The sequence below is a fragment of the Harmonia axyridis genome, chromosome 1 (assembly GCF_914767665.1).
Source record: "Harmonia axyridis chromosome 1, icHarAxyr1.1, whole genome shotgun sequence".
NCBI classification, from domain to species: Eukaryota; Metazoa; Arthropoda; class Insecta; order Coleoptera; family Coccinellidae; genus Harmonia; species Harmonia axyridis.
Window position 1 is genome coordinate 73794139 of NC_059501.1, and position 121896 is coordinate 73916034.

General features: G+C 34.8%; 3 protein-coding genes and 1 non-coding gene across 6 annotated transcripts; 2 read left to right on the forward strand and 2 right to left on the reverse strand.

The window, feature by feature from the left end:
* Positions 1 to 1402: 1402 nt before the first annotated feature.
* LOC123673965 lies at positions 1403 to 1885 on the reverse strand. The gene has a single exon (XM_045608753.1). The coding sequence runs from the start codon at positions 1883 to 1885 to the stop codon at positions 1403 to 1405; it is 483 nt and encodes a 160-aa protein (XP_045464709.1).
* A 21285-nt stretch (positions 1886 to 23170) lies between these two features.
* Positions 23171 to 23243, reverse strand: Trnak-cuu. Its single transcript has one exon. It is a non-coding gene; the product is annotated as a tRNA-Lys (tRNA).
* Positions 23244 to 26961: 3718 nt separating this feature from the next.
* LOC123671259 (protein GDAP2 homolog) lies at positions 26962 to 120888 on the forward strand. Of its 2 annotated transcripts, none has more exons than XM_045605005.1 (11): positions 26962 to 27115; positions 49426 to 49625; positions 51222 to 51364; positions 54306 to 54438; positions 67755 to 67864; positions 80211 to 80450; positions 89826 to 89994; positions 108880 to 109033; positions 114909 to 115103; positions 117280 to 117423; positions 118847 to 120888. In XM_045605005.1, exons 2-11 carry the CDS (start codon positions 49435 to 49437, stop codon positions 118910 to 118912), a joined length of 1545 nt encoding a protein of 514 aa, XP_045460961.1. In that variant the 5' UTR covers positions 26962 to 27115; positions 49426 to 49434; the 3' UTR covers positions 118913 to 120888. The 2 variants fall into 2 exon arrangements, with proteins under 2 accessions (XP_045460961.1, XP_045460962.1); XM_045605006.1 differs by having other exon boundaries at positions 118909 to 120888.
* On the forward strand, positions 58759 to 64922 carry LOC123671258. 2 transcript variants are annotated; one of them, XM_045605004.1, is made up of 2 exons: positions 58759 to 61912; positions 64552 to 64922. In XM_045605004.1, exons 1-2 carry the CDS (start codon positions 59432 to 59434, stop codon positions 64597 to 64599), a joined length of 2529 nt encoding a protein of 842 aa, XP_045460960.1. In that variant the 5' UTR covers positions 58759 to 59431; the 3' UTR covers positions 64600 to 64922. The 2 variants fall into 2 exon arrangements, with proteins under 2 accessions (XP_045460960.1, XP_045460959.1); XM_045605003.1 differs by having other exon boundaries at positions 64583 to 64922.
* Positions 120889 to 121896: the final 1008 nt, after the last annotated feature.

Below are 121896 nucleotides of genomic sequence, written 5' to 3' on the forward strand. Positions count from 1 at the left end.
AATCATCATGGATAGTTCCTTCATTCTATATTACTATTATATCATTTACCCCATTATAAGGCTGTAGACAATTTCAATAAGCGTTCTTACAATTTGAGAACTATACCAAAAAAAAAAATTAAATTAGCTGTGAGGAAATACCTTGTTGATAGGGCAATCTAATCTTCCTCAGATATTTTTCTTTGGATAATGTTTTGAATCGTTGTCAATTATCATTTGTTATTGCCTGTGTTAAATTTTCATAAGTATATTTACATTAATAGTTAAGTATTCTTTATCTATGTAGAATAATAGATAATTCACTGATGAGTATATGCATAAGTTTTATATTATTTACTTACTATGCAGATTATTATGTGTTATAATATTGACAAATTCATTCTTGGTGAATGTTCAACAAACTTCGGAATCCATCGAATAGTAATTACATTCAATTAGTGCCATAAAGTTTTTTTGTATTAATACAAAATTAATTCTTCAAGCAAATAATATAGGTAAGTAAACCCGGGATAACCATCATGTTGTATTTGGAATATCTGCATATACATCTGTCGTAAACTTATTCAGTCATTATTTCACTCAATCTTCCCCCGGAACTTTCTCTGTGATGATATTGAATTGATAAGACTCAAATGAATTAACTTATGGATCTGTTTGTTCTGGAAATAATAAACATATCCATGGAATTTTCAGCTTTTCCACATCATCGATAAATCAGATGTATTTGGATATTAGTTATGCAGGATAATTTATTCATATTGTACATATTTCTAAAATTGAAATCATGAATATCGAATGACAATAATTGTACGTTCCGTTTAGATGACTGCTCATTTTGATATGAGTTCGATTACACAATTCAGCTTCAATTCCAAATTGAAACAGCAACAATTTAACATTTCCACTCGACATGAATTTTAATATACTGCTGCAAATTTCACGAGATGAAAATGTTGGCACGTTTGAATATTGCTGACAGTGCAGTAAAGAGCAAATAAAGCTAAAGCATTCACTGTAATATTTACACCTTTCAGCGAGCAGAAGTCAACACAAAGGAAGAAAGATAATCCTTACCTCATCCAAAACAAAGCTTGTATATCAACACCGTGGGTGTTAATGATAGTGTTTGAACAATTACGGTTTAGTACAAGCAGGAATAAATCCCTAAAGATGTTGTACACAATTATTAGTCAGTGGAATGCATATTAATTAGAGTTTCTGTACTTTTGATGAAGAGAAGATTCTCATACATTCTGAGTCTACAACTAGAATTATTGCTATGTAATAATTTTTCATTGTTAACAGAACATTTGTTTCATTTAAGTGTAGAATATTAAAACGGAATCAACAGAATAGCAGATCAATCATTTTCTGCCTGAGAGATATATATATAAGTATCGGGTCAAAACGTTCTCCGACGTCTTCCGATTTCTAATCGCCATTCGGCCCGGTCTCTCCATAGTTCTTCGCCTAGGTCGGTGTCTCTCATCTCTTTGTCGACGCCTTCCCTCCAACTTTTTCTAGGTCTTCCTCTTCTTCTACGTCCTTGTGGGGTCCATTTAAAGATTTTCTTCGGAATTCTATTGTCCGGCATCCTCTGTACATGGCCGAACCATATGAGCTGTTTAGTTCGGATGTCATTCACGATGTTACTTTTGACACCCATTATCTCTCTTATTCTTTCATTACGAATTCTTTCTGTTCTTGATCTGCCCGCCGATCTTCTCCAGAAGTCCATCTCGGTAGCCATGAGCATTTTTTCAGTTTTAGCCTTTATTGGCCATACTTCCGAACTGTATGTTACAATGCTCTTAACAATTGTGTTGTAAATCCTTTTTTTATTTTCTTTGGATATATTTTTATCCCATAAAACACCATTGAGCATCGATATCGCCCTCCTGCCGAGGGTATTCCTTTCTCTTATCGATTCATCGAGAACTCCATCTTCCGATATTCTTAATCCCAGGTATTTGTAGACCTTGCACTGTTTTATTGATTGAGAGCTAGACCTTGCTTCAATCCTTTTGACACGCTGAATCTCGAAGTGAGCTTATTTCCTAGTTTAACTTTCGCTCCATAATTCTCGTACAGCGATTTGACAGCTTTGAGTACTTCCACATTGATGTTGCTTTCTTGCAAGATCTCCCAAAGTTTCGCCAACGGTACACTATCGTATACTTTTTTAAGGTCGACAAAGAGCAAATGTACTTCTTGATTGAAGGACAGTTTCTTCTCAATGAACTGAGTGACTGTAAAAAGATGATCAATCGTTGATCTGCCCGCTCTAAAACCGGCCTGTTCTTCTGCCTCCATTTGACTGTATTCTTCCTCTATCCGCTTTTTGAGGATTCTTCCGTAGGTCCTGCTCAAGGTATTCGAGACGGATATACCACGGTAATTGTCACATCTACTCTTGTCGCCTTTTTTATGAATAGTTGTGATGTAAGATGTGTTCCATTCACTGGGCACCGCTGACTCGTTTATACACCTTTGAAAGAGATTTCTCAGCCTCTCATACAGTTTGTCCGATCCATACTTTATCAATTCAGCAGGGATGTTACCAGGTCCGGGAGATCTACCATTTTTCAACTGTTGACATACATCTTCAACTTCTCTTTTATTTATCGTAACTGGTGTTCCTTGAGTTGTTATGTTAACATCTGCATAGCCTGTTGTTGTGAATTCTTGCCTATCTTCATTGAGCATGTCAGCGAAATGTTGTTTCCATTCATTAGGTGTTATAGGTGAAATGATTTCCTTAGTTGTGTCGTTCCTCATTTTCTTCAGTACTCTCCAGCTTTCAGTACTCCTTTTCCCCCCGAGGTAGGCATTTAGTCGCTGGCATGTGTTCTCCCACTTATCATTCTTTTTCTTTGCGATCATATACCTAACCTTTTTCTGTTGAATTTTGTATCTTTCTCTGTCATTAGCGTTTCCAGAACTTAGGTATTTCTGGTATTCTCTTCGTTTCGCCTCTATCTCACCTTCTATTTCATCATCCCACCAGTATGGTTTTCTTCGTTTGCTCTGTTGGTTTTGAGTGCCTAATGCTTCCGATGCCGCTGAGTGTAAGCAAGATTTTAAGTGGTTGTATTCTTCCTCAATGGTGTCAAAATATTCAATGTTCAATTTTGTGTCCAATCGCTGTTTATATAGGAGTTTGATGCTTTCGTGATCGAATCCTTCCAAGTTGTATCGGATAGGCGATAGCACTTCGTATTCTGTATCATTTTGAGAATCTGAAGGGGATTTGCGTAGTTTCTTGTCATAAGAAGCAGTAATTCTGGTCTTTAAAAAGTAATGATCGCTTCCACAAGAGATGCCTCTGTTCACCCTCACGTCCTCGTAGATTAATCGGGAGTTCTGTCGTGCAATCACATAATCTATGATACTTTTCAGGTTTTTCGTATTTTGAGTCCATGTGAACTTATGGATGTCTCGGTGTTGGAAGAATCCATTCAAAATTTTTAGCTGGTTTTGTTCACATACCGATATTAACCTTTTGCCATTATCATTTTCTGTTGATTCACCGAATTCTCCAACGACGTGGTTTCCTTTCTTTCTCCCAACCCTTGAATTAAAGTCTCCTAATATAATAAGTTCTCTGGATGTTCCGATTTTTCCTATCTCCTGATGTAGTTGTTCGAAGAAGGCGTCTTTTTCCTTGACTGTTTCATCGTCATTTAGAGCATAAACACCCAATACTGTGACTCGGTATCCGTTCAATATAAGGTTGATCTTAATGAGCCTCTCGTTAATAGGCTCCCAATTAGATATCAGTTTCCTGTATCTTTTGTGGACCAGAATCGAAACACCACGTTTCGCCCGTTGATCTTTGGATACTCCACTAAAAAAGTGGTCATAGTCACCCCAGCTCTCCGACCCTCTGCCCTTCTTCTTTGTCTCCGTCAATACAGCGACATCGACCCTCAAGTGTTTGAGCTCACTCACAACTTCATTGACCTTCCTAGATAGACCCTGTACGTTCCATGTTCCACAAATCGTTGTCCTTTTTCTAAGCTTATTTCGTTTCCGATGTAAATCCGTCCGTTTCCGAGGCATTCGATTAGAATTTTTTGCTTGTAGATTTTTTTTTTAAAGGTGATGGGTAGCAGGCCCATCGCCCCAACCCCCAGGCTTGGAGGACCAGATATTTTTGTTCATGGTTGTTTTCCACTAGATTGATTGTTATTTCCGTAACTCGAGAGATCAATCTTCCCTATAGTTGTGGTTCTTCCGCCTTTCAGACTACTTGAAATGCAATATCTCAATTGGCCTGTCTGCCGTTGACCGGTTAACCTGTATCCTAGGTAGGAGCCCTCACAGAGTGCTATCACCCGGGCCAGATGAACTCAGGTTTTTTAACGAGGTTGTTACTCCTCCCCCTCCTCCTTTCTCATCTCTTGAGTGATGAGACCCCAGGCTTGGGACTGGTACAGCGGAGAGATTGTTTAATGAAATAGAAGAACCTAGGTTATTTCAGAAAAATAAAGATAAAAAATATATAAAATGACGTCGCTATACAATAATAAATATGAAATATAAACTAGATGACAAAATAACAATGAATATAAATATAAAGCAAAACAACATAAAATTGTTTTATGTTATTTTGCTTTATATTTATATTCATTGTTATTTTATCATTTAACAATGAATATAAATATAAAGCAAAACAACATAAAATTGTTTTATGTTGTTTTGCTTTATATTTATATTCATTGTTATTTTGTCATCTAGTTTATATTTCATATTTATTATTGTATAGCGACGTCATTTTATATTTTTTATCTTTATTGCTACACCAATTGTATGATCCATGCCGTTGTTTATAAATTGGTTTTTGTTTTTAGCCTGATGAAGGAGCTAAATGCTCAGAAACGTTGCCATTGAATAAATTGTATACAACTGTTCCTTGTGACTGATATTCCTCACCATCGAACCTAGGTTATATAATGCTGATGGCTCTCCCTGCTAGATTGTTCAAAATTACAGGCTTTCAAGCTGTGATCTCATCAGTTTTTGATATACCGTTTCGCTTGCAACTGTTGTAGCAATCTTCAGAGCTTTCTCTGCACAAGAACTTCTATCTCCATCCACAAGAAAGCAAGATACTTATGGAAGAATCTCGATCTGCTCGAAATCCAGTGTCGAGTTGGAATATTCGACCGAAAATTGACTGAGGAAGCCCATCTCAGTTTCAGGAAGAACTTTAGTTCACAACCCGATCACACTGCAATATTTTCAACCCTGTTGAACCTACAATATGTATGCAACTCAAAACACCTTGATACTTCCATAACTAGAAATTACTGAAAAATTGTCGAAATAGCATGAAGCTTCCTAGCTACTGAATATTCTTGTTTAATGTATATACAAATGAATTATTGAAGTACAACTTTGCTTCCGCCATTTTTCAAGAAATGACTAAAGCGGTAAATGGTGGACGAAATAAATAGGTCGTAGATGTCATACAATAAGCTGTTGTATTAATTATTCAGAAACAAGGAAATTGAGTGCCATACGAGCTGAAGCCCTGAGATGTTGCACAGCGTATGTTTGCTTGTGAACAGCTGCTTGCAAGGCTCAGACTGAAGGTATTTGTGCATCGCATTGTGACTGGAGATGAAATTACGATAATGCCAAATTGCCAAGCGCAGAAAATTATGGGTATATTCCGGCCATGCGTCCACATCGACGCCAAACTGAATATTCACGGTTCCAAGGTCATGCTCAGTATATGGTGGGACCAGCTCGACGTAGTGTATTATGACTGAAATAATCACAGGCGCTTGTTATCGCACGCAATTAATGCGTTTGAGTTGAGCATTTAAAGACAAACGGCCGCAATAAATGATTTTACAGCATGACAATACCCGACTTCATGTTGCGAAGGGAGTCAAGACATACTTGGAAACGTTGAAATGAGAAGTCCTACCCCACTCGCCATTTCTCCAGAAGTTGCCCCCTCGGACAATCAGTTGTTTCGATCAGTGGCACACGGCCTGGCTGACCAGCACTTTCGGTCTTATGAAGAAGTAAAAATTTGATCGATGGCCAATTTTTTCAAAGCGGAATTCGTACGTTGTCCGAAAGATGGGAGTAAGTAGTGGCCAGCGATAGAGAATACTTCGAATCATAAATGTATAACCAGTTTTGTACAATAAAGCCTCGAATTTCGGAAAAAAACGGTGGAAGCAAAGTTGTACGCCTATGTACCCAGGAAATATTGTGATGTCTCTGTGTGTCCGAGAGGTGGCGTTATAGGTGTTGCGCCATACTTTAATGCAGCCGCGGCAGGTTTAAGGAAGCCGTCGCGTTGCAGCAGAGTCACCTCTTAATTTAGTTCATTTCATAAATCATCTTCAGTTTTTTCTTGTTCGACATTCTATAATATAGGAATAATAACTATATAGTGATTATTTTTTGAGTGAATAAAGAATATCTATCTACCTATCAAAAGAATCAAATTTTGGGTATTCATAGCAAAGGCTATTCACATAAGTTTCGATTCAGAAAAAAAGATGATCTCGATTTGGATAAGACAAAAGTAGCTGATGTATATTCTTTTTGGGTCAGTATAAATAGGACTCATATAAGTAAAAGAAATATTGAGCTTTTCCTATAAACCAGAAGATGCTGATTTTTGCTATACCTCAGTAATTCGATATTTACACTAAATGACAACCCAAAAATTTGGTTAAATAAATGATTTTAGAATTATCAGAATTAATTCTCATTAATCTTCTAATCAGTGTAACGATTGTAATGAAATTTGTAATTGCTTTCGTGTCGTTATTTTGCAACTCACCATTGTGTTCCAATTAGATCTAAATGGTATTTTTAGGAAGAAAAAATTTGGATTGAACTCAACTAACGCATTCAGTTCGCTGAAAATTCCAAGTCTTTGAAAGGTTTCGTGTATTGGCATTGTGTCGAAATGGTAGGCGCACAGAAATAGCAGCCAAAAAAAGTCATATGCATTATTTTTTGCCCATTCACTGAAACGTTACAACGGCGAATAATAGAATGACGTGAAATTCAAAGGCTTTGTTGCATAGACCAATAACATGAATCTGCGCTCTCGATGAACGACTATTCTCATTAATGAATTTCGATCAATTATAGCCCAAACGATTATTCATCATAAAGGTAATATCCACAGAGTACAGCAGGCGGTGAAAATGCTATCGAAAATTATATTCAACATATCCGTTACCTCATATTTCAGTTTTAGCGAATCCCATTGATCTGCGATAACGTCGATTTCATTATGAGAAATTATTCATCGAATTCGTTCAGTTTGTAGGCTTGCATATGCGCAGATTTCACGGTCACGGGCCAAACTATGAAGGTTATACCGGGCATTTTTTTTTTGTCGAATCAAATATGCAACGGAATTGGAGAACATGTTGCGGAAAATATTTCAATGATGGCTGATGCTGTTCAGTTGGAAAATTCATTTCCTATAATGGGTTACTTTTTCAGGTACACACGCTGCCAAAATGCGTGTGATTTTCAAATGAGTAAAAACTGTTGAATACCATGATGGAATAGTTGTTAGAATATTCTATTATAAAAGAGAACATATTTGATCCTAATTTCATGGGGTGATTACATTAGAATTTTAGTCTGTTGATTCAATTTTTTTTCTCTGAGATCATCTCTCTTTTCAAAGTGACAGGCTTTGTAGAATATCAATGACATGGACTAATTTTTATTTTTCAATTTTTTTTTCTATGGAATTCATATATTCTCTTATGTTCGTCTCAATTTCCGAAAATATATGTTAAATTATCTAAAGCTTCTAATGTAAGAAGATAGTACTTTGGTACCTGCTCTGTAGATTGGGTTCGATCATAGATAGAGACTCATGACAATACTGGTCTCAGTATTAATTTATGAATTGCTAACATAAATTATTGTTTCCCTGTTGTCCCAAACGCCTATTCTACCAGAACAAATGTAAGTGAAAATCTATATGTGCCTGGAGTGAGTGAATGCTTTTTACTCAATGTTTGTTACTTTTTGCCGAAGATATATAGCTTGGTGCCGAGCTCATTGAAGAGGTTAGTTATGAAAGGTAGGAATAAAAAGTCGATAAGATCTTTCATTGAAGAAAAAAAAAGAAAGATTCACTTATGTGTTTTCCAAGTAAAACGTATTTTAGTAACTCATTGTTGATCGTTTATGTGCAAACCCAATAATTTCAGTTTGGTCTATTTGTTTTATTTCGGTCTCCCAGACTGCCATTCCAAAAACTGCCTTCCTAGAGAGTAATATATTTTTATCTTCAGTTTGAGGGCGATCACGGCACATCAGATATCTAATTCAAGCCCCATCACTGTTCTCAAGTTTGTTTTTGAATAGTGAATGATAATGAATGAAAATGTGATCTCAGATCTGTTTCGTCAATTCCATAGAGTGCAATATTTTCATTATTTTCACCAATTTTTTTTTGTATCGAGGTAAGGGAATTTTTTTCTGATTTACAAATTCAGTTTGACAAAAAACTTTTTCCAAAGGGGATTAATTTTCACTATAAAAATCTTTGATGACCTTCAGATTCATATAAATAAAACTTAAAAACGAATAAGTAAAATTTCAGACATTCTTCCAGATGATTCCTTGACTAAAAAAAACCCATAAAATGCGACTAACTCTAACTTTTGGTATGATAAAAAGGAAGGTGAATTCGAAAAAGTTTTATAGGAGGAACATACCTTTATTTTAATGAACGAATAACCTCCCGAATTTTTGGAATATCTCTACCAAACTTCTTCACGTCACGTCTTCGGATGCTAACGAAGGTAGATGAATATTTGTATCCCTTTTAATTCAAAAAATTTTAACATTTCCATTGGCATAATTATTCATTTTATTCATTAATTTGAGAAAAATCTGAACACAATTGGTTTCGTGTCCCTCTGTTAGTGTGTTGCCAAGGGTTCTTATAAGAGCTTTCAAAATCTCATCCTATTACAAGACTATCTTTTCCAGATAGAAATACTCAAATTCGATGTTTCGATAACTAAATTTCACATTTCATGAATTATAATTAATTTTTCGTTGAGATTGTTGAGAAATCCATAAATCAATAAAATTTTCAATTACGTTTAATAGATTACAATTATTGAAATTCGAAGTTTCGATAACTAAATTCGACATTTCAAGAATTGTAATTAATTATTCGTAATTGAAAATTTTATTGGTTTATGAATTTCTCAACAAACTCAACGAAAAATTAATTATAATTCATGAAATGTCAAATTTAGTTATCGAACAATCGAATTTCAGTTTTTTCTGTGTTTTCCGGAAGTGACAGAATAATCCACAGAGTTAGACTTTACGGTTTTTCATAAAAAGTTCTTAATTGATAACTCTTGAAGTATACATTTCAGGTACCTATAGGTTTTGTTTCAGTAAACCCCCTTTTTTAGAATTGACCGAAGTAATAAAAAATGTAGGTGCTAATTTGAAAATCTTCAGTTTTGGAGAAGCACATTCTCTGAACTGTTCGGACAATTTAGTGATGTGAAGAATCGGAAATGTGTGCGTCGCTCAAGAAAAACTGAGAATATGGCTGCTGTAGCCCATAGTATTGACGAAAACCCAGATTTGTGGATTCCTCGTCCATCTCGAAGATTGATCATTCCCAATTCTCGGATTTTCATCTAGAAATCATTCTCAGTGATCCCATTTTCACCCCAGAGGCCACGTTAATGAGCAGAATTTTCGTATTTTGGCCTAGGAAATACGAGAATGATTGTTGAAAAGCCTCTCCATCCTCAAAAACTGTCACTGTTTGGTGCAATTTTTGGGATTTGGCGGGTTTATACCTCACTTATTCCAAAAATATGCTATTTCGGTTAATGAATTGCGCTACCAAACTATGATCAATGATTTTTTATGAGATATTGATGTAGATGACTTTCATTTTCAACAAGACGGCGTTACGTGCCACACAAGTAACAAAACAATCGCAATTTTACAAAAAAAGTTTCCTGACCACCTCATTTCTCGAAGGAGTGAGCTGATCACAATTGGCCACCAAGTTTCCTGGCCGTGTTATTTCTCGAAGATGTCATCACAATTGGTACCAAGATCTCGTGAATCAACACCTTTTGACTTCTTTCTTTGATAAGGTATATACATGCCAATGCTCCATAATCGATTCAAGACCTTAGAGATGGGATTCGTTATGTTATCTAGGACATACAACCTAAAATGTTCCTATTGGTCATGGAAAATTTCATGAGAAGAATATGCTGCTGCAACTGTAGCTAGGAATTAACGGCTTGGCTTGATTTTCAAGCTACTTGACTTGAGCTTCACTTGATTCCAATTCAGGCTCATGTCAAGTAGTTGTTTTTCAATCTCAAGTCAAGTCCAGTATTTATGTATCAAGTATTCGAATCATATCAAGCTACTTGATTTTCAGCAAGTTTATTGTGTCGTATCACATAAAAAAAAAGATTAAATGAGAAGGAACCTTGCAAAAAACACTTTTATTTATCAAACTGTATAAAAGAAACGAAAATATAATTTTTTTTTAGATAGAAACATAAATAAAATCACTATAAATTATAACAAAATGAAAAAAATTAAGTTTCTTAATATTGAGAAACCTCCAGGCTTTGTTTGATTTAAATCCTGGATCTGAGTCACATCCTATAGATTTGTCGCCTAACCTATTGGGGGTTTTTGTAATTGTAAGAGCAGCTCTGGAATATTGTCTTTCAACAGGAGCTGGAGATGCTGGCGTTGATAAAAAATCCTTGGACATTTTGGCCAAGTTAGGAAAGATATTTCTGAAACTACCAAAATCGACCAATAGATTTCATGGAAATGTGAGAAAACTACTAATAAAGTCACACTGTCGAATGCTTCAGTCACTCGGCGCTCGAGGAATCCCCTTATTTAGTCTAAGAACGCACGAGATTGCTGAATATATATGCCGTGCGACGAGTACATATCAAGCTCAAGTAAAACCAAGCAGCTTGATATCAATTCAAGCAATAAATATCTAAAATCGAATCTAGCTTGATTTTCAAGTCAAGTAGTTGGTTAAAATGTCAATGGAACTCAATTCTCAATAAATAGAAACTGGATAGTATACAGCCATTAAAAGGAAAACCAATGTGGAAATGAATTACAAAGTAATGTTGAAATAATTATGGATTTAATTATTTTTGATAATTCATTGTTAAAAGTCACTTCAAACCACTTTCAGGTATCAAAGTTCTTAAAAACTTTACTTTTACGTTGAAAATTTGTGGAGTAAAACTGTCTGCGCGAAAATTTGAAGTACACGTCTCAGTTTAGTTTTTAGTGGTGTTTCCGAATATTGAAACAGATTTTCAAAATTCCGATGTTGTTTCGAGGATTCAAATGATTCATAATTTTTTGTTAACCCGGATCTGGATTTTCAAAGCGGTTATTGCATGATACGTTTAGGCTCTCAATTGGGAACATATTTGCCAAATATGAAGAAAATATACCGGGTGGTTCGTTTGATATGACCTCAGAAAGAAACGGGCAAAATTCATAAAACACCCTGTATCTCGGCTACGAAGACAGTAAGACCCAATAAATGGGGTATCTCCAGAACCGCCTTGGTGCCACCCATGCACCTGTGAAGTATTTCCGTTTCCCAATGAAACAACCTGTATAATCAAACCGACTTGACTGTCAATATCAGCTGATTTTAGTTCAGTTTTACAGACCATTAGCACGTGGTGATCATAGATAAACTAGTTAGTGTGTCTATGGTGGTGACTCTATTATGCAGTGACGTCACTATAATACAGTGACAGAATAGAGCGTTTCAGCGGGAATTTTGAAAACTTTTTTTATTTACGTATTTTGGTACTCTTCATATTTTTCCATGAATACTTTTTTTTCATGTTTATATAGGGCTTATCTACAAATAAAAAAAATTTCAAAATATAGGCAACATCCCTATTATTGGAAAACCCTTCAGTTATAAATATAAAGAACGTCGCCAAAATAAAAATATTGTTATTCCCGAGTGAATTAGATTCATTGGCGCCTTACCCAATATATTTCAAGGAATTTGTCCTTCACCAAGAAAAAATGAAGAACCAACTCCCAGACATGATTCTAATTATTGCGTGTTTCGAGTTGACTTCAAGAACACTCCTCAGTTTTCAGCTAAAGTTCAAGGACTGGAAACAGCCTTCTTGTATTCGAAAAAAGGTGCGGTATAGATGACGTTCCGGTTCTTCGGTTCGAAGTTGAATCAACATCTCTTGTTTTTCGAATGTCGGTTATCGATTAATTTGTGTCCCTATCAAATTCGGCCATAATTAAAAATTTGCATTCAGAAACAACGCGACTTTACGCTATGGTTTAATAGTTCCATAAAAAGTTTCATTATAAATATCATGTTGCAAGATTTTAACGCCAGATTACTTATTCCGAATTATAAATACGATGTTTGAAAATTTCTTGATGTCGTTCGATATTAGGGTATTCACAGACTTTTTGCAAACTTGTTTTCAAGACAAGAGCTATCATTTTAGCTAAATGTCTATAATTTCTTCATTTTGAGCCGGAATTAGGTCTTATGATCAACTCTCTGATGAAGATATCAAGATCAGAATCAATTATGTCCGTCCGAAAACGAGAACGATAATAAAAATTATCAGGGTAGATTCTCAGAGTCCGACTATCTCGGTTGAGTTCGTTAATGAACGAAATTCGTTCGTTTGATGTATCCGAAAGAATTGTTCTTTTCTCTATTTCTGTATGGAAAGGAGATCATTACAGTTCTTAAAACAGTGATGTAATGAACTCATTAAAGCATTGTTTTCAGTTTTATTTTTCGTTTTGTGGTTGTCTACACGAAATTCCAATCCTATCGAAATTCAACACACGTCAATTGTCAATGTAATATAATTTGGATTTAGTGAAATGTTTTGCGTTATTATTCGCAATTTCTCTTAATTCTGTTGATGTTAAATCGATTTGGTTAAACATAATTCACGAATTTACTGCGTAATTATAAATTGTTTGAAAATTCGAAACGTACGACTCAAATTCAAATTCCGTAATCTGTCAATTTTCGTAACAGTCACACCAACTGCCAAGGTACAATACAAATGTCATTAAGATTTTCAATCTGAATTTTTATTGAATGTCGACAATATTTCATAAAATTTGACTGAAATAGAGAAAACATCGTCTGATACTCGTTGCAGAAGGCATTCGTGTTGGAATAAGAGCCCATTCTGTAACTTGTTTTAGAATATACTATTATTTATCTTTATAACTGACTATTTAATTTAGTTTCAGTTATATTGGTTTAAAATTAGCAACCCACTCTAAAAAAAGAATATGAAACTGAATGGATAGCTTGAAAAACACCATGAAATTTATAAATCGGACAAGTATTCATCAAGTGGTCATTGGTCTTTTATACACCACACTCACATAGTGGGCTTCATTTGAAGAGCATACTATGTCAATGACCAGTAGTCCATTCGAAATACACCAAATTTTCCTAGGAAGATTGAAACCTAGAACTTTCTCTGAAGGATCAACGATTAAACCTTTGTTGAAGGCATTACAAGAACTCCATTCTGAACGGTGAATACCCTTGTCACTTTCATTAGATTGAAGGAAATTATTAATCCATAAAATTTTGCGTGACGTTAATCTGGCAGTAATCTGGTAGGTATAAGATACAATTGGAAATAAGTTCGGGTAAATGTGAAATTTATCCCAAGATTCCTTGGCCGCAACCTGTCTACGAATATGAGGCGGATATAATAGTGATATCACTGGTAACCAATGTAAAGGTGTAGATCTAATAGTTCCACTGATATTTCTCATAGGAACGTTGAGCTATATATCAATTTCATGATCACTATTGAACCAAACAGAACAACAGTATTCAGCAGCAGAACAAACCAAGAACAAGGCTGCTGTACGAAGGTTTTGGCATCAGCATCCCATGAAGAACCAGCTAATTTTTGAAGAATAACTATTATTCCTCGAGTTCAATACAGTTATGTGGCATCCAAAAACGAAAATTCGCATCAATGAACAATCGATCTGAAGCTCATAACGCCAAGTCCCAAATATTTAATTTTAAAATAACTTATTTCGTAATTTCTCAGAGAATATTAAGTAAAGTGTGTTTTTTTAGAGCTATAGAACTTTACATTGCAATAAAACAACGATGGATTATTCGATTGACATGAATTTTATTTATCCGCAAGATAATCTTGTGGCATTACATTTTAAATATTATTTCTGGCATATGACCGCCACGGCTGGCTCGGGTGTAGTCCAATCTGAACGTCCAATTTTCGATGATTGTCTTCCGGCGAATGTTGTCTTCCAAATGGTCAAGGGTTTGTGGCTTATCCGCATAGACCAATGACTTTACATAGCCCCACAGAAAGTAGTCTAGCGATGTTAAATCACAAGATCTTGGAGGCCAATTCACAGTTCCAAAACGTGAAATTAGGCGGTCACCAAACGTGTCTTTCAATAAATCGATTGTGGCATGAGCTGTGTGACATGTTGCACCGTCTTGTTGGAACCACAGCTCCTGGACATCATAGTTGCTCCATTTAGGAATGAAAAAGTCAGTAATCTTGACTCTATACCGATCACCATTGACTGTAACGTTCTGGCCATCATCGTTTTTGAAGAAGTATGGACCAATGATTCCACCAGCCCATAAAGCGCACCAAACAGTCAGTTTTTCTGGATGTAACGGTGTTTCGACATACACTTGAGGATGAGCTTCACTCCAAATGCGGCAGTTCTGTTTGTTGACGTAGCCATTCAACCAGAAGTGCGCTTCATCGCTAATGGAAGTAGTGCACGATACGTATTCCGCACAGAACCATTATTTTCGAAATAAAATTTCACTATTTGCAAGCGTTGTTCAGGCGTGAGTCTATTCCTGATGAATTGCCAAACCAAACTGAAAATAAATCAATTAACAGCTGTTGAATCGGTCGCTATCTTGAACAGTAATGCCAACTTAAAAAAAACACCCTATATTTATTAAATTTCTTTATCTTGTAACGGTTCAAAGATCCGATATCTCCAAATTTTGGAAAAAACTTCAATGCTCTACTGAATTGTAATGCGTTCCATCCTGTATGTATGCATAAACCAAAATTGGGTTGATCCTCAAATCACCTCTACATTTGTCGATTCCTGACCTACTGATTGATTTCGTAATGTCACTCTCATCGACCGAGCCAGTGACACCAACTCTCTGAAAATAGAACGCAGATCTTCATTTTCTGAACGGCAATGACATTACACCGTAAAGATTAACGGTCTTGGTGACATTTGAGTGAGTTATTGAAAAACTTGAATCAATTAAAAATCTAATTACTATATTGTTACATCCTTAGAGGTGAGTCTGTTAATTTCGGATGAGCTATGCAGTAATTGATGTTCGAAGTTGCGTTAGGCCTCGATCACGTCCATGTTTGTCACCTGAATTGTCATCAATGAATTACAGTCACTTATGTCTTGGGATGTCTAAATTATATGGCTCTGTACGGCGAGAACATATTGCATCATTTCTCATGAGTTCCCAATTTCCATCTATAACAGTTATCAGAGCTGTCAAAGATGTATTAGGTAAGGTTAAGTATATGTAGGTATACTCTTGTCTCGTATTCGAAAAAGGAAATCTATCTAAACTTTTATATTACGCCATCTTAATTAAGAAGAACTGGAAATTTTGATACAATTATCAGAGATAACACCATTTTTAGACAAAACACAAAGAGAAAATCAACGAATGATCAATGGAGTTATGTATTGAATCTCTACCAATTTTAATTTTATAATTAGAGAAAATCAAACTTAAAAACAGAATAACGAACAAGAAAATTATTCGCTTTCAATAACAGTATTGCTTTCAAGTTTTGGTCTAATATTCTATTCGACAAAAATTTTGTATTATATCAAACTTTCTTGAAAATCTTTTGATTCTCGATCCTTGCGAAATATTGCTTCAATTGAACTGCATATATAAAAGTACCTTTCATCTGAATATGAATTATCAATTTGATCAGATTATTAGTTTCAAAATTATACAAAAAAAATATATATAAAATTACAAACTTTTCCCATTAATGAACTAAGACAAGCTTAAGTTATAGTATTCTTGGCCTAACGGCAGGACAAAATCGATGACTTTAACCTAAGATTCTGATATAAGAGAATAAAAGAAGGAACCACCACTTACCATAACTTGCCAGAAGGAACTGTTTTCGCCGAATCGAATACACTTCTTGGTACCTCAGATATCTAAGATACTTTTAGGTGTCTTAGATACTCCCTGATGTCTCAGATACCTTTTGGTATCTGAAATACTTTCCGATATCTAAGATACTTTTGATACAAATACTAGATACTTCATTGGGAAAATGTATCTAAGAATTAAGATATAGTATCTTAAAGAATTCAAAATAACTGAGATGCCGTGAATTATCTTAGATAATTATTTCTGACAGCTTTGACAAATACACTAATTTTGAGTATGTCTCCCTTAACAGGTTTATATGGAACTCATTCAATCATCATGACTAATTGAACCACAGATTACAATAAATAAAATTTAAAGAAGCTAGACAAGCAGGTTTCAGGAGCTTTTGAGCTCTTGTTCATTCAGGTGTCATTTGAGACCATAGAACTTTCATGCATATTATTTATCAAATCATCAAGGTGAGGGGTTCTGATCATACCATCATCTTAAAAGTAGACATGGACATTCAAGGGATTTTTTTATATATACAATCTATACTTATAGTTATATCGTTTTTGTTTTATATTTTCCTTCAAAGTTAAAGTGACATTCAACATGAAATTCGGAACACAGCTTGAAATCATTATTGTACAGTGCATCCCATTTTGGGAGAGACTGCCAGTTTTCTCGCTTGTTATTTATGATAAAGCTTTGCGGTTTTCACGTTCCTGTCCTACTTTTTCGTGAAACTCAAGTTGGTCTAATCAGATTGTGCATAACTGTTTCCGTTCAAAAGGTACAGGGTGATTTTGGAAATTGATACTTTTCGGACCCCTTCTTTATCTCCGAAGTTATTAGAAATAATGCTGAGGTAACAACTACGTCTGAATCAGAATTCTGCGTAGAATCCAGTGGCGTACTCAATATTTTTTTTCGGGGTATGGTTTTGAAGATTCAACACAAACTTATGTTTTTTTAATGGAACACCATGTGTATCATTACTTCGTTGAATTCGTTATTTTTTTTCCCTTCAAAATGATATATGACACTATGTAGGTAGGATGTTCAGAAATGTTAAAAAAACACTAAAACATCAAGTAATGATGATTTTTTGTTAATGGGCAATGGATTTCCCATAGAAAAGAAGAATCAATAATGATAACAATGATTTATAGCGATGACAGCTAGATCAGATTGGTTTTTTCCCTCCAATGCCTACTTGATAAAACAATGCTCCCAAATGCATAGTAGCCATAATAACAACAAGGATGTTTGTGTCATCAATGACCTACTACTTTTTAAAATCGAAAGTAATAATTCTCTTATTGAAACAAAGAAAATTCATGGCCCATTTACAAAAAATCATCATTATTTGACGTTTTAGAGTTTTTTCAACAATTCTGAACATCCTACCTACATAGTATCATATATCATTTTGAAGGGGAAAAAACAACGAATTCAACGAAGTAATGATATATAGGGTGTTCCATTAAAAAAAATATAGGTTTGTGTTGAATCTTCAAAACCATACCCCGAAAAAAAAATATTGAGTACGCCACTGGATTCTACGCAGAATTCTGATAAAGACGTAGTTTTCAGCTCAGCATCATTCCTAATAATTTCGGAGATAAAGGAGGGGTCCGAAAAGTATCAATTTCTAAAATCACCCTGTATCTCTTGAACGGAAACAGTTATGCAAAATCTGATTAGACCAACTTGAGTTTCACGAAAAAGTAGGACAGGAACGTGAAAACCGCAAGGCTCTATCTTAAATAACAAGCGAGAAACCTGGCTGTCTCACCCAAAATGGGATGCACTGTACATCCACATACCAAATTTCAACTAGGTCAGATCTTTTGTCATTTAGGTTTTTTTTTATACATCCTTCATTGTTTATATGAATTATTATTAACAAGTTATTTTTCAACAAGCTTGAAATTGTTGTTATTCATCATATCTGCCAACAGAATCTCAACTCCCTAGTTTTTTTTTCAAAAATCTTTTCTCTGTTTTTCGTGATTCGCTGAACATTAAATTTCGATATTTCTACTTTACATGATGAATTAATACAACTAAAAAAAGAAAAAAAAACTTCCAAATAACTATATTTACGAAAACTTTGATTGGATTCTGCCCTTCCACAAACGTAGCCGAGACATTCGAGAATATAACCCGAAAAGTTTTTAAATCATTCCATTCGAAAATTAACGTATTTATGGCCAGCCAGACAACCCGATTTGCATCCAACATAAAAGGTGCCACATTTGGACGACCCTTCGCAACGTAGGTCAAATCTTTCCTCACCCGCCTGCATGAAGGCATACTGAACAATTTGACAGAATTGCAACTATGAATTTGTATTCAACGTGCACACAGCTTGTCTATATTTGGAGGTAATCCAAGTGGGTTGAGAGAAAGGACTCGATGCCATCGGACTTCGTCGGCTGAAACTATGCGAGATTATTTACAATTAACTCTGTTGCAATGCAAGGACGAACGATTATAAGTATATTGCTTTTGGTTTTTTGGTATTCATCTTACGATCTCGGCAGTCTTTTGACTGTATCTTCTCTCTGGGTGTATTCGGCAAGATCTTCAAGGTTTTCAGGAGAAGAATTCGTGTTTTTTGATTTTCTGTGCAATCAAAACCAATTCGCATTGGGTGATGGCAATGTTATTATATAAGATGTGTAGTAAAAGAAAATCCCATATTTTTGCATGAAAAACAAGGCTTTAATTACCATAGTTAGAATGATCCGATTTAGGTTCAATATGCGCTGTTTTGTTCGATAACTAATTGCAATTTTGAAGGTAGGTAATATCATTAAGCCTCTCTCATAAAAGTCCTTTTGCCAATGGGAATTGGCAAAAAATTGAGTAAGTCGATTTCCACAAGCCTTTGACTATTGTTGAAGGAAATTTTTCAACAGCAAAATTGTTCGCCATGGACAGGAACATACGGTTATCACTTGGTGGCAGAACTGGACTTGAATGTGGATGTATAAAAATCTCCCAAACAAGCTCCCGGAGCTTCTAGCGAGTCACTATCACTGTATGTGGCCTGGTATTGTCCTGATGGAATACAATTCCTCTTTTATTGGCTAAAGCTAGCCACTTCTGGGCGATTGCTACCTTCAGACGGTCTTATTTTTGTCAGTACTTTTTCGAGTTAACAGTTGAGCCATAGGGGGGCAGCTCATATTATTCCCTGCCAATTCCACCAAACATACAGAAAACCTTCCTGGCCGTCAACCAGCGGTAACTTGGTCTCCGTTACCGCCAGCTCACCACGTTTCGATCAAGATCGTTTTTGCTTGACGTTGTCGTAAGTGATCACACTTTTCATCACCAGTCACCAAATGCATCAAAAATGGCTCAATTTTGTTGCAATTTGGCAGCGATTCACAGAAGGAAATTCGGTCAATGACGGACTCGACCATGTCCATGATCTTATAGACATTTTCGACAATCGACCTTCCATTGCGTGGTGAATTTTTGATTTGTCTTTTTGCCAGTGTCCATCTTTGACGCACGATCAAACTAAATTGTGTCTACTAATCACAAAACTGTTACAAAATTTTTGTAGTGTGAAATCTTATTTTTCTAACGCCATTCAGAGGAACACGAACGGATTTATATATGCGAAATACTACAGTGACTTGATTGAAACAGTGTCAAAAATTCGTTCAAATTGAGCATAAAAATGGCGAATCATATGGCTTCACCATAGAACTCAAAAATACAATTGACTGAACTGAACTGATATTTTGTTAAAATTAAAATTATTGGGCCTGATACTATTTGATTGTATATGGAACACATTTATTCACCTCAAGAATATAAAGTGACTCAATAAAATAGGCCTTGCAATTGGAATAAATCCCAAAAATCAGGTAAACGAGAAATGTAAATAAAAAGCCGTCATATTTAGGCTCAGCCAATCAAAAATGAGACCACGCGTGTCGCCACTGTGGGTTATTTGGTCACTGTACGAGATACTACAGTGACTGTATATACCACAGTGACGACACGGCTCGTCAGCGTTTTTATTGGTTGGATCTCTGTCCGCCATTAAATGTCGAACTTTCACCAGAGATCTCTGATTTTCACTATTTACATTCGGGTGGCGGGCTGTTTCACATGCTTTAAAGCATTCTTGTTTAACTTGTTAGTGATTGTGACTTGTTTAGGAGGTTCAAACCCTCCAAAATGTGAAGATGTTATCAAAAGAAACGAGCGGTCGACCAAACTTCGCGCATGCGCAGTCGACCATCTGAATCTTGAAACACCGGTTAAAGTTTGAATCTATCATTTCCCGCCGACATTTAATGGCGGATGGCCGAAGTTGTCGTCACTGTAGTATAAACAGTTACTGTACAAGATACAGAAAACAAACGCCATCTATTGGAAAAATAATGGATTTCTTTTTACTACACCTAATACCTTAAGATCGAAAATGATAATCTTATTTATGCATTAACATGTAAATAGCGGCTCAAAGAATAGCATATGAACCTTTTGCGCCTATAAGTAAGCATTTCAATTTCATCATGACCTTTTTTGTTTGGAGTTGGCATATCGCTTTTCGAAAACGGGTCATTTCAATGAAATATTAAAGGTCAAAATACCAAAGCGTAAGGTTAAATTTGTGGTGTTTTTCAAAATCAACTGACATGAAACGATAGTTAATTTTTGACCTACCCCACAATCTTCGAAATTAAATCGATACCAATTGTGTACAATTTGTTTCGAGAATATTCCTAAAATATAGGTGGTCGAAATGGAATTACATACTTCACTCCGTTTCGGTTTATAAATTTTAAATTCAATTAATATTTCAAAGGGTTTCATCGACTTCGATATTGCTTGTTTCGAGTAGGTTAATTTTGGGATCGAATTCATCTTTCTCTACAGAAGAATTAAGGAAAAGTTTTTTGTTTGGAGTTTATGGAAACAATTCCTTAGTATTTATGAAAAAAACTGGTTATTACCATAGTATAAGGAATCCTTATACTATGTTATTACTTATAGGATAACGTCGACCATTTTGAATATGAACTGCTTCAGTTGTATACAGGATGTCTCAACCATAAACTGAGGTCATCAATATGGAGATTATAATTTATTGGAGGCCTTGGTTCAGGATATAGAGAATATAAAGTAATTTTCAAAAAATGATCTTGAACTAATCAACAGACCAATTTCATGCAGTTCTGACACACTTTCCGATCGCCTTCCTTCAAATTTCTGAAATTATAAGACCGCAGAAGGAAAGTTTTCTACTTTTTCTATTAACGTTAATATCAGATCACTCTCTATACGAACACTATCAAATTTATTTTCTTTTATGAACATAGAAAGGCTATTCAATAATCCAAAAACATTTTTATTTCATTTTTCAATGGGTTCAATCGACTTTTCTTTTTGTATTACTATTGTGTCAAATCACTAATTACTATATCCCCAACTATTAAGATTACACAGCAATAAACCACATCCTGGATGTCTTGAATGAAACGTAATTGATCCATTCATTGAAATATTCGAATTTTCGTGAAAAGGAAGTCATAATATCAGTTTAATACTGGACTAATGTTAGATATTTTTTCTCAACAATTCACTTGAATATTTGTGTGACTTTGAGTTGAGAGATTTTAATAAGTCAACAAGAATATAATCAAATTGAAAAAATGTTATTTCTCCATTAACAAATTTGGAAAGGAATGGAAACATTGAACGATAATGACAAAATAGTTGAACTAGACGAACAAAGGACAAAATAATGGTTAAGTTGGAATTGCTCAAAGTTCTCTGAGCTCGTGCATATATGTAGTTCACAGATGTCTTCATTATATTTGGTTTTCTTTTATTTCTCCATAAACGTCCACAATCCACAATCCTTTGCAAGATTTTCTCCCTGCAATATGAAAATGTACCGCATAGATCGCTTGTTTCAGTGTCTTCGTAGAATATTATCCATAGGTGTCAGATAAAGAGATCAAGGTGGCCAAGCAACATGTCCACCTTTGCCGACCCCTCTATTTTCAATAGCAGTGTTCAAATATTAACGCATTCTCCTAAGTTGAGGAGATGGACTCCAAAATGTTGGAACCCACATTGCTATGTGGAAAAATTAGAAATTTAATCAAGACATCTGAGAACCACCTTCACACACGTGCTCAAAAGTGAATTGTGGAGAAGTAGGTTAACACCACCTCAGTAATCTCAACCAAATATATATTATTTCATTTTTGTTTTTACTGTTCCTTCTTTAATCAAGTAACTCATTTTTAATTCCCAACTCAAAGTGATACCAATATTGAAGTTAATTATTGTTTAGAAAAATTATTTAACATTAGTCGTCCAACATAAAACTGACGTTTTATCAGGATCCTTCTTATGACAATTATAAAATTTCAGTGAATAGTTCAATTACTTTTTATTCAAAACTTTTGGGATGAGAAAGAAAATTGATGTTTTATTGTTGTATGATCGTTGGTTAGGGAATTCTGTGATTTTTAATTTTTATGGCCCAATAGAGGGTGAAAACAAAATTTATTTCGACCAACCCAAACAATGCTACAATTTCGAAATGTGATTATTTCAATATGTTCGAATGAAAAATATTGTATGTATCTGCTAGAAACTATTGAGAAGATATTCATTTTGTAATCATCTCACGATTGCGTCTTCAACTATTCAAAAATTTCAAAAAAATCTGATAGAAGACCGCAGAGTTGTACCATATTGTCTATTGAAGAAATAAAAACCAGTCTACTAACTAATTAGGTATTAATCTAACAAAATTTGTAGATCATCTGAGCCAATTGAGCTCCAAAAAACAATTCATTTATCTGAACTTTTGCGAATTATAATAAATACCTCCAAATGTGTATATAAATAAACACAAAAAAAATTCATCGCCCAACGTGGGGCTCGAACCCACGACCCTGAGATTAAGAGTCTCATGCTCTACCGACTGAGCTAGCCGGGCTTGTATGAAATGTGAGTTCTATGATTATTTGTACTGGGAGATATCGTATTTCATACCATGCATGTATTTCCAAGTAAAATACGAATGGAATTCTAATACTTTTACACTTAGTAAAACTGAAAGAAAAATTTCTATTCATGCCCAGAAAATATGAATTTACAAATGAATGTCTTTTTTTCTCCCAAAGAATCTCTGAAGTTTCCATGATATTTTTGGATTTCTCAAAAATAATTGTATTCTGAATTTCCGAAAAGCATTGAGTTCATCTGTGTGCGAATATGAGAAACAAGTCATCAGTTAGTTGAAGATAATTGTAAGAGCATCAATGAGTCTCACTATTCACGACTAGAGGGAGCCACATAACTCGCGCGGAGTTTTAATATTTCTATATAAAATATAAACTAGAATAATTTGCTTTTTGACTAACTACCAAGAGGCATCAATGAGCATGACCTTTTTTTTAGCACATCATTATTTTTTTATCCAAAAATATCAAATATATACCTGCCGGCTACCTCTAACAATTTGTAACTTCATAATGAATTCAACTCTTTATAGTTATATGGGAAATTTAAACAAGCCCTGTTTTTATTCTCTTCAAAATTCGAATTTATTCAATTTGATTTTCATTATCTACTCACTTATTCAGATGAAATCTGGAAAATAATCATTGTACCAACGCCTATCAAAATGATACAAAATTTGTTGTGGTAATATTCTGGAAATCTACGAAAATGAAATAAAGAAGTTGTCTGTATCTGAAAAAACAAACCGGCTTTAGATAGGCTGCTTGTGTTTCATACATCATTCATACAGTTTTCAAGAGTCTGGAACAGGTTTTTGATGATTTTTGGTCTTCCAGGATGTGCTTCAGCGATCAAGCTGAAACCTCGTAAACATGCATTTTTATGTTCTTCGATCACTTATAGTGTCATCTCCTGCTGTGAATATTCAATGAGCTATTTCTATTGTGAGTACTGGCTGTAGTCATAAAATAAACAACATCTAATTAACGTTTCGTTTAAACAGTTTAAAACTATTATTTTAATAGGAATTAAATGACAGTTATTCTATTTCCACTTTTAATTATTTAATATAACAATTGTTTCGCTACACAGTAGCTTCTTTTTACTTGTTTGATATATAACAATAATAGCTTTACATTTTTACTCAAAAATGTAAAATATCAGAAGAACCTACTGTAGAACAAAACAATTGTCATATCAAGAGATTAAAAGTGAATTAATAAAAAGAGTTATTTAACTTCTATCAAAATAAATTTTCATCAAGTGAAGAACTTATTAATTCAATAGGTATTTGAAACTTGAAAATGTTGCGATATTTAAGTATATCGTCGGCTAAGAGTGTAAATCTGCTAAGTCCATTTTGAACAATTTCACAGGAGACCAAAAAAACCGTACAGTACAGTGTTATAATAATAATAATAAGAGAGTTTATTCATGAAAATACATTCAATAGAGTATATTGAATGTATTTTCATGAATAAACTCTCTAGTTTAACATAGTCGTCTAGTTTTTTGTGAAATGTCATTATTTGTTTAGTAATTTATTGGTGTTCAATGATAGTTTAGTACTACAATATTTTTGGTACCTATTCGTGAATGTTTTAATTATTGCTTAGATTTAATTTATTATTTTTGTCCACCCTGTACCAATTGGAATCCACATGTGAGGCAAAATGGTTGGAAAAAAATGACGGTGACGTCATTACTCGAAAGTAATAGTGTATATTAGATTATTATTTCAAAATACGGTAAATTAAAATAAAAAATCGATGTGTTTCAGAATTATTTCTTAAAATGGTTTGTTCAGCTGAAAATTAATTTGTTCCATACTTTACGGATACAGTGTATAGGCGGCTTATTTGTAAAGGCGGTTTGGAGATTTTTATTGCAGGGAATGTTGACAAACTCAATTAAACGAAAGAACTTTAGTTTAAGAATTAAGGATTATTAGGCGGCCTGCAGACTGGGCTAAATTGCCTCCCCTTAAATAGATGCAATCGTTTCAGTTGTTGACCCCTAACGCCGGCCCTGAGCTTGTATTATAATTTCAAAATCAATTGCAATAAAAAGACATGAATCCACCAATGTATTCGACTGAAAAAAGTGACTGTAGAATGTTTTATTTTCATGTTCATAGATTCAGTAATAAGAGAACTTTTCACCTACTTTGATATATGAGGTTGCGTTTCTCACCAAATTAATTCCCTCAAAATTTGAGCAAGAAAATGTGCCATTCATTTTTTTTTCCAGCTCAAAGGGAGTTTGAGATCACCTCACTGGACAACGAATTCGGGACAGCCGATACTCAATTTTTTTAAGGTTTTGTTGGTTGCATATCCGGATTAGGGTAAATGCACTGGTTCTCAACCAGTTAACAGAAACATCGATTTCGAGCACGATTTTTTCACACATGAACTTATCAAATTTCAATGGTGTTGGTGTTCATCGGTTCTTTGGCGAGTTTTAAATGATTTGTCATATAATTTAAAGCGTTCTTTCCGCATTTAACCTTTGAAATGTGAAAACATATAGAAAATCTCAATAACCTTCGGTTCCCGACCACGTCGCAGAGTTCTCGACCATATTTTTGTTAGTTTTCGACCACTAATAATAGTGGCCGCTCCACTTAAAAAACTTGATGAGTGATTAGAACTTACTTTCGTACCGTACCATCGACATCACTACCTATCACTCAGATGGGTTTCAGATGAGGTAAGAAACACTCGGAACGTAAAAAAAAATATTTTGCAAAAGTTTCCACTTTCTATAAATATTTCAAAATAGCAACTCATACAACATTATTTGGTTATTTTGCTCTTAATATCTATTTAAAAACTAATGAGTAGATAAAATATAAAATACCGACCACCAGTGGTCGAGAATTAAGTACAATCAAATTGGTTCTCAACCGCGAATGAATAAAGGGTAGAAATGAGTGTTTCAACGTTAATTCGGTGGTCGCAAACTAATATTCAGAAAGTAGATAATATAAAAATGAATCAGGGTATCGAAAAAAAACGAAAATGATCCAACAGGAATATATCGGTTAAAATAAACAATTATTGAAGTAACATATTGGTTCTCGACCACTTTGGTCGAGAAATAAAAGATAGAAATTTTCCAATACCAGTTCGCAACCGCCGAATATTGAACAAAAAAATATACATTTATTTGCTTCTTGATTGAAATACACTCAAAAATATATCTTATAGTTGATATGGAACAAAATATACACACATAATTCATTTGAAATAAGAAATAATTACTATTTCCTGCTCATATATCACAAAGCACTTTTCTAAGAGAGGACGAGAAAGAACCCTTTTTTATGATAGACGATTATAAACTAATTTTTAGCGCGAAAACTTTGACCTATACCACTACTATGCAAACTATCTTGGAAGGGTAGAATGGTCGAGAACACGTACCGCGAAAATATTTTGCACTACATGATATATTTTTATTATTATTTTATCTCAAATCACGGAATGGTCGAGAACCAGTGCCGGTCGGCTAACCAGTGCATTTACCCTATGTTCGTTGTTCGTTGAACCAATATTTACATTTCTAGATCCACCATTGACGCTCAGACGGATCAAGGAAATACTCAGGCTATAGAACTCTTGGAAAAGAGCTTCGTTTCCACGAGTTTTCTTGTCCCTTATCTCTATCGTCAGATGTTGCGCAAACGTAGTCATTCCACAGCCATCCCAACAATCCCAACGGAGAGCGAAACGTCACTTTGTGACAATTATCGTTGGAGAAGGTGTGTTTGTTGCCTTGGTGTTCGGTGTATTGTTATCGTGGTCAACTCTAGAGTGCAGTTCTTGTTGGCGCAATAAGTCGGTGAGTAGGAAAACTGGTACATCAGGTACAGATCAGTTGGAGGTCGCACCTGAAAACATCCTGTTGAAGATTGACCTTGCCCTTCATATCCTGTTTTCCCTTTTATTTAGGATGGTGCCAGAGATGCTCAAGATTCATCTCAGGTGTGGGTCAGATTATTTGGATTTGATATCGGATGTGTTTCAGTTGAGCGGAAATGTGAAGATGTTGGAGAATTATGAGTTCGAGATATTTGAGAGTTTACTGAGAATATTAATTGACGTAAAGAAGGACTCAGTTCTTCCCCGATGATAACTCTTATTGTTCATTGTTTAGAATTTGAAAGAGCACTCGTTCTTCATCTGAAGTAATGAGTAATAACTTTCCATCCAATTGTCATAACATTATTCTTTTCTGTACCTAAACCAAGATCAGAACAAAGAAAGAAGGAGTTTAGTAGCTGACTTTGGTACTTACTAGTCTTACTACTAACAAATTTCAAGCAGTGACATCGCGTCCAAAATGTTTGAGTAACATTCAGTAATATTTAAATATTTTCAACTGACTATGTTGAAGAATATTGATGATGTTCTGAATTTCAAATAAATGAAAAGCACTGATGACAGCCACTTTTGAGCGCTTGTTCACAATCTTATTAATGTAATTTTCCCACGAAACATTGCATGAACCTTATATTCAATTCAGTATTCTAAACACAAATCTTACAACTTCAGAAAGCAATTACTCATTAAACTGCAAAATGGCATGCCAAGACATTCTGCATTCAAAATTTTCTACAAGGTGACTGAAGGTTTAATGTCGAGGATAGTTTTTTTTTTGGGTAAAAATTATTATTTTTTTCAAACATGTATAACTTGCTTCGTTTTCGAGCAAGTTTCATAAAAGTATTCATTATTTCCTTCTGTTCAAAAAGTATTCAAAATTCGAAAATTATTTGATGAAAATCAAATGAAAAAATATATGAGCTGAAGTAGAATCTTGTTTTTTTAGAATAGAATCTTTTATTGAACAAATTTAACATTGAATAATAAATTGTTTCATTGTGTAAGGAATTCATTGCTCCTAACCCCGAGGAGTTGTATTTGTGCATTACTAAATTTAACTTAAATACACAAGTTATGCATCAGTTTGATTCATTGAGATTTATCCACTACATTTTGAGGAAAGAAAAAGTTAGTCTAAGGAGAAAACAAAAATAATTCCATTTTCGGAAACATAACAGGGGGAAATGAGATGTCAACTTTTGAAATTTATATTGGAATACATCCTTATTCTTTATTATTAACTTCTTCAACCTTCTGCAGAACAACCTGAAACTACCAATTTTTTTAACTCGGGAGGTATGCAGTTGTATATTCTTGGTCCAGTGGTACTTATAAATCTTTGAAAGAGGGTTGTATTTGTCTGGGGTATTCTCGAATTCTGTTTTCCTTTTGTGCAGTAATCATGGGAGCTCTCATCTTTCACAATTTTTTTCTTGTACATAAATTTGGAAACTCCGAAGATATACAGTTGCTGTAAGTCCATCATCCAGTCATTAGTGAAAAGTTCTTTTGTGGAAAAGGTTCTTGTTTTCGATATAATAACCTTGAGGATGCATTGAGCTGAAGTCTTGCAAAGAAAAATATTTCATGTTTACAATACAGGTTCGAAATTTCTGATAAGATTTTTTTATTGAACATAATAAACCAAAATTAAATTATTTATTAATCATACAGAAACTGCTTTTGATAGAACTTGACATGTTCAACTGGGACTCAACAGAAACTAATAATTTTTTTCTAAACGTAGTTGAAAAACTATACCCATCAGCTCGAATAAGACAGTCAAGTTTTATCAAAAACAGCCAAACATATTTTCGGTTATTAAAGAAAAATTGTTCTAACCTCTATGATTACCTATATTTTCAAAATGAAGCAAGCTTGGACATATGCTTCAAAGAAAAATTACCATTTCACCTGAAAAAATATCCTAAATGATTGACAATTTGACCATGGGTCACCCTGTAAATTTATCAAAATTGAATGCTTCGTGTTCTTGTCATGAAAATTTCTTCTTGCATCTCATCTTCTCTTGCATGACCTCAGATGTTTCTGCAAAAAACCGAAAAAATTAAAAATCAGTCTGTTCCTTGGATATACTCTTTGTTGAGAAGAATTTTATTATTTTTTCTCTTGGAATAGCAACATAACCTAATTTTTGGATTACTCATTCTATTGATGAACTTCATTAACTCACAAAATTTCAGTAAAATTCAACCGAGAGGGAACCTATATCGAGATGCAAAACGAATTATCTTGAAATCAATCGTTTGGGACCAGTCTCGTTCCTTCCTTCCAATAAAAAATCTTTATTTCGAGCCCTATTCGTACAAAAAAGTGTCCTACATAGTCAGTTTCTGGATATATACCCGCTCTGTTACACTTTCTGAAGAAATAACTCTTTTAAAATTTTCAGGTTAGATTTCTATTACAGAACAATTAAAAAAAAAAGCACACAAGTTCAAATCAGCAATTTTCTTGAATTGGTCACGATTCATTTATTGAATGAAATTCTGATGTTAAATTGTATGTTATCATTATTAAAAGCGATTTGGTCTAGCTGACTATTCAAATGATACGAGGTGATGTCTTTCAATTACCAAAATATTTTCCTTATCTTTCAGTTTAAATTTCGGGGTTATCAGAGAAGGATTAGCTACAATGTCAGTATACCACACTTCAAATATTTTTCCATCGTTTACAAAAGTCATAAACCTAATTGAACAAGGAAATGGTTCAGAATGACCCCACATTTGAGTTTAAACAACTTTCAAAATGCTCCCTAGCAAGGCATAATGAAGTGGATTCTCGTGTATTTTCTGTATTATTTCATTCATTTAGGAAAGAACCCAGAAGGCGAAATGGAAAGAATGACATATATCTAGTGTATTACGAATCTTGTATGGGATAATCAGATATACATATATTATTCCAATTGCCTCTTACAATTTATTTTATTTCGCCCATTTCATGACAAATTAAGTCATATGTAAATGTTTATGTGTTACTCTGGATACTGGGATTATAGAGATAAAGTTGAGTTTCTGGAATTAATGAATTCTTCAATGAAATGACATACCAGTGTGGCCTGAAAAATGGGTACTTAGTTTTCAAAAACCTTGTTCCTTATTCATATTTCTACATTGCGTAGATTTATTTCACTGACAGAGTGAACTTATTAATACTATAAGAATACGTTGAGTTGAATTCAGTTTAGTCCTTTTGAGGATTCATCGCTCATGGTATGAAAAGCCTTTTATTCGTTAGATAATCTAAGGTTTTGTAACCTTAAAAACAATCGGGAAGCGAATCATTATATACTTCACACTTTTCGGCTAGCAAATGTCACTTTCTCGGCTGGCAAATGTCACTTTTTCGGTTAGCAAGCATCTGACGAAGCGCTCCAAAACACCACTCCATATCTAAGCCTAGATGATGCTCGAACATGATATGATGAAAGCATTTGCCAATCATCAAGACATCTTGTAGGTTCCTGAGGATAAAACAAATTGAACTCAGTTTCTTGAAGAGACTCTCACATTGATGTTTCCAATTGAGATTCTCATGAACATCGATACCTAGAAATCGTACATGATTAACTCCACTCAGCTCAATTTCTCCCAGATTTGGATTAATGTTTATACTTCTATTATAATTATGAAAAACCATATAAAGAGTTTTATCTTAATTTATATGCCGTGAATCTTGAAACAGTCACATAATTTACCTGAATTCTTATATAGATTTTCTTGCAATGATAAATTGTTTTCGCCATGGACAACAACAGTGGCATCATCAGCATATAGGAATAAATCACAGTCGATATCATTCAGAATGTCATTAACATATAGTATGAACAACACCGGGCCCAAAACTCAACCCTGTGGTACGCCTGTCTTAGTTTCGCTTAATTCAAATTTTACATATTTCTGTTGTGACTTGTGTTCAGATGATTTGATCGCTACGAATTGCTTTCTGTTTTTGAGACTATTAATATTAATTCTAATATTTGTGTGAACTTTTAATGACATTTCAACAAATATGGAATATAATTCTGATTACCTAATTTTTCAGCACAACACCCTCAATATTACTTTCTTAATCCAAAGGGCATGGAAAAAAGAAAGTAATGAATTCTCAACAATTTTCCGGTTTTCAATGACAATCATGGACGCCTTATCGTTTTTCAATAATTTTCATTTTGCCCCCCTGAGAAAAATTTCCGCGAGCGCCCTTGGTTGGGGATCGATTTTACGAATCCATCATATTCGGCTATTGTAAGAAATAATAACCATTGTTTTAAATGGTTTATGTTGATGGCGTTTCACTTTTACTTTCACATGAAGTTTTATGTTTGATTTTGTAATTGGCTTTATTCCGTAAATAAATAAATGAATAAATAAATAATGAATCGACAATTCACTTTGAATATTCATCTAATTAATGTAATCAATTAATCTTATCAACTCCGTGAACAAATAATTAATGGTATGATAATCTTCATCTCTCATTTCTTTTAAATATGGAGTCATTTATCTAGATATTCTGAATCAGCAGATAACATTGATTCATTATGCACTCTTACACAATAAAGTTTAAAATTCGCAAGTTGTATACTATATTGTTTGACGAAGTGATAGATGCGGTTAGAGCATTTATAACAATAATAATATTTTCTTACAAGACATCAAAATAGATAGCAGGGTATACAAGAAACCCATCAGTTATTGACAAAGCGAATTCTACAGATATTTCTGTTATTGAAGTAAATAATTCCATCATTTTATCAATAATAATTTCTTCGATGAATCCTTGAACAATTTTGTTATATAATAAATCGAATGGGTAATTTATTAAATTGACATAAAAATCGACGTAGAGCTTCGAATGTTAGTTTCATACAATGATTACTGATACTTGTACTAGTCATACTGATAACAGAAAGTAAAATCATAACCAAGGGAATCCAGAGATTATAACCGTTCAATGACGCGTTGTATTTTTTGGCAATAATGTAAAGGTACATCGAAAGATATATCAAATGCACAGTTATGAAACAATTTGATAAATTTATTTGACTTTTCATTCAATAGCTCATATAAGTTTATCCAATAATGAAAAATTTTGATTTTAGTATCGAGTTCAAGTTATAAATACAATTCAAATAGTTCTCCAAATCCAACTCATAATATCCTAGTTGTAGTATAAGAAAATTTGAAGTTTTTTGGCCGATTCCCATTGTGACAGTGAGAACTTTGCCAACAATTATACCTATTAAATTTGCTTTGTTAAAAAAGTTCGACTCTTGTACAACCAGAACAGTGTCAATTCGTGAATTACATACAATTTTTTTGTTTCAGAATCTATGTTCGTGATAGAATTAATCCACTCAAAATAAAGTAAATCTTTTTGAAACTCTTTCCAAAAGAATATACTCAAAGTTGCCTACTCAAGTAGCGGCGACTTGGGCCCCCCTAACTTTTTTTGCTGCCCCCTCCCCTGAAATATCGCATGAGCAAAACAATACAACATGAATTTAATGTAAACCAGTTTGACCTGGAAATCTATGCCCCCATGAAATCCTGACCCCCTTTGTGGTCCCCCCAACTAATTTTGAAAGCAGGTGCCACCTCTTTCTGGGAAAATAAATCTCTCGTTTATTAGAGAACAACTCTTCAATCCAATTATTCATCAAATTATTATGCAATCAGTAAATAATTCCAGCAGCGGCACTTTCTATTAAGAGGGATTTATACCACGTGGCATTCTCGTGATCTGTTAAAGTTCAACTACTCCTTTCTCCTCAGCGTTTTTGAGATTCGCCTTTCAGGATGAATGAAGCAATATCAATCGTTCCTTTGATTTACCGTCTTCTTCTACAACATGCAAAAATTCAAAATACGTTTTTACGTCTTCATTTTTAATTTCAGAAGAACCGCATTTTCATTCTTCAACAAGACTTTCTGTATGATATTTTATATGGAAATTCATACAAAAATAAATATTTGTTCAGAAAGTTATATCATGCATATATTTATTTTTCAATGAACATCATCTAATTCTTTTTTTTTTATTCCAAGGAAAAAACAGTAAATAATGATTTTCCGCAATGACGAACTCTTTTGAATGAATAATAGTGAAAACCTCATATGAATCGATGGTTTTTAACGTAAAATAAAGCGTACTAATTTTTGAATTGTCGCTAAAACGGTAGACAAGAGCCCTCTTAAGGGATATTTCCTCGGATATTTCTACAATTTTCCTCATGACGATTTGAAGATCTGAACTTGGGTATTGAAATTCATGGTGGTCGTAAGATCTTGGTCTTCAGATTCAGTTGACCAGTTGAACCAATAACATAATTTACCTAAATTCCTCTGTAGATTTTCTTGCAATGATAAATTGTTTTCGCCATGGACAACAACAGTTGCATCATCAGCATATAGGATATCATTAACATATAGAACAGCACCGGGCCCAAAACTGAACCCTGTGGTACGCCCAAAGAAAATTGGATAAGGGTCAAAATCACCTGAAAATCAACTTTGAATGTCATTGTATGATATATCGTTGAATTCAGCGTTAAAAGGCATTTCGAAAAGTGTCATAAAATTTACAGGTCCGTATTGAAAAAAATGAGGTTGAGGGTGGCCCACAGAGCACAAAACGTTGGATACGAAATCTGATTACGTCAAATTGAGAATAATTTACTGTCGAATAATAGATTCCTGTAACATTTTTTGATAATATTTGAAATAAAGTGGGAAAAAAAGAAAAATCGAAATGACAGAATTTACTTTTCTTAGGATATCTCAATAACCGGCCCTGATAATCTCGATTTGTTTGAACTGCTTGACAATGCTTCTATGCATACAACTTTTTCTCCATTTGACCGACCTTCTAACTCTTATGATTTAAAAGTTACCAATACAATCCCATTGAAAAAGTGGCCAGCCTGTATATCCCATCTTGACTTCAGTATTATTTGGAATTTTATCACACCAGGTATCTACCTCAATTCTGCTAGTCAATAATGTGACATTTGTTCGATATAAAGAAATGAGTCAAATAAACGAATACGTTTATTTGTAAGAAATAATCGATTTTTTTAATTATAACGGGTTGCCTCTTTTCGACTCGTCTATGAAAGGTTGTAAGGGTCACTGGAATGAGGTCAAAAAAATCTATCAATAGATTTGTGCGTGTTGATAGGAAATATTCCACTTTTATATTGGAAGCGGCGGAATGATTCAATTGTTAGTTTTCCAGTAAATTGTCGGATCCGATTATGCTCCACTTGACGAAATGTATACATACGAGTATAGGCTGTATTGTTTGCCGCTCGTCTTCGAACCGATCGCTCTAACCTTTCGTTACAGTTTCTGAATTTTAGACATTTCGAAGCTGACATGACGTTCGAAATTTCGTGTCATTTTAATTTTGTTTGATGACGAGAACCCTTTTACGCCCCATGAACGTTTTGAAGTACGTCGCTGGTATATTTTAAGATAAGAAATGAATTCTATAATTTGTTCATAATTTTTTCTCTATTGTATTTTGACGCATGTGTGATCGTTATCGAGAAGAAAGTTGTATCATTCTTTGAAATTGGCTAGATTCAATTAAAAGGCAAGGAAGGAACCTATTATACTATCATAATGAAAAAGAGACACTCCAAGTATTCAGTTCGTGATTTGAATTACAAGTTTCCTTAAAGAATAAGAAAACTAATGAACCAAATTGGATCTCAATAACTCAAAAATTGAAAGAGTAATGAAGAAAGAACTAAAAAAAATGTTGAAACTTTAATGCACTGTAGTTCGGTAACGAAGCGTTTACGGACACATGTTCACGGAAAATTTTTATTTTGACCTGAAAAATACGTCCCTGAAATCTTGATACAGAAATTTTAGTCACCCTGTATTTAGAATATATAATAAATAATATGATATAATAATATAAATAAAACTTAACTATGATTTAATGAATTTCTTCCATTCTGCCCTGTTAGTCGCTATCTCTTTCGCTTCTTTTAGATTCTTTCCTCTCCTCTGTATTTCTCTCATTATTGCCCCATCCCAAGTCTGTTGTGGTCTTCCTCTCTTTGGCTTCTCCTCTATTCTCGCCTCCCATACCTTTTTAACTTTTCTATCATCTTCCATACGCTGAAGTGTCCCCACCATCCCATCTGTCTCTCTCCCTCATATGATTCTAGTGAATTCACCTCTAGCTCATTTTGAACATCTTCATTCTCCACTCGGTCTATTCTTGTTATTCCCTTTATTCCCCTTAAAAATTTCATGTCCATTGTCTGTAGGTTACTTTTGATTTTTCTCGTTGTGTTCCATAATTCGCATCCGTATGTCAGCACAGGTCTGAATTTTGTCTTATATACTGTCATCTTCGTTTTCGTGCTAATTCTCTTCTTCTTCAAGAATTTCCAATTCAATGCATGATATAGTTTACCCGCTTTGTCGAATTATTAAGAATAACAATTTAAAATTTCTCACAAAATTTTGTATCGAAGACATAACCAGAACCATAGGAAATTTAATAAGAATATCAACAAAAATTACCCAATATGCGGTGACCACGAACCCAACCGAGTTAAAATGTGATTGTTGATATGAATAAATTGAATGAAATGTATTATTTTTATTATGTATTATTCTTATTTAGAATACTGATCCGTGCAAAATTTCAAGCTGATCATATCTTCGGAACTACAGAAAATTAAAGAAAAATAATAGGAAACACATCTTAATATTGAATACTAAATATTTCCGTGTTAACAGATCTCATAGGGTTGAGATTTTCCTGTGTTTCTACACAGAAACGCCGTTTCAAGCTTCTCGCAAAATTTTTCGTTGATAGCTTATCCAAAACCATTGAAAATTCAAGAATAACATCGAGAAAAAATTGCTCAATATGTCCTTGACTACAAACCGATTCTGCTGAAATTTTGTCTGGTCATATGGAATAACAATTTGAAGTTCCTGCATAATTTCAAGAGAATGGGGTATCAGAGTTTGTCTATCTTATCTGATTCAAAAGTTGTAGTGCTAAAACATCGAAATTTGACACTCTGTACATGTAATCGAAACTTTGCATCAGTACGGTAGTACTGAATAAAATAATTTCTCTTGGACGCAATGGTTTCACAGCAATAGAAATTTAATTCCGATTTCGGAATAAATAAACAATAATTAATAATGACTTTATATTTAATCACCAATAGTTAGCCTGAATGGTCGAGTAGTCAACAACGAGTTTGTTTACATTTCTTGTGTACGTAAGTCTTATAAAAATAGTCAAGAATATGCCAAAACAATTTATGTACATATTTCAAATCACGATAATGTTCTACTAATTAATCAGAATCTAATGAAAATTAAATGAATATGAAATCGTATAAACAATATTGGACAGCGTACGGTTAGCGATTTCTTGAAATGACAACTCCGCCTTCCGTAGACCAATTATTCGACCTATTTCAAAATCATTTAGCTGGCTCTAGGCATTTTAACAACAACTAAACATCGACTTTGGATCTCCTCGAACTACTGGTTTGTTGAAAATTTTAAAAACTTGCAAAAAAGACTATATTTTAATAACAAAAAATGTATGCATGAAAATACCTTTTTTTTTCTCCAAATTCAATAATTTATTCCTTGCTATAGGTACTATCTATATTTTACCAAAAAAAAATTAAAATTTGAGTAGCTCCTTCTGGATGTTGCAGTTTCTTTGTCAGTTCAGTATATTTCTGAACTGATAGCTGAAACGGTATAGATAGACCTCTCTCAAGCGAATGAATTTTTATATCTTGAATGGATTTTTCCCAATCGATAATTACCTCAAATCAGTTCCATTGCTCGATATAAACATTATGATAAGCTGTTTGGTGATCAATGTTTATACCGTCCGGATTATTCATTCAGACAACAAACTGGATCTCGAACGAAAACAAATATTATCAGGATGAAAATAGGTATACGGGATTAATATCTTTGTTTTCCCACATCGACTGCTCTCCGATCGATAAGGAAAACATTGTTGAAATCCACTGAATGGAGGTCTCATTCAATTGAAAAAGACGTGAATGGCCTCAGGTTACTGTAATAAAGCTGAGAATAGTCGGCGAAGCGAGAAAATAGGTCGGAAACTAACCCCCACTCCAGAGTCGTATCGGCACATTGGGATCACATCAATATTTTAACTATGTTTGAACTGGGGGGTTGAATAAGTTTTGTAGACGGCCAGTGGTTCAGACCTTGAATTATTTATGGGAAAATAACACCGATCAACAAAACGCTTTTTGAGCCAACCAAACTCTCTATCATTTCGTCACAATGTCTGCGCATTTGTAGACAGAAGGGCACCACTTGGGGCATAAACCAAATCATTATACGGTTAAGTTTACACGCTCCGTTTTGGAGGTGTATATGGCAGGGACCACTGACTTGCCATACTGATGATTCTATCGGTGATCTCAGGACGAAAGACTGCAATTCCCTGATAGAGTTCGATCCATAAAAATTGAATAAGAACGCCCTGGCAAAGTTTGTATTTTTCAAACAAAGGAAACTTCTCGAGGTTCCTGAATATCTGTAAATTAAAATTAGATTTATAGTCGAGGGGTTTTCACTGTGCCTCCCACCAGAGCTGTTTTGGTCATCAGTAGTCGTAGTCTACAGCTCACCCTCCAGTTCCAGAGTTCTTAAGAACTCCAGTATCTAGGATGACTTCAAGGAGGTTACTTCCTCTTTTTTCAAGCCTCTTGTCCTAAGCATTTTTGCGTTGGCTAGCAATGACGAGACATTCTGTCACCAGGTGATCCGGAGTTTCTTCCTCCTTCCCGCAGAATCTGCATTCGTCTTTTTCTGTTAGCCTCATTCCCATGAGGATCTGCCAGAGGCGGCAATGACCTGTAGGAATTCAGTTAGGATGTGTAGCATATTCTTTAAAAACTCCAACTTCTCCTTCAGCTTAAAAATAATATTCCGGAAAAGGTTCCACATTGTAGAAGAGTTTGAAAACTATTTCTTCTCTTTATTTGACAACTCTTCGGCATGGGATTCTACGAAGTGATAGCATATTCTTGCTAATATCCAGATACTTCTTAGATCTCATAGCTTCAAAGTTCCGAAGAAACTTTTTGGAATGATCCAACCCAGGTATATTCTGCTAAAGTGTTTCTCTTTCTTGTAGTTACACCTATCTATGACATAGAAAGATCGACCAAGAAATAGAATTTGTGCTCCTTTTCTGACGAGTGTGTTGGCCACTTCATATCCTCTATGAGAAACGGAAAAGCAGACTAAACATACCTTGTGATTCTTGCCTATTCCGTTGATTTTCCTTCGGTACTTCAACACCATCTTACAATCGATGATATGTGAGCTAAATGCTTTGATTGCATCCAGACTGTCAGAATGTATCGCTATATCACATTTCTGATACTTTGTTACTAGGTTAATTTCACCACATCTGTCGATTGCAAGTATCTCTGCCAGATAGACACTTGGACAGCAGCCTAACAGTAATGAGCATTTGGGCCAACCCCGAAAACTTCAGCGCCAGTTCCCGAAGTGGTTTTAGAACCATCTCTGTACCATTTGATGCTATTCTTTTCACGAGGTGGTACTGTGGACTTCCAATCTCATTGGATGTAAAAAATGAATATTTTTTTGATAACCCCCATTTACGTTCTGAGTGAAAATTCAAAAATTGTCAACATGGGGAAACTGCTCTATGCGCAATTTTTCATATGCAAAAAAAATTTGGTTTAGTAGTTTGAAAAAGATTCATCAAACCGTAGCTACATATTTCAATCATATGAGAAGGATGCTCTACATTCATGATATTACTCGTATTACTGTTCAAATTGGATATGCTAGAGTGTGTTAGATGTTTCAAATTGCAAATCTGCATCGTAATAACGATTCGTAGGAGTTGATCATTATTGTGGACTCCTCAAGTTATTGGATTAGCTTCATCTTCTTGACACGTTTTATTCATTTTGATTATAGCTGTCTCTTGTGTCTCGAAACATCTGGATATATTAGGCCTTGCTATATGAATCCAGCCATTTCAAATATGCAGAAACGAAGACATGGACAAATGGCATTCAAAACTTAATTTCATTATATGCAGATAATAAATCAGTACTAGCGGAAAAAGAATATGAATTTGTAACGTTAGAGAAGAATATATTATGTAAGCAGTAATGAAATGAAAATCTGTAGATGAGACCAGAGAAACCGAAACAAGAGTGAATGATGGTGTTGAGGAACTGGACCATTCCTTGAGAAAATTTCATCATCAAATATTGTCTTCAATGAATCGATTGTTTAAGTGGCAGTGTGGCTGTTGCTCCGTCTTGTTGGAAACACATATCCTCTCAACAATAGTGGAAAGAAAAATCATTCAACATTGATCTGGAAGAAATATGGACCACTAACTCTTCCAGCATGTATTTGCTACTACATAGTCTCTTTATCTAGATGCAATGGTGTCGCAACAGTTTCGTGTGGATTTTCAATCCTGCAAGTTTGTTTGTTTAAAAACTATTTAACCAAAAATGGGCTTCGCCATTGAATACAATTTTTCGATAAGATTGTTCATCATTTTCAAGTTGTTCAAGAGCTAAATCAGAGAATAAACAACGATCTGGTTTGTTGTTTTTATGGTTTGAAACAACACCTGCCTTCAGGTTGTGCGACAAACTGAACAACTAGGCTTAGAAGTTCAAGATATAGATGCAACTCCACAGTTTGTCTACAAGGATGAATGATCAGACTTGGAAGGAATGAGATTTGAGATCTGAGATTTTATACCAATTTGAGCGTTAAAAATATTGGACACTCGATTTCATGTCATCGGTAGTAACTGCACTGGTTTTGGAGGAATTTCCTTCAGTCAGCAAGTTTATGTAAAACGTCCCATGAAATTCACTTGTAAATTGAACAAAATTAATTGAAGTAATTTTCCATGGTGAATTGGATAATTGGAAATAATGTTCAAATTTCGAACATTACTCCAAAAGCCGAAGTTCTGCAGGGTTTTGTTGTGACGGCATTGAGGCAGGTGACTTCTTCATTGAGTGTCATCCAATTTGTTGTAAGTTAGTCCAAGGTTTAGTTGATATGCCAGTTTTCAAGAGGTAATATAATTCTTATTGTGCATGGTCAGAAACTAATGATATTGTATTATGAGTTGTTATTGAATTCCAAGAATTGTGTTTCACCTCGGCATAGAGCTGGTCATGATTGAAATACTGTTAACGGTTATCTTGGTCTTGCTGTAGTTTCAGCTCTTTAGTTTCGGGGGAATTTTTGGTATTTTTTCATTATTTTGGGCCTCCGTTTGGTTATCTTTCTGGTTGGTAGTAGATAATGAATATATCGATACTTAAAGTGACTACTATCTTGATACCTATCACAAAAGTAGTGACTAGGAGATGTGACAGATACCTCCATATATATGGACTTCGTCTATCTTCTTCTGCGAATTCCTCTGATTGAGAGAAGAAAATTTTTCTTTCAGAACAACAAACCTTCTGATGTTTGTGGAAGATATAATATTAAAGAATAGGTTCACCCAACTGAAACTATTATATTTCTTCATAATCTTCTATTATATTTCTTCTCAATCTTCTCAGTTCTTAATAGAATAGTATATTCTTTCATTATTTATATTTTGTATTTCGAGTTTTTAAAAGCAATGTCTCATCTCTGAACGCTTATAAAGGGTGTTTTTTTTAGAGCTATAGAACTTTAAATTGCAATAAAACAACGATGTATTATTCGATTGACATGAATTTCATTTATCCGCAAGATAATCTTGTGGCATTACATTTCAAATATGATTCCTGGCATATAACGGCCACGGCTGGCTCGGATGTAGTCCAATCTGGACGTCCAATTTTCGATTACTTTTTCCAACATTTGTGGCCGTATATCGGCAATAACACGGCGAATGTTGTCTTCCAAATAGTCAAGGGTTTGTGGCTTATCCGCATAGACCAATGACTTTACATAGAAAGTAGTCTAGTGGTGTTAAATCATCTTGGAGGCCAATTCACAGTTCCAAAACGTGAAATTAGGCGGTCACCAAACGTGTCTCTCAATAAATCGATTGTGGCACGAGCTGTGTGATATGTTGCGCTGTCTTAATGGAACCACAGTTCCTGGACCTCATGGTTGTTCAATTCAGGAATGAAAAAGTTAGTAATCATGGCTCTATACCGATCACCATTGTCTGTAACGTTCTGGCCATCATCGTTTTTGAAGAAGTACGGACCAATGATTCCACCAGCCCATAAAGCGCACCAAACAGTCAGTTTTTCTGGATATAACGGTGTTTCGACATACACTTGAAGATTAGCTCCACTCCAAATGCGGCAGTTTTGTTTGTTGACGTAGCCATTCAACCAGAAGTGCGCTTCATCGCTAAACAAAATAAAATGGACGTAGTGCGCGATACGTATTCCGCACAGAACCATTATTTTCGAAATAAAATTGCACTATTTGCAAGCGTTGTTCAGGCGTGAGTCTATTGATGATGAATTGCCAAACCAAACTGAGAATAAATCACTTGACAGCTGTTGAATCGGTCGCCATGTCGAACAGTAATGCCAACTTAAAGTTATATACCTCGAAAAAAAACACCCGTTATTATAATAATAAAAGTCGGTAACTTTACCACATTGATGCGAGCATGGAACGAGCACGTGGGAAGATTGTACTATAATAGGGTGGCAAGAATTGCGAGAGATGACAACCCGGAAACCAAGCCATTGAGTACACCTCCTAAAAGATGGAGAGAGTATCCAATGAAAAAACAGCCTATAACTAGAGGAAGAAGAAGATGATCCTCGCAGCTCAAGAAAACGATTCATTAATTTCGAAGAAAAAAAATCAAAGAAACAAAATCTCAAACATCAATTTCTCAAGAATTTAGTTATACATAATCATCCAATTGGAAACATGTATTCATAATTTCTTTTGAATTTCGGAACGGATGACTCTGGGCTGGTGTTCTGCCTCCAGAGATTTTAAATTTTCATTGACTTTTTCATAATTTTTCTTAAGAGGAAACACCATTATGTAACTCTCTCGTGATCTGTCAACATTTTCCTAGAGGAGGAGGGATAAAAATAATAATGTGTGGTGTTACTTGAACGATTGAACGGTCAGTAGAAGTTAGGTCTATTACGATAGTAAGTACTTTACGCGTCTTTCTATAAATTTTCACAAATCAGTGTTTTGCCTCTTTTGTGATGATTTTTTGTATAATTTGTTGGCCATACATTCGAAACACTTCTGTGCTTTGTAGCTAGGGATACTATATCATCAATTCTTTTACGAAAAACGAAAAGTTACCTTTTTTTCATTCACAAATGATAATTATTGAAAAACTACAATGTAGATTATTGTTCACAGAAATTATGTGAAAACCTCATGATTTTAAGAAGAAAAATATCTAATATCGTTTTGAAATGAGCAGTCACGTGGTGGTGTTCCCTCTAAATAAGTGGAAATGTTTTGCATTTGAAAAAAAAATAAATAAACCATAGTGTGAAATTTGCAGTGTTCTTTCTATCAGATGATTTTCAGAAATATCTTTCATGTCTAATACAGCCCTGCATTCTTCTCCCAATCTAGACCTCGTTTAGAACCGGATTACCGCGTGACGTCATGACAACATCGATGACGTTAATGCGAGTGGAAGGCACTCGACGAAAAGAGAATTTTCCGTCAAGAACAGGCATTCGAACCGATGGGAATTCGAAAATATCCCAACGTTGATAGTTGAATTTTTAAGGGATTATTCGACTTTAATCTACCGCTCGGATTTTGGATACTTTCGTTCTTCTCATTTCCTTCTTGAATTGCTTCGGGGATGTAAGATTCGATTTCGGGTTTTATTGTTTTGGAGGGATCAACCGAAGGAAAGGATAAAAAAATAACTATTTTATACCTTTTTGTCTTTCTGATTTTTTTGTCATTTCGTCAAAATGTCTGTAATTTTGGAATTTCGAGCCGGGAATGGATTCAAACGATAAAGTTGGATTCACTGATGACGAATCCGTCGTCAAATTCGGTTCTGCCGATCTGTAAACACGATAATTACCGAACGGAAGGACCTAGAAACTTTTTTTCGAATTAAGTTTGTTAGTTTCGAAAGTGCAAGTTCGATTAAGATGAAAATTTGCATTAGGATGATGCTTGACGATTTAAAGACTCGTAAGAAATTTTATGTTCATCGCGTAATCAGAACCAAAGAAAATTATAGTAGAATATCGAATAAAATCAATCAATATTTTCTTGACCACAAAACAACGCAAATTTAAGTTTGAGTGTTTCATATAAAATACCAATTTCAAACTCCAAACCAAATTTTGAGCTAATCACATAATAAGAACCATAGGAAATTCAAGAAAAAAATTGAAAAAGCAATATCCTCGGAAATACTTTCATGCCTACAGATTCGATCGAGAGATCGATGACATTTTGCATATAAATGTTTTCCAATGAAATATTCCATTTTCATATTAAAAAATAAACTAGTATGCTTATTTCAAGAAATTTTCCAAGACAAATTCGCAAATTTGGGACTGTATGCCCTTCCATCTTTAAGATCTTTTTAATAATAATAATAAGCCCTTATTTTCCAACATGTGAAATTAACCAGTTACAGAAAAATAAAACTCGAAAATACCAACATAATATCGAGAACAAGAAATTACTAAAAACAATATGAGAAAAAACTTATCTTGAGAAAGGCCGAACATCACCAATTCCTTTCGAAAAGTCAGCTACTATAGAGCGGGGAGAATCATTATGTATGTCGTATGTGCTGGCTATGGAATTGAACAATCTGCACATAAAATTAATCGGTGATCTAAAACTGGCGTTCGTTCAACTCGCTCTACAGTAGAACACAGTATTACTCCTTGAACCGTATCGAGGCACCAAAAATGATATATGTTCAAGTAATTCTATACAATCAATAAACTATTTAAAATCTTACAAAAAAATATTGGTGTCCTTATATTGGCCCTATGCTCTAAGGGCTCCAAATCTACTGAGTAACATAATATTGTTAAAACCTACATCTGGATAAATGTTTCCCTTCAAACTAGATACTTGTAGAACTTTCTTTGTACGGATTCAATTCGTTTTCTATGACAATTATAAATGAGTCTCCAAATAATGCTAGAATATTCTAACTTGCTACGAATAAAACTATTGAATAACGTATACAAATTGTGTCTTGAATTTATTATGAAGCATTGGAATGCACCTTATCATTCACGTGCTCCAAAGAAAAAGTCTAAAGGTGTTAAATCGCAAAATCTCAAAGGCCAATTGTGATCATCTGTTCAAGAAATAACACGTCCAGGCAATTATTTTTGTAAAAATCCTATTGTTTTGTTGCTTGTGTGACACATAGCTCTGTCTTGTTAAAAATAAACGTCTTCCACATCAATATCTTCCAATTCCGGCCATAAACAATCATTTAATAATAGTTCGGAAGAGCAATCCAGTCATCGTAACAGTCAGTTGCACCAGCCTGATTTTCAAATAAATGAGGTGTAATAAAACCACATCAAACAGTGATACGTTGAGGATGAAGAGGCTTTTCAATAGTCATTCTTGCATTGTCCGAGTCCAAAATGTGACAATTCTGCTTATTAATGTAGGATCAGGGGTGAAAAAGGTCTCATCACTGAAGATGATATTTCAATTCAAGGACCTAATCAGCGAAGATACGACGTTGTTGGTGATCGACCGGCTTGAGTTCTTGTGCTAACTGAACTTCAAAAGCCTCAAGACCTAAGTCTTCATGCAAAATGCGGTGTATTTTCTTTTGTAGAATACCTAATTCTCAAGATCGAGGAGGAATCGACAAACCTAGATTTCCCCCAACACTACGGGCTACAGCATCAATATTTTTTATTCTTTGTGAGCGACGCATGTGGTTAGGTGACAATGATTCACATCACTAACTTGCCCCAACATCTCAATTTCTTCCACCAGTTTCACTATTGTCTCCCGGGAAAGTGCTTTAGTTTCTCAAACTGTGTCTGCAAAATTTTCACCATTTTTGTTGTTCAAGCGTGTATCAATGGAGAAGCTTTTACTCGTCATGAGTGATGGGACGAGTCGTATAATTCTTAACTCGATCTACTCGAGTTGAATCGATGGCCAACTCGGTTTGAAAGTCGAGTTGACTCGAGTCGGCCGCATCCGGACCCAACTCGAATAACTCGATGCGTTCACCGCACCGAGTAAAGGCTCATCGCGTCGACTTCGACTGCCGCCGTCAACCGAGTTGAACTCGGTTCATCCGAGTTCAACTCGGTCGACGAGTTGGAACGTTGAAACTCGGTTGGACCGAGTTCAGCTCGGTAAAGGAAGGTTTAACTCGACGTCTCAACAACACGATGGCTTGATTTTGATTCAGTTTACCTCGTATAGTCGTAAATCGTAAGATCGAACCCAACTCGGGCCAGCCACAGCTCGAGTTGCAACAGGAACGAACAGGGATTCACGATGTACCGAATCGTATAGTTTCTTCCGAGTTCCGAGTTAACTCGAATAAACGCAAAGGTAAATCGAGCTGACTCGTTGAGATTGCAAATCGAGTTAATCGAGTTGAACAGCTCGAGTTGCCCATCGCTACTCGTCAAATGCCTAAAGATGATAGCTTCAAAAGTGACTGTACATACATCTTGAGATGACGATTTGTCAGCATTGTATACAGTTATGTTGTCTCCTGAGGGGTAACTGGTGCTCAAAAGCTGCTTATTTTACGTCAGCGCTTCCTAATGTTACTCCAGGACGAGAGTAAATTATAAAAGAATTTCGATTTAGGTGTGTAGATTTGAGTTTAGATTGTTTAGAGTGTTTAGACTAACCTGTCTCTATTTCTCCAAATTTGTATTTTGCTGCAGGATCACCGCCGGAAGTAAATTTCATAATGCCACCCTGCGTTCATTAAGGATATTCAATTTACGCCGAAAGTCGAGGAATGCAATCCCGTAAGGATTATAATCAAAAAGCTGGAGCGTATTACGTGGACTGAATGTTCTGAACACGATACTCGAAAGCCAATTTACTTGTAGCGATCAATTTTTTCCATGCTCACGAAAGGTTACATCAAACTCTGAGCAAAATTCGCATATTTTCCTCAATTACCTCTATCAGTTTAATCGATTTCTGGATGAGTTGTTATGCAGGCATTTCCGTTTTCATTAGGGATTAACCTGTCGAGACTAAGCTGAAATTGGTTGTGCTTCTCCCTCTCTTTCATCTCTGTTGATAGCAGAGTGGTGACGGTCTTGTTGTGGGTTTAGTGGACCTCTGTTTCTGGAATACTGGAAATTCTCCAAAAGGTTAGCGTTTTCCCGTTATATCCCTAATTCTCTCTTTACATATCAATTAAATATTCCAGCAGCACGTGTTGCACGATTTATCTATCCATTGAGTCCAGATTCATTTATATAACGAAGGGTCTGTTTCACCACTTGCTGATAAAGTCTCGGATAAGCTATTCCATAACTCATGCAAGATGCAACAGTTATCTTTGAAAATGACGTTGCACATGTCTTGGAAAAGTTAGACCAGCCAGTGAGCTCTCGAGTTAGCTCTTATAGTTATAAGTGGCGATTACATTTTTATCCAGCAGATAACCCCATTTTCTTCATGAGTCCATGACAGGCGCCATTGTCTTTTGTCATTTTGTCAGTGTATCTTCGAGATATTTCTTGAACTGTTTTTAGTACAACAGCGATTTTAGTATACTTGGACCTCTTTGAGTTTTCATGAGATGAATTTGAAGATTTTCTAGCATGTAAATTACGTCTACGTAACCGTCGTGAAATAGGAACTCGAAATAACCATTTTGTTGTTGGAGACAATGAAGTGTTTCTGTCTGGGTCTGGGTTTCTACTTACAAAGTTCACAGCTAATCATTTCGAAATTTTGATTCCTCAACAATTGCATAGATTTGTTTTTGGGAAGAACTAACTAACTATAATTCAATTTACATTTACACTTCATATTAATCAGACTCATTAACTCAGACTCGATAGAATACAAAGGTTAGGTTAGGGTATTGGAGATCCTTTCAGATCCAACAACTCTCCATTTTGTGATAGATGATTAGCCCATGAGGCTATTCTCAGACTTTCCGGGAAAGGTGATCGCAAAAGGGGAATTACAAATCAGAGAGTTTGGTCCTTTCTGACCAATTACATACCCAGTGGCGAGATGATAAATAAAAACTAGCATCGACAAAACCTTCAATCTAAATCTAATTCTCATACTTGGAACTCGAAATGTATGATATAACTAGTTTAAACCGAGGTTTGAACTCTCAAATTGTTTATCGAATTCATTTCTTAAAGATTCTTCTAATAATTAATCAATTTTCATCTACATCTGACGAAGGTAATTAATATCTTAACTCCAGAATCCTTTACCGAAGTTTCTTCACTAGGTTTGATGTCTGTTTCATCACTTGCTGATAAAATCCCGGATATGAATCCAGTGGATAACATATCTGTTGGAAAAATTTGTCAGATTTGTCAATTTTTTCCATTGCATCACCACATCTGATTATTGAATGAAAGGCCAGTTTGGTAACTGTCGAAATATACGAAAAAATGTGCTGTCTTTGCATTGATTCCCAATAACCTGGATTTTTGTATGAGGCTTAAATAGTTTAAATTCATAATTAAAAATGCTGTGGCAAAAGTCTCTATTGATTCTTTTTTTGCGTTGTTTTTTTATCAGAGGTTAGAGTTACCCGTGGAGGTGAAATAAAGTTTTTAAATCGTAAGAATTAAACAAATGTACTCAATGGATGCGTACCTTACTGGATGGAAATTCAAAATAGATAAAATAAAACAAAGTAATTTCCACTAATCTTTTATGTTTTCAACAATTGTCGAAATGTAACCAAAGTGCCTTGTGGTTTGAGACAATTGTTGGCTCAATCTGTGAACATTTTCATACATCGTGTAACAGCCGTTCATACATTGTACCAAATCATTGAATAGAAAACATATATTATTTTTGAAACTGAATACTTGGACTTACGTCCTCCTACTACTGGTAGTTTCGTTTTATGTTTTTTATCTATCACAAGCAAGACGTAAAGTTCACGCTCTCATAAGTTTATTGTAGAAATTAACCAAAATATTAGCGGATAAAACGAGTCAAGGTCGTCTAGAGAATATGAAACTAATGTTAATGACTGATAACACCGTTTTGAGTAAATGAACCAATTTAACCCTTGATTTGAGTCCTTAATTATTGTTTTTATGTTATAATAATATAATAAATCGCTTTATCATTTCATGATGTTCATAATAGTTAATTTTCGATTTCTGAGCAGGGTATGCTCTGAAATGATGAAGTTTGACACACTAATGACGAAATCATCCTCAAATTTAATTTTGACCGGCCAGCCGTAAAAACGATAATTCTCAAACAAATACCTATATCTAAAAACTTGAAATTTCAAATATAGGTTTGGATCTCGAATGCCTCAGTTGAGTTTATCAATGGACAAAATCCGACTATGAGTTCTGTAACTATGTCCGTTCGAAATTTTGTTTTCCTTATTATTTTGATAATTTCCTGATAATATCACTGAATCACAATGTCTGATTCAAATATACTCCCTTCAAAGTAACCCTATCGCTCTGTATCATAAGGCTGTTATATATCACACTTGATGAAATTTACTGAATTGTGTGTTTTGATGTAAATCATTTCACTTATCAGTCTGACTACAACACAATGATAAGTGAAATGATTCACAAATTGAAAACTAATTTTCGGGCGTCATTGTAAGGGGACTGTAACTAAGCAGGGGGCACTTTTTTTTGACAAGGAATCGCCCCCTAAATTTTTTCGCAACTATTCATTTACACCCTGTATAACAAAATGTGATCAATATGTTAGAATTAATCATAACTTAACTGTTATTATCTCCATGAAATAATGAATATAGTGGAAATGATAGCGAATATCAACTATGATAATGATAAACTGGCCAATGAATGTGTCATAAATTCATAATGGAAAAAGCTTCTATAACTTCGCGATATGTATATGTATAATTTATCTTAAAAAATTCAGTGAATGAACTCCAGCTAATGACTTGAATATTTATTCCAAAGTTGCAATACCTACTTGTCATGACTATTCGAAATTTCCAGCCATTAATAACAATATCAATTTTTTTCAGGGGAAATTGATGAGGATCAAAATGAACCAAGAGCCCCTTGGGGTGGCTTCGGACGTAGTACTTCCACAGCAACTCACGAGATGGAGCAACACACAACCACCTCACTTCCTAACAGATTATAGTTCCTCCGGTGAACAACCAGCTCATAATAAGCCTCCCTTCCTACTAGATCATCAGATAAATCAGAAAATTATTTTATGGTGAGTAGAATCAATAACAATAACAATAACAATAGCTTTATTTCCTGAATCCTGTACACAAATATACAAAGAAATGGAAAACCGTCAATATCAGAAAAATAAATCAAACTATATCCTAGAATTTACACCACAATAATTCAAAAATTCCGAAATAGAATAAGGTTCCACATTGATAATCAAGTCTGTGAGATTTTTCTTGAATTTTCGAATATCAACTATGTCTAATACATTTTTGGGTAGATTATTATAAAATTTAACACACATATACTTGGTACCTTTTTCAGTTAATGACCGACTGATATTCTTGATAAAAGGCGGAAGAAATCATTTGCCGATGCGACTTCGTTTCCGAATTACTGGACTTCAAAGTTTCTGTATGTGACCAATTTGGTTTCATAAATTACAGTAGGTCTAGAAATGAATGAGTGAGTTGACTGCCACCTGGTGACTCAATGTAATTTGTTTATCAACTTGTATTTGTTGGTTCAATTTTTTTGTTGAACGTTCAGTTCAATTTTCTTACGAATAATATGCAGATATTATTTTGATGTAAGATTTTTTTTGTAATGGCAACGTATCAAAAAATTGTCGGGATCCAATAGGCAAGAAGAACATAGCCTATTCAGTCTACGTTTCTGGCCACTCGAGAATTAAAGGGAATTAAGAGGCCAACACACTTGCCAGAAAAGGAGTACAAACTCTTTTCATCGGTCCAGAACCTTTTTGTGACGTAAACGAATGTACCTACAAGAAAGAGTTTCAGGAAAATGAAAAAACCCAAAGAGATACACTTCGGTGGAATCTTCCTGGTTTGGATTATTCTAAGAAGTTCATTTGAATCATTAACACTGCGAGATTCAAGATGTATCTGTATCTTAGCAAGAATATACTACACCTCATGTCTGGATTTCTCACAGGGCATTATTGCCTTAGGAAACACCTCATAAGAAGGGGCTAGCAGAAAATGATGAGTGCAGATTCTGTGGGGTGGAGGAAGAAACTCCGGATCACCTGGTAACGAAATGCCTCGCCATCACTAGCCAACGCCAAATCTGCTTTGAAGAAGAAACTTGAAGTAGTGAGGAATTAGCCTCCTTGAAGCCATCCCACATACTGGAGTCATCAGAACTCTGAAACTGGAAGGCGAGCTGTAGATCACATTATGAAAAGAATAGCTCTGGTGGGGGGCATAATGGACCATTAGGTCGCAGTGAAATGGAACCTTGGTCTTGTCGGGATCACAACAGGAGATTCCCTCATAGACACCAACCATCAAAAAGAAATGATGAAGAACACCCTGCATCTCGCTCATGTTTCGAAAACAAGGAACTGATATGTTTGTCCAGACTCCAGTTTATGATGAAACACCCTATATAATATTGACGCTGTTTTCCTCACTTTATTTAGATTCTGTTGACAAAACAAAGTTGGAACAAACTTTCTTCTGGGTGCAATACTTCTTATATCGCTGAATACACGTACTAACGAGTTTTTCATTGACATTTTCATCTCCACCTTATTTGTTGAGATCCTATGAATATTTAAAATCGTCATATTCAATCTTCTATAAAAATTACTCATTGTTTTCTTCTTCAGGAATGGCGACATATCTGCGTTACAAGTGGATGCTATCGTAAATTCGACAAATGAATCAATGACAGAAAGCAACCCTATAAGTGACAGGATATATCAAAGAGCTGGATCCGATCTTAAGGAAGAAATCAATGTAGATATTCGAGGTGAGTCCGAAATACGTATTCATTAATGAATATTAAGGTGCAGACAGATGCGTTCTTTACCCATTTGTAAACCATGCATCTGTAATAAGCAGTAGGAAAATATTGTTTGTACTTATTCATTGAAATTTTGCTTAAATGAATGAGCTATATTTCTCATTTAGTTAAAGTGGATAGATAAATAACTATTCTACCATGAATTGCAGGGGTATATCTCATGTGCCCCTCCACTCCTCTAAATATGCGTTATTACATGATCTGAGTTTCCAAAATTAGTTTTTGGAACATATCTTGTGTCTCGATTCCTTATTAAGGTCAATATCATATCCATTTCCACTAGAATGTTGTAGCATGCAGAATGTACTAGCAGTTGATCTAATGACTCCGTGGATCTACTAGCTGTTTGATCTACCGACTCAATGGATCTACCTGCTATTGATCTACCGACTCAGTGGATCTACCTGCTATTGATCTACTGACTCTGTGGATCTACCTGTTATCGACCTAGTGAATCTTACTGCTCTTGATCTAATGATTCTGTGGATCTTCCAGCTAGCAAATAGGTAGATCTAAGTATGTGAAATATTGTGAAACCAATTTTTAAATCCGAAAAAAAATTTTACCAAAAAATTAAACCGCTTCATTGATTTCATCAATATGTTGAGGCTTAGAATCAATCAGTCAGTTTCTAGGAAATTTTAAGTTTTTGTCTGAAAACCCCTTCGCAGTCAGGAAGGGAATTTCTACTGAGAATGAAATGTAATTACTGATGAGCAATATTTATCAGGAAGTAGAGAAGGGCTACTACTTGTATATTTATACATTTTAAAAAGCCTTTGATACCGTTGATCACTGCAAGCTTCTGGAATCTTTGGAGAGAATCTGATTTGCTAACTATTTATCTGAAGGAAACAAGACAGATTGTGGAAATTGACAATATTGTCTACTGTTGGGTGTTCACAGGGTACTGTGCTGAGGCCCCTGTTATTTTGCGAGTATACAAGTATAATGAAATTTGCTGCTAACACAGCTGTTTTATATAGAAGCACTACCTTGGTGTCTCTGAAAATATTGATTGAGTATAATTTCATTACTATATTGGATTTTTTCAACAAGGAATTACTTACATTCAATAAAAAAAACAATTTTATGCTTTCCTTACCTAAACCCTCTACCAGGAAAAATTTAGTTTGTGTCAGAATACTACTATCTTCGAAAGAGGATTGAAAACAAAAATAATCCAATCAACGAAGATTCCGCCAGAATACACATATCGTCAAAAGTCTTGGCTCCCCTATCAACTTCCAACTTTTGAATGTGACATGACAATTTTTTGTGTGTGAAATCTTCACTATCTAATCACTTGAATGAAAACAATAAACCAGCAAAAAATGTTTATTGCTCGGAAGAACATAAATGTATTTGAAGTTAATCAGTTTTCAGCGAATAACGAGAGTTGTAATATTGAGAATATTCTGTGGAAAATTCCAGGACATCCAATCTCTCAGTTTGACCTGGCAGAAATAGTAGCCCTACATCAAGAAGCTTTGTTGAACCACCAGATTGCGCCACGTTTGAACATTCCTTGGACTTCAGTAAGGCGCATAGAAGCCCTCTTCCTGGAAACCAGCAGAGTTGCCGGATACCCGTGCCTGGTCAAACCAGAGTAACATCTGCAAGGACAGACCTGAAGACCATTATATATTTAACTCGGAGGAATCGAACGGTATGTTTGAGGACCTATAGACGGGTAGTTTCAACCAGTACCATAAGGAGACGGTTGCTTTCCTCAAATTAAGAGGCAAGAAGACCTTCCAGAGTATCTCGGTTATCACCTGGACATAGAGCTACCCGTCGGCAATGGGCAGAACACCACCAAGACTGGCTTTTACCACAATGGCGCAACGTACTTCTTTCGGACGAGTCACGATTTGGTTTACAGAGTGATAGTGGATGAGAAAGGGTTTGGAGAGGTCTAGGCAGAACAAAGCGACTCAATTTCGGCCAGGAAGTTGTGATATTTCAAGGCGGATCAATAATGTGCTGGGAGGGTATAATATTCGGTCGCCATACCCCTCATATTATTATCTTTGAACGAACAATGACTGGTCCCATCTACGTTGAAGACATCATTGAACCAATCATTGTTTCTCTGCTCAACAAACTTGGGGATAAATTCATTTATCAGGATGATAACGCACCACCACACTGTACGAGAAAGGTTCAAAGCATTCTTCAAGAGGATAACATCCAGAGAATGAACTGGCCATCAAAAGTCACCAGACATGAATCCAATTGAGCACATATGGGATTACTTAGGGGGAGCAATATGCAATTGCCAAAACCCACCTTCATCTTTTCAGGAATTGATTTTAGCCCTTCAGAAATAATGGAACGATATGCCTGTAAATTTCATTAACGAATTGATTTGTGTGATGCCTAGGCATATTGGACAGTTGATTGAAAGAAGAGGTGGTAATACGGATTATTGAATTTGGATTCAGTTGTGGAATAACTATAATCAATAAAAAATCAAAAATCGATCGAACTTTGGATTTTTTCTCATCTTTCCAATTTTGTGTCATCCTGCATAAAGCAAAGAGTAACAAAGAAAGATTTTCTATAGAATATTTTGCGATTGAGTGATTGAAATAGAGATTCATTTCATTTCCAGAACATAGGTTATTTATTTCTTGAGAAACCTTGGGAGACCAAGACTTTTAACGATGTATGCATTCATAAATACCAGTGGGTTTACATATTTGTTCTACAGTACAGAGGCTCAGTGTTATAATATAATGGGTCATAACTAAACGAGTTTTTACTCTTGTTATACAATAGAGAATGGAGTACCTCAATGCTATTCCCCTTAACCTTCCCCAAACCCGAGAACCTATCCAAATACCAGTTTTAACGTGTTTGAAAATGGCCATTTTTTTTCCAGAATGTAGGACAGGGGAAGCAATAGTAACACGAGGACACGCACTGCCAGCGAGGTACATAATTCATACGGTGGGACCCAAGTACAACATTAAATATCAATCAGCGTCCGAAAACACGTTACATTGCTGTTACAGGTAGGTTGGCTGTTTTGTTGCCGGGTTAACGAGAGTTTGTCCGCACAGACTGTCGAGTCCATGTGTGTCATTAGGTAAAGAAGTGAATACATGACAGGTTTAGCATGATGGGAGCAATTTATTCATGGAAAATTCGAAGATTGAGGTGAATTCTTCGGATCGGTCAGTAATTGGTTCATTTTCGGGAAGAAATGATGATTATTATTTCAGCCAGCGTGGTGAATGAAGATGGGAAATCGATTCAGTATGTCGGAAGGATAATTTTCTAATCGATTTGTCCATATAGTAATTCTTTTCTAAAGGATTCGAAGAATGAACAGAGTTGTGTATTAACATAAAAAACAAAAATTATTTTGTGGCTCTAGGTATGTGATGCATGCTTGAAATTACCATTATATATTCAAATGCAAATATTGTACACAAGTACCAAAAATATTAACTATTTTGAAATGAAAACACAAATAAAACATAACAAAATATAAAAAATATAGGTTCTCATTATTGGGAAACCTCTAAGAACTGGATCTAAGTCAAGTCACATGAGGCATCTTGTAGATTTTTTACCTAATCTAATGCAGGTTTTTGTAACGGTCAGGGTAGCTCTGCAAAATTGTCTTTAAACAGAAGCTGAAGATGCGTGCTTTGAAAAGAATGTTTGTCCATTTTAGCCAAGTTTTGGTGCTCATCCACCATTCTAAACTATCTTCAATATTGTCAGCACGTGGTTCAGTCAGGAATTTGTCTATTTCATAACGCCAAGCAATTTCATTTGCTCGATTTACAGGAGATTAATTAAATAAACTTAGGAGAATGATGTAAAGCTGAGTGTACTTATCTTTTGAAGATGATTATTTTGTCTGAGCGCCCACGAGCTTGCAGAAATATATGCCATGCGATTCGTGCCTATCAAGCTCAAGTAATATCAAGTAGCTTGATATCAAGTCAAGCGGTAAATATCTCAAATCAAGTCAAGGCTCAAGTTATTTGTCTTGAGCTTGATTTTCAAGTCAAATAGTTGGTTAAGATATCAAGCTATTTGACTTCATGAATCTCTATGCCCTATACTTTTCCAGTTTCCAGGTTCTTCCGTTTGAAAGTTTTAAAAGAGCCATCGGCTCGAAGGAAGAGCGCTCAAAAAGTTATCTAAAAAACGTAAAATGAACGGTTCACAAATATAAATGAATAAATTAGAGAGAGATTTATATGTTACTTTTTCACCATCTCTTTGGATCATGTTATATAATGCGCTACAGCTCTCTTCGTCATCTCTGCTTGATTTAGTATTTGGCGAGTTGTTCTCGTTTTTTTTTGTGTTTGGTCCCGAGATCGCTGGTGGACTCATCGGTTAGACACACCTTCTCACACCATCGTGGAGAAGTGACTCTGTTGCAACGCGACAACCGCCGGAGCCGAAGTAGTGTGGCGCGTACAGCCAAAGCGTCATCTGTGAACAGAGAGAGTCACTACAAGTACCTCATCACATGATGCTGAATTTCAGTGAATCAGGTGTTTCTTCTCGGTAATTTCTTCAAAGTAAACTATATTTTTCAAGTCTCCCTATGAAAATAATAATCAAAGATTTGCTCGATGAAGGCCAAACGTTTTTATTTGTTACCTGTCGAAAGATCGATGAAGGAATTGCGCATCAAACTACTTGACAACCCACCCAGCTCATTCTCCAGATCTGGCACCCAGTGTTTACTGGCTTTTTGCAGATCTCAAAAGAATGATATCGTTGAATTTTTCTCGAAAATTTGTTCCTCAAACCGTTCAAGATCGTTATTTCTAAACTTGGACATATTTCTGAACTGATTCTAACTAATCGAATTGTCCCGCAATTCTACTGAAGTTCTTTAAATAAAATAGAATATGAAAAGGATCAGCTTTTAACATTTTCCGAAATTCATAAGGTTAATTGTTGTATGCTAAATTTTATCAGAGTTCAAACATATTTTATATAATGTATGAATCCCTCCTCATCCTCAAGCATTATGCACTCAATATATCAGAACCTAAAATATCAGCTACAATTATTCTCCTTATCATTAGTTAAGCCCATAATTCAATGAATTCATCAACACAGAACAGTATAATGAATCGTCTCTTCAATTTGACGTTATTGACATTTCACGTTCCCTCAAAAAGTCAATCGTTTATTCATTTCCCTAAATTCAATAATTGTTTTTCGGAAGTTGATAGAATCAGGTTAAAATTATGGAATTGCTCAGAACTACGAATCACATGTTATGAAACGAAATAAATCTAAAATCAATCAAATGACTGACAAGAAAGAAACTCGTTCAATCTTGTTAGAAGGTAGAGAAAAAGAGAAGAAAGAAGATCATTCGATTTCGACTGACGGTAAAGAGCATAGAAGAAAACGTTCTAAAGAGGGAAAAGCGAAATCTAAAAGCAAACCAAAAAGAGGCGAAAATACAACAACCTCGAAATCGTCTGCGAAATGTACGAACACTGAGCAAAATCCAACTTTCATAAAAAGTACTTCGGCAAATCCCACAAAGACTGCTCAAAGCACTGCGAAGAACATTGCGAAGAAGAAATCCAAGAAATTACGTTCTAAGAGTACTGAAGTCGTGAAGAAGACCCATAGACGTTGTAGTCTAGAAGACCCAATATTTAGTGGTGAAGGTATGACATTGTGTGATCCGAAGAATTGGGGGAACGCCATTTCTATCAGCAAAGCCATAAAGAAATCGCCAATTCTTCAAACCCAAATTAACATGCCACCAGGTTATTACAGGAACCTTGCCAATCAAATTGAAATATCGGAGAGCAAAAAAGAGAGAAGCATTAAATATCTCAATATGGCAGTAATGGAAATGAGAGCTCATCAAGACTTTTGAGAAATTGAGGCAATGTCGACCTTATCACAATAAATCTAATAGAGACTATAGTTTTCACTTCAGTCCTATATTTATTGTCGTTTTTATTTCCGATGTATTCAGAATTTTCGTGAAAAATAAACATATAATGCTCCACAAAAGTTAAGGAAATTCAAAGAATTTGAGACTGTTTCGAAAGTTTCCATTTTTTTTTACAAACATTTCAAATATGATAGATACAAATGTTAAGTCACTTATTTGAATCAATTTTTTGTTCCATTCTCTTTTGAGTTTCACAGTTTCAGTTAAAAATTTATTTTTAGTATTCATAGTACACTCAAAAAATTGAAAAATAAAGTTCAGTTAAGAGTATGGCCTTCTCGAACATCAACCACAGCTTGACATCGCCTTTGAATTCTTTCGATCAGATTGTTGAAGTAGTCTTGCTTAATTTCTCTCCAGAATTGCAGTAAAAGCCGTCTGAGTTCTTGAAGCATATGCGGGGGTGGTTGGTGAGAATCTAAAGCTCTTTGCAGTCGATCTCAAGCGTGTTCAATGGGATTGAGGTCTGGCGACCGAAGGGTTGAAGCCAAATGCGGAATACCATGGATTTCCAGAGCTTCAATGACAATTTTCTCACGATGAGGTGGCGCATTATCGTCCAAAAACAAGAAATTTGGCTTGATAGCAGCATGAAACAATGGAATAATATTGTCAATAACTTGCTCTTTGTAAATTTGCGTATATCATCAAGCACCAACAATTCTGTATGTCCATTGAAACAAATACTTCCCTAACAGTAATTGTGTAATTGTAGCATCCCTGAACGATGAACTTCCTGAACCGATCTGCGATTTCTGGACAACAGTTCATTTTCGAACACGCTTACTATCCAAAAACATGGACGGTTTTTGGATGGTGAGCGTGTTCGCCTGTTCTGTGAACAATACAGCCCTCCATTGATGGTTTCAATTCACGTGGTCATTGGCCTATTCTGAACAAACTTTACTCATTTGGCAATCTTTTCTCAAAAATTCGACGTTATTCTTCAACATAGTCACTTTCAAGAGTGACTTCAATGCTCCTCTTACTTTTCAATACCTTTTCTGTAGAAACATTCGTCATTGCCTCCACTAGAGACAAATTTCTATCCCTCGAGCATTCTTTTGAGGTCTGAAAAAAGCCAGCAAATACTGGGGGCTAGATCTAGGCAATAAGCTTGGTTGACCATGATTTTCATCTATTGCTTACAAGAGCGTTATCAATAAACGAAACTCGTTTTTATCCATTTTGCAAACAACACCAAATGTAGCGTCACTCAACCTTCAATATCTAGGTTCAGATTATATGTTCCGAATATTGACACACATCTTTTGAAGTTTGGTACTAACAAGAAAAAAGGTGGTATAGCACTGGTTGTTCAATCTTTGCGCCAGAACTGGGACATACTGAGTGACGTGTTAAGGATGAAGAAATGTGGATAGACAAATTTACATTAGGTATCATTTGCAATTTAAAAAAATTAAAAGATTAATAAATTTTGCAAGGATGCATTTTTTCATTTGGAGGTTTCCATAATATCATGAAAACAGCAATTTGAACAACCATAGGTATTTAAGGAATCTCTTGACAGATTATGAGATCATTTCCGGCTCAAAATTCGAAAATTACAGAAATCGTGGCAAATGATAGAGCCATCTGTTCGGGAAACTAGTGCTTGAAAAGGAAAAAACATAAAAATTGTAATCAAAAATGCGTTTAGGATAATGATACTACTGTCCAATACAATTTCGTTTTCACAATACCTTTATTTGAATTTGCAAATTCATTAGTCGGTTCAAAAGTTGTTACAAATAACCATGATTTGGATCTCCCATAAATAAGGAACTATTCTAGAGAATATTGAGATAATAATGAATCATGTTGTAAAGTTGTCTCTTCTGTGAACTATGACATCTGTCATAATCTGAAAAATTCTCCGTTGAAATTAACTCCAAACCAAAATGAACCCAAATTCTGAGTACAAGTGGAACATATAATGACTGAATTCATCGCTGTTCATTCAGATATCTGCTTAGGTATAGAAAGTAGTACTCACTATCTCACAAATCAAGAAACGAAAGAACAACCAAAAGGAAACAATCGACGAAATGAGGAGAGTCGATCTACATTCAAGTAAGATGTTTCGCAGCATCAATCAAAAAATTGGCCTAGTTAAAAGTAAAGTCCGCCTATCTAAAAAATTCAAGAAATTCAAACCATCTTCAGACTTATTTACTCCAATTGTGAGTTCGTTCAGTCCAACAACAAAACAAATTTTTTCGAGATATTCGAAACCTAAAATGATAGATCTCGCTAGATATTCCCCTAGAAGGAATGAGAAAAACCGAAAATTGAGTCAACTACCTACTAGAGAAATATCCCGCTGTATCGCAATAGAAAGTGCACCGCATTTGAAACTGAGAAGGCATCAGGCAAGAACAATCAAACCAAAACCGGACAAAGCATCAGAAGAAACCGCAAGACCACAATCAGCTCCTTCAGGAGTGTCGAATAACACCAGATTCGCAGAATATGTTATCAGCAGGAATCCAAGGTTTATGAAGGGTGGTCATTCTGAAACCAAGGCCTTGGAAAGTTCAAAAAAACTCTATGACATCGATTCTAAATTCCCTGATGCACCAAAACGTCGAGTGATACCTAAAACCCAGAAAAAAGGTAAGAAGAAACGAATCAATTCAACAATACTTATAGAAGGATTACCAGATACATTCTCGGTTAATTGTGACAGAAGGCTTGTAAATGACATCAACCCACAGCTATTCGGTAGTTTGCCTTCGTCGAGTACTCCCAACACTCCAGCAGATGGAGAAAAACAAATAAAGAATTATTTCACGAAAAAATCCACTAAAGCTAAGAAGAATCGATTGATGCTAGAAGAAAATGAGAGAGCTAAATATTTCATCTCAAAAATACCAGAAAAATCTCTATCGCGTCTGAAGAGGAAAAGTAGAACTCCGACATCATCGAACTCTCTCTTGAAACGTAACTCATCTTATATAAAAAATAGGAATTTATATTGTGAAACTAACGTTATTCTAGAGGAGAATCCTGAAGTTGAAACACCGGACTTCAACCGAGACTTGGCAAAACGTAAAACTGAAGAAATCAAAAAGAAATTTATCGGAGTAAGAATAAGAAAAGAATCCAAACTGGATAGGAAAACTAATGATCAACGAGAAGATTTTGAGTCCCAAAAATCCCCAGTGAATGAGTCAGATAATTCTTCTGTATCTTCTCGACCATACGATGAAAGTAAACCTTATCACCCGGAGTCTGTTGTATCTCCAAACGCTCAAGAAGAAAAGAAGCCCAAAAGATACTCAGAAGAAGAATATACTCGTATATTCAAGAAAATCCGAGATGATCTCGACCAAAACATTAATCTCCAAGAATATGTAATGGGATGTTGTAGTAAAAACGATGTGAAAGAATTCCACAAATCCCTAAGGAGAAGTTTCTTCACGGTGTTAGAAGACTCGCAGAACAATTCTTCGGTCTACGAAACATGCAAAAGTCATTTATCTGAGGATAATCTTTTTCGTGACAACTCAAAAAGCAGACAACCTCCACCAACCACACCAAACAACGAAGAAAACTGTAATAAAACAGAAGAAGATGAAACGTCTAGAGTTATTGCTGAGAAAAGATCCTCCCATCAAGAGAAAGACGAAGACTCAAGCTACGCAGAGAGAACACAAACCTCAACCCTTGCCAAAATATCCGAAAAACTGTCGACCGAGGAGAAGACAGATACCCTTCAAATAAGCCAACTATCATCAGTAGGAGATGTAAGCAAAGAAATCAAAGATGAGGCAGTTGTTGAATCTTGCCGTGAAAGCTTTATCGACCAATTATGCGGGATTAATGAATCTGATTTCATTTTGAATGGTGGCAATTGTGTGCCTCTACGTCACAAATCGAAGAAAACCCCTTCTATATCTGATACATACATAGATCAGTCTACCACTAGAGACGTACATTCGGCTGGAAGAAATGTAAAATGGAAAAACAATTACGAAACAAGAACGTCAAGAATTGAACCAGACACTGATTCGGGCAAGGCAGAACTGTGCAGAAAAGGCAAGCAGTTGATGCTTTCGGATTGCAGGTGGAAAAGCGTTCCGAGTCTGTCCCGAAGAAAAAGCTGCCCAAGCAATTGTAGTTCTGTAAACTCGAAAAAAAGAAAACTGTTAAACAAACGTGCTAACAACGTTTCTTCCGGTTCTAACGTTAGTGATTCTGTCGACTCAAACATGGAATTGCTGAGTGATGATTCAACCTACACTCCAAAGAAACGTCTTGTCACTAGGACCTCCAGAAAACATTACGTAGGTGCATCTAGAGGAGTTTCTGACACCTCTAGTATGACAGAGTCTGCCTCGGACCTCCTGGAAGAGAGTAGGCTTGCCTTGGAGAAACTGATGAAATGTCTTAATGGTCCAAGGTGTGTTTCTTCTGCTCGTAGCTCTTTCAACGATATCCTGAAAGATTTGGCCGAGCTGGAAAACGACGATACCTTCAAAAGGATGATCGATGAGAGGGTCGGACATAATTCTTCCTCCCTAGAGGTTGGTATCATTTGTAACCGCGTATCTATTATTTTCTTAAATTTATAAAACTATCAGGTAGCCAGAAAGATGTTCCTGACATTGGTTTCTTTTCCGATTCTTATAGTTCTAGAGTATCTGATTCTCACATACTTTGCGGTTGGTTGTGTTATTTTCTTTAGTTGAGCTTGAATTCCCGTGATTTTTTTTTTCATTGATGAATCAGGGGTAAGATGGAACAGAGCACTCTCATTCGATCTAGCTGGATCTAGTTTTAGTTTTTGTTCATGGTGTTATTGAATGAAGGCTTTTGTTATTAATATTATTATCGTTCTGAACAACTTTGATTTCGTTTCTGTCTGTCTGTCTGTTCCTGGACCGGTCTGTATGTCCTCAAACCCTTGTTAAGGCCCTTACTTCAATAATTCTCTTTTGTGATGTAATTTTTATTGGTGAGGGTATCATGTGAAAGCATCAGGCAGCAGCCTAATGGCAGATGTCACAGGTTAATTTTTCTGAATTTGAATTTGATTCCAATGACTAGTTTTCTAGACACAAGGTGTCGAAATTAGAAAATGGCATTTCTTTAAAGTAACATTTTTGGTAGAAAAACATCTTGAATGTAATACTTTTGCGGGACAAATATTGTTTACCCATAAGGTAACGAATTAGACTGGTTTTCAATAAAAATTATTGTTAGAAACAGGCTGAGTCCGAAATAATTCAAACTGAAATTCGTTCAGTTCATAATTTATATAATTGACATTTCAATTGTGTACTCGAACTAAGAGTAATGACAAAAAACTAGAAATTTTCACGGGCGACTTTTTCAATTACAGGGTGAATTATTAACTGAACAAATTTCATTTTGAATGGTTTTTGACACACCCCGTATCTTACAATAATTTTCATTAGAAACCAGTCTAAAATTATCACCTAATTGGAAAGCAATATTTTTAACATCAAAATTGTTCCATTCAAGATGTTTTTCTACGAGAAATGTTACTTCAAAGAAATTTTCCAACTTAGACACCCTCGAAAACTAGTCATGGGATTGAGTTGGAACCACAGACTTTCATGTGCAGGATGTCATATTCAGAAAAATTAATCAGCGACAATTTTTCCCTTGGGCTGCAGCCTGGTCCTTTCTGGGATATCCATATTTCACGTTAAACTGGCCGCTTTTAATGAAATTTGGTATGAATATTCAGACTGGATCGAAAGTGGCTCCAAAGAAGCAAACGTGAAATCCAGTTCATATACAGGGTGTTTCCTAAACATGCGGCAAAAATTCAGGGGGTTGTTCCTTGGACTATTTTAAGCATGTTTTGTCCTTGGATGATTTTTGAAAAACCTCTTTGTTTCGAAGATACAGGGCGAACAACATTTTTCATATTTTTAAAATTAATAATAGTTTAAATAAAAATGCGTACCGCACTGTGTTTACTAAGTAGGTACAATTTATTTTTAAATTTGTTTAACAACATTCCAATTACTAAAAACGGCCAGTTTTTTGACTAAAAATTGATAAGTGCAGATGGTGAAGGAATACAGATTAAACACGGTTTTCATTTGAATTCGTTTTGTGATGTATTAGCAATTTTTAGTCAAAAAACTGGCCGTTTTTAGTAATTGGAATGTTGTTAAACAAATTTAAAAATAAATTGTACCTACTTAGTAAACACAGTGCGGTACGCATTTTTATTTAAACTATTATTAATTTTAAAAATATGAAAAATCTTGTTCGCCCTGTATCTTCGAAACAAAGAGGTTTTTCAAAAATCATCAAAGGACAAAATATTCTTAGAATAGTCCAAGGAACAACCCCCTGAATTTTTGCCGCATGTTTAGGAAACACCCTGTACAATTTTTCAATTCGGAATTTATTTTCTACTTTTGAAAGAACTGTTCTGAACTTTTCTGGATGAGCTATTTTCCCAAATCATTAATTTTGCATTATTCGCTCATACAGACCCTAATTTCTTGTCAAATTGAAAGATTCCACTCAGTTTCAAATTGATTATAATAATGATTTTAACCTTCTGAGATTTTCATCTCACTTGTGGGTGTACTTCAATTTTCCTTCTAAATTTCAAGTTGACATATATTGTAGAAGAGCTGTATAATTTCTGTCAGTTACTGAGTGATGAGTTTCCCTAATTACTAATATTCAGCTAGCTTCTGTTTGATGGGTAGTTCTGTTCAATTATAGATGTAACCCACAAGTACTTAAAGCATGCCAATTTGAGCAAGCTATGCTAAGAATTTTATTGGTTTATAATAAGCATATTTATGCAATTTGATTCGAAAACCACATCATGTCCTGGTTACCTGATATTAATGCTGATGTCCATTTAGCTACTTGTTGTTCGTGGATAGTCTATGATCACTGGCTTGTATCGATTTTTTCAACTACTGAAAAGTATTATGGAAATAGCAATGATTTTATTGATGATTCCATATATATTCTGAAGAATAAATTATAGTCGCTGTATCAAAACATCGATATATGACATTGAGCATAACCACTCATGCTATCTCGGTAATTCTATCAGTTGTCATCTGAATTCAGTAAAAGTATTCACTTTCCATCGATGCATACCAATTGCAAACTGCGTCGAGAAAGGTTGGTTTTTCCTCATTTCTGGGTATTCTCTTAGGTGATGCTGATGATTTTGAAACTTCTTTCAGTCTATGAAGAAGGATAACTGCCCACGAAACACAGAAGATATCGATGGACAGACTGATGATACACTTTTTCTTAGGATTCCAAGCACAGAAATAAATTCACTCAAGATGGATTGTCTGGATAATAAACCTCCATCTTCTACCGTCGTCTACTTCAAGTCACCGTCGGGATCTTATCGTCTATCTAGAGAAAGCTTACCAGATAAATTTGACAACATTATTACTTGTGATGCTGGTGTACAGTAGCCGACCGATTTGTTTGACGTTTGACGATTAAATTATGTTATTACTTGAAACTTTCAGTCTGTAGTCTTTGTTTTCGAAATAAACCCTTTAAGTTCCATCAGCTGTTAAGTTTAAGTTAAAGTGTTCATCAAGGTCTTAGCTATTTGTTTCTGCAATTATTATTCAATACTCTACTGTCTTTCAGGCTGAAATCGTTGCAATATGCATGGAAACGAAGCTACACCTTTTCCAATTGTAATTCAGAAAGGCAAATTGAATTTCAGAACATGGAAGTTGTAAATCAGAATAGGAAGTTGATATTCAGAAACGGTAATTTATTTCTCAGAAAAGCAATATGTATATTTTCATTTCAGAAAATATAAATTGGAATTGAGATTGAGATTTGATAGTTTGGAATTCAGAAATAAGAAACTGTAATTCAGAATTGGTAACATGTATTTCGGAATTCAAAAAAATGAGAAACCATATCTATTATTATTATTATTACTAAAGGTGAAAAGGTTATCGAGGGTCAAATTATCAAGCAAGGAAAAAGAATATTGGACATGCCCTCAGGAGAAGTGTTAACCGTAGACACGTCTTTCGGGCTTTCGGCCCTCATCAGTACGGTTAAAAAATGTTAGATGAGCAACACTTGAAGGAAAACAACAAACAAACGGAGTCCTTAACAGAAGCCAGCCGTCCAATTGTGGTTTCCGCAGGAAGACCCAATGGGTTTTCGGGCAACAACCAACATCACCACGTGGGAAGCTATAGCTACCTGCGTGAAAACCTAGTCCTGTTAAAGATATGTGAAAAGATTATCGAGGATCAAATAATAAGGCAAGGAAAAAGAATATTGGACATGCCCTCAGGAGAAGTGTTAACCGTAGACAGGTATTTCGGCCTTTCGACCCTCATAAATACGGTGAAAAAATGTTAGATGAGCAACACTTGAAGGAAAACAATAAACAAGCAGAGTTTGTTTGTTGTTTGTTTGTCTAACAAAAAGGCTCAGGACTAAAAAGTGTTAACCTTGATGCCCTTTTCGCAGGCTCATAAGTTTTTTTGTTTCCTTCAATACCACAATGCCCCGATAGTCATATCTATGTATGTCATAACCTGTGATGCATATTGTACTGGTATCACACATTTGGAACTGTTCTGAATTACATATTACATCATCTGAAATTGAATTGAGACCCTCTTAAATTTTCCTTTTCTGAAAAATAATTAACTGTTTCTGAAATTCAATTCACTATTCTGAATTACAACTTTGTTTTACTGAATTCAGATTTCATAATCTTAATTTCAATTTCGTTTTTCTGAAATTAATTCAACTATTCTGAAATCCAATTTTTCGTTTCTAAATTATACACTTCAATTCTGAAATTCATGTCCTTTTTTCTGAAATTGAACTTCGATTACCTGAACTACAATTGGAGAAGGTGTAGACATACATTTTGATAGCCAAGCTGCTGGAAAAGTAATGAGCTTCCATGTATTTGGAGTGCTGATGAAAAATTCAAAAATCAGGCAAGAAAAACAAGGTATTTTATCAGAGCTCCTGATCATTAGGGAACTAGGGATTGAAAGGAAACATATAGGCCAAAAATGGAGCACGAACGCTTCTCAATAGCCTTGGATCTTTGTAATAGGCAAGAGTTTCAATATAGGAAAATACCTCTTTCAGAAATGAATCATTCGATAAGAACATCGATATTGTAAGATCCAAAATGTATTATAGCCTGAATAATTCAAAGTCATTATTTGAACGATATGACTTTGGAAACATAACTACAATTAAATATTAATTGTTTCTGTTTTCGCTAGTGGAAATGCATCAAGAAATCAAAATAAAAAGATAATTATACTATATTTTGAAAAAATTGGACATTATTAATTATATATTGTAAGATATTCAGGCTTCGTAACAATGTATGTGTTTTATTTGATTTTACAAGCCTCAAGCGCTGATTGAATGCACTTTTATTATGTTTCCGTTGTAACCAGACAAATTTCAACAGACCTTGGTCTCGTTTTGGCTATAAAATTTTGTTTTTCGTGCACATATCATAAAATCTACCTTGAACAATAGGAAAAAATAATAATTGCCACGATTTCAGCTTGTGCCGTGAGAGAGTCGGGATAGAAATATATCAATTCTAATCAAAAAATTTTAAAATCTGACCATAAGAAAACAGAAGACAAGAACAAAAATGAGCACTTGAGAGCAAAATGATCATTCTAAATGGGAATAAAACTTTTTACATTTTTTAACAAAAGAACATCTATTACCAATTATTAAATAATACTTTCAACAACATGGAATATACAAACACAAGTGTAGAAATCTCCATTTTTTTAGATAATAAAGTGATATAAGCAAATAGGTAATACATTCTCCGAAAAAGTCTCCGCATTTTTCTCCTTGCAATAATCCATAAATTGTTTATAATTTCCTTTTTATTTTATCCGAGACAAATTTGAATCAATATTTTTGGCCACCTTCCTTATTTCTAGAGAAGTGAGTAATTCTAAGTCGCTATCACGGTCCTAAATATAAATATACCGATATTTTCCATGAATCTGGCAGAAATCTCATACTATGTCAAACTATAATTATTATCAAGATGCATCAAAGTAGTAGATTGACTTTCATAGTTGCTCGCTACGCAGTATAAACTATCAGCCGCGGTAGTCAATCTACTACTTTGCTGTCTATCAAAACAAATAACTATTATCACTGTTCCTCTCATTAGATATCTTCTCTATTTAGAGGTATCCTTGCCAATGCTGTACATTGGGGTTTAATACAACTCTAGAACTCCAGAAGCAAGCACAGAAATTGACCTGTTTCCAAGTTTTCCTCTTGAAACTTCATGAATAGCTCTTGAATCGATATTTACCAAAGTTTGAAAAAATTCTAATTAGGTTTATTATTTTGCAGGAATGTTCTCCAGAAGACGAAAGAGCTGGGGCTCCATTCATTAGGTCTCTGTGTAATCAATTCAGTCAGAAGAAATTATCCACCCAATGAGGGAGCTCATATTGCATTACGTGAGTAAAATTTGTTTTTTTTACTGACATCATTAACTTTGCCTGTTTCGAAGCAAGTATTTGAATAGCAAATTTTCATTTCGATCTAAAGACGAAAACAAATTCGGACTGCCATATTTCTGGAAAATCTGATTTTGCCAAAGAACTTCATCGTTTGAACCCCTTTACGGCTCAAATTCCGAAAAAAATTTAAAAATACTGACGGTGTCCAGTGGTTAGTGTATTCTTTCTTCCCAGTTTTGTAGATTAGAATTCCAAGTCGTTGAATTCCTGCTTTTAATCGAGCAAACAATTACCTACTGCTCTATACGATGCAGGCCACTTTGATATTCAGAAATCGGAGATCTCGGGCAACCATATGTTCTACGAATAAGTACAACACAAATATAAAGAATTTGATACAGTGGAAAACAGACCACGTAGTGTATGTCTTCGGGTGTCTGGCAAAAGTTAGGTTCGTTATTTGGTGCAATATGCACGCTGACACAATACAGCTTCAGCTCTCAGTCATTGCTTATATTATAAATACCTTGGTATGAAACTGACGTATGATGGAACTCTTAAACCGGTCTTTTTACGCCATTCATCGTCTAAAACACTCACTACCCATGGATGCATTAATAAATATATACTACGGTATGGTAAACTGTCACCTTTGTTATAATATAGTTTTATGGGGAGGGTCTTCTGGTAGCGACCGAGTTTTCATTGCCCAGAAGAAAATAATTAGATTAATTTTCAATCTGCGTCCTCAAGAGTCCTGTAGACCGACATTTAAGAATTTTGGAATCCTGACATTTCCATCTCTTTACATCTTGAACTGTCTCCTGCATGTAAAATGTAACATTAATAACCTAATGAAATGTTCTGACTTTCACGAATATCAGACAAGACATAGTAGCATCGTCTGCATACCACGACATAACACAAGTAAATATGAGACCTCGCCTACTTTTGCGGGAATCAAGTTTTACAATCATCTTCCAAACGAGCTGAAATCGCTAGATATCAAAACTTTCAAAAAAAAGATCAGATGTATATTAGCTGATAAATGCTTTTACAGCACTCAGGAGTTTCTTTCTGACTCATTGATTTAATCCTCTATATTGTTTCTTAATGTCAAATTTTGCATCTCAAAGTTTGTAACTATGCTATTTTTTTTTTCCTGATGTTGACTTGTCCTATACATTATTCTGTGTCTTAGGGATCAATAAAGAATTGAATTGAATTGAATTGAATTGATGCATCTATAAAAGAATTATAAATGCAGGGAAGGAAGGCGTTACCCATGATGAAACTACTGAAGAGCATAATTACATATTGGAGCGAGACCTGGCAAATGAAGAAAATATCCGAAAATATGTTGCTAGCAACAGAGATCGATTTCTGGAGGAGATCAACGGGCATATTTAAGAGGTATCGTGTGCAAAATGAAAGTATTCGAGAAATAATTAGATCTAAACATACAATAAAACAAACCATTGATATGGTATAAACACGTGCAGATGATAGCTGATGACAGATTGCCCAAATAGATTTCAACATACACACCACAGGGCGGAAGGAAGAGAGAAAGACCGAGGAAAAAATGAAGAGCAGGCATTAACAAAGAGATGGAAAACGAGAGATACCAGCGAATCTGAGGTTGAATAGACCACAAACATCAGATACCTCATCAGAATGTTCTGAGTACAAAAAACAAAACAGTTTCAAGGTCGTGTAACCTACGAGAACCGTCTATGTTAGAGGATTAGTAGTCTGTGGCCCCAACTCTACTTCCAAGACAGAGTGCAGCTCGTCTCCAGTGGCGGCGAGAGCACAGGGGTTGGTTATTGCAGCAGTGGAGATTGATGTTATTTACAGACGATATCAGAAACTGCTGAGTTTTGACAATTGGCAAGATGACTGGATAGAACCAGGTCGACAACAGCGTCTTAATTTTGTTTAACCGCAGTATTCCAATTTTCCAATGCTACATCACATCACGCAAGAAGGGTTTGCGATACACTTAAAGCAAAACATTGGCTAGTTTTTCGTTTTCAAAGTATCTCAGCTTATAGAAATTGGTCCTTTCACAAAAACTGATTCAGAAAACAATATTCATATTTTGTTTTTCTCAACAAAACATGTCTTGAACAAGATTGTGTGGGCTCCAAGACGTTGTGTATAGTTTCACTGGCTGCATTCCACCGCATAAAAAGATGTTTGCGTTTTCTGAATAAAAATAACGCAACACCTCGATCACTTAAGATTCATTCATTTCCAATCGGCCAGAAAATGTCCACAGACCGGTTCTCGCAGCAACTCTTCCTTGTTTTATCTCAACCTCTTTCTGTTTCTGTTGATTTCGCTCGACCATATGAATCGTCTAACGCGATTTCCCTCTTCGAACTGTTTCCTACGCAAACGAAGGTAGGTACGTCATCCGCGGTTTAAACCGGTGTAAAATCGAATTTGTTGGTTGACTTCGACAGTCTGTTTTAAGTAATAGATTTATCTATCGTTGCACAAACACGGACCAGCGGTGAAACCTTTGTTCTTCCTCGCAAGGTCACAAAATCCAATTACGGCGACTTGGTTTTTCGCCTTCCATCGCCAGTGTTCTACTGCTTGACGTTCAGCGTTTACGTTTGCTTTCAGTCAATGGCATGTTCAGTGATTCACCTCGATCAAGTAGGCAGCGCCAATCGGACGGGCGTTGAGTGTGCGCCCAGTTGAGGTTATGTTGTTGTAGGAAGTGTCCGAGGTCTACTACGAGAGTGAGTTCCTGCACGCAAACGTGATTGTTTTTGTATTTTTGAAATTTCGAAAGTGTTGGTGGTTAGAATTGTGAGTTTGGAATTAATTAGTTCTATTTTTATATGGATAACATCATCGTTTTCGTTCATAACGTCTTTATTCGGCTTGGTAACGGCTAAACAAATTAGATAAGAATATAATCGCACATTGATTCAGGTCGATAAGTTATTGATAATGGTACCTAGTGAGATATGGATAATTGTGCTCATTCGGAGACTACTATCAAGTGCACAGCATCTAAATCGATGAGGATTATTAATCCATTGAAAATGCAGCCAAATTTAATCGATTTTTAATCAGGTGTTCTCGATGTCTCCGCTTAACTCGTACTTTACAATTGACAGATCTATTTAATATATTAATGGGATTATAATTCGAATACTTTGACGAATTGTACATCTGGCAACCTCGTATCAAAATTTCAATAGTTACTACAATAGTCGTCATAGAATTTTAATCTTCGTATTGGAGGTTATGTTTATATTATTCGATATGATGGATTAATCAGAAATAATGTGATTATTGTTCAATATTATCAAATACGATCCTTCCTAGAACTGTGCAACAACACGAATATCTTCAGAAAACCTGTTGCTTTGTTATTAAACATTTTTTTTCTACAACAATACTATCTGGTTGATAAATTTACATTGCTCTCAATAAGAACTGATCGATATTATTATTATCTGTTAGATACACAGAATAGGTATCATCAATGGTACTGACAGATCACCAGTGTCAGTATATCCGTGAAATAAGAGCAGTTATATTATTAAAAGCAATTCAATATATTTTAATAATTAAGAGCTTGGACAATCTTGAACAGAAAAATAATCCTTTCATCACATAGTTCAGTGAGAAATTATAATAAAATGTGAGTCTTTGACTTATATATATATATATGTTTTAATAAAACATTCTTGAGGTCAAAAAGAACAATTATTTCCTTCACTATTTTTTCCGATTCATAATGAGCTATGCCTCCCCTGAAAACCTGCACACTAAAGATACAAGATTTTAACCTTAGAAATGAGCTCATTTGAATATTAGAAAAACCAGCATAAACTCACCTTTTTCAATTCATTTGTTGAACGAAGTAGTATTCAAAATACAACGATTGAGTTACCACAATTTCGTTGACGATAAAAATTGAATATTCTTCTGTGGATTTCTATTTCATTTTCTATAATAATAAGGAATTCAGCTTGCTACTAGCCATGCTATCTTTTTCTAATTGTTTATTTCATTTCGTACAAGAGTTACCTGTTTAACTTTTCATATTCAAAAATAAATGACATTAATCTGTGAACGTTCAAACTTAGAACGTTGCCAAATTGACAAACACAGAGCACCCTTAGATATTATTGCAATTAAAAAATCCTGTGCTTCAATGCTTAAATTTTAGACGTGACAACTTAGCAAATATTCATTTCTGTGCGTCTTTTCAACAGGGTTGTATTGAGCCAAAGTACCCAATTCACCGATCTTTCTTTTAACAAATTACTTGAGAAAGCGCTATATACGGGCAAATATGAGGAATACTTTTTTTTCAGAATGGTCTAATATTCATAAATGAGCGTACAACTTATTTTTAAGTGTTGAATTCTTCGAATTTCTGGTATTTTATGGAATATAATTTTAATAATGAAGAAACTGGAAGATGTGAATGAAAGTTTGTGTTCGGAGAAGATACATCACATCAATGAAAAACTATAATCCGAAAATCATTTCCCTCGATAAACAATTTGCGAGATATAAATGGAAATACAATTTTTTTAATAGATTTTCAACAACCTATATCTTTTCAACTGAGCCGAATCGGAAAAATGGTAAAAAGGGAAATAAGTTTTTTTCCACCTCAGGAATCTTTCGTTGAAATATATGTATGAGTCAAAAACTCACCCTGTGTAGTGTGTAGATTGTTTCCAAATTGATGCAAAAGATTTTGAAGGGTATTTCTTCAAAAATATAAGATGGATTATTCTCATTTGATGCCATCTGGAAATTGTAAAATATTTGAATATCAAGAATATCTCATTTAATTTGTGGGAGTGTGGTAGTGAATTTATCAAGCGAGAACCTGTCTGATGTTAGTTAATGTTAAATCTTTGAAATTATGTATATTATATATTATCTGTATTGTATCAACCAAATAACTTTATTGTAGGTGCCTACTTAAGTTTGAAGAGTATCTAACAACTAATAAATCAAATTACGGTTTCCAAATTGATTGAAAAAAAATTCTTCAGCCATATCTATGGAATTCTTAGTCGGATTTTGCCATTAACTCACTAGTTTAACCTATGTTATGTAAAATGGAATACCTGAATTTGACGTAATATTCACAAGGAACGAATGACATGCTTCAACCGCAAGTACCAAACAATGATCAAATTTCCCAACTATAAATAGTGCGATTTTCTTTTATATCTAGTAATTGGCCAATTTCCGATATCTACCTACTTATTTCTAGTGTAAAATTAGTAGTGTTTTATCTAACATTAGCGTTTATTTGTAAAATAACTTCTGCGTGTTATGATATTAAAAAATTTACATTACTCCCATTAATGTTTTTTTGGGCCATCTCTCTATTTTCTTCACTTCACCAGTTTCAAGTGAGTACCTAGGATTCATTTCCGTTAGATGAGGAAACGTTCTTTGTATCTCGTCGGAGTGAACCGGATGTCGTCAGTGTAGAATTATAAATAAATTTCCATTGGTGCATCGAACTTTGTCCAACATTGGATGAATTGGGTTTTAATTAGGTAGATACCAAACAAACGTCATCAGCGAGAACGGTTGAAACGATGAGTCACGTAATTTGTTGATTGTTTATTCCATTTGCCGCAGTCGAGGTGTATAACAAATTTTGGTCAAATATTTGGAATAACTAACTTTTGTAATTGAGAGAAATTATTAGAATTTTTGGTGAAAATCACTCTATTTTTCCAATATTCATATGGAAAATGTGTAATTGAAAAAAATAATTTTTTTTCGTAAGATACCATTTCTGGCTCGAAATTCGTACGGCCATATTGACAAAATGATATTCGGGAAACAAGCACTAGGAAAAAGTTGGAAAAAATCATTTAGAAAACCTTTTTTTCGTTCACTTTATCGGTTGATTCTTTAGATTGAACTTCAGTAGTTTTTGAAAACTCTATGATATGAAGATTGCATCCCGTAAATTAATTCTTCCGAATAATTCATTTGAAGTATCTCCACATGTGCGCACGATGTAGGTACTATCCGATAATTACAAGAAACAGCTTTTATAATTGCAATGTCATTAAGCTTTCATTGAAATGTTTACTGTATGAGGAATTCTTTTAGAACCGAGTTTAGAACGAATATTTATGCTGTGGGCTACAAGTACTTAAATTAAATGAGAGAGGATTTTGTTTTGCCTCACGAAATGCTGTGGTCACATTGAACAACTTCAATAATGACACTGTCATTACGTTCTCATTGTACGTTACATGTTTCCTACGCCATCTATTAATTTTCTTCGGCTTATAATTGCAATTATTTGAGAACAGTTAAGACCAGTGACTAGCTACTTCTCTGAAATTTTGATCTATTACTACCCTAAGAGACATGTATCTGAAAAATTGTTGTAATAGGTATAGGTATTCGGTATTTCTATCGGGTAGATATTAATATTTTTCAACACATCAAAAATGACAGATTTTTGATGTGACGAAAGTAGACTTCTTTTGAACGGAATGCAAAAAAAATGTTTTGCTCAGCGTTTAAAAAAATTGTCATGTTGTAAAATGCTGGAAAGGACCTATCAATTCAAATAATTCCCTATTATACATGTTATAATTCATCCTTACAAAATGTTTTCACGATTTTTATTAGTATGGTACAATTGCTATTTATGTCAAATCAAAAGACTTTTTTGTGTAGGGTTTTTCATTTGAAAATATAAAATTTACAATGGTTTCAATGGAAACACTCTCTATTATTTTTGTTTTTCATATGTCATTTGTGCTCAGTAGGCTATGCCATATCATCATGAAAAGATAAACACTTTAAAAAAGTTTAAAAATTATTTAGTTGTGTTTTCAAAATCAGTGCTCATTTTTTAATACTGAAAACACTTTATGAAGAATTCATGGACGACCTTGATCAGTTTTTCGACTCACTATTTGTCGTATTGAAGACAAATTTGAAACTGATACCAAGTTAGGCTCAGTACTTGGCCCTGAAACTCTTGTATCTTGTGATAAAAAAAACTTTCAATTTGGTCTTCAGAAGACGAACAGTGATTCGATTAACTGAATAATGTCATCCATAAATTCTTTCTAAAGTATTGACGAATAAGCACTTATTTTGATAAAATAATTCGAAGATTTGTCAACCTTGTTGGATCCTGTATGTTTTCATGATTAAATAGATTAAGCTACTGAACAAGAATGGCATGAGAAATATCGAAAAATAATACATTGTTGACATTATAATAATTTTTATTGAAAGTTTTCAGTAGGAAAACCTATACTCATGATGTTAGTATTATTATTCTAGAATTAAGTTTCTCTAATCCTCTTGAATTTCTTGAATGATCGTTAAATTGTCATTTTGCACATTGAAAGCCTAATAAAAGACCGTTATATCTGTTCATAACAACGTTGGGACATGTGAAATGTTATATTGTATTTCGGACACGAGTACTTTGATTGATTCGAGTTTGTAATCTGGTTGTTTTCGTACTTAATTTGATTTTGTTGAATTTATGGTTCATTTCTTCAATACTTCAACTTTGGTAGAAATTGAGTGAATTGTTGTAACGGGTGTTTTTTTTTTGAGGTATATAACTTTGAGTTGGCATTACTGTTCAAGATGGCGACCGATTTAACAGCTGTCAAGTGATTTATTCTCAGTTTGGTTTGGCAGTTCATTATGAATAGAGTCACGCCTGAACAACGCTTGCAAATAGTGCAATTTCATTTCGAAAATAATGGTTCTGTGCGGAATACGTATCGCGTACTACGTCCATTTTATTTTGTTTAGCGATGAAGCGCACTTCTGGTTGAATGGCTACGTCAACAAACAAAACTGCCGCATTTGGAGTGAAGCTAGTCCTCAAGTGTATGTCGAAACACCGTTACATCCAGAAAAACTGACTGTTTGGTGCGCTTCATGGGCTGGTGGAATCATTGGTCCGTACTTCTTCAAAAACGATGATGGCCAGAACGTTACAGTCAATGGTGATCGGTATAGAGCCATGATTACTAACTTTTTCATTCTTGAATTGAACAACCATGATGTCCAGGAGCTGTGGTTCCAACAAGACGGCGCAACATGTCACACAGCTCGTGCCACAATCGATTTATTCAAAGACACGTTTGGTCACCGCCTAATTTCACGTTTTGGACCTGTGAATTGGCCTCCAAGATCTTGAGATTTAACACCGCTAGACTATTTTCTGTGGGGCTATGTAAAGTCATTGGTCTATGCGGATAAGCCACAAACCCTTGACCATTTGGAAGACAACATTCGCCGTGTTATTGCCGATATACGGCCACAAATGTTGGAAAAAGTCATCGAAAATTGGACGTCCAGATTGGACTACATCCGAGCCGGCCGTGGCGGTCATATGCCAGAAATCATATTTAAAATGTAATGCCACAAGATTATCTTGCGGATAAATAACATTCATGTCAATCGAATAATAATCCATCGTTGTTTTATTGCAATTTAAAGTTCTATAGCTCTAAAAAATACCCTTTACTTCATCTATTCTTAATTGAAATTCTGAACTCTCTGTTTCCAAAATTGTGATCCATATGCCAATTTTTAGCCTGATCGATTATTGGAAAAATTATGGCTACAACTCGTATATCTTTGCTCTTTTTAGCAATTTAATATATTCTTAAATCGTAATTCTTGTTGCATAAATATTTTTTATCATTGATAAAAGATTTCTTCTTAAATTTTCGATTCACAGGTCTTGTGATTCATTCGATAGTGAATGGTTATCCCGTGAAATATTTATTTATAATACAAGTGCAGAAGGCATAGATATTCTTCCACGAGTTCAAAATTCAAAAACGAGCCTCGAAGTGGCGAGTTTTGGAATGAACGAGTGGTAGAATGAGCCTTCTGTACGAGTATTATACATTATTTTCTCTAATTCATTGCATTTTCATTGAAATTAATGAAATATTTCCATAAATATATTTTAGTGATTTTTGCATTGAAAACTGTTGGTTGGCAGAACTGATTTCTTTAAGGCAAATTGATGAATTAACAGATAAAGCCGTGGCGGAAAGTTCGGAGTACCAACATAGAATAATAAAATATAACCATGAAAACTGTGCGTTTCTGATATATTCTCGCACGATTTTGTTCTACAAGATGTGGAAGAATGAACGGAATAACCACAGAATTAGAGAAATGAATTTATTTAACGAAGAATATAATCACGTATTGCGCCATATTTAATACTGACACTTGATGCGACATAATTGAGTAATACTTCTGCTTCGTAATATGCCGAGTTGGCTTAGTTACCACAAAGCCGACGACTAGTAATCTAATCTTATTTGCCATGAAAACAAAGGGATCCACACCTACCCAATATTGTCCCACATAATATCTGAATTAGTGGTGTATTCGAGGACAGCGAAGAAATTTATTGTATTTCAGCTAATCTGCCTCATTTTATGGAATATTGTAACACGTTCATTTACTACCTACGTTGTGATCATGAGAATAATTGATGATGATTAGAGGCTTTCCTAATTTTGCAGCATTGTTGTCGGTTTATTATATTGAACAAATAATAATATTATGAATGCAGAAAAAATTAATTATATCGGTGATCAAAAGAATAGTATGGAAAAAGCTTTACGATTTTTGTGATACTGAAAAGAGATACAAACTTATTATTTCGTAAGGCTAAAAAAAACAGGTATAATACTGACTTCTTCATTTATGCACCTTTTATGCCGTTGAAGATCACAAAATTGTACCTAAATAGAGTGCCTGAATAAGGTTCTTGAATGAACGAGTTTTAGAATAAACCTTCTGTATATAGCCCTTCCACTAAGAATCCAGGTATGTACGTATACAAAATCACAGCCTAAACGGCACCAAATAGAGCAAAAATGAAAAGAATAAGATCCCCTCGAAATCATCTCGGAGTCCCAGGAAAACTTCCAAACCTTCGATTTTCCTCGCGGTTTTCGAGTATACGGGGTGTTACGGATTATTTTGGCATTCAGACTCATTCCTCTGTGGGCAATTTGAAAGTACCACGACGAAAAATCTACTGAGGGTTACAATCTCATATTTGATTAGTTATTATCTCGATATTTGAGGTTTGATGTTTTCTTCAATGATAGAAATTTTGGTACTCTTTCAACCATTTTTGTCATAATGAAAAGATATTTGCATCAAATATTTTCATGTGAGCAGAGACCAAATGGTAGGTCCTAGGAAAAAAGTCATATGGAGTACCCCTCCTAGAATCAAACGAGTATCAAACTCGCAAAGCTCTCTTCGGCGAGCAAAGCGTATTAGAATAAACCTTCTGTACGATATACATTATTTTCTCGAATTCACCCTATTTTTTTGAAATTAATGCAATATTTCAATGTTCGTTGATTTTTTCATTGAAAAATATTGGCTTGAAGAACTGTTTTTTTCTGTTACAAATTTAATAGATAATAGATAAACCCATGACAGAGGACTTCCGAATACCAACATATAAATATAACTATTATGTCCAGTTGTACCATTTGCCTAAACATTGATCAAAAATTTAAACATTGACTACTTTCTGATTTCTTAGGAGAAAACAGATTACTTTCTGATTTCTCAGGAGAAATCAGAAAGTAATGTTTAAATTTTAATCAATGTTCAGGCAAATGGTACAACTGGCTCTGAAACTGACATATTCTTGCACGATTCTGTTCTACAAAATATGGCAGAAGGAATGGATGTCACAGAATAGGAGAATAGTATATTGTGCAACAAGTGGGGAAAGTCCAACTTTTCTCGCGAGTGTGGAAGTTTGTGGCACGAGCCTGAAAGGCGAGTGCCGCAAACACACGAGCGAGAAAAGGACTTTCTCCACATGTTGCACACTATACTTTTCCTACAACTGCACAAATTTCAATAATTCAAGTAATGGACTTATGATCAAAAAATCAAAATGACCTTCGTTGACAGTATGTGCTAATTTATTGCGTTTCCATAGAAACGACTCAAAAACCCAATTTCATTGGTCTACCAAGGGAGGTGTGGGCAAAGTGCCGTGGGTAATAATATTTTCCACAGTATGCGCAATACATAGTTTTGCAATTGAGTAAACTATGCAGAATATGCTACTTTTCATAGCAGTTGTAGGAAATAGTATATTTTGCAACAAGTGGATAAAGTCCAACTTTTCTCACGAGTGTAAAAGTTTGTGGTACGAGCCTGAAAGGCGAGTGCCCCAAACACACGAGTGAGAAAAAGGACTGCTCCATATGTTGCACACCATACTTTTCCTACAACTGCATAAATAAAAATAATAAAAGTACTGCACCTAATTCGATTCAAAATAGCCTTCGTTGAAAGTATCTGTTCTTTCTTGCGTTTCCATAGAAACGACATCTCAAAACCCAAATTTCATTGATCTATCAAGCGAGGTGTGGGCAAACTGCCGTGTTGAATAATATTTCTCACAGTATGAGCTATACATGGTTTTGATATTGATTAAGCTATGAAGAATACGCTTCTTTCTATAGGAAAAATGTTTTAAATCACGGATCTTTCCAACTAAGCTTTGAAAAAACTGTATTTGTCATAGAAGATCAGGATTAATGATGATTCAAAAAATCCTCTAACGAGATAAATACTGTATTTGTAAGATAAAATAACCAAATCGACAGATACCGGTTTAATTACAATTTACGAATAGATCTCGGCTCAATATGATCTTAAAATCATAAAATAATTCAAGAAAATCGTCAGATGTCAACCTCGCTATCACAGAATACTACAAAAATCCGTCATCCAGGCTGTGACACAGGATATGTCAAAGATCATTCAGTATGAAATGAAATGAAAAGAAATTTGCGAGAAGATCAAATCTATCCAAAGCTGACCTCCTTACCAGACTTCAATCGCTATGTAAACAACGATACCAAACATAACAAGAAATTAGAAATTAACGTAACAATCTTTTGAACTTGTCTCTACTCTTTTAAGTACTCGTCATTCATGCGCCCATTGCACCCTTGGAGGTCAGATAGCTGTATAAGGTATATATCAGATTAATTTTGACATAATTATTGTCCGTTAGTTTATATTGATGAGGCGTTCTGATGATAAGATTCTCCTGAAATTCTACATGAAATATCGAGTGATCATGCTATATATTCAAATTGAATTTCAATCTAGTCGGCGAAATCCTAGAATCGGAAACCAAAAATATTTTTCATTACAAAATTGATCAAAATGCTTTTTATGCCTTTGGTAGATTTGTATCTACCTGTTTAGCAATAGCTCTAATAGCCAAAGGAACCAACCACTAATTGCTTATTTTTTCCAGGTACCGTACGAAGATTTCTCGAGCGATACGGCAACTCAATCGACACACTAATCTTCGTGGTGGACAACACAGATTTCGGAATCTACGAAGTTTTGCTTCCACTCTATTTCCCAAGGTCACTTATGGAGCAGGAGGCATCGAAATGGCAGCTTCCAGCTGATCTGGGTGGTGAAGATGGCGAACCCCTGTTGCCCGACAGACAGATCAGGATCATTGACAATCCACAGCACACCCTTCATCGTAGGTATCCAGCCAAAAAAAAATTGGAAGCTTCATCGAAAGCTTGACTAAAGAAGCTCATGACTATTTGATTATATGATTGAACACCATTTTGTTCTGTTTAAGATAGGAAAATGTAAATTTTTCATACTCAAGCAATCCTGTTAGAGTAGTGGCAGATTTTTACCCACTAAACACTAGTACCATATGTATATTTCTGTTGGTCAGTGGAATTATTCTGTCTACGCAATGTTTACGTTGAAATTCGTCTATACAACGATGTGTTCATCATCAGAAGCCATAAGTCACTAACACAATTCGTCTTTGATATTTATATGAGTTCCGATAATAATTCCTTTCGTATCTTATTAGTCGTTCTTTTGCTTTAATGTGCTCTGGAAAAACTCAGCATCCTCTTCAAGATTTTTACGGTTCTTTCACTGTCACTTCCACAAATCTCGACAAGTGTAAGACACCTGTCCGAATCTGTTGAGTAGGGTGAGGCTCCCCTGAAGGGCATACTCACTAAAAACCTCCATTACACCTCCGCCGAACCCGTAGAGAAAGGTTCCAAAGACGCCAACCTTCCTCTTGCGCGTTCAGCCTCAGTGCGGCCGGCTCACCAAGGGTTTGGTACTCTACGGCAGAATTTCCTTCTTGTTTCTCGATGTCCTGCCCTAGTGGAGTGTGGGATAGGGCAGGAACAATTCGTTGAAGGCGGTAGAGTCATTCTTTAGTTACCTAAAAAACGTGAAGCAACTACCCATCAATGAGCTCCCTCGTTCCGCTATTTACCCCATAGCTCTGATCACGGAACTCAAGCTAGAGATAGTTACCCGCAGGGACTTTGTCGGCAAACCTCCAACCTAAGATCTTATCACCACGAGGAAACGCCTCTTGACCCTGATCTTGCGACCTCTGCGAATTTGCACGACTAACACAAACCCCTAAGTCCTAAATCCTAAGTCAAGCATAGGATCAGCCTCAGTTTGTGCAGGGGAGTTATAAGGATGGAGGTTCTTAAAGGGAGTTTAGTAGTTACGACTGTGATCAGTGGGGTTGAGCAAAGTGCTAACTTATTATTTCGTAATCTTCGTTTCCTAAGAGTCGAGGGCATTGAAGTCATAGTTACTCCTCAAATAGTGTACACTTTAGGTCCTAAACTGGCGCCCGCGGAAACATAAATAGCCCCTATTCTACCACGTACTCACAGCAAAAAGTTGGCATATTCTTGCTTCCTTTTTGGCCTCTTGTGTCTCGTCTGCTGAACCTGTCAATAATATTCACCTACCTTTGTGGCCTCTGTCTGGTCGGTTCTGCGCCTCTTCTTTTACCTTGATTGATGCTTCTCTTCTCGTGTTGCTCGTTCTGCTAGAATCTGTCGCTTGGAAGGGTAGATATTAAAGGATTTTCTCAGGAGTGAGCTAGGTATTGGCTTGAATTAGCCACGTCTCATTTTCTGGTCAGTCATAATTTCACTGTCTATTTTACAGCAAGCAGTTACTACAAGCCCTCCCACCACGACAAGGTGCTGATCTAACCTAACCTTATAACACTGATATAGTAAGAAACTCAATGGTCCCTGCCCTATACACCTTTCCACCTCCGTTCTTGTCTATACCAATAAAAGTTCGGATATATATCTCGCGCGGCGCTGTTTTCCCCAACATTGCGTAACGTGTGTCGTCATCCTACAAGCTTAAAAAATGTTACCACATATTTCCATCAGATAGATCACGCAAAAGGAGGAGTTACTAAGAAGTATACGGGGCGAGTACGAGCAAACTTTGTACAGCTTGGTTTGTGCTCGACGTTATTGCTGCTACGCAGCAATATGTGGAATCAGTGTGCTGCACTCCAAGAAGAGATCAACACTTTGCCGCGGTATTCTCAGCCAATAATGAAGACTTTATGCGTTTCATTCAATGATTGAAACATCAGTAAGACAACTAAGTTGACTCTGTTTCGTATGCCTACACTTAATATTGTCCATCAACGATGAGGAATACATCAGGAGTGGCGTTCTAGAGTATTGCGCAGCGTGTTGTGTCATCTTACATCTTTCAGTTTTTATTACCCTCCCATCTCTACTGCAGAACCGTCTGTGGCCAAGGCTACCTTCCATTTTTCCATTCGAATAAAGGTAGATTCGGAGGATATCCGAAAAGTATGTATTGAATAACAGTGAGCCTATAAGAGATCCTTGGGGTGTTTCAATTATCTTCGCTTTCCACCTTATTTCATCTATGTTGACCATAAATCATTCTATTTTTCAGATATGATTGCACTTACTTTTTCAGTTCAGTATGAAATGTTTGCATCTTCATTCTGTTTACTTAGAGCTACATCTGAATACTGTATGTGGATTGGTTCTTCTATTATTCTATATGTTAACTGGTTATTTTTGGTGGTTGATGATCTGTAGATTACCTAATTTTCACGGAACCCCCTAATTTGCTGTGTATTGTTTAATTCAACACTTTAATACCGAAAGCAGGTCTATGCTTTGTTGGATCTTTTTTATCCTTCCTTTTGTTCCAGATTATTATGCTGGCTGCCGGTTTCCATCGATCTTGTTAACTGAATTCAAGATCTTGCAAAAATAAATAGGGATCTATTTCTGCCCACCGATGTATTCTAACCCACTTCCTACTTCAACTTTTTCAATTAGCAAAGTAAATAATGATTGGTCGGTTTAGAAATAGATATGTTCTTGAAACAATTCATTAAACATTTTTGAGATGTTGATTTTATGACAGAACTAACATCAATTGTTATGACATGACCAGAAACTGTACGTGTAATTGTTAATAACACAACCCATATGCAACATTTTTCTCAAGAATATACATATTCAAACTAGCCGCCATATAAGTACGCACTTGTTGCTGAATCAAAAAATTCAGAGCAGTATATTCGTGTGGGTTCAAAAATAATTGACGGGTGGATATAAGAGACAGTCAGTCAGAAGCCGTATAGATAAATTCGTGAGGAAATATACAGAAAATAGAATTAGTACTCAGTTTGTACAGTTCATCTACGTAGTTGTTATTGTAAAAATAATCAGTTTAATGAATCCAGACAATTAAATTAACCCAACCTGTTAATGTAATAATATTTTTACATAGGAGAGGCAATTTTTTCTCTAGATACATGGATTACGAATGTATGGTTTCTGTTAAGGACAATAATATGATATATGCCATTAGTATTCATGTCTTAACAGCTTGCCTTACTATTTCTGATTTGCACTCTTGAAATGTTTTAACGGACCTATGAAAAAAAAGATAATTTGCTTTATTGAGATTCAACATATACTTTGAATTATGAAATTATGATATGAATAGAGGAATAACCCTAGGTTTTATATTTTTTCAACTAGGAACATTTTCTAGTTCCTAAATGTTGTTCTACAAACATCACATAAATTGTCTGTTTCGATTCCTCTCATTCTGGACCAACAGACACAATTCATCAAATCCATATTAGCAACATCAGAAATTTTCCTTGACATCATTTTCAATAATCAGGGAATTCTTCAAAGATGACTATATGAACGATGCTTTTTGCACGTCCCAAAAAGTATTTCCGATTGTTTCTATTTTGATATCATAAAAATTTCTCAGTTTCTCTACAAATGATAGTGTTTTATTTTGTTACTTATTCATTCTTATGAACGTTTTATATTTCAAATCATGGAATTTAGGAAGAAGAGGGAATTTGAATCCAATTGTGCATTCCGTTTCTGCAATCTGAATATGATAGAAATAGCAGATATATAGAACAACTGAAGGACCAACTACTAATAGAAATAGGAGCTTTAATTCCTTTCAATATTCATTGATCCACAACAATTGTTCCATCGTTGTTGAGCAATTTTTAAATTAACTATTCGTTTTAGAAAATATTGTCATTGGTTTTTTTTGTATCTATAAGGTTCATTTCATGTACTTTTTTCTTTATGTTAAAATCTTTCAAATTTTTGCAATCACTTAAAGAGGTGGTTGACGTATGTGAAAATGGGTTTATTATAAATTTTGATTTTTGATCAACATAAATGGAATAAAAAATTAACCTTTAGATTTGCAAATCTCAACCCATTTTTCTGTTAATTTCTCGCAATGACACAAATGAACAGCTTGATTTTTGAGGAAGTGTTTCAGTCTGCATCATCAGGATATAACTAAATCTTCATTACTAAAGCTCCTTAAAACTTTTCAGATTCAGAATTTCGTCAAATATTATCTCCTCCATTACATCACAATGTCTCTAATTTTCGAATTTTGAGCCTCTAATGGTCTCAAACGATAATGGTCATGCTTTCAACACAATGCCATTTCCTGTAAACATTTCGTTGAAGTTACGAAAAAACATAAAAAAAGCTCTGAAAGTACCTCGGTCATCTCGTATTATTTCTCTACTCTAATTCTATTTGTTCATGACATGTCACTTTGCATATTGATTGAGTAATTATATTCCATAATGATTCAACGTTGGGGTTCATATTGGCAACTTCCGAGGACAAAATAAAATATACTGAAGCAAAAATTAAAAAACATTGATCGTAACGGATATATATCTTTGTGGAAGTGAATATTTAATCGATTTATATGTTTTTATATTGGTACTTATCACATTAATTCTTTTATAAGAAGAACGATATTCTACATCAACAAATTAAAATAATAAACCAAAAGAAAATTAGGAAGTCACTGCCGTAAAATCAGAAAGTTTTGGAGAGTCCTTCATTTATCCGCTAATTGGAGACCACAAAGTATATATTTGGCCTATGAATTGCAATTGTCGCATGAATGATCGAGCGCTCAAATGTACTTTACTTAAGTCAGTGCTTTCCAAATTTTTTTTTTAGGATATGGTGCATTGAGAGTAGTTACCCTACTAACAAGATTAGAGTTTTCTCTAAGGATCTAGGAAATTTTTAAGGTACCGAATCTATAATGTAAAAACTAATGCATTCGTATTTGTTATTCTTAGATGTATACAATTATCTAACTTCATTTCATGTATTTCTAGTTGCCTGATTTTTCCATGTAAGGACTGTAACAAAGGAAACAGGTCTGGAGTATCAGCGAAGAATCTCCATTGATATAATATCAATTTAAATTCGTTAGTAGGCATTCACGGCTTGGCTTGAGCTTGGCTTGAAATCAACTCAACTTCCAGTCGAGTAGTAGTTTTTTTAAATGATAAGTCAAGTACGTAATAGATAAATATGTAGTTGACTTGACATTAAAAAACTACTACTTGACTTGAACTTGAGTTGAATTCAAGTCAAGCTCAAGCCAAGCAGCTTGAATATTAAGTCAAGCCGTGAATCCCTATTCGTTAGTACCGGGTAACCACTCGATAGAGCAATTCAAGCAGTAAACACAAATTTTTCTCCCTCTCTACGCTAATTACCATACGTCGCCTGTATGATGTCTAAAACACTAGTGTGTTTGTTGGATATCAAGGGGTTTTAAAATACAGAGTATTCACTAATACACAGATGATGATTTTAATCGTTTATTCTCAAACTCTCTAGTAAGTCTAACTCTATCTCTAAGCAAGCACAGTTCAGAAGGCAGAACAGAAGGGAGCTCAACCCAGTTCAGACGTCAGAACGGAAGGGCTAACAGAAGGACTGAAAACACTAAGGTTATGTCCCTGTCGTTTGCTCTCGATCATCGAAGATCTATTCTTGTTTTCTCGCTCGATGGCCCTCGATGGTCTCGCCACGCGCAGACTCGCAGCGCCACCGTACGACATGAAGAAATACTTCAAGTCTATGGTTACATGTAATGTTAGTTGTCTCTCTCGTAATTTGTTCGGATGAAGTAATATTCTAACAGTGTTTTTTTACTTTTGAAAAACCTTAAGATGGCGACTTTTGAAGGGACCAGCTTTCTTGGCTTTTAATGGTATTGGTCTCAATTTTCTATCAATGCTGTTTTGAGGTTAAATCTATACCGAACTACTTTTGACAGATCAAATGAAAATTTCAAAATGATGCCGTTGGGTGGTTAATTCTTTGTATAGCGCCACCTTAAGGAAGAAAAGGGAAAAGGGACCCATGCCGAGCCGAGTCGCCAGAATTATCTTAAACAAAATCTAATCAGTGAACATACTAGTATATACGACATCTTAGTCACCTGTCGATCTATTATGATAATCGATCTATCATTATGCGCGCCAATATCGAATCTTGAACTTTTATTGGCACAGCCTTTATGGAGCATGTTCCACATTTATGGAAATGTCTTGTACATAAAGTTTCTCACGGTTCAATATCACATCGGCAATTTTAATCCAGCGAATTTTTTCCATGCCACTAGTCATCGCTCAAAACAATGAACAGTGTTTATTTAATAATAATTGTTTTTATCCGTTTTATGTAAATAAGAATCTTTATTTGTAACAGATTAGAATCAGCGAACAGAAGCGCGGAAAGTGAAGCTGTACACGTATCCTTCAATTTCGATTGTTCGACCGATCTGAATCTTTTTTGGTGTGTAGGTTATGTCTTTATGTCTTTTATATTGGTGTAGGGTGCTCTTTTTGAAATGATCAATGAATCTTACGAATATTCATGTGAGTACAAGAGTTATTACTAAAGCGCGATATGCAAAGTTCCACGTGCACGAAAATGTGCAATTTCTCAGCGCTCTTTCACCTTTAAAGCGGTGAAATTGCATAATGAGTTGCAAATTGCATATAAGGGGTGCTTCTTTGAACTCATTAAGAAGAGAATTGAAGAAAGTGTTATTTTTGAGCCAGTTAAAAATTTTGTAAATGATGTTCATTTTTGCTAATATTCTCGTTGTATATTGTTTGGATTCATTTATGTTGTATTTCCTTTTATTCATTTTTTTTTGGTTGAGTGGAGTAGTTTTGGCTAGACTTCGCTCTTGAAATTTCCAAATAAAGACTCTATTATTATTGAGTTTGGTGTCCAAAAAACCATGTGTTTTAGCTGAGCTATCAAAAATGACGAAGGTTCTGACGAAAATTCGGGAGCTTTTGAGCTCTTCTCGGTGCATGCGCCCATTTCGCCCCTAAAGTCCACAGAACTGTATATAGATATACAAGGTTTCTGATGACCACTGGAACAAAGCTAAGATGAAGATAGTTGACAATTGTGTGAGATTAGGAATGATATTTGAAGTCACCTAAGGACTCTTGTTTTCGAAATACATACAGTTGACATTTGTGTGAGTTTAGGAATGATATTTCAAATCTCGAAAGGACTCTCGTTTTCGAGTTACAGGTTGTTTTCGAAAATTTTTCGAAATTTTGAACGGCACTTTCGCATGATTGGTTCAATTCTATTTTAGATCTCAGGATGCGTCCAGGTTATCGACTTCTACTCCTCTACATTATTTATTAACTCTTTAATTTATACTGGTTTTCGAATTACATTGGAGTTGTTTCTCATCTTCAATTTTTCAACGAGGCAACTGTTCTCAGACACTACATACCATATTCTATCTTGGAAACAATGCTGGATATTGTATTAAATATCAATCGAAAATTGAATTAATACCATCCTTAATCCCATTTGATAAATCGATTCAACTTATCAGACTAGTGGGTTTTTATTCACTATACTTATTGCGCTGCAACGTGAAATTTGCTCATTGTTTCAGTTAAATAAGCATTCTTCAATTCACTTCCATTTCTTGACGAAGAAAAAGAGTTTTTTGTTCAAGTTGTTGAGTCATTTTAATGCAAGTGATATTAAATGAAAACAATATAGTCAAAACATAAATTTCAGTATTCACAATAATTCAGTGATCGGAAAGGTAAATTATTTTAGTGTATTTAGTTAAATATTTGGTTTTTTTTTTGATCAGCGGTAGTCTTTAACTATACCATAAACATTGTGATGATTCAAAATGGTATCGCCTCTTGATCGATTCCCATTGAATTGGACATGAATCTAGGAAACTATTTTCAGTTTATTGGTCTAATTTATTCGGGGTACCAGAAAATTCAATGCCTTGATATTTGAACAGCTTCTATTTTTTAAGTCTGTGATTTCTCATAATGATTTATTATTTCCTCCCTCTTCACTTGATATCTCAGTCATCAAAAATGCTACTTCTGTTATGTTGTTTATTCTAATCCAATATTTAAATTTATTCCGTAAATTGAAAATGTGAGGAATTATGAGCGGAATATATTGTATGAGATATAGATAATCTTCAAAGTCAAATATTTTCAAAATCACTATTGCTCCTATGCTCACGGTAATAAACATTGATAGAGGGAGTATACTCAATTTTTCAAGTGTCCCCAAAATGGTTATCTGTCGGTTTCTGATCATAATATATTTTCGAATGCACAGTGATTATTAAAACGTATATTCTCGATTATTTCATTGAAGATGAATATGAGAATTTGAAAATTATACTGTTTTCAGATATAGGTACAGAAATGTATGTATAATCCGAAGAGAAAGTTGGCAGTTCGGTTTATCAAATCATTCGGATTATGGAATCATATTGAATGATATTTCTAGAGTGTGCAAACTCATTCTTATAAAAACATGTTATTCTTTATATAAAAATATATATGTATTTCTGCCCATCAAAGACATAAATTGAATGATATGATCGCCTCTTTAGTGGACTCTTTCAGAAAAGGTCCATTTTCGTTGTCAGAGCTTTCATTTTCTTCAGTGACATCAGCAATTATCTCATCATCTTCCTTAAACTCTGTGTCCCAATTTTTTTCGTCATCACCTCGTGTCCATTTTTGATTTTCTGTTTCATCTATTGGATCACAGTACGATTTATTTTGTTCACTAATTCCACTGAATCTTAACCTTGATCTAGTCCTTCTCTTGATACTCTCAAAGGAATTAAACCTGAATTTCATTCTTCCGTTCGGATTGTAGAGTTCTGGCTGTTCGGATTATACATATCATTTTACCACTTGTGCCTTACTTCCTTTCGACGAATGTAGGAACTATTGTAATATTCCTAACTTCTAATGAATATTCAATCGGTCTGGCAACACCGCACATTATTTATTTCTTCTGGGAAAATATCTTAATCCACATCAAAACAAAATATCATCCCATGATCAGTGGAAAGTCACCCTTCCAATGATCACAATAGGTGGTTCTTATTACGAAAGCTTCATACGGAAACATGCTATGTTGTACGGTCCACTGTTCCAATGGTACTGAAACGCAATTTCAGCCTTCCTGTACTACCCCTCCCAAAAACGCCAAGTCTACTTAGGTAAACCTGTATAAGATAGAGGACACACCGTATAGTTTTCCACCGGAAACTAGCGTGTCCGAAGGAAATGAATTATAGATCGACCGTACCTATTTTGAACAGTGATCGAACCAGTGTCCCACTTTCATAGCTATGTGATTTTTTTCAGCTGACGAAGAATCGATTGATATCTCGACGCAGCTGGAGACCTCCATCAATATCGAACATGCATTCAGTCAGATGCAGGGAGATTTGGATCAGCAGCGTCTTCTTGGTGAGCGGCCACTGAACGATCCTCTGGCCGACATCATGGTGAAAGAGATCCAGCATCAAGAACGGTGAGTTTTAGCCGTTGAAAATTGTCGCGATTTGTTGTACGAGAAGTCTCGCCTAAAGCGCCCACACACGTTTCGGTTTCGCGTTCGATCTGTTGGAGGAAACTGAAAATTGATAGTGGTGCACAAATTTCAATCCACCCAAGGTTGCCGGGTTCAAGGATTTCCCCAGTTCTTGGAGGATTTTGTTTCCGAGACTAGCGAAGGTAGGGTCAGCCTTGTAATCATTTCTTAAATGAAACTATTTTGTAGACTCATTTTATAAATTTGCACTCGAAAAATGTATTTCCGATAATCCTAAACATTTTCTTGAAGGTCTGTCAGTCTATCTGTATGTGTTCCCGCACAACCTTAACTGTCACAATTCTTTTTCGATTTTCATGAAATTTTATATGGATATTCGGTTCGGGCTGTCAATGGGTCCACACAAAATGCTGCACGTTTAGATGAAGGGTGAGCCTTCAGCATGCGTAAACATTTCCAGTGTTCTCATATATCTCGTTCAGTTAATTAGTGGAAACTATGCTTCAATCAATCAATCACAGCTCCAAATCAATCTGATTGACAAAATGTGAGGTCTATCGGATTCTGCACCAAAAATTAACCCAGAACTGTTGAAAAATCGAGGACACCAAAACCTTTGCTAGCCCGTGTAATCAATAAAATAACAACAAAGAATGATTTTGATGTGGATTTGAGTTGCATAGGAGTAGAACTTTGCTTCCGCCGTTTTTTTCTGAAATAAAAAAAGTGATACAAGTGATAGCATTGTCATGCTGTAAAATCACTTTATCATGTCTCTCGTTGTATTGCAACCGTTTGTCTGTCAATGCTCGATTCAAAAGCATTAATTGAGTTCGATGATTTCCTGCGCTTGAGATGATCGTTATGAACCTCTTTTCATCTCCAGTCACAATGCGAAGCAGAAATCCTTTCCGTCTTTGTCTTGCAAGCAGCTGTTCACAAGCAAACAAATGCCGTTCAACATCTCTCGGCTTCAACTCGTACGGCTGCCAATTTCCTTTTTTCTGAATCATTCCCATGACTTTCAGGCGTTTTAAAATCGCTTGTTGCCTCACTCCCAATTATCCTGCCAATTCTTTTTGCGTTGACACGAATCTTGATCAAATAATGCCTCCAACTCTGCATCTTCGAAAACCTCTACTCTTCCACCGCCATGCTGGTCTCCGACATCAAAATCACCGTTGTTGAAGCATTGGAACCACTATCGGCACGTTCTTCCACTTATATAACGGCCTCGCTATATATATTATTCGAGGGCATTCGATGAGCCTCAGCTGCAGATTTATTCATATTAAAACAGAGAATTAAAACCTCCTGCGAATGAATTAGGCTCGTAAGCTGACATGTATAATCGAAACAAATGCTCATGGTAAAGAATTTTGTTTTGTAAGTTAGGATGAAGATGATTAGATGGAAGAATAGACGCATAATCATGCCTTAAACCTTATAATCATAAGGTTTAAGATTGATTGTACGGTACTCAACAATATTCTCTACCTAATTTATCCAAGCACAATCTCGTTCCGAAATAGTGTAGTACTAAGTGTTTTCTAAATTTTTCTTAAAAATGATCTTTCTTATTATTATTCAACTCAATAAAAAAATTTGAATTTATTGAACCTGTTAAGAAGTAGAAAATCTGAGATAAACAATTTTTTTCATCCCATATATGACCACAAACCATTGAAGAGTCGAAAGCAAGTTTAGATTCTGAAAAATTATTCTTTCAGAATATAATAAACATTGCTTAAAGCGTTTAAACCGTTATTGTTTTGATTTTTCTATTCAATTTATTTTTTTGAAAGATGTCAATCAAGCTCAGAATTATTTTAGTGCTCTTATCAGTTGTGTGCTTTCGGATATTACTTTGGAACAAAATTTTAACTGATGAGAAATTTCAAATCCCAAGGAAGATAAAGTCAATGTTACTTTTTGCGTCATCGTTAAGTCCATCTGCAGATAATGTCAACCTACGTAAGTAGTATGATCCCGATTTTGCGTTAATTTCGTTGTTCTTGCACAATATAATTTCGACATGGGTACTACCGATGCTGCAAAACTGCCATCGCCAAGAACACTGTGCAGTCTCATTTTCAGAAAAGCAAACGACGATGAACAGAAGTGAGTAGCAGTTTTCTTATGTGTTAATTTGTCATATTGGGGTTCATTCAAAAGTATACATCACCATTTCCGAAATCGATCATTTGTTGATTGTTTTTTGTTATTGCCCAGGTAACCGTAGTCCTTATGATATATCATAAAACGAACTGACGTGAAGTCAGGAGCTCTTGGGCGCTCGTTCATGCGCCAATTGCACTATGCTGTGGTCTCCGAGGAGAATGAATTTTGTTGATATTTGCTTGATCGTTTTTTGATTTCATCATTAATAAAGGGGATTTTTGAATCAACAACAACAACAAGTTCTTTATTGATAAGAATCAATAGGCCATCGACCGAGGTCCTTCAGCCATGTACAATTAAAAAAAAATATATATACTATGAGTTTTATCAACATCATTATTGTAAAAGTAAAATAGGTAGTAGGTCTTCATGTGTTGAGGTATCTTAAGTTTTCGATTATAGTTGATGATAAAAATGTTCTTGTACTGTGGTGTGTTCGTTCATTTAGAAATAAGTTGTTTATTTCTTCGGTTTCAGACAGTCTTTTGGAGAACCTTCGGTTAAGATGTATTATTCGTTCCTTAATTGGCTGAATCTCGGTTTTCTGATGCAGCAACTCGTTTGGCGGATTGTGAAGCCTATTCAGTGGATGCCTCAAACGTGTTACAGTTCTAAGTGCAGATCTCTCGGCTATTTCCAAATTTCTCAATACAGTATCTTTACAGTTGGAGTATAAGTGGTGTCCGTACTCTATTATAGGTCTGCAAATAGTTTTATAGATTTTGGTTTCATTTTTCATACTTATACCCTGATCCTTGTATGTGAGGCTTCTGAAATGTTTGGCTCTAGCAATGGTCTTTTTCTTTATGATTTGGGAATGTGCTGTAAGGTTTGCCTTATTGTCTATCAGGATGCCTAGATATTTTATAGAAGGGAACGTTAAATATTAATTAATTAATTAATTAATATTAATTAAATTGGAAACGTATCATGGTGCATCTGTTAACGATCGAAGTATTTTGGATTGCAGTCGCTGTATTATTTGGATATGTGAGGACTTGCCTTATCGCCAAAATTGAATTGAATATTGGTTTAATTATTGCTTTGTAAATCAGTACCTCGTTTTGGAGGGATAGCTTGGATTTTCTGCCTATTAGCCAGTACATTTGCCCGAATTTCATATTTATTTGTGTCCTTTGTGTTTTAGCTTGAATGTGTTGTTTCCAGGTGAGGCGATGGTCTAAGTGAATTCCTAGGTATTTGGTTTCTGTTTTAACCTGGATTTGATTCTCATTTATTTCAACTGATGGACATATGTTTCGTTTATTAGTGAATGTTACTTGGGCTGATTTTGTTTCATTGATGGTTAGACGCCATTTTCGATACCATTTCTTTAGTTCATTCAGAGGTTCTTGTAGCTATAGCCGCATTTTCATGGGTTGTGAGTGTTGCTTTCTCATCTGTAAATGCTATTGTAGTGTTCTGATTCTCTGGATTGTCGGATGTATATATATGAGATGAAGCAGTTGACCCAGTATACGTATCCTTGTGGTCCTCCTGCTTCTATTTTAGTTGGTTCACATCGCCCTGTTTCACAGCAAAATATCGATTGGTGAGATATGATTTTAGAATTAAGTATAATAGTATGATTGAGGAAGAAGATTTTTTAATTTGAAGAGTGGGCCATTATGCCAAACCTTGTCGAACGTTTGGGATGGTATGGTGTTTATCACACGATGTATTTGATGGCTTGTCGAATGGTTTTACCTGAATCCAAGTTAATGGTAAGGTAGTATTATGTTAAGGTCTATATCTTTCTTCAATCTCTTGAGTAGAAGGTTCTCAAACCTTACCTAAAATTGGTAAAAGGCTTATGTCACTTCGTATTCAGGTTTCTTTGGCTTGCATATCATTATTATCTCAGTATATTTCCAGATGGTCGGGACGTAGGAAAGGCTCATCATCAATGTTGAGTATTAGGTGTACAACTTTGCTCCGGTCGTTGTGTAATAGATGTTTGTAGCTGTGAATAGAAGTCGAAATAAATAGATCGTAGATGTCATACAATAAGCTTAGGTATTTGTAAACATAACGCCATCGAAAAATTAGTCGATTTGTGTCTGCATCATAAAGTTATTTTCGATTGAAAATGTCAGTTTACGAGCCAAGTTCTCGTCATTTGCGAAAGGTTTCAATATACTGCTTTGATATGAAGAAATCTGCGGCTGAGGTTCATCGAATGCTCGTAAACACCTGTTGGTGAGGTCGCTATTAGTGAAAGAACGTGCCGAGAGTGGTTTCAACGCTTCAAGAACGGTGATTTTGACGTCGAAGTCCAGCATGGCGTCGAAAGAGGGAAGGTTTTCGAATATGCCGAATTGGAGACATTAATTGATCAAGACTCGTGTCAAACGCAACAAGAATTGACAGGATCATTAGAAGTGACACAACAAGCTATTTCAAAACGCCTGAAAGTCATGGGAATGATTCGAATAATTAGAAATTGGGTTGAAAGCGAGATATGTTGAACGGCGTTTGTTTGCTTGTTAACAGCTGCTTGCAAGGAAAAGTCGAAATGGATTTCTGCATTGCATTGTGACTGGAAAAGAAAAATGGGTTTATAACGATAATCCCAAGCACAAAAAATCATGGGTATATCCCGGTCATGCTCAGTATTTTATGGGACCAGCTCGGCGAAGTGTATTATGAGTTGTTGAAACCGACTGAAATAATCACAGGCGACCGTTATCGAACGCAATTAATGCGTTTGGGCGGAGCATTCCTAGACAAACGGCCGGAATACAACGAGAGATATGATAAAGTGATTTTACAGTTGCACACGGTTTGGCTGACCAGCACCGGTGAAGAAGGAAAAAATTGGATCGACTCGTTGATCGCTTCAAAAGATAATCAGTTTTCTCAACGCGAGATTCTTACGCTGCCCGAAAGATGGGAGAAAGTAGTAACCAGCGATGGACAATACTTTGAATCATAAATTTATAACCACTTTCTCACAATAAAGACTCGAATTCCGAAAAACGGCGAAATCAAAGTTGTACTCCGATAACAATATAGCCTTTTGGGGAAGTTTTTTCAGAATTTCTGCAGTTATCAAATCGAAACCGGTTGCTTTCTTATTTTTCTGCTTTTTAATTTCCTGAAAAACTCCTTTGAGTTAATGCCAGAAAGATCAATGGACCAAGTAAGAATCCTTGGGGTACACCACACTCAATAATAAATCATCATCATGAATTCTATGCATCTTGACGCACCGAGTTCCCGCGTCCATCAAACCGTAACAGTCAACGCGATCACCTCCATAGCATTCAGCGCAGAAAGTGAACGGTCTCGCAATTCTCACGCGGTATCCCCTGTTGCTCGCGGTCGAGGATACGCGCGTCTCGACGCTCTCAGTCTCCGTCGGTTTTAGCACGCGGACGGTCCCATCGTAGGGAGCAGACTTTCTGGTGCGGTAGTTCTCGACGTCTTCTTCCGGATGGAGGTCCCCAAGTCGGATTACACGAGCATCTTCACCACCCTGTCCAGCTACCTGGGTCTGGGAGGCGGTGCGGCCGACGAGGAAGGTCCCGACGTCGTCTGTTGCGACGACGAGTCGAGGTGAGGTTCTTTTTTTGGATCGGTCGCGTGGGGTGTTTTTTGAGGCGCGTCGTTGACGAAACCGATCGAAATTTTGCTATTAATAACCCAATGACGGTGATTGTAAGTTTGAGTTGTGTTTTACTTTTTTAATTTCCGTTTGGAAGTTGCGGCGGCGTTGAATTCTGTTATATTTTTGAAGTTTTTTCCTGGATTTCGATTATGTATTTCGTGCGTCATAATCTTTGGTTTCAGGCATAGAGTAATAAACGTAGATAGAGGGAGTAAACGCAATTTGTACATGTCCCCAACATAGTTAGATTACGTTGTCGGATTGTGATATATTTTCAAATCCTCAATTTTACTATATCGTTATGAATGTATATTATATTGAATTGAAAATTTAATATATATGTATTTGAGTGCTTCCCGATCGAATATGATAATTTGAATATTTGGAATCCGATATTTTTCCTAATTGTCGAATTTAGAGTAAGCAGAATATTTATTATTTTCTGTATTTACCCGCTGAAATCCAAGGTTTGGCAACTTTTGCTCTCTTAGTGTCATCGGTTGTTTCACGTCGTTTGGCGCGCTTGAAGATTGGTTTCTGAATTTCTGATATATTTAGGTACCTATTTATTTCCAAATATTTTGAGTTGATATGAAACGTTGATTCACTATGGGACATGAAAAGTGCGTCCTTTGTGGAGGAACTCGCCAATTGACTTCCTGTCAAATTTGATAGTTCATGTTGGGGACAAAATTTGCTTACTGAAAATGACATGTACTCCCTCTATCTATCTATTTCTCTGAGGTCTCAGGTCTGTGAACTGAAGACCGTGTGGAGTTCCTATTTCGAGTATTTTCAGGACTTTTTCGAATTTGTAGCTTGGAATGGTCTCTAACAACAATAAGGCTTGACTCGATGATGACGAATTCATACTCATTTTTAATTGTGGCATAGCGTAGACACGTAAAAATTGTTCGAAATCGGTGACAGATAAAACAAAACTACAAGAAATCAAAAAGTGTCGTATTTGTTCAAAGTTTCTCTTTACATTTTTCTCAACTACAAGTGACCCTCCAAAAAAAAAGTTTTGGGGGGAAAAAGCGGGTAGATCTGCATTTAAAATTTACATATCACATATTAAAATTTTTAAATTGGAATATCTGTGCCCAATAGTTTGATATCTTGTGAAGGGAAGGCGCTATGGGAAAAAATCAAACATTAACACCCTGTATCTCGAGAAAAAAACGTTTGCGACCCTTTTTTCTCAGAATGGTCCGAGGAATCTGACATGTTCCTCTGTACCGCCAATAGTTTCAAGCTTAGTGCCAAATTTCAGGAAAATGACGTCTCCAGAACAATAGATGATTCAAGCAGAATATCGAAAAAAAATTACCAAATTATATAAAATTTGGTTGTGTTGAAATTTAGTTTGTGTCTGAAAAATAATAACTGGAATGTTCAATAACATCATACTTAATCATATCTCAGATAGTCCATTTGATTTAGCAATGGCATGACCTCAGCAACCAAAAAAAATCTTTTCCAAACTGTCAAAACAATATATGAAGACCGTTTGAAATAGAATGTCAGAGTGAATTCAAGGATTTGTTTTTTAATTAATTTCGACATTCTATTTCAAACGGTCTTCATATATTGGAAGATCAGTTAGGATTCATCCAATTTCTTATGATAGCAATATTGCATATAATTTCATACACATGAATCTAATTAACAGATGCAGATTAAATCGAAAGAAAGCTAAAGCAATATTTTTGTTTAGTTTATGGGTAGAAATTCCTTCTCTTTTATTTAACAATAATAATTATTTTTTTTGGGAATGAAATAACTAAAAACACAATCATAAAATGTCCATTTACAAACTTCAGAAATTGCTGTTTTTTTTTGCGTTATTAAGTGGATACAGTTGCCATCTAGGATTTGTCAAATGTTGTGTCATGCCATTGCTGAAAAAAAATATACTATTCATACCTCATAAAGAGAGGGAGCAGATGTCATTTTCAGTAAGCAAATTTTGAACAAGAACTATCAAATTTGATATGAAGCGCGCGGAAATGAAAAAAACATATCAGTGATACGATAATTCACCTAATTCGTGAGTTTCTCCACAAAGAACGCACTTCTTATGTTCCTTAGTGAATCAACGTTTCATATTAACCCAAAATATATTGAAAAAAATACCTGAATATATCAGAAATTCGGAAAACAAACTTCAAGCGCGTCAAACGACTTGAAACAACCAATGACACTAGTAGAGCAAAAGTTGCCAAGCCTTGGATTTCAGCAGGTAGATACAGAAATTAATAAATATTCTTCTTATTATAAATTCGACAATTAGGAAAAATATCGGATTCCAAATATTCAAATTATCATATTCGATCGGGAAGCACTCAAATACATATATATTAAATTTTCAATTCAATATAATATACATTCATAACGATATAGTAAAATTGAGGATTTGAAAATATATCACAATCCGACAACGTAATCTAACTATGTTGGGGACATGTAAAAATTGCGTATACTCCCTCTATCTATGATTATCACTCTATGATTTATACCTGAATACAGTTCTGAAGCATAATTGAGGAAGCGCTCGAAAGATCTAGACGCCTAGTAAATACTCTTATCGAAAAATTTTTTTCGTTCGTGTGTTGGTTTTGAGGTGCGTCGAATTGGCAGAACCGATCGAAAATTTCCCTATTTATATCCGACTTACGGTGATTGTATGTTCGAGATTAGCGTGTCAGTTGCTTTTTCCTTTCGTAATTTCCGTCGTTTGGTAGTAATAACGACGGCGTTAAAATAGGTTATGTTCGAATTCTATTCGCGGATTTGGATTGTGTATTCCGTGCGTCAGGATTTTTAAACGCTCGTTCTCCAAACGGCTGGCTCTTCCATTTCATCACAATATCTGTATTTACGAATACGGGAAGAACAGATTTTCAGCTTGTGTTTAATGGTTCAATTTTAGAGAACGTTAAAATACCTTTCTCTATGTCAGTATCGTAATTCATTACAGTAACAGTGCTGTTATAAACCTATGTTTTCAGTTATCTTTTTTGTTTTGTGGGTGTTTTGTGTTTTCTGATTCTATCAAATTACTCAATTCTGATATGTTAAATCAATTTCGTCAGATATAAGTTATTTCAAAATTCCGTAATCTGTCATATTTCCTAACATTCACACACCAACTGACTTGATTTCTAGTCAAGCTCAAGTCAAGTAGTAGTTTTTCAATCTAAAGTCAAGTCAAATATTTATTTATCAAGTATGTACTTGAATCATATCAAGCTACTTGATTTTCCCAGTTTTATTCTGTGGTGTCACATAAATAAAAAAATGATGAAATGAGAAGAAACAAAAAACACTTTCATTTATTGAACTTATTGTATAGAAGAACCAAAAATATCAACTTTTCTGAAATAGAAACAAATATTAAATCACTATAAATAATAACAAAATAAAAAATATTGAAAAACTAGATTATCTCAATATTGAGAAACCTCCAGGCTTTGTTTGATCTCATAATTTTCCATCCAGGATCTGAAACACATGAGGCATCTTATAGATTTGTCGTCCAACCTATTGCGGGTTTTTGTAACTGTTAGAGCAGCTCTGGAAAATTGTCTTTCAAACGGACCTGAAGATGCTGGCGTTGATAAAAAATCCTTGGCCATTTTGGCCAAGTTTGGAAAGATATTTCTGAAACTACCAAATTCTACGAATAGATTCCATAGAAATGTGAGAAAACTACTAATAAAGTCACACTGGCAAATTCTTCAGTCTCTCGGCGCTCGAGGAATCCACTTATTTAGTCTAAGCTCGCACACGATTGCAGAAATATATGCCGTGAGACGTGTGCATATCAAGCTCAAGTAATATCAAGTAGCTTGATATCAAGTCAAGCAATAAATATCTCAAATCCAGTCAAGTCGAGTTGATTCACGAGCTTGATTTTCAAGTCATGTAGTTGTTTAAAATGTCAGCTACTTGGCTTGAGGAATCCCTACTCCTGACGCCGGCCTTTTCTTAATTTTTTTTATATATTCATTGAATATGTAAAGGGCTCTATCACTGTCATATATTGAAGGACTACAATATAAACGTTTTATTGAACCTACAAATGTATATAATATCCAGATACAATGCCTACCAATCACTGATTGAAAATGTAGCTAATGAAGAAAAGAGTCATATTATAAGGCTTGCCTTATATGATTCTACATATGACTATACACTTTTCATCTCTGTCGTTGTAATAGAATTGAGGACTTTTTTCTTTCAATGAACACGTTATGTTTTGACCAGTAACTCTAATTAATTTTACCCAAATAGAAAAAATTACAAAATTCACAATATAATCAATTATTTTTATTCTTCTCGCAAAGAAACGGGGTTTGTAAAACAACAAAAACTTGAAAAATATCAAGGCTAGAAATTTCTTCAGAAAAAATCATGTATGTTTTATGACTGTATGTCATCAATTATCGAATTATACAGGGTGTTTCCTAAACATGCGGCAAAAATTCAGGGGGTTGTTCCTTGGACTATTCTAAGAATATTTTGTCCTTTGATGATTTTTGAAAAACCTATTTGTTTCGAAGATATAGGGGAAACAAAATTTCAGATAATAACATTTTATTATGAAAAATTACATGAAAATTCAACTCAACCTACAAAAACTGTTGAAAATGACCACCTCTAGCCAGCATCAAGCATCCAATCTTCTCCTCATTGACTGCCGAACCCTTTCAAAAACACCAGGATCATTTCTTATTAAGTTACACCCAGCAATGATCCGATTTCGCAAGTCTTCCACATTTTCTACTGGAGTGGTATAAACTAATGATTTTAGATGGCCCCCATAGGAAAAAACTGGCCGTTTTTAGTAATTGGAATGTTGTTAAACAAATTTAAAAATAAATTGTACCTACTTAGTAAACACAGTGCGGTACGCATTTTTATTTAAACTATTATTGATTTTAAAAATATGAAAAATGTTGTTCGCCCTGTATCTTCGAAACAAAGAGGTTTTTCAAAAATCATCCAAGGACAAAACATGCTTAAAATAGTCCAAGGAACAACCCCCTGAATTTTTGCCGCATGTTTAGGAAACACCCTGTATATTCAATAGTTCAAGAGTGATACAAGTAAATTTCTGAGGTTTAACAGAAAAGTCAGAATAAAAATCCTTATAGGTATGAGGTTAACTAACCCTTCATCAAAAATGAATTTAGCTAATGGCAAAAGTTTAGTATAATATATCAACAAAACCTCGAATTCCTATCATGCATTGTCCTTCTTTTCAATTATCACGGAGAAAATTAACACTTGAAATTTTTTTAATATTGAACCTGAAATATCAAGGTTCATAGATTCAATTCTTACCTGAGTAATTTCTGCTTGTATATTATATACAACGTAGAAATGTTACACAACCGAGAAAGTTTCCAAAAATGTTCTGTAATTATCTCATCTTCTATTTCCTTCCTATAACTATGTGTACTTTGTCAACTCGAATTTATTTCTAATCGAAACTGCTTTTTTTAGTACGATATCGATACAATTTTGAAACATTCTCGATTAACTGTCGACACATCAGAAATTCATGTCATATATTTAGACTCCATTTAAAATGGAGGAGTTCACAAATTCATCCATAATAATTTTTAATTACCTATAAAATAGTGGCTGATGGAGAAAATAACAAATGATTTTGAATATGGGTTCAAACAACTGAGTGATTCATGGAAAGGGCAATTAAAAAATAATTTTCAATTTGAAATATCTCAGTGCCGGATCATTTTTTCCTGAAAGGAATTGGGAGCAATATAAATAATAAGTTTTTAAAAACACCCCCTATATACAGGATCAGTCTTTTTTAACTTGTACATATATTTGAACAGTAGATTCCTGAGGTCTAAAGTAACACTTTTTCCTCTACGATTTTTTTCCGATTCGGCTCTGTTGAAAAGATACAGGCTGTTAAAAATTAAAAAAAAAAATCCGTTATATCTCTCAAGTGGTTCTATCGAAGGAAATGATTTTTGAAATATAGTTTTTCATTATGTTTAGACATTTATATACTCAAATTCTAATCTCGATCGGATCTTTTGTCACGGATTATATTAAATCCGTTGAATTGATCAACCGCGTCGGTTCTGTGGTATTGGGTAATTTCTTTTCGATATTCTTATTGAATTTTCTCTGGTTCTGGCTACGCGATCAAATTTAAATTGTGCATGGAGCTTGGAATTGTTATTTTACATCAAAATGTAATATTTCATATTGACAGCAGCTATAGTATTGAAATTAGGAATTCTCGGCTTGGCTTGTGCTTAACTTCTTTGACGTCTTGTTTTATTGTGTAGTGTCACATCAATAAAAAATGATGAAATGAGAAGAAACCGTTCACTTTTATTCATTCAACGTATTGTATAAGAGGGCAGAGAATATCAACTTGTTTGAAATAGAAACACATAAATAAATCATAACAAAATAAAAAATAATGACAAAATAAAGTTTCATAATATTGAAAAAACTCCAGGCTTTGTTTGATTTCATACTTTTCCATCCAGGATCAAAGACACATGAGGCATCTTATAGATTGGTCGCCTAACCTAATGCGGGTTTTTGTAACTGTAAGAGCACCTCTGGAAAATTGTCTTTCAACAGGAGCTGAAGATGCTGGCGTCAATAAAAACTCCTTGGCCATTTTGGCCAAGTTCGGAAAGATTTTTCTGAAACTACCAAAATCTACCAAAAGATTCCATAGAAATGTAAGATACTTACTAATAAAGTCACACTGGAGACTGCTTCAGTTTGTCCGCGCTCAAGGAATCCCCTTATTTAGTCTGAACGCGCAGGAGATTGTAGAAATATATGCCGTGCGACGCGTGCAGATCAAGCTCGAATACTCAAGTAGCTTGATATCAAGTCAAGCAATAAATATCTAAAATCAAGTCAAGCCAAGCTCAAGTATGTAATTTTTCACGAGCTCGATTTTCAAGTCTAGTAGTTGGTTAAAATTATTAAGTATTTGAAAATAACACGAAAACAAAGTTTATATAGAATGGAAATTGAGAACATTTGAGACCTTTTCCGGATCAAAATTAAAAAAATTTTAACATTGCGACGAATTTCTGGAACGAACTAAATAGGGAACGAGAGCTATTTTAGCTCACTAGTCAACAAATTTTGCCCATACTTTGCACTTTTCCAAACTTGTCCATTGCATCGAGATGTCATATGATTTACTCCAGATGAAAAAGGTCAATACAACAAATAGGTGATGAATTTATTGCTCTCGTGTCTCTTCTTCTGACAACTGGACGGCTCCTCAAACATTTGGAGTGTAAACAACACTGAAATCACCTCGTTCCTTGAGATTTGCTTGACATCCTAATCCCGTTTGCGTGTGCTGTTTAGCATACGAAATCAGCACACCGTTGCGCCGCGGCAAGGTTATACATGTGCACTTCTTGTGTTTCTCACGCGAATTCGTCGACTATAACGTCGTAAAATATTGTTTATATCGTACGAAATCGAAATTTCGGAACGTTTCCTGGAAAGGCCTACCTTGATTCCTGTTGAAGTTTCTCGACAATTTTCAATATACAGGGTGTTCTGATTTGTTTCCGACAAACTGAAATGGGTGATAGATCACATCATTTTAAGCAAAAAAGTTCCTATGAACATGGGTCCGGAAATGCTTCGTTTCCGAGATACAGGGTGTTAAAGTTGAAAAAATAATTCGCGTTTTCTTTAATATGTTTTGACTGCTTCGAAATCCTTTCATGAAATTATTCCTATTCAAATATTAAATTTAAATTCATCTTGAAAATTTCTAAGGCGAAATGCATGCGGATTTTCTATTGCCCACTAATAAGTAGAAGTGGTATGCTATGTAATTGTTGTTTTTGAGTGTTCTGAATATTCTGTTTCCTGAAATATTGCGTTGTTGGGATGCTTTACGAATACTGAGTTTTTATTTTCTTCGAAGGTCTGTAAAATCCTATTTCTCTGTAGATGATTTCTTCTTTGTATGCTTCGTTCGGGCCTTTGGTAACCAATACCATTTTCCTGTATTTGTTGATAAGCTATTAACTTAATTAACTATAATTATAATTAATGACATCTGAACCTAACACACTTTAAATCTGTCATTGTGTATAGCCATTTTAAATCTATTGCCGCAACAATTGTTGAATGTAAAACAATCAATCATTCGAAGATGTCATTTGTGCATTCAACAGAACGGTGGACATTTCGAACACCTTGTTTAAAAATTATTATGTTATTTTGTTTTGTTCTAAATTGTTACTTCTAAAAAATATTCAATTTAAAATTATTACAAATTTGTTTCTACATGTTTTAGAGATTACAAAAATATGGATTTGGCTTTAAATGCGTTTTTCTCTGAAACGGTTGCCCCTAGCAACTTAAATGAATTATACCTTTTTTAACTAGAAAAGTCAGGGGAATCGATTTTTTAGTCCAGAATGACGTACAGGGTAGCACAGAAAAGTTGCTACGGTTTAAAGGGGACGAAATGATTGCCAGTGGCGCCCTCTAGAAAATACAACCAAATCGACCACAAATTCGAATTTCTCACCTCAAAAAACCCTATGTACCAACTTTCATGCAATTATTTGGAATCAGTCGAAAGATATTTAAGAAAACGCGAATTATTTTTTCAACTTTAACACCCTGTATCTCGAAAACGAAGCATTTCCGGACCCGTGTTCATAGGAACTTTTTTGCTTAAAATGATGTGATCTATCACCCGTTTCAGTTTGTCGGAAACAAATCAGAACACCCAGTATGTACTAACTAACAAAGAAACTGCAACACCCAGAAGGAGCTGTTTAAATTTATTTATTTTTTTTGTGAAACATAATAATTATTGTGACTTTTTCTGCTTCACTGTGTTTTTATTTAGTTTTTGTTGGCTATGAATTGTGCAAATACGGTTGATCTAAATCGTGCTCACAAACTCGATTGCCTCTGTGAGATGCACATCATTCTATTGTGTATTTTCGATCAATAAATAAATAAATAGATATTATAGCAAGGTGTAAATGTTTGAATTTGGAGAAAAAAATCGTGAAGGTTTTTTCATGTAAACATTTTTTGTTACTTAAATATTGTAGGCGTATTTTGAAATTTTTCTTGAATTTCACAACAAACCAGCCGTTCGAGGACATCCAAAGTCTATGTTTAGTTGTTATTAAAATGCCTAGAGCAGTGTACGCGTAATTTATCGCCAGCTAAGTGAATTTGAAAGAGGTCGAATTATTGGTCTACGGGAGGTGGGGCTGTCATTTCTAGAAATCGCTAACCGTACGAACAGAAATCCAACTACTGTTATGAGATGTTGTCAGGCGTGGTTTGATAATGCCCAAAATCGAAGAAGAGTAGACAACGGACGTCGAAGGGGCACAAATGAAGTTCAAGATCGACGTCTAAGACTTATGGCCACTAGAGACCGATTTGCAGCAACTCGGTCTTTGGCTGATTGAGTGGTTAGGAGAACAAGGCCATCTTGTAACTGTCCGAACAGTTTACCGCCGGATAAGGTCTTTTGGACTGCAACATTATCGGCCCCATCTTATGTTACCTCTGACGGTTGAGCATCGCCGGCAACGATTACAGTGGTGCAGAGAATGTCAACATTGGAATGTGGAATGGCATCAGGCCGTCTTTTATGATCTATCTCGATTCTCCTTGGGTGCACATGATGACCGAAGAAGGGTTAGACGACATCGGGGAGAAAGACGTGAACTTCAGTTTGAAGTTGAGCGTCATGTACACCGGACACAAACTATCAATTTCGAATAACAGATGGTTTCTAGATGGAATAACTGTATGACAACACCTGTCAGTAGTTTTTTCGAGTTAACTTTCAGCAAAACTTGACAGATGTTAACACCAAAATGTACAATACCTTTTAAAATAAAAATTTTTACGGTCTCATGAAATGGTCTTGTCAAATGCTATTCGGGATTTAATTTTTCCTGTGTAAAAAATCGAAAAAACACAATGCAAAGTAAAATTATATTAACAAAACGAATCCTAGTCTTTGACTCAGTTTTCTGTTGTCACAGTCATGCTTCTTGTTTAAATATTACTAAGCAACGAGTTTTTTCGTTTTTTTTTTCGAAAAATCAAATGTCCTTATGATATTACTACAATATTTCATCACTCTCTATTTGTTTCAGGCAATATATTCGCATATCACTCGACCTATGACTTCAAATAGATTAAACCATCAAAATATGTCTAGCTTCATTTAGCTTTCAAGAAAATAGTTCAATGTAAAATGATTTCAGAATGAAATGTTGCTCGAAATATTTCGATAATTCATTCCATTAAAATCATAGGTCTTGTGATGTAACTTAAGGCAATTACACTTTAAGTGGAATTGCCATAAGTTACATTTTTGTACTCGAAAAATTGGAACTATTATACGTAATACGTATAATAGTTCCAATTTTTCGAGTACAAAAATTGTACTTTACTATCGGCTATATAGGAAGGAATTGAAATGCAAGTTGATAAAAAAAATCGGATAAATTACGTTCTGTAGCAATACTAGCATTTATTGTTCGTTTATCAAGCGTTCTGCGTATCATCAGTTTAACAATTGTGAATGTCAAACACATAATTAATAAACAAATAATAAATATGTCGAGCCTTAGGAATATTTGCTAGAAAAGGGGAGATTGAAAAAGCGACTCCAGAAAATACAACAAAAAAAAGTCCAAACCAAATCAAAATTGCCAATGAATGTAAGTATTCGAAAAATCCAGGTAAAATTTGTCTTTTGTGGTATTACCCCCGAAAATTTCATTCAAGTTCTGCACCAAACTCATTCATGGTTTGAAGAATTTTCGATTTCACAATAAATTGTTCGATCTGGCTAATTTTCGATTGGTGTAACAATCCGTCTGCCCATAGGACCCGTTTTCATTTTTGTTTGGAATTATTTCATCTTAAATGCGATGTAGCAATTCATTTACCAATAGGATATTCATTTTTCATTTGTTTAGAATAAGCAGGTATATTATTTTGGTTTCTATATGAATATATTTTATGAAAATAATGGTTTAACGTATGAAAATAATATCACGGCTTGCCGATAATTTTTCAATTCTGAAAAAAGTACCTCCTCAAGCGGGACTTGAACCCGCAAACTTCGAATCACTAGTCCGATTCTCAACCAATTGAGCTACCGAGGATAGTACTTTTGCCAGAATTGAAAAATTTTCCACAAGCCGTGATATTATTTTCATAAATGTATTTTATTTTGTATATCGCATACTAGTTTGTACCTCAGCGATTCATGTTTATAACTGATTTTTCAGAATAAATTATTATTATTATCTGGTGTACCTATCTGGGGAATAAAATTTTCCGACAATATCGAATAAACAATCACCATCAAATTATTCATTTGATGAATCAGTTTATTACGCTTCCATTATTTTTGTTTTTCAATCATCCACTATTCATCTCCCAGATTATCATAATGGTGAGAGCATCAGAATCAGATTATTAATTTTCCTGTTTCCGATTTGAATTGCTCGTAGAATCAGATAATTGGACTTGATGAGTCAGTTGATTCAGCGCCTGTATCTGGAATTGAATGAAAAGCTATTTTTACCTCTTTTGGAATATTCCCATCGTGAATTTTATTGATTTTAATTGGTTTAATTCGAATTCTTCAGGGAAGCTAATTTCTGAAATGTCAGAGAAACAGAATTCTGGCCAAGACATTTGTAGGTTATCCACGCATTGGTTTATTACTTCCATTGTTTGAACACGTTCGAGGGAAAAACTCTCCCAATAAGAAGATAAATGCTTATAAAACCTTTAGTGTCCCAACTCGAACACCCCTACCGAATTTCTTACTTCTATTTTAACGATAGAGTCGAAATGACACGTTTTTCTTTAAAATTTTTTCGATCCGATCTGAATAAAAAGTTTTGGCAACTTAGAATTTTCATAATGAGCTATGCCACTCCTGAAAACTTCCACACTGAAATTTTTCCAATCTTATGATGTATCACCTCAAAGTAATAAACATAGATAGAGGAAGCATACGTCATTTTCAGTAAGCAAATTTTGTCTCCAACATAAACTATCATAGTTGACATAAAGTGCGCGGAAATGAAAACAATTTCACTCAATTTGGGAGTTTCTCCACAAATACCGCACTTCTTATGTCCCATAGTAAAGCAACGTTTCATATCAACTCAAAATATATTGAAATAAATACCTAAATATATCAGAAATTAAGAAAACATTCTTCAAGCGCGCCAAACGACGTGAAACTACCGATGACACTAGGGGAGTAAAAGTTGCCAAACCTTGGATTTCAGTAGGTAGATACAGAAAATAATAAATATTCTGCTCATTATAAATTCGACAATTAGGAAAAATATCGGATTCCAAATATTCAAATTCGCATATTTAATTTGGAAATACTCAAATAAATATATTTCATTCAATATAATATACATTCATAATGATATAGTAAAATTGTGGATTTAAAACTATATCACAATCCGACAACGTAATCTAACCATGTTGTGGATTAGTATCTATGTTCATCTATGTTTATTACTCTATGTGAACCACTAATAAATAAAGGATATTCATCTGTCAACGTTGACAAACACACCACAGCAAAACACTAATAATGCCAAAAAAATCCCTCCAGAAAAAGAAACTGCACCTACCTAAAAGTCATGCGCCTTGAAGGACTTGCTTATTCAAATTTTCGAACAAAGTCAGCTAGTTCCCTTACCTACCTATCATTACAAATGAAAAAATTCATGCTTCAATTCTTATATTTTAGACGTGACAACGAAACAAATATTAATTTCTGTGGCTTTAAGTCAAGGTGTATTTTATGCGTTTCCATAGCAACGTCTTCTCGAAGATTCGATTTCATTACTGTGCATAATCACTGTACACAGTCCGAACTGCGTCAAATGATTGGGAACGGATTTAAACGTTTCAAAAATGCTAAAATAAAGTTGACATTTCATAGCAGCCGTAGAAAAAATCTCTGAAACTTTATAACAATTATGATCTTGTTACAGTTACGAACGATTGTTGAGAAGGGCTAGAACAGAGGACTTGACAGAAGTATCCGGAATCGGCTGCTTGTATCAGAGTGGCGTTGACAGGTTAGGAAGGCCAGTAGTTGTGTTCGTTGGAAAATGGTTTCCCTTCAACAAAATTAATTTAGATAAGGTGAGTAAAATCATCGGCAGAAGCGGAAATATGAACATTCGAAAAAATAAGATTTTTATTAACGATCCTTGTAATTGATTGATCAAAGGAAAATTTCCCTAGTTACGGTTGTCATGCTAAATTAATTTTGACAGACATGAAGTAAAATAGTTTTTCTACATTCATGCAAAAAGCAAAACTTTATTGAACTATATTTAGTGGAAAAAGAAGTTCTTTATTGCACTAGTGCAATAAAGTTTTTATTGCACTCATCTGTCATTCTACTTCAACGTGCTGTCATCATGACAAACAAATATTTCAGCCTGAAGGAAATAACGATGTACAGTTACCAAGTACTAGTACGTTTACAGCAGTAACAAATCAAGAAGTGGAATTAAAAAGTACTTCACTACGAAATATTCATATTGAAAATTGCACCAATTGTTCATTCACTTTCAACATTGAGGGTAAAAATAAAGTTTGAGTTAAATTGTTCGTAACGTATTAGTTCCTGTTTCAATGCAAATCGATATTAATAATAAAGTATTCAAGTTGCGCTTTTCATTTTCCTACACCTAGTGCCGCACCTCAATAAATCATTTTCTGCTTTTTGCATGAACGTAGAAAAAATGTTGTATGCAACTCGTGCAAAAATTGTTTATTGCACTCGACATTCACTTTTTGCACTTGTTGCACAAATAACTATTTCCTACAACTGCTATGAAAAGTAGCATATTCTTCATAGCCTACTCAATTTCAAAACTGTGTATTGCTCATACTGTGGGAAATATTATTTCTCACAGCACTTTGCGACATCTCTCTTGGTAGACCAATGAAATTGGGCTTTTGAGTCGTTTCTATGGAAACGCAATAAATTAGCACATACTGTGCGAAAGTCATTTTGATTTGAATCAAGTCCATTACTTGAATTATTGAAATTTGTGCAGTTGTAGGAAGAGTATAGTGTTCAACACGTGGAGAAAGTCCTTTTCTCGCTCGTGTGTTTGCGGCACTCGCGAGAAAAGTTAGACTTTCCCCACTTGTTGCCATTATCCTATTTCATCTTGTCAGTCAACATATATGGCGTTGTATTGTTCGTTTGAAAAATATTGAATTTCACAACGTTTGAAAAGAGAATAACATACTTTATTCGGAGGAGAAATGACTCTTCATGACTCGCCTTACATTACCCGCCTCCCTACTTTTGGCGGGTTAATTCAGTTGATGAAAATTCTGTAAAAATCGTTTACAATTATATTTACATCGGTATACCTTCACAAGTTCTCTCCATAATACAGAAGTGCGATAACTTTGTTTTCGTATACGGTTCCATTCTGGTTCCGCCTCCATTGAATCAGAAACTGGAGCTTATCTCCCTTCTGCTCTGGTCCTCTGGAGGAACGACAGAGTGAAATCATCTAGTTATCTCTGAATTCGACGTTTGTTATACCGTGTAACTTTGACGCATGACGCGATAAATCTGTGTCTCCTTGTACTTCCGTTAGAAACTGAATAATGGCAGCTTTGCAGACCGGTGTTCATTATATACATCCATCCATCGTTTTGGCTGTATACTATACGAGCTAAAACAAAAGTTGTGTTATCTTCACAAACATACTGACTAACAAAGGTTGGACGGAATATACAAGCAAAATTTCAACTCGGTCGAATAGGTTTATATGGTCCTGACGATCATGGGCGTAACGAGGGGGGGGTTATTGGGGACGTAACCCCCCCCCATTGATAAGAAGGAAAACATTTTTTTGGCAGAACAATAAAAAAATAACTTGGAAGATTTTGCTTTTTCAAAGTTGTTATTGTGGAATTACAGAAGTATCATTGTGAGAAGAAAAATATTTTTAAATTGTACTAATTATTTTGGCTATTAACGATATAATGTTGAAGAAATTGGTTGAGATGGTCAATTCCGCGAAATGTTTTACTGTTCTTGCAGATGAAACGACAGACATCTCAACACAAGAACAAGCATCAATCGGCGTTAGATACCTATACAACAATGATATTAAAGAAGAATTCCTTCAGTTTGTACCTGTTTCTGATTTAACTGGTAAAAACCTTGCGACAGTCATTTTGAAATCATTACGCGAGTTTGGAATTGATACAAAGTATTTGAGGGGGCAAGGATATGATGGGGCCGCTGCAATGAGTGGAAAATTCGAAGGAGCACATGAAGATGTAATGGAAGAGCATCCGATTGCAATATATTTCCATTGTGTATCCCATAGCTTAAACCTTGCTATAAGTGCATCATGTTCAATTTCTGAACATGAAATTGCTGTGGGACTGCAACAAAACTATGTTTGTTTTTTAACACCCCAAAAAGAATGGAGGTTATTACAAGAGCAATTGATAAACTGTTCCCTGAAGCCAAATCTACTCGTCTAAAACAACTCTGTCCAACTAGGTGGGTTGAGCGCCATGATTCAATATTACTACTTCAAGAAATGTTACCTGCTGTCCAGGAGGCTCTTGAAGAAGTTTCACGGTGGAAGGATGTAGAATTAGCGTCGATGGCATCGCAGCTTTTATGTGCACTTCAGGGTTCATCCTTTATAATCAGTTTGCAAGTGATGGCTAGAGTATTCTCCTTAAGTTTACCCCTTGCTCGATTTTTGCAGCATGAACATATCGATCTTTTAAATGCTATGAACATGGTGACTAATCTAAAAGGGACGATAGAAAAAATCAGAACCAATGCTGAAGAAGAATTCGCAACCATATTTAACGCATCAGAGACTATGGCTGAATTACTCAGTACCTCAATAAAAGCCCCAAGAAGAACTGGACGACAAACTCTTAGGTGCAACATTGAAACCGACAATCACAATCCTCAATCATACTTTAAGATATCCCTATTTTTGCCATTTTTAGATCACTTTTTAAGTGAATTAAATAGTCGCTTTCTGAAACATTAAGACGTACTGAAAAGTTTTGAGTGTCTTATACCGACCTCTACCAGTAATGCTGAAGTCACCAGAACCGAGACCAGAACACAGGAAGAAAGTTTTAAAAAGCTCCTGAATTTCTTTTAGGAAGATATTCAAATTGATGACATCGCTGCCATTGGGGAACTCCATATGTGGTACGAGAGGGTGAAAGATTTGAAAATTAGCTCAAGGAAGGCAATCAATTATTACACTGCCTGCCTTCAGGATGTTTTCCCCACTATCAACACCCTCCTGAAAATTCTTACCACTCTTCCTGTATCGACATCAACCAGTGAAAGGTCCTTCTCATCTCTTAGAAGATTGAAAACATACTTAAGGAAGTATGACCTTCCTTCAAGACCTCGCCGTCTTGAATTTAGACTTTCTTGAATGATTGTATAGAGGAGCGTGATAGCAATTTTTACTTATACATTTATATTTTAGAATATTTTCAATCTTTCTTTAATTCTTACACGTATTTCATTGTTTATTAAGTGTTCAATAGTATAGTATATATTGTGCCTGTATGATGAAATGATATTTTTTAAAAGAGTTTTTTCACACAAATCTTCGAATAGAAACGATATCTACAACCCCCCCTCCCCCCCCCCCCGCTTTTCACTTCAGTTCATGCCACTACCCATAACCCCCCCCATGAGTCAACTCTAGTTACGCCACTGCTGACGATGGTATCTGAACGAAATTTTGAATGGGGCTGGAATTGGTTATTCAATACAGGGTGATTCACCGCGATGACTCATTAGATGTTTATGGAGAACTAAACATAATTTTGTGCATAAAATTTGCGTGTTGCAGTTTGAGACACTGAGATTTCTTCCTAAAATATTTTCAGTCCTCTTCAACGTCCGGTTATACTGGAAACAGACCTTCTCATTTCAAATGGCACACCCAGTATATTATTGCATAATTAGATAGCTTATTTCATGAAAATTTCAGCAATATTCCCTAACTTGGGTGAATACTCAACGGTTCATGAAGTAATGGGATTCTAATAAAAAAAATGGTGGCGACGAAGATTTTTTTTTATATTTCTTCAGAAACAGGGCCGTCGCTAGGGGGAGGCAGGGTAGGCGGTTGCCTCAGGCGGCAAAATTCAAGGCGGCATTTCAAGCTTGATCAACAAAAATGTGTAGAAATTCAAAATGACTGAATGAGATTCAATTTGGTCAGCAACAACAGGAAGCAATATGGACAAATTTAATTAACATCAAAAACCATCAAATGTGCCGTATTATACTAATAAATATCCAGATGTCCCGTAATCCCCTCATAGTGCTGTTTGCGCGTTATTGACGCTAAAAAAAACACATGCATTCATCAGGCTTGTCAGCGTTCGCTTTGCTAAACGTTGCCGAATTCTATTGCCACTTGAAGCGGCTTTTGGATTATTTCTGCTTTCAATTCTCTGATCAGAATGTTGATTCCTCAGAATGGAATGAAAAATATACGGGAAACGATTCCATTTCACTATTTTCAACTTATCCTTCTAAAAAATATAGGAAGTTTTATTATTTCATACCACATTCCATTATATCAAATTAACTAGTGTTGGTCGCAGGCGCATTCGAATTCAAAATAATGATCCATCCGCATAATTCGATTGTTTTACTCGATAATTTGAAGAAAAAAAGCAAAATGTTCAAGCTTTTCATAAAGTCAAAACTGAGCAGAAGAACCTGAAACCGCAGGAACCGCTCTAGGAGGGCGGTAAATAATGGAAGGCGGCATTTTCTAATTTTTCCAAGAAATCTGGGTTCCTGGAAGAATGAATTAATTTTTTTTTATTTCAACGAATTTCACAAATGATTTTTTTATCGGAAAGTTTTTAGGGCGGCAAGTTGGGTCTTTGCCTGAGACGGCAACTTGGGTCTCTGCCTAGGGTGGCAGTTTGGCTAGCGACGGCCCCAAGGGTCCAAACAACCAATATTTTTTATTATTTCCGTCAATTATTATACGTTCAAAATGAGGCATTGCCTGGGAGAGAGATATCAGAATACAGTATATTCACTATATTGCGTGAATAATTTTCCTTGAGCAAGCTTTGCTTGGAATGAATGCCGCGTTTACTCGCCGCCGATCAAAAGCTACATCGCATCGTCGATTACGAAGGCTATTTGGAACTGTTTATGAGGAATAAATAAGATTTTTCGCGCAGATATGTAATACTGGATTAAACATGGATTCATCACTAAACTCTTGAGTCAAAGAGAGCGTCAGCTGAGTGGAAAGCAATCGGTGAGAGCCTTACAAAGCGACCAAAATGTCAAACATCAACTGGCAAAGTTATATTTATGTCTCCTATTCCGACTCTCCTAGGCCTCTGTCAGACCTCTCAAAAACTAGGAGCTTGTACTAGTCAGGGCATCCGTATTTTGGTATATTATTCACTGACCATATTGACAAACGTAAAACTATCGATGCCCGATGGTGAATATTACATAACGTTTTGGGCTCAATTTAGCGCAGAAATTAAGAACATCGTTAAATGAAAAAATATATATTTCACTAAGAAAATGCAACTTGAACAAATCAAATTGAATTGCGCAGCTTAATGCTTGACCACCCATATAATACTCCAGATCTGCTCCCAATGATTACTGGCCTTCTGAATGACTCAAAAGAATTCTCCAGGAAAAAAATGTCTCCAATGAAGAAGTGATTGTCTAGGTTAAAGTCGAATCTTTCTTCAGAAAAGGGATTGATAATTTAGATGAGCATTGGAGTAAATGTACCTATTACGCTTGAAATTGACTATAATGATTTCATTGAAAATCAATATTTGTAATGTTTATATCGTGAAACCACCTTCTCAAAACCTAATCTGTTCTCAACACTCTTCATTAATATTTGTAACACGTGATACATCTTTTGCTGGCTGTCATTATAATGCTAAATAAAACGTTTTGTCTTATTTAATTTCTTTGCAGGCTCTTTTGTACCTGATTACTCTCCTAGATCCCATTGTCAGAGGAGATTACGTCATAGCTTACTTCCACACATTGACGTCAAGTAATAACTATCCATCTTTCTCTTGGTTGAAGGAGGTGTACAATGTTCTGCCGTACAAGTACAAGAAGAATTTGAAGGCGTTTTACATCGTGCATCCCACTTTTTGGACTAAGGTTGGCTATAATGTTATATATATTCACAGGGGAACAGCTGTTTTGGTGTCGAGGGTTTCTGAGCTTGATTCTATATCAATTATCTAATTGATATAGAATTAGCTCAGAAACCCTGAATTCAAATAACGTATTCATTTTTACCTAGAAGCTCAAATTTTTAAGATATACAATTTTAGAGAAATATGAGTTACATTATTTCAACACAAATCCGTAAGTGTAGTTAACAAAAGTAGATACAATATTTTTATTCAAGTTATACAAAATACAATATTATGTCGTACTTACGAACAAAAAATCATTGAAGAAATCAAAGTCAGTCAACACATCGGAAGCTTCTTTTCCAGGACATTCTCGAATGCTTTTTTTTTAAACAATCCCTTTTTACTCCAGCAGTAATCTGCCATCATGTGCATGTACAATCTTCCTTGGTAGCGCTCCTCCATAATCTTAATATCTTGGTGAAATATTTCACCTAGTTCCTCACTCATGTCTCCTAAATTTTCTGGAAAACTGTCTAAGTGGCTGTGCAAATAGTGTATTTTAATACTCATATTGCACCCTAAGTATTTGAAAGTATTAAGCATCTTGTTAACATAGTATTGAGTTTTATGTTTGCCTCGAAAATTTTCTACAACTACAACAAATGATGTCCATGCATCTCTTTGAACTTGATTCATTGAATTTATGAAAGCAGGATCCTTAATTGATTATCGTATTTGTGGGCCCTGCTTTGAGTTTTTCTGTGCTCAACTGAATTTTACAGCCATATATGCAAAACATAACCCATTCTTATCAAGAGCCTTTACAAATTGCTTCATTAAGCCCAACTTTATATGAACGGAGGAAGTATGATTTTTTCTCTTTCAACCAAAGCGTCGTTAATGACATTCTTTTCCCCAACGTCCATATTTCCTCTCTGAGGCCAATCTTTTTTAACTCAGTGGTGTGTTTTGTGCCTACTATCCCAGAGGTACAACAAGAAAGTTTACCATTTTTAAGTCTACACAAATCATCCATTGATGTTCGTGATACTTCATCTTCTTCAAGACCAAAGCTATGCGGTATTATTTCTTCCTTCAGTTTCGTTGAGTGAGCTAGTGATATTGAACCATATTTATTCTCATTGTACCTATTTTAATGAATATATGATAATCTTAGAAATCTCATGAATGAATGTACTGAATGAAACCCATATTTATTCTCATTGTACCTACTTTAATGAATATATGATAATCTTAGAAATCTCATGAATGAATATACTGAATGAAAACCACTTTGGTAGATAAGTTGATGTATATAAAAAAGGAGAGCTGAAAAAAATGGATTACAGATCAGCTCTAAAATCCCAGACACCAAAAAAAAATATATATTTTTGTTGTTGCCCTGTGTTATATTTTATAAATCAAATAATTTGACAACTTTGTGTCTAATCCTTCACAATAATATATCTGTATGATATATTCAGTTAATTTTTGTCTTGGAATATATTCCAATTCTAAAAATGACAAATTTAATAATCAACCAAAAGAAAAATTCAAAATGACTAAAATTGTACAAATTGAGCAAACGGTTAATAATTAAAATTAAAATTGTACAATTTTAGTCATTTTGAATTTTTCTTTTGGTTGATTATTAAATTTGTCATTTTTAGAATTGGAATATATTCCAAGACAAAAATAAACTGAATATATCATACAGATATATTATTGTGAAGGATTAGACACAAATTTGTCAAATTATTTGATTTATATTAAATATCCTTCATCAAGAAGACTCATTAAACTTTTATAATGTGTTATATTTATTTCAGCAATGACATGACGTCACGGATGGCGAATCTATTCTTAAATTTGTGTTAACCCTTTGCTATGTTATCGATATATGATTTCTATTTGTTTGTATTCATTTCATTTGTTATTAGAATTGATTCTGCTTATTTCGACATAATTTTCACCTGCGGTAGTCATGTTTAACAGCATTCATATAAAATTATTGATTCCAAGAAAATTTTCTCGTATACACAATGAAACGTTCTGAATTGAATTTCAAAAGATGTTTCGTACGCAGTCAAAGGATTGTTTTGACAGTCCGATTTTCTCCTTCGGTCGCTGACGTCATGCCTTTGCCGAAATACATGGACTATATACGACAAATTTCTGAAAAATGTTTTTTCTAGATGATGAGTTGGTGGTTCACTACGTTCATGGCTCCAGCTATCAAACAGAAAGTTCACAGCTTACCCGGAGTGGAGTATCTTTATGCAGTCATGTCACCTGATCAACTTGAAATTCCAGCTTTCATTACAGAATATGATATGACTGTAAGTATTTCTACCTACGTGTATAAAAATCACAGATAACAGAGTAGAATAAAGAGTAGCGATAAAAATGAAAAAGCTTTTATGCGATCATTCAACCTCAACTTTAATAATATCTTTGTACCTAATTGTCAAAGTTTTTCAGTATTGTAGATTTTTAGGTCAATATAATAATTAATTCAGATAACTCAAAATTTCATAATCTATCGCAGTTTCCAAAAAATTTGCTTTCAAAGTTGAATTATAACAGATCACAATAACTCAATTAATCTGTAAAGTGACATACCAAGAACATATGATACTTTGTAGGATTTCGGGAAATGAAAAAAATATTAAAATGGATGCATGCTGGTTAGATGCAATAATTTATTTGCACCAAATCCTGAAAGAATCGATTTTATCTAATCATTGAAATCGATTAATTTTTTTGAAAATTATGTATATCGTATTCTTTCCTTGTTTCTTCTTACATCTTGGTATTTCTTCGACAATCCCTGTAAATAACCGAAGAAAATCTAAACAAAAAGATATTTAACAGTTTAAATCAGATCAGAATTCAGAACTACCTATTTGTTCTCTTTAAGAGCTACATACCTTAATTTTTGGAAAAAAAATAGTGTGCAACATGTGGAAAAAGTTATTTTTCTTACAACTGCTATGGAAAGTAGCATATTCTTCATAGCATACTCAACTTCAAAACTATGTATTGCTCACACTATGAGAAATATTATTCCACACGGCACTTTGCCCACACCTCGCTAGGTAGACCAATGAAATTGGGCTTTTGAGTCGTTTCTAAGGAAACGCAATAAATTAGCACATATTGTCAACGAAGGCCATTTTGATTTGAATCAAGTCGATTACTTGAATTATTGAAATTTGTGCAGTTGAAGAAAAAGTATAGTGTGCAATATGTGGAGAAAGTCCTTTTCTCGCTCGTGTGTTTGCGGCGCTCGCCTTTCAGGCTCGTGCACAAACTTCCACACTCGCGAGAAAAGTTGGACTTTCCCCACTTGTTGCACAATATACTATTTCCCATTTCTCACTCGTGAGAAAAGTTGAACTTCCTCACATGTTGCACAATATACTTTTTTTATTTTCTCTCAGATCTACGATCATAATCAAATTTTGCATGAGTATTCGTTTCACTATTGGACGACAAATTCCAGTTTGATAAAATGGATATTTTTCCAATTCGATAATTGAAAAAATATTAATTTCATCGAACTGGAATTTGTTGCTTTATTTCATTTCGTTAAAGATCAAAATCTATTGTATGGTTCCATATCAAATTTTGTTTTTTTTTATGACAAAACAAACTTTGATATGAAACCATACAATAGAGTTTCTCTTCAACGAAATAAACCGAGATATTTTGACTTTGATTAGAATTCATCCAATCACTCTGTTCTTCCATATTTTCTAGCCACTTTACAAGCTGATACTTGAAGAAGCCTACAAATTTGACGATTCTCTCTCTTTCTCTAGATAAATGGCCTGAGATATTTCCAACCAAGCCTAACAACATAACAAAGACAACAAGCTCCTACCTTGGTTTAACAGCAGAGAAGCGCGGTATCCATGTATGATTTGCGCTCCAATTCTATCACCGTTCATCGTCGCAATATTTTCGATTAGTATTAAGTTGTGCTGTGCCAACTGGTATGAAATAGTGATGAAACACACGCTTTGAGTGACCTTGCAGGTCTTCAATGGACAACACTTGATTTGGGAAACAATGTGAAAGATTCGTTTCTACTTAGGAACTCTTAATTTTAAGGCTGTGCAAACTGTAAGCACTTGTATTTATACTATGTAGTGTTGAGTGCTATATTGAAAGTTTATTAGGTTTAGTCTGATATTTTTATCGATTTTTTATATTGCAATACATAAAAACCGAACAGTTAAGTTTGTGAAGAAACAAAAAATTTGTTGAAACCTATTATATGACCCATGGTAATTGGAATACGCTATAACCTAATCATTTAGGTTTCATCTGGATCAATTAATGATTCTTTCGTAATTGAATCGTAATGAAGAAAACTAAATTTTTCAGGAAATGGATAATTTTCGTTCTTTCAGCATAGAAAAACAATCGATTGTTGGTAATGACTGAAAAACCCCAGATTCTTATGATGAATTCCCTGAAATATATTTTCAATTTGTCATTTATGAATTCATGGAATGGTTCAGAGTTTTAGACATGCGTTTTATTGCTTCCTATTGACAATTTGACTGATTTAATTGATTGTTGTTAGTAGATATGGGCACCCAAAAATTAAATAATTTTGAATATCTTCTTCCAATATCGCAGTGTGCTATGCAAATGAGCTGCAAAAAGCAATAATCTTCATGTTGAAAGTGATTTCCATGTTATTGATTTCACTGTTGAATTAGTTGAAACTTTGATATTGATTAATGTTTTTTCTACTTTCCTATCAGTTTATTAAATACGTTAGGTGTTTCATCAAGATGATTGATTTCTTCATCTGCTGATATCTCTAAATGTGATTCTCATGTGAAACTATCCTCATTACAATATCATAGCTCCTTGTTTTTTCATTGAATGTTTCGTCTCCATATTGTTCAATATTCTAAAACGAATAAGCAGTTATGTAATCAAATGTGAATTCCCATCCACATCAGATCAAAACAAGGTTTACTCCGAATTGTCACGAAAAAACAAGAACAGAAATAATAACGAAAACAAAATTTTGTATAAGCAAATAATATTGTTCAATACCACCAACTGGAAATAACTATTTATAGTACTCAGATTGTTCAGAATCACCTTTAGAGAATCATGATAGTCAGAATTGAAAAAATTGAACCTTATATGTCTTGTTTTGAAGTTGAGAATTCATATCTCTGAATGAAACATTATGTACTTATATATGTGCCAAGGAAAATCAATTATTACATTCATTTTTGATTTCCTCAAACAGCATTAATGTTCAACTTGGTACGATCTCTGACATATTTATTTGCATTTCTAAACTTTCCATATATGAAAAGTTGAATACTCTTTATCAAATAGTCTCAAGAAAATTTAGAATAGCCTTTTCCATTTCGTGATTTCAACATTTTTATGGTAGTCGATCGACTATGAAATTCTTCTATTCACATTTAACTATCACTACTTTCCAGCACTATTCAATTTTATAATATGATTTCCCTTTATATAGATGTAGTGGAAATTTTCTATCCATGCTCAAAATATGACATCAAAAAATTGTTAAAAATAGTGTCTTGAGAAGAATATATTCTGAATTTTTGCAGTGTTGATTTTTATTTTTTCAAATGATATATTGTTGTAATTGTTGAAAAGATTTCTAAGAAATTTGTTAGAAGCGATGCCATATGGTTGCTTCAAAGAAATACTGTTGACACAAAGGTTTTCAATCACTAATGAGCTTACATTTCTGTTATAACAAATATACAGATTATAAATAAAATTTTGAAGAAATATTAGTTGTTTCATTTGGAGTTTATTGAAAAATAATCAAGATTTTTTTGGGCTAATTGAGAAATTTTTAATTATTCAATGAAATTTACTGCAGACATAAATAATGAATACTTTCAATTCCTATTAATATTCCTCTATAAATAGCAATTCCAAACAATATGAAGTCAGTGACGTCACTTGGATATGAAAATAATCAATTATTCAGTAATATACGAAAGCGTTCGCTTTCATTATATGATAATATTAATATCTAATATTCATTAAGCAAACTTACTAGTATTTTTTGTATACTAGACAAAAAATCTTATATGCTATCACATGTGAAAAATAAAATCAAATGGAAACAAATACATCAAAAACACAGAAACCCTAGCTATATCTGAAATTGATTGGGGGTATTGAAACGGTCAATAAACAAATGATCCCCTCTTCTCAATTTATAATTTATCATATCTACACTTCTAATGAAGTAATTTCAAAAACATTTTGGTGCCAGACCGTTTAAAATTTTGAAAATGATTATCAAATTTGTTTCCTGCACCATCTGGTTTATATTCAAAAATATTTTTTTTTTTCAACATATCATTAACTCTAGTATGAATGCTACAGCCCAACAGAATTCTCATAGCTTTGTTTTGCAGGATTTGAAGTTTTTCTATATCCTCGTTATTACAAAAAATGAACAGGGATATGCAGTAGGTGAATTATTGTATTATATACAATTCTTCTAGCCCAATAGGACTGTTTTTTATATCCTTCTGAATTATTCTATTTTTTCCCCAGTTTCCTATATGCTCCTGCAAATTTAATTGAGAGTCTAACTGAATTCCCAGGTAAGTGGTTACACTTATTTGCTTAATTGGTTCCGAATTCATTTCTACTTTCAAATTTGCTTGCTTAAGGTTGTAGACTACTTTGCGCTGAAACTGCAATTCCGCTAGATGGAGCTACCCGAAAATTTTTGGTAGATTTGTACCTGGCACACCCATTCAAGTTGAAGAACCGCCTGT

Excerpts from the sequence above, each read along its gene's own strand:
- LOC123673965 (XM_045608753.1), bottom strand. The coding sequence starts at position 1,885 with ATGCTCAATGGTGTTTTATGGGATAAAAATATATCCAAAGAAAATAAA.
- LOC123671259 (XM_045605005.1), top strand. The coding sequence starts at position 49,435 with ATGAGGATCAAAATGAACCAAGAGCCCCTTGGGGTGGCTTCGGACGTA. Across the intron at positions 89,995-108,879 it reads GAGATCCAGCATCAAGAACG|TTACGAACGATTGTTGAGAA; the intron begins GTGAGTTTTAGC and ends ATCTTGTTACAG. Across the intron at positions 115,104-117,279 it reads ATCCCACTTTTTGGACTAAG|ATGATGAGTTGGTGGTTCAC; the intron begins GTTGGCTATAAT and ends TGTTTTTTCTAG.
- LOC123671258 (XM_045605003.1), top strand. The coding sequence starts at position 59,432 with ATGAGGAGAGTCGATCTACATTCAAGTAAGATGTTTCGCAGCATCAAT. Across the intron at positions 61,913-64,582 it reads ATAATTCTTCCTCCCTAGAG|TCTATGAAGAAGGATAACTG; the intron begins GTTGGTATCATT and ends AACTTCTTTCAG.